The sequence below is a fragment of the Pinus tabuliformis genome, chromosome 4_1, assembly GCF_031772625.1.
Source record: "Pinus tabuliformis cultivar Carrire ecotype Pingquan chromosome 4_1, CPIR1, whole genome shotgun sequence".
NCBI classification, from domain to species: Eukaryota; Viridiplantae; Streptophyta; class Pinopsida; order Pinales; family Pinaceae; genus Pinus; species Pinus tabuliformis.
Window position 1 is genome coordinate 462690978 of NC_142303.1, and position 136799 is coordinate 462827776.

Consider the following 136799-nt stretch of genomic DNA (forward strand, 5'->3'; position numbering starts at 1 on the left):
GATCCCCCATATGTCAACTTGATAATGAACCAGATCACCTGTTATCTTGACCATACTCACAAAGTGGTGGAGTGTCCCAATGATCAACTGGATCCCTAGATCCCATACCCATACTAGAGGTCCACGACTCCCCATCCTCGTTGTCTGTTGCTGTGACATGTTGTTGGTTGTTGGGACTCCCTTGTGCCTCGTCCTTGACCCCTGTATGTATCCAATGGAGGGCACCCAACATCAAAGATATGCCCCACATATGACAAACTGCTTTGCTCCTACCAAACCACACAGCGAAATCTGATATCCCAACTCCTGATGATGTACCCGGATACTGCTTGGAGCCTACGCATCCTCCTGCTAACAAGGACTACCATCCCTTGTACCCCGTGCTCACATAACACCTCGGGTTGTCCTATCGATAGTGCACCCTGCAACTCACTCATGGTCACCTCCCTAAAAGCCTGCACCCATTAGCTCGTGCCCTGACCAAATTCCACCACTGAGAAGTCCCCCCCTGGATACTATGTCCCAACTAACTGTCTCGAGCGAGCCTCTTGTGTCCTACTGCTCGTGATGAAGGTATCAAGGGACAACACCCAACTCCTCTGCGCCTGCAAACAATGTAGAAGTGAGAGAGGCACGCGAGTCCCCATGGATATCATCAAATGATGCTCATCTGCGTCCTCATCGATCCTGGGTGATCGATACCCAATGGCATGCATGTCATCTCTATCAGGCGGTCTCCCTGGTGGTAATGCTCCAAAATCCCAATGAGAAGCATCACACATCACTACATATGGCCAAGCATCCCTGCGCTCCCCTGCATAAGAACATGTATCTTCGTGCCCCTTGGCACACGAATGCACCCAGTTGCACACCTTTGTGCACTGCTGGACACCACTACCAGCCGCCATATCATTTCGAATCATCTGGTATCCCTCCTGTGACAAAGTAGTTGTCACTCCATGTGAATCCTAGAGGTGGTGTGAATTGCTCCTCCTACTCAGTGCAAGCCCACACAACACGGAAAAATTCCTGGAGCGGACCTTCTTCTTGTATTCCTTTGAAACCTTCCAAAATTTCTTCTTCCTCTACCATGCATAGATTGAGTTGCAAATGCTTGATCACCATCTTGAGGTGTTTGAATCCTCTCTCGTGAGATAAGTCTAGATTCTTCTTGAGTGCAAGATGCCCTTAATTTATCAAAACTTGGAACTTCCTATCTTCCACAAATACTGGCTGCAAATGGATCCCATGAAAAAGGTAAACCTTTGAGTGTTGTAGTTACAAGCTCTGCATCGTAAATTGGTTCTTCCATAGCTTTAAGTTGATCTCTCAATTGAGAGATCCTTATAAAATAAGAAGCCACAGTATCATCCTTAGTCATTCGAACATCACGAAGTTGATTCTTCAAATAGATTTTCTGATCAATGATATTGACGGAGTACAGTCCTACTAGAGCATCATACATAGCTTTTGGAGTTTCCAAATCAAAAATATATGGAATCAAGTGATCTCTAATGGACTCAACAATGATCCTCATGGCAGTGATCTCATTCTTCTTGAATCTTGCCTTTCCTTCATTGTCATGAGGTTCAGACACTTTTCCCTCAACATCATCCAAGACATCATTCTCTGCAAGAATAAGATCAATCCTTTTCTTCCATGCCCTGAAGTTAGCAGCACCTTCCAACTTGTCAAATCAGGACAATCGTCAGATTACTAAAGTAGGTCTCTTAACAGTGATCTCAATTCCCTTTCCTTCACCAAAGCTCTCATGCCATGTTGAATTTTATAGTGCAATTAAGACAAGCACAAATTTTTCTGCCAAATAATTACTTCTAATGATACAATTACTTCTTTAACACATTTCAAATCATAAAGCAATTACACTTCAGAAAATTTCAACCATAAATGCAATAGGGAAGTAGAGATCACAATAAAATAAAGATGCACAAGAGACACAAAATTTGACCTAGGAAAACCCCAAAACCAGGGGAAAAACCCAACAACCTTTTCTTAGGAGAAATTTTCCAATTCAATCAATTTGTACATCTGAATTCCGAGTCAAAATATCATTCCATTGACCAAACCAAATTCCAAGTCAAACTAGTCAAAGGAGAGAGAGAAAGTCAAAGTTTTGCTCACAAGTCAAATCTGATCAAAGAGGATGAAATTCAATCTATTGTTGCTTCTGGTCAACTTAGGTCAAGGGGTTGAATTTCGACCCCACTGCTCCACAGAAAAGTTCAGTCAAACTAACTAGTTTGACCTGCGATCAAAGCCAGTCAATAGTGCAGTCAACATCTAGTTTTCTTGCTTCAAATATTTGGTTAAGACATGTCAAAGATGCCCAAAATATTTGTCCTTCAATCAGTCAAAGATTCCAAATCAAAGCAGCCAAAATATGCCAAGGTCAACGCCGTTTAAAAATAGTCAAACTTCGTTTGTCAAAGAAACTTCTCCTTCGCACGTGTGAGCAAAAATATTCTTGTTGTAGGTGATCTGAGTTGTGGTGATCATGCCAAAAGTGGAGGACGAGCTCTCAATATATATGAGTGTGATCAAGTGGAATTAACCCATCGTTCAAACCCCTTCATGTGGTGGGGCCGACATGTCCAACATGGAGCCTACATGAACCATAAAAAATAATAATTTTCCGTTTGACTTGTTGACTTCAAATATCAACTGTAGCTACATATTTTCAACAATTATCGTGATAATTTTCCCTTTTGAAACTATCGTGATAATTTCAATTTATCACAATAATTTAGGTAATTATTGCGATAATTTGGAAATTATTGCCCTATCTCTATCATTTTCTCCTTATAACCAAGTTTTTGCTCTTTTAAGCCTCATTTTTTAAGAGTTAGGGGATTGAATTGTGAGGGTACTGTGACTATTTTCCATCAAGCAAACAAGAGGACATCTATTGTTTTCATTTCCCATGATTCATCTCATGAGATACATACATTAGTAGTCAATGGTAGTATTAAATTCTTATAGTAAAAGTGACATTCTCCTTTTTTTTTATTTTCATCCTTAAATTTTTAACAATACCATTAATTAATTCGGGATGTTTGAAAGTGGTTCCAACCTCATTGGATTTCATATGGAGAAAGTAGAATTTTAGATCCCATTCAAAATTCAGCAGATTTTATAGTTTTCGGAGTTTAAAGATTGGTGGGATTGCAACATTTCTACTGGATTCTAAGATCTAAGAGGGTATGGAACTGACATTTAATCAAGAGCACCAATCCCTCTATCTACCTCGATGTTCCACAAAATCTAACACGCCTTGGAGAGGGAAACCTTTTAAGACAAATAGATAGACTAAGTGTTAACAATGGGGCAATGCCCCACTGTCACCACAGCCAAGGCCCCCTGATCTTTATGGATTTTCACCCATGGGAGGAGTCCCAGTACGATATGATCACCAATGAATGATATTCTAAGGTTAAAGTGTAAGGTGATAGGCTAGAATCTCCCAAGAAAGGCTCAAATTTATAGTATAAGGCTTCAAGAAGCAATACGCTTTCTACAAGAGACCTAGTAATAAAATGCACAAGACCTAGGGTTTTATTGTTTTGCTTCATTTTAGGTACTCTTGAAATCAAAGCAATAAGGAAAAAAGGCTTCTTTTGATATACTTCAACAAGTACTAGGCTCATACAACCTTCAAGGAAGTTCCCAAGTTGAGGAAGAATACCTAGGGTTTCCTTCTTAGGGCAAGAGATTTTATAGAGAAAACTTAAGTGGATGCCCACCAAATTTGGAGGTCAAATAGCCAAGACCCTAAACTTGATGTTTAAACTCTCAAATTCCCACAAAACCTCTCCCAAGGAAATTCACTCTAAGGCCTGGTTAAATGTCCTGTCCTTAAGAGGACCGAAATTTTAAGAGTAATATTTATGGATAAAAAGTGAGAGAGATCGATTTGGATTAGTGCCTAGTCCTTCGGGCATATGGAGTCAAGGAGGCTCAAGAGAAGCAAAATTGTTTCTAAGGAGGCTAAGAAATTGATGCCCTAGGTATCAACTTCTAACATTTAACCAATTTTAAGGAAAATGGAATTTGATGGAGAGTTATAAGACTTCCTCCACTAGGAACATTCATTACATGTTATACAATGAATAATATATGCAATTCTCAACTAGATAGCCTTTCAAAATTTAATTTTCAACAAGTAGGGCACAAATAAGCATAATCTAGAAACATAAATTCTATACATTAGACAATTCCAAGACAAAATTCATCAACACTTACAAGACAACATGTAGTATATCCATCCATTCACCAAAGAAATAGCTCCAAAGGCAATCCATAACAGCTTCCAAACATCGAAATGCATCCAAGAAATCTCCAATAGCCAAGAAGGAACAAGTGTGAATTCTCTTATGAGGTTCAAATTCTCCAAGTAATGATGAAGGGAGAATAGAATGATCTCTCTCTAATTTATACATGTCAAATGATCTCTAATTTAGCCTAAAAATCCCCTAAAGTTGTAAAATAATGGGCAAAATTAGGTGAGATTACAAGCCAACCTCATAGCCAATGCAAAACATAAAAATTAACCCACAAAAAAGGACGAAATGTTGATGTCATGCATGCGTAGGCCCTTCTAGGGCATGCGTTGGCTCCTCAAGTGCCAAGTCAAGTGTAGGGCAGCTCCAAAAATCTGGATCTAGGGGTTGGACCCTAAATCTCCATGTGTATCATCCTGTGGACCCCAGTTTTGCGTTTGGGCACCAAATGGGTCTCATGGGTCTCCTGGTGATAGAATGAACTAGTTCTGCTCCAACGTTAAGGGCTTAAAGGGTGGCACTGGCCCTCCCATGTCTCAAGGGGTGGGACAAACCTCATTTAGGCTTCAAATCAGCTGCCAAACCATGTGTATATTGTTACGCTGGCTAGAGGCATGTTGGTCCAAGTGCATCATTTCGTGAATAATGTGGGGCAAAGTGCACACTGTTGAGGTGTTGTGGGTGCCCATGGAATGAAGTGATGCTCTGTGAGTGATAGGAGTCCCATGGCTCTCAACGCTTCACTTGTAGGGTGTCATAATGCTGCTATAATGGACTTTGGCCCCAGTTAAGTTTCCCAACCCATGATGAAAACCACATACCAATTATACACAATGTCCAATGTTGCATATTCACCATTAGGTACAATAATCATTAGTGCATCTAAGTGAACCAAGCTTGTTAATCAAGGCAAACTGATACTTCATACGGGGCTTCCCTTCCAAATTCAGGGTTTTTATCTCATAATAGTGTTACCTCCCTAGGTAGGAATGGCTAATAGATGACCATATTAAGTGTTCCCAACCCCTAAGGGGAAAGACATATCCCTGGTACATCCTTCAATCAATAGGTGGCATGTGAATAATGATGGAAAGGAATGGGGATAAAGGAGTCTCAAGGTCGAATGCCATGGTCAAAGGGGTAGCAATAATGAGGAAGTCCACACATTGGGTGTACAAATACCTTCCTGGAGCCATGGGCTAATAAGGGAGGTCCCAATGGACTAGGATTGAAGTTTAACCCCCCATTTACGGTCATGGAACAAAACCACGGTCAAAACCCTTCCTTCTTCCAAGTCACCCAACAATCCATGCCAAAATGCCCAAATGAAAAACAAGCATAAGCACTAGATTGCACGATGAATAACATACCTTTTGGATCGGATTGTCCACCTTCTAACATGTTCTCTTGACAAATAGACAAGGAAAAATATCACTGATGCAAGTGGCAGAGATAAAATGACACATCACATCGGCAACAAGGTGGTTGTCACGGGTTGTTGGTTGTCAGCTAGAAGAAGATGATTAGGAGAAAGGTTCTCCTGGGGGTACCCACTTTTGGTGGGTAACAGGTGGCATTGACTATTGAACTCATCCATCATGACCCTAGTTAAAATGTACGTTTCACTCAAGCAAAATCATTGACTAGGCATGTTAAGCTTTTCTATCTTATTTTAATGCTTAGAGGGTGATCTTGATGAGGAGGATACTAATATAGGCAATGATTTTGATGTTATGTAGCTATTTGTTGTAACATGATTTTTGTACTCTAGAGCCCATTTAGAATCCTTCTGCTGATCTATTTTGATTCAAAGATGAATTGTACTCAGTGTTATTTTGGTTATATGCATCCTTTCTATATACATGAGAAACTTTGCATATTTGTGTATAATAATTGGGATTTTTATGGATGCACATGAATTATATGTTCTTTTCAAAATTTGATTATTTTATGAATTTTTTGGTTGACCAATATTTTGATCTTGTTCTAATAATATTGTTGAGGATGCTATGATCATTTTCCATCAAGCAAACAAGGGGAAATCCGTGGTTTTTATTGGCATGATTCATCTCATGAGATACATTTACTTTTGTTTTGATCTGATTTTGTATCATTCTATCAGATGTTATGACTAATAAAAATATCATATTTCAGTATCAATATCAAATGTAACACTTGACATCTTATTCATCTCATATATCGATTTTATTTTCATATTTATGTAGCAATGTGTTTGTTTGATGTTGATGTTGCTTTAGAATTTAGAAAATTGAAAAAAAAATATTAATAATTGACATCTTATACATCTCATATATCAATTTTATTTTCATATTTACGTAGCGATGTGTTTGTTTGATGTTGATGTTGCTTTAGAAGTTAGAAAATTGAAAAAAATATATATTAATAATTATTTCTGTATTTTATTAAATTTCCTGATAATTTCTAATAATTTCCGACATTTTCCCCGATATTTCCAATAACTTAAATTTTGGAACCCCAGCAATAAATTGTCGATAATGGTAAATTTAACAATGGTCTTGATTGACTTTTGTTTTATGTTGGTTGGTTAGATTAGTGTTTTCTAAAATTAAGAGTGCATTTTTATGTCAAGTTGGGATTCATTTTGGACGTTTTTTCCTTTATAAAGTGTTAATTTTAGGTAACAATGGTATGTTCTATGTTTAAGAGCAATTTACTTCAATTTCTTTATTAGCCCAATATCAATATCCAGTTTAGCAATCACATCAGCATAATAGTAAAATGCAGATAGAACATAAACATAAACAGTAGAAGACAAGCCAAGGCAAGAGGACACAAGACGTGGCAGCAGCCAAGGACAAACCCCAATGTGGGGAGACCCTTGATCAATTCTTCTTATATTCTTCAATAGTTCAACAGAGGAGAGATAGTACAAATTACAAATCTGTAATTTATGACATAGCAAGAAGCCCTAACCAGAAAAGTCAACGCAGATCAAACAGGGCAGAATTCTTCCTCTAAACAGCTTCGTCAAACCTAGTCAACTTCAGCCTCCAACAGCAAGCCCAATCAGCCCAGAACAGTCTAAAAAAGTCCAATCAAAAACTGGTCAATGAAAGTCAAACTACAGCTAGCCCTAGGGCAGTGAACGCTGGTCAAATAAGATGACAGATTGTCTCGATTTCAGTGCCCAGATCTGAGGCCTGCTAAGGAGGAGATACCTCACCCAATACGCAGTCAAAACAAGTCAACGCTAGAGATCAATGCAGTCAAACAGCAATCCTTCAGTTCGGTCGACACTGGTCAACGCAGTCAAACAGTCAAACAGAAAATCATTCTCCTTCCTTCGCACATGTGAGAGACAACGGCCCAGATTTGCATACCCAATCAGATGAGGAGAGAGAGATGAGTGAAGATGAGATGATGATAAAATGACTTGAGGTCTCCTTTTATATGCAACGTTGAGGATGAGCTGGGGGTTTGAATACCTGTTTTGCTTGCTGGCCAACCTTGACAATTTGTTCATAATATAAATAAATTCATATCTTCATTTGTACATGTTGGAATCGGATGATCTTTAGATCATCCTACACCTCTCGGAGAGAGGAATCCAAGAAAAATATCAGCGGTCATAAATAAGATGACCCATGTGTATTTTGGCCCTAGTTGCCAATTTTAACATAAAGCTTCAGATATTTCCTTGTCTTGGTTTATGAAAGCCATAAGGATTTCTCACCATACCCAATATGTCTCATTATTCTAAATGCAAGGATGTTCCAACTATCCTACTCAGGAAGGTTTTAAGGACATCTCCCCAATCACCCATTCCCATATCTCTGTAGACAAATCTATGTCTTTCATGGTTCAATGTCAATTGGATGTCTGTTATTAATCACATATAGGCTAATGTACCAAGAAATGGAAACAGATGTGGATCCGGATATAGGATTTTGGATTTTTTAAAAGCCAAGATCCGGATATGGTGGGGAAACACCACGTACTAAAAATACAATAATATTTTTTTAATTTTCAAAAACATATTCAAAGTTAAAAGTTAAAACCATTCATGAATCATAACAATAAAATTGAATTCATTAGGTAATTCACAAATCTGAATATTGAAATCATAATGCATCATGCTTTATACAAAAAGGATAACTGTAAATACAAAATTGAGTGTGTCATCAATGATCACTCTATTGATATGATGTAGAGTATGTCTAACTACATGTCCAAAAATGGGTCTACATGTTCACCATTCAAATATTTCAACTCTGCATCATGATCAACCTGTCATCTCCCTTGAAATTTCTTGCCTTAAGATCTAAAAGTTCCCTATCTACAGTGGTAAATGAATATTGTACACTGTTTAGGAACCTACTATAGTCTATTATCATACTCTTCTAAGAGGACTCTTCACCTAGAGTTGGATGGGATTGATCTAATTAATGATTTCTTGTTGTAGGATTGAGTTAAATGGTTGATGTAAGTTCTTTTGTAGGATCACAAGCATTATTTCATCCTTGTAAAAGCTTTGGAAGTTCATAATAATCATTGAGTTGCTTGGATTAGTCTTCTTATTCCCAAATCTAGATTGCTGAACCTCCTTTTTAGGAAAGAACAATAAATTTCTGCTATTTTTTAGAGCATGCTAACAAGCTTCAATCGAATTGATTCCATTTGCATTAGATCACAAAAAAATTCTAGTTCATAACAAAAATTACCCCATTGTCTTTGAATTTTATTTGGTTAGGCATTTTTTAGATTTACTAGCTCACTAGTTCTCAAATTTCTAGATTTTTCGACTACTAATGTTTTTATTTTTTATTTTTTTGCATGGGTTAACAGAGATCTTTTTGAATGATTCCATTTGGAATCGGGACCTAAGAAATCCTATTTAATAAGAAAAATTTTCCCATCCAATTTGGATTTGATTTGCTTGGTCATTAAACCTACATTTCACAAGGAAACTTTTCCAAGCTTTTTGAGCAAATCCATCCATCTCCCAACTTTGGTTTTGAGTTCTGAGTGATCCTATGCATTTTCTCACTCCATTCCACCCATCGCACACCTTTCATATGCGTCCCATCACCTCCAACACCTCACATTTTTCTCTCATATGTATCATGCAGGTTCACTGCAATTCCTACAAGATCATCCTGTAAGTTTCTAGTACATCCTGTACGTTTTCCTAAAATGGCCTGTTTTAAGGAGGAATTGATGGAAAACCTCTAAGAAGTCACCAAAAGCCTCCCAAGGGTCTCCCGCACCATCCAACCATCTCCTAACCCTTCCATCCATCCTCCAACATCCTTAATTCACCTGCCACATCACCAAAAGAAATTAGTTTGCATACTTGATTTTGCATGAAAAGACAAAAAGACAAAAACAGATTTATTTCAGTCCCTTTACTTGCACATTAGTGATGTTTGATGTTTCTTATTTCTATTCTTAGATAATAGCATTTGGTTCATGATAATTTAGCATTATTTCAAAGCATAATTTCTTGGCAGTTAATTAGGAAATCGTGTGATTTAACATTAAATTTCTGTCTCTTTCCTTGTACTTTCTTTCTTGCAATAGGTTAAGGTTCCAGTTCGAACATTTCCTTTTCTGCAATTAGTTTAGGATTTGACTTCAGTACATGCACTCCATTACATCATGACAACAAAGGAATGACACATTGTATGTTGAACATATAGTGATGTTACCTCTTAAGTTTGTATGAACCCCGGGTTGATATTTAAAGTCGGTAGCCTTGGGAGTTGCAGCATTCTTGTTGCAATACCGAGGCTCATCACCCAGGAAGTTGGCTGCCCAACTAACCCCAACGGGGCCCACAAACTCTTGGTGTTACATTTCATGGGGTCAGTGTTTATGTTGTTTATGGTTTTCTCATGTTTTCCAATAATATATAGGCCTTTGAGCCTCATTGAAACACAGTTCAAAGGCATGTAGTTGCCACATATATTTTTAGAGATAATCTACCACCACCCGAACTATATTATTTCCATTCTGTCAGCCTCGCAAAAACTGACGACCTCCCATGGCAGAAGAAAAGAAAGACGAGGGGGCAGGATATCCTTTCAAAATGTTGCTCGAGGAAGCCCTAGAGCGATAGAGATCCGTGATGATGGATAATTTTTCTCAGATCCTTCAACGACTACCCATAGGCAATGCATCTTCATCCAACAACCACTCTGGAGGTGCCACTCCTTTTAAGGTACAAATTAACTTCGATATACCCATATTTGAATGCTTGATAGATGCAGACACCGTAGATAAATGGTTAAACCTGTTGGAAGGATATTTTTCAGTTCATGACTTTTCCAATCGGGAAAATATTACTTTTGGACTTCTCAAAGCCGCCCCACTCATAAAGGACTAGTGGGAAACTTACTGTGAACAAAAGGACAAGAGTGAACCGTCACTGTTTTCAGTCGCACCCACTTGGAATTCTTTTCGAGACGCCATCAAGGAACAACAGTACCCTGTCGGAAGCTATCAAGACAAATACATAAAGTGGACCACGCTACGGCAGGGAAGGGACAAAGATGTGCCAGATTTCACAAATATTTTCCATACCCTTCGCACGAAGCTAGGTATCAAGGATACTGAGCGACATTTGTTGCTCAAGTACCACAACTGTCTAAACAAGTATATCCAGGATGAGATGGATTTCTGGACGTATCAGGTTCGAATTCCCCCTAGGCCTCTCACAGGACCCTCCCCTCCTCCCCCACCCACCTACCCACCCATCCAGGAGTACCATCCCTTTATACCATGACATTATCAACATGCAATTACAGATGAAAACACAAAATTTACCACAACTTTCAACAACTACGAGACCAGAAAGTCTTTTTCTAACCCAGGACCATCCAGGACCCTTACGGGGTTCGTTTTTTCCCTCCCATCCTTCCAGGAATGCTATCATGTTGAACCCATACAATATTAATAGGAAATTAAACTTGAACACTCGGGATTTTTCATTCCTTTTCTCGACTAAAAGACCAGACACTCTTTTCTTAGCACAAAACCAACATTTTTCTATTACATTCAATACTTCTCTCCTTATTTTCCAAATTCTTCTCCATTTGCAAGACATTGTTACGCTATCGACACAGAGGGGACCTGTAATTACATACCAGGTGTTGCAGGTGAATTTCGGTTGCTGGTCATCGCGCCCCTTCTCTCGGTGTTCACCAGCTGCTTCGTCCACTCGTTCTCCCTCAGCTCACTGCATGCATTCCCCTAGCTGCCTTGCCACCTTTTTTTCTAAACTGCTCGCCCACCTACCTATTATCATTACGGAGGTACCCTCCACTTGTTGCTTTTCCATATCCGCCTTCCCTTCCTTTGTGTGAGGTCCTCGGTAAAGGCGCCCCCTTCCCATCCATTTACTATCCTCCATCATCTCCTTACAATTTCCTTCTTCCCTAATCGTCTTTTGTTTTCCGTCTCCCTTCGCCAACTGTCCTACCCTCCTTCCATTTGTCCTTTCCTTATACCTTCTGGCTCCCATTACCCTACGCACCCCGATTGGGGATAAACAAAAACAATTTTAAGGCATTCTCCAAACGCTATTTTATGTTTGTTCTAATACATTAAAAAGCATAATGACAAATTTAGTTTTAAATTCGAAAATTTAACTAAAATAATTTTAATGTAATTATTATTAATTTTTTTATAAATAATAAAAATTAAAATAAATAAATATGACGAAATATAATTAAAATTGAATAACCAGATGACGTTATGTTATATATCAAAATATTAAAGGAAAATCCACACATTATCTCTCAAGGTTGAAACTCATTCCAATCATGTTAATATTTATGAATGGAAAATCTATTCTATGGTAGGTACCTATCATATTTATTTTTTGGTTGAAGATTTATAGTTATAAATGAGAATTTTTGAAAATGGTTAAAAAACAATTATTTTAATATATTATTATTAATTTGTGTAATTGTAAAAAAAATTCATCTTAAATATTTAGGTTATAAAATTAATTCAAGTTGATATAAATATTAAATATATAGGAATTATTGTTAAAGAATTTTAATTCGATTGGTTTGTTGAACCATTGTTCTCTAATTGGTTTATTTATGGTAATTTTAAAATAATCGTTCATAAAGTAATAATGACATTTCATAAAATAAAAATTATAAAATAAGTATCACCTGTATAATAAGTTAGGTATAAAAATTCTCATCCCAATTAATATATATATATATATATATATATATATATATATATATATATATATATATATATATATATATATATATCTTTATTTTACTTTAATATAATATTTTTAGGTAAAAATAAATAAATTGTTAATAATGTGTGAAAGATAAGTGGGAGGGAATGAAGATAGATCTAACTTATTATGTTTTAATTTTTAATTTTTAAATTATCGTTATTTATTGAGGGAAACTATTGATTTGAAGGTTATTTGAATTGTAATTTGTAAGGGAAAATGCAGCGTTAGTTTTCTAGTTTGTTGATATCATGGGAACCCTTAAGTAAATCGTTTCACAAAGTAGAGTTGGCTCTACTAAATTGTTTCACTAGCAATTTACAAGGAGCACAAAGTAGAGTTGGCTCTACGAGATTGTCTCACAAGAACTTTACATAGAGCAGTGTTGGGAAAGTAAAACAATGAAATCCTCAATAAGTATATTATTTATATTCACATGTCAAATAGATTGTGGCTTCTGCTATACAATATAGCATAAAAGGGAAACTAAAACAATGAAATCCTCAATAGGTGGATCAATTGAACAAATATGAGAATATCATTAATGATATCGTAGTGGGAGGAAATTGAGAATGTCATTAATGATATTTGGGGTTTCGAGGTATGTAGTGGGAAGGAAATTGAGTAAAGGAGCAAAAAAGAAGTAGTTTAATCTCTAATTACTATTCATAGACTTGTTGATTTGGATTTGGATTCTCAAATCTTACCAGTCAACTTAAGTCATAACTATATTTTAGACTCTCAAAGCATCATTTAGACATTTACCATTTTTATTATTATATCTATTTATATTGTTTTTTTATTTTGGTCAAAAAGCTTTGACTTTGAATTAGTTTTGAATTCTTTAAACAAATTGTATGAAGTTTATTAAAGTTTTGAAAAAATAAATATTAAACACAATATTTTGAAAACTAAAAATGTTTTTTTAGTTTTTAAATATAATTTTATTTTTTTTTCTAATTGGTTATTTAATAATTTTATGTGGTTTTAAATTGAATCGTGAGATATAAAAATTATATTAAAAAATAAAAATCTAAAAAAAATTCTAGTCGGGAAGTGTTATAATAATGATTGTTATTGTCGGTTTTGCACAACACAATGCCACATAGTTACCCACCATAATTTAAGCAAGTAGTTACATAAAGATTGGATAATAACGAGATGTAAACAAGTGTAGTATAAAGTTTATTAAGGGAGTTGTCTTTAGTGTGATTTTTTGGACTTTCCGGTGCCGTAATCCGGCGGAAAAAATTGATGTGAAATCTTGATTGTGTTATTTAAACTAGTTTTTTTACAGTATATATGGATTCAACACTCTGGAAAATCCCTAGGGCACTTTGATTGTGCAGGGGTTACCCATCAAGCTTGTGATTTCAATAAATTATTGTCGGATTTCAGAGAAATTAGAGCGGACAAACCCACCGGAAAAGCTTCCAAAAAGTCTCACTAAAGACAACTCCTAGATTCAGTATCATCCTTTTACTTCATCCTAGATTCTTCCAAGATACATTGACCCATAATTCATCGAAGCGTGTAGTATCTTTCTTTGAGTAGATGCTTGTTTCAAGAAGCAAAACTACTCCAATCAATTGGCAAAGCATTTAATAAACAAACAGTCATCTCAGAATTTGTAACAATCTTCCCAAGCCCTTGCAACAGGTCTCTTATTTGTGAGATCTTCATTAGACATGTGGTCATGTCTTCATCCTTTGACTTCCTTATTCTATATAGTTGATTCCTCAAGGAAATATTTTGACCTTGTGTACTTATGGAGTTGTAATATTCCTAACGGGAAATATTAAGTGATAACAGCAAATAAAGCATAAACATATAACCATAAAACTAACACACCAGCATAATGACAAAATGCACCAAAAATTGTACCAAGAGTTGAGCCATTTTATTAACTGAGAAAACAAGGTACACAAAAATGAAGAAGAGGAACCTCGGCTTGCTACAGCAAGCTATTCAATTCCCAGGTGCAAATGGAGTTGCCCAAGTGTTGGGAATTGCTCTCCCAAGTCTATGCGTTGGCCCAGTAAATTTTGCTACTACTGGCTGGAAAGGAATTGGTGTTTCAGGCTTCTAAACTGCTCAAAAAATTCCAAGAAATTAACTGGAGCCTCCTCACAAGGAACCCGGAAAATTCTCCCAAACCCAAATGGTGGAAATGGTCCCAGAATAAATTGTGTCCTCCAACAATTTATGTTGCTGTCTATTAAGTGGTACTGGGAATTTTGCCCTCGGGAGTGATCAGAAAATTCTGCAAAATTAATCCTAGCCTCCTCTCATAAAACCCACAAAAAACCAGAAAAGCTTTGGGCTGAGTCCAACGTGCCCCAGTGACCCCAATTTGTGCGTGGACCTCTAACTAGCTAGCAAACTAGCTGTAGATGAAATCTGCTACAAAATGCTCCAAATCTCTCCTAGAAAATCTCCTTCCCACTAGGTTACTTCCTCCCAAATTTTCACTTATTCCTCCATAACCACACCATAGATTCTCCTTGCCCAAGTGATTGTGCAACAATGCCCAGTGAGCCCCTGTGCAGGCCAAGAATTGGAGCAACTCAGCTCTCCCAAACGCCTCACCAACAGACCTGCAAATTGACAAGAAACTCCAGCCCTCTTTGTGGAAGGATTCTCTGCTAATTGGCTGGCCCAAATTCCCCTTTTTGTTGGCCCTCCCAAGAGCCACAAATTTCTCTCTTGCGTCCAAGGAAAACTTGCTCCAGCTGAAGGAAATGACTGTAAATGTGCCCAATGGAAACTCTAAACTAAGCTCCCCAATTGCCTCACTAGGAAGACACTCAAAGTTCTCTGAAATTAGGGTGGAATTCCCACTCAAGAATTCCTTGTGCTGAATAGCACGATTGTCTTGGCTAAGAAGCTCAAGGGAACTAATGTTAAATTGTCAAATGATCAAAAGTACCAAATGGAGGCCTTCAAGCTCTATTTATAATTGTTGGCCCTCTCTCCCTTAGTGGTCCCCACCTTCCACTAATTCGCACCCCTTCCTGTCTCTCTCTCTTCTCACTAGTGCAAATTGCTCCATTGGATCGAATTTCCTTCTCTTGTGGCCCCCACATTCCACTAGAGCTATAATTTTCTATTTCTCCTAAGTTCCATATGCCAAAAATGTATCCAATGACCAAATTACAAAATTGTGTTATGCTTAGAACCTCCCCAATAAACTCCATTAATCCCCTCAAATAAAAAATCAAAATTGGGGATATTATAGTCTTCCCTGCCAAAAATTGCTTGTCCTCAAGTAATGTCTGAACAAGCGCCCTCTCTAACTATGGATCCCCACTATCACTACAAATTATACTAGGGTCCCAAATGTGCCACTGGATCGTCCCTGATCTTTGCACTGTCTTGTAGAGAAGGAATCCCTCAATACCAGGATCCCAAGCCAACCTGATCAACATGAAGCACCACTTGCTCCACTCACTATCCTACCAGATATAGGTGTTAGAAGCCCTCTGCCTACCGCCAATATGTAGAGCATCCCGACAATGTAAAACTTTGTCCAAATCCACATGAAGTTGCCCTACCGAGTAGTCCATCTCATGCACTCTGATGGTGGGCCCCTAAAGATACAACCCAATCCCAATGCGAATGAAGTTTCTCCTGCATGAGCCCCTCCTGATATCCTCCTGTTGACCAACTTGCCATGCTGATGAAGTCCCCCACGCCATCAGTGAGTCACTAAAGCCCAATGGAAGATCTGAGTGACCTCCCCCTGTAGCAGCCAACACATCCCTAAAGGTCGCTAAGTTGTCAAGTATTGTGATGCCTAGGTGCCATGCTAGTGTCAGAGGGAAACTATCCTGCCAACCCTGCAACACTCTGGTCATCACTGACCACCTAATATGCTTGTACCAAAACCTCCTCTCATGTAACTCTCAGCCATAATATATGTGATGATCGAGGCTATGCCCAACCTGCCAAGGTGACTCAGCAATACCTGCACCTATCACTCCATGGCTAGCCACAACCCTGAACAACCACCTACCTCGCCATATAATGAAGAGCTCAGTGATCCCCCATATGTCAACTTGATAATGAACCAGATCACCTGTTATCTTGACCATACTCACAAAGTGGTGGAGTGTCCCAATGATCAACTGGATCCCTAGATCCCATACCCATACTAGAGGTCCACGACTCCCCATCCTCGTTGTCTGTTGCTGTGACATGTTGTTGGTTGTTGGGACTCCCTTGTGCCTCGTCCTTGACCCCTGTATGTATCCAATGGAGGGCACCCAACATCAAAGATATGCCCCACATATGACAAACTGCTTTGCTCCTACCAAACCACACAGCGAAATCTGATATCCCAACTCCTGATGATGTACCCGGATACTGCTTGGAGCCTACGCATCCTCCTGCTAACAAGGACTATCATCCCCTGTACCCCGTGCTCACATAACACCTCGGGTTGTCCTATCGATAGTGCACCCTGCAACTCACTCATGGTCACCTCCCTAAAAGCCTGCACCCATTAGCTCGTGCCCTGACCAAATTCCACCACTGAGAAGTCCCCCGCTGGATACTATGTCCCAACTAACTGTCTCGAGCGAGCCTCTTGTGTCCTACTGCTCGTGATGAAGGTATCAAGGGACAGCACCCAACTCCTCTGCGTCTGCAAACAATGTAGAAGTGAGAGAGGCACGCGAGTCCCCATGGATATCATCAAAATGATGCTCATCTGCGTCCTCATCGATCCTGGCTGATCGATACCCAATGGCATGCATGTCATCTCTATCAGGCGGTCTCCCTGGTGGTAATACTCCAAAATCCCAATGAGAAGCATCACAAATCACTACATATGGCCAAGCATCCCTGCGCTCCCCTGCACAAGAACATGTATCTTCGTGCCCCTTGGCACACGAATGCACCCACTTGCACACCTTTGTGCACTGCTGGACACCACTACCAGCCGCCATATCATTTCGAATCATCTGGTATCCCTCCTGTGACAAAGTAGTTGTCACTCCATGTGAATCCTAGAGGTGGTGTGAATTGCTCCTCCTACTCAGTGCAAGCCCACACAACACGGCAAAATTCCTGGAGCGGACCTTCTTCTTGTATTCCTTTGAAACCTTCCAAAATTTCTTCTTCCTCTACCATGCATAGATTGAGTTGCAAATGCTTGATCACCATCTTGAGGTGTTTGAATCCTCTCTCTTGAGATAAGTCTAGATTCTTCTTGAGTGCAAGATGCCCTTAATTTATCAAAACTTGGAACTTCCTATCTTCCACAAATACTGTCTGCAAATGGATCCCATGAAAAAGGTAAACCTTTGAGTGTTGTAGTTACAAGCTCTGCATCGTAAATTGGTTCTTCCATAGCTTTAAGTTGATCTCTCAATTGAGAGATCCTTATAAAATAAGAAGCCACAGTATCATCCTTAGTCATTCGAACATCACGAAGTTGATTCTTCAAATAGATTTTCTGATCAATGATATTGACGGAGTACAGTCCTACTAGAGCATCATACATAGCTTTTGGAGTTTCCAAATCAAAAATATATGGAATCAAGTGATCTCTAATGGACTCAACAATGATCCTCATGGCAGTGATCTCATTCTTCTTGAATCTTGCCTTTCCTTCATTGTCATGAGGTTCAGACACTTTTCCCTCAACATCATCCAAGACATCATTCTCTGCAAGAATAAGATCAATCCTTTTCTTCCATGCCCTGAAGTTAGCAGCACCTTCCAACTTGTCAAATCAGGACAATTGTCAGATTACTAAAGTAGGTCTCTTAACAGTGATCTCAATTCCCTTTCCTTCACCAAAGCTCTCATGCCATGTTGAATTTTATAGTGCAATTAAGACAAGCACAAATTTTTTGTCAAGTAATTAATTCTAATGATACAATTACCTCTTTAAAACATTCAGATCATTAAGCAATTACACCTCAGAAAATTTCAACCATAAATGCAATAGGGAAGTAGAGATCACACTAAAATAAAGATGCACAAGAGATACAAAAATTTACCTAGGAAAACCCCAAAACCAGGGCAAAAACCCAGCAACCTTTTCTTAGGAGAAATTATCCAATTCAATCAATTTGTACATCTGAATTCCAATCAAAATATCATTCCATTGACCAAACCAAATTCCAAGTCAAACTAGTCAAAGGAGAGAGAGAAAGTTAAAGTTCTGCTCACAAGTCAAATCTGATCAAACAGGATGAAATTCAATCTATTGTTGCTTCTGGTCAACTTAGGTCAAGGGGTTGAATTTCGACCCCACTGCTCCACAGAAAAGTTCAGTCAAACTAACTAGTTTGACCTGCGATCAAAGCCAGTCAATAGTGCAGTCAACATCTAGTTTTCTTGCTTCAAATATTTGGTTAAGACATGTCAAAGATGCCCAAAATATTTGTCCTTCAGTCAGTCAAAGATTCCAAATCAAAGCAGCCAAAATATGCCAAGGTCAACGCCGTTTAAAAATAGTCAAACTTCGTTTGTCAAAGAAACTTCTCCTTCGCACGTGTGAGCAAAAATATTCTTGTTGTAGGTGATCTGAGTTGTGGTGATCATGCCAAAAGTGGAGGACGAGCTCTCAATATATATGAGTGTGATCAAGTGGAATTAACCCATCGTTCAAACCCCTTCATGTGGTGGGGCCGACATGTCCAACATGGAGCCTACATGAACCATAAAAAATAATAATTTTCCGTTTGACTTGTTGACTTCAAATATCAACTGTAGCTACATATTTTCAACAATTATCGTGATAATTTGCCCTTTTGAAACTATCGTGATAATTTCAATTTATCACAATAATTTAGGTAATTATTGCGATAATTTGGAAATTATTGCCCTATCTCTATCATTTTCTCCTTATAACCAAGTTTTTGCTCTTTTAAGCCTCATTTTTTAAGAGTTAGGGGATTGAATTGTGAGGGTACTGTGACTATTTTCCATCAAGCAAACAAGAGGACATCTATTGTTTTCATTTCCCATGATTCATCTCATGAGATACATACATTAGTAGTCAATGGTAGTATTAAATTCTTATAGTAAAAGTGACATTCTCCTTTTTTTTTATTTTCATCCTTAAATTTTTAACAATACCATTAATTAATTCGGGATGTTTGAAAGTGGTTCCAACCTCATTGGATTTCATATGGAGAAAGTAGAATTTTAGATCCCATTCAAAATTCAGCAGATTTTATAGTTTTCGGAGTTTAAAGATTGGTGGGATTGCAACATTTCTACTGGATTCTAAGATGTAAGAGGGTATGGAACTGACATTTAATCAAGAGCACCAATCCCTCTATCTACCTCGATGTTCCACAAAATCTAACACGCCTTGGAGAGGGAAACCTTTTAAGACAAATAGATAGACTAAGTGTTAACAATGGGGCAATGCCCCACTGTCACCACAGCCAAGGCCCCCTGATCTTTATGGATTTTCACCCATGGGAGGAGTCCCAGTACGATATGATCACCAATGAATGATATTCTAAGGTTAAAGTGTAAGGTGATAGGCTAGAATTTCCCAAGAAAGGCTCAAATTTATAGTATAAGGCTTCAAGAAGCAATACGCTTTCTACAAGAGACCTAGTAATAAAATGCACAAGACCTAGGGTTTTATTGTTTTGCTTCATTTTAGGTACTCTTGAAATCAAAGCAATAAGGAAAAAAGGCTTCTTTTGATATACTTCAACAAGTACTAGGCTCATACAACCTTCAAGGAAGTTCCCAAGTTGAGGAAGAATACCTAGGGTTTCCTTCTTAGGGCAAGAGATTTTATAGAGAAAACTTAAGTGGATGCCCACCAAATTTGGAGGTCAAATAGCCAAGACCCTAAACTTGATGTTTAAACTCTCAAATTCCCACAAAACCTCTCCCAAGGAAATTCACTCTAAGGCCTGGTTAAATGTCCTGTCCTTAAGAGGACCGAAATTTTAAGAGTAATATTTATGGATAAAAAGTGAGAGAGATCGATTTGGATTAGTACCTAGTCCTTCGGGCATATGGAGTCAAGGAGGCTCAAGAGAAGCAAAATTGTTTCTAAGGAGGCTAAGAAATTGATGCCCTAGGTATCAACTTCTAACATTTAACCAATTTTAAGGAAAATGGAATTTGATGGAGAGTTATAAGACTTCCTCCACTAGGAACATTCATTACATGTTATACAATGAATAATATATGCAATTCTCAACTAGATAGCCTTTCAAAATTTAATTTTCAACAAGTAGGGCACAAATAAGCATAATCTAGAAACATAAATTCTATACATTAGACAATTCCAAGACAAAATTCATCAACACTTACAAGACAACATGTAGTATATCCATCCATTCACCAAAGAAATAGCTCCAAAGGCAATCCATAACAGCTTCCAAACATCGAAATGCATCCAAGAAATCTCCAATAGCCAAGAAGGAACAAGTGTGAATTCTCTTATGAGGTTCAAATTCTCCAAGTAATGATGAAGGGAGAATAGAATGATCTCTCTCTAATTTATACATGTCAAATGATCTCTAATTTAGCCTAAAAATCCCCTAAAGTTGTAAAATAATGGGCAAAATTAGGTGAGATTACAAGCCAACCTCATAGCCAATGCAAAACATAAAAATTAACCCACAAAAAAGGACGAAATGTTGATGTCATGCATGCGTAGGCCCTTCTAGGGCATGCGTTGGCTCCTCAAGTGCCAAGTCAAGTGTAGGGCAGCTCCAAAAATCCGGATCTAGGGGTTGGACCCTAAATCTCCATGTGTATCATCCTGTGGACCCCAGTTTTGCGTTTGGGCACCAAATGGGTCTCATGGGTCTCCTGGTGATAGAATGAACTAGTTCTGCTCCAACGTTAAGGGCTTAAAGGGTGGCACTGGCCCTCCCATGTCTCAAGGGGTGGGACAAACCTCATTTAGGCTTCAAATCAGCTGCCAAACCATGTGTATATTGTTACGCTGGCTAGAGGCATGTTGGTCCAAGTGCATCATTTCGTGAATAATGTGGGGCAAAGTGCACACTGTTGAGGTGTTGTGGGCGCCCATGTAATGAAGTGATGCTCTGTGAGTGATAGGAGTCCCATGGCTCTCAACGCCTCACTTGTAGGGTGTCATAATGCTGCTATAATGGACTTTGGCCCCAGTTAAGTTTCCCAACCCATGATGAAAACCACATACCAATTATACACAATGTCCAATGTTGCATCTTCACCATTAGGTACAATAATCATTAGTGCATCTAAGTGAACCAAGCTTGTTAATCAAGGCAAACTGATACTTCATACGGGGCTTCCCTTCCAAATTCAGGGTTTTTATCTCATAATAGTGTTACCTCCCTAGGTAGGAGTGGCTAATAGATGACCATATTAAGTGTTCCCAACCCCTAAGGGGAAAGACATATCCATGGTACATCCTTCAATCAATAGGTGGCATGTGAATAATGATGGAAAGGAATGGGGATAAAGGAGTCTCAAGGTCGAATGCCATGGTCAAAGGGGTAGCAATAATGAGGAAGTCCACACATTGGGTGTACAAATACCTTCCTGGAGCCATGGGCTAATAAGGGAGGTCCCAATGGACTAGGATTGAAGTTTAACCCCCCATTTACGGTCATGGAACAAAACCACGGTCAAAACCCTTCCTTCTTCCAAGTCACCCAACAATCCATGCCAAAATGCCCAAATGAAAGACAAGCATAAGCACTAGATTGCACGATGAATAACATACCTTTTGGATCGGATTGTCCACCTTCTAACATGTGCTCTTGACAAATAGACAAGGAAAAATATCACTGATGCAAGTGGCAGAGATAAAATGACACATCACATCGGCAACAAGGTGGTTGTCACGGGTTGTTGGTTGTCAGCTAGAAGAAGATGATTAGGAGAAAGGTTCTCCTGGGGGTACCCACTTTTGGTGGGTAACAGGTGGCATTGACTATTGAACTCATCCATCATGACCCTAGTTAAAATGTACGTTTCACTCAAGCAAAATCATTGACTAGGCATGTTAAGCTTTTCTATCTTATTTTAATGCTTAGAGGGTGATCTTGATGAGGAGGATACTAATATAGGCAATGATTTTGATGTTATGTAGCTATTTGTTGTAACATGATTTTTGTACTCTAGAGCCCATTTAGAATCCTTCTGATCTATTTTGATTCAAAGATGAATTGTACTCAGTGTTATTTTGGTTATATGCATCCTTTCTATATACATGAGAAACTTTGCATATTTGTGTATAATAATTGGGATTTTTATGGATGCACATGAATTATATGTTCTTTTCAAAATTTGATTATTTTATGAATTTTTTGGTTGACCAATGTTTTGATCTTGTTCTAATAATATTGTTGAGGATGCTATGATCATTTTCCATCAAGCAAACAAGGGGAAATCCGTGGTTTTTATTGGCATGATTCATCTCATGAGATACATTTACTTTTGTTTTGATCTGATTTTGTATCATTCTATCAGATGTTATGACTAATAAAAATATCATATTTCAGTATCAATATCAAATGTAACACTTGACATCTTATTCATCTCATATATCGATTTTATTTTCATATTTATGTAGCAATGTGTTTGTTTGATGTTGATGTTGCTTTAGAATTTAGAAAATTGAAAAAAAAATATTAATAATTGACATCTTATACATCTCATATATCAATTTTATTTTCATATTTACGTAGCGATGTGTTTGTTTGATGTTGATGTTGCTTTAGAAGTTAGAAAATTGAAAAAAATATATATTAATAATTATTTCTGTATTTTATTAAATTTCCTGATAATTTCTAATAATTTCCGACATTTTCCCCGATATTTCCAATAACTTAAATTTTGGAACCCCAGCAATAAATTGTCGATAATGGTAAATTTAACAATGGTCTTGATTGACTTTTGTTTTATGTTGGTTGGTTAGATTAGTGTTTTCTAAAATTAAGAGTGCATTTTTATGTCAAGTTGGGATTCATTTTGGACGTTTTTTCCTTTATAAAGTGTTAATTTTAGGTAACAATGGTATGTTCTATGTTTAAGAGCAATTTACTTCAATTTCTTTATTAGCCCAATATCAATATCCAGTTTAGCAATCACATCAGCATAATAGTAAAATGCAGATAGAACATAAACATAAACAGTAGAAGACAAGCCAAGGCAAGAGGACACAAGACGTGGCACCAGCCAAGGACAAACCCCAATGTGGGGAGACCCTTGATCAATTCTTCTTATATTCTTCAATAGTTCAACAGAGGAGAGATAGTACAAATTACAAATCTGTAATTTATGACATAGCAAGAAGCCCTAACCAGAAAAGTCAACGCAGATCAAACAGGGCAGAATTCTTCCTCTAAACAGCTTCGTCAAACCTAGTCAACTTCAGCCCCCAACAGCAAGCCCAATCAGCCCAGAACAGTCTAAAAAAGTCCAATCAAAAACTGGTCAATGAAAGTCAAACTACAGCTAGCCCTAGGGCAGTCAACGCTGGTCAAATAAGATGACAGATTGTCTCGATTTCAGTGCCCAGATCTGAGGCCTGCTAAGGAGGAGATACCTCACCCAATCCGCAGTCAAAACAGGTCAACGCTAGAGATCAATGCAGTCAAACAGCAATCCTGCAGTTCGGTCGACACTGGTCAACGCAGTCAAACAGTCAAACAGAAAATCATTCTCCTTCCTTCGCACATGTGAGAGACAACGGCCCAGATTTGCATACCCAATCAGATGAGGAGAGAGAGATGAGTGAAGATGAGATGATGATAAAATGACTTGAGGTCTCCTTTTATATGCAACGTTGAGGATGAGCTGGGGTTTGAATACCTGTTTTGCTTGCTGGCCAACCTTGACAATTTGTTCATAATATAAATAAATTCATATCTTCATTTGTACATGTTGGAATCGGATGATCTTTAGATCATCCTACACCTCTCGGAGAGAAGAATCCAAGAAAAATATCAGCGGTCATAAATAAGATGACCCATGTGTATTTTGGCCCTAGTTGCCAATTTTAACATAAAGCTTCAGATATTTCCTTGTCTTGGTTTATGAAAGCCATAAGGATTTCTCACCATACCCAATATGTCTCATTATTCTAAATGCAAGGATGTTCCAACTATCCTACTCAGGAAGGTTTTAAGGACATCTCCCCAATCACCCATTCCCATATCTCTGTAGACAAATCTATGTCTTTCATGGTTCAATGTCAATTGGATGTCTGTTATTAATCACATATAGGCTAATGTACCAAGAAATGGAAACAGATGTGGATCCGGATACAGGATTTTGGATTTTTTAAAAGCCAAGATCCGGATATGGTGGGGAAACACCACGTACTAAAAATACAATAATATTTTTTTAATTTTCAAAAACATATTCAAAGTTAAAAGTTAAAACCATTCATGAATCATAACAATAAAATTGAATTCATTAGGTAATTCACAAATCTGAATATTGAAATCATAATGCATCATGCTTTATACAAAAAGGATAACTGTAAATACAAAATTGAGTGTGTCATCAATGATCACTCTATTGATATGATGTAGAGTATGTCTAACTACATGTCCAAAAATGGGTCTACATGTTCACCATTCAAATATTTCAACTCTGCATCATGATCAACCTGTCATCTCCCTTGAAATTTCTTGCCTTAAGATCTAAAAGTTCCCTATCTACAGTGGTAAATGAATATTGTACACTGTTTAGGAACCTACTATAGTCTATGTATCATACTCTTCTAAGAGGACTCTTCACCTAGAGTTGGATGGGATTGATCTAATTAAATTGTTAATAACACAGCCATCCTTTGTACATTATATATTATTATCTATGTATTCTCTCAAAGCTTTCCTGTTAGCATTATTAAAAGTTGAAAACTAAAATTTTGATGTGTCAAACCTTTCCTGGTATCATTATCATGTGTTATACAGCCTATAGGTAATTGGTAACTTGCATATTCAACTATACAGCCTACAGATTACTCATAAGTAATCTAACTAAAAATCTAAATAGAGTATTTGTTTTTGAGGGTTTCAAACAAGTGGTAGATATCCTTAAAAGAATAAGAAATAAACCAAAAATTCTAATGTTATTTGCTTGGAATCTGTCTTGTCAGGGCTAGTTGGCACAAGATCTGTTCAGTAGCACAGGATCCATTTACATGGCAGATCCTATGTGGATCTGGGTGGATCTGTATCCATATCCATATCCAAAACGCGGATCCGTGGATCCAGCATCAAGGCCCCATGGATCTGGTAACATAGCATAAAGGTGCTTTAGTATTCAAACCAACAAGTGTTATTTTTGTGTCTAGACTAACAGTTCCATTTTATTGTAATGTCTTAATGTGCACCTGACAAGTTCTTAAATTTATAGGGACGAAATGGCCGTCATATTGATACAAGTAAATAATTCACTGATATCATAAAGCTATAGTATTGGCACAATAAACCATTATGAAACCAAGCTGACATATTTGAATAGTGGAAGAATTTATATCTTGGCATGTAAAAACTTGATTAAGACAAGAACCTCCAGAATATTACTGGCTGGTAGGACAACTCAAGGGGTATTTTAAATATAGAAGGGTAAAAATGAAGTCTACTCAACTTACATTCTTTTAATATTGACTTTCTGCTAAATAATGAAGGTTAAGATTTCCAAGTTGAACGTTTTAATGCCAAAACATGCAATCCCTAGGATGTATATGCATTTCTTTTAAGTTCAACAATCCAATTTGTGTGCCTAAATGTGCACTGTTAGTGATACTATCAAAACAACTGGATAAATGCAAGTCAAGATAGTTAACATGCAACCTCAAGGTTGCTGGTTTTTTAGTCAAAATTTTGTTAGCAATGAATCCTCAGTGTTAGCCAAGAACATACATTAAAAACAACATACAAAGAAAGCAGATCTAATGTGATGGTTCCACAACAAATTTTCCTAGAATGGTGTAGTTAGATTTCCATTGATATAAGACTATAGGATTACCATTTTAGAGAACTAGGCCTGTATGAACATTGCTGCAGACCAATAGAGGATCAGTCATCATAGACAAAGTTTTTATTTTTTTCATTTCATAGAAAAAGTGAATCAGTACCTTGGCTATCTTTTCTGCAAAGTTAATTGGATGAACTTTGTTTGCGGTATCTAGTTTTTCCCAATCCCTTGAGGACTCAGAAATACTTGAGTCGTCTCCACTACTAATAGAATTCCTTTCCTACAAAGAATTTAAATAATAATGAGAATGTGTATTTAATACTAATTTTTTTAATGCCTTTACCAGGTGGAAAAAATCACTGAATTAGCTAGCACAAACCTCTTCGTCATCCTTATTATCAATGCCACCAATGTCTTCATTGTTAATCTTATTGGGATCTTCAACTGCAGCAATATCCTGTTCTCCATATCTATGAATATCATCCACATCCAGTCCTATGAAAACATTCTGGCCACATTGCAAACCAAGTTTGACAACATTGTCCATGGAACATTGCAGACAAAAAGATCAAAGCCTTTGAAGAACACAAGCAGCCAATATAGAGGGAACTTGGAAAGAATTGCACAAGTTCTCACACCACAGGATTGCTCGCCCTGGGGCTTCGCAGGATATTCCCATTATTCTCAAGCTCAATATAGATGTCTGTAACACTTTATGTCAGAAGAGTAAGTTCATTTGAACGTTAGAAAACACAAATGCCAGAAAACATTGTGAAGTAGGTATAAATGTTGCAACAAAAATACACAAAGCATTTGTAATAAAACATATCAGAGACCTCCATAATCATCAACAATATACTGCAACTCAATCCTGGAAATGTCCTTATGTGGGTCACTATGTAGTATGTACCATGCACGAAAAGAGAACAATTGCTCTATGATTGGCCTACAAGTTTTACAAACATAAAGATGTAACATATAAGTAATTTTTTTGAAAGCATTCACTTTACCAAAATCTATAGCATTCTATTGACATTATCAGAAATAATATTCAGCATCAGCACCTACGAAAAAAATTATAAGCACCTCGACAGTGGTTCTAGCAATTTCAGCATCCGTCAATCTCAAGTCTCCTCTACCAGATTTTTCACACTCATTTACTTCTTCGAGAGGATGGTAACCTAATTCACCTTGGTACTCAAAAGCACCAGATGTTGAATCTGAGTAATATGCAGCAACTTGCACTTTCAATTGCCGAAGATTTTCCGTTAGAAAATAAGGAACTATCTGAGGAGCCGAAAGAATGATTCACTGTGTCAAAACTGCCAACAGAACATTCTACATTGTCAAAATTAACACAAAAAATAAAGCATGATAATATATTAAAGAACAACAACAAAGAGCAAGCACATAACGCAATAATTAGGATTTGATCTTTCAAGTGATATATGCAGCATTTCAATAACAAAAAAAGGGATAACGCAACAATTTCCATTGACAAAATAATGAATAAAAAATGTTTGCCACTATAGGCACATAATCCAATATTTAAAATTACATGCCACTGTGCTTAATGCTTCTATAAAATAAGAGCCGCAGTTCAACTGTAGCACCAACCCAAGGTAGGAAATTTTCCAGTCAGTTACAGGGAATAATCTATATGGTAGGAAATTTTCCAGTCAGTTACAGGGAATAATCTATATTTTGTGGCTGAACCCAAAAATATCCTCTCCACCAAAAAGTTAACTAAGACTTCGTAGAAATGGGAAATACATACCGTTCACTAAGAAGCATATTAAAAATGATTTAATGGTAGAATAAAACAATAAGTTACAGTCTTTGCCATCCTATCTCAATGGCTGCAAGTCTAATTGTGATGTCTGCAAGTATCTCACAACTAATGAGACTAATTGCAGAAAGCCAGTATTCAGTGCTATACAAGTTTATAATATGTTGACCACTCAACACACCCATATGGTGCATATGAGGGCACCTTTTAAAATTTTACCTGTTAGGCTTGCAAGTCAGTCGATTCTATGTGAAATTCAAAAGTTCAGCATCCCCCATCCCAGTAGAATTTCGTTGTTCAAATTTAAGGCTTCAATGGTTTAAGATACTAGTCGGGCCTTTGTCTTCAAGAAAGCCTTTGATTCTTCCAATGGTAGAAGTTCTTTTGAAACGTTTGAAGGTAGTTCTGGTTCATTCCCTTGCTTTGGTATTCAATCTCCTAGGTCCTAGGTCTCCTAGAGTGCCCACCATTTATCCATCATTCAGAAGGAATCTCCTTCATCCCAATAAAATGCATCGGGTGCAGCCTCCCTAGCCTCTGGTCCTTTCACATCATACATCGAAGTTTCAAGCATACAAATCTTTATTTTCCTTTCTTTCTATCTTATAGCCCTTCTGAAGAACAATACCCTGAAAGTCCTTCATTAAATCGTGCGTTCAGACACTTGAAATAGGTGTTCTGAAGGTTGATGGTCAAAGGATTTCATCAAAGATTGTTCATCCTTCCAATGCCCTAGAGGAGGAAGACAAGTAAATCCCTTCAAGATTTTCAAGGCTTATCAAAGGAGCTCCCACCCCTCCTATTGTCACAGTCCAAAGACTCAAAGTGCTTCATTGTCCTGTCGTTCAAAAAAACAAGGGATGTTGATGATTGTAGCTTGGACAAGTTCTGCACAAGTTTCGTGTCAAACATGCAGGAAGTCGTTCGAGTCTTCTATTTTGTAATTCACTTTATTTATAAAGTGAAAAGTATTTTTGAGTTGCAAAAGTCTAATAGAGTGTATTTAATTACATTAATCATTTAGATTAATCTCAACTGTAGATCTCAATGTGAGATTAGGATTTTGGCAGACTAAGTCTTCAACTCAACTATAAAGGAAGGGCAAGGTAGAGGGAAAAGACATATTGATTCTTCACAAAGACAGTTTTGTCCAAAAGTGAAGAAAGAGGCCAAGGAAAGGAGAAAAACAGTGCAGTAATGAGAAGAGTAGCCCAGCAGTGATTGCAGGTTGCAGATCTATCCACGCAGTGAATTCCATACAGTTGTACAAACAGACCATACAGATCCGTATAGCCATAGACAGTTCATACAATCTGTACAGTCATGACTCATAACGCAGGTTTCTCAGTTCTGTTTTGCAATACTCTCATTCACCGAGAATAAAGCCTCATTTTTTAGGTGTGTTTGTAAGTTTTTTGAGTCATTAATCATAAGCTTATTTGAAGGACATATTTTGTGTTTTGTGTTTTATGCTCCTTCGTTTTTTGTAATGATTTATTGAATAAATTCAAAATATAATTATTTAATAAAGAAACATAGGACTACTGTTAATTTATGGTATGTTCTATTCTTAGTGCAGTTTAATTCGATTTCTTCTTATTAGCCACTGTTTAGCAATCACATAAACATAAAGTAAAATGCTGATAGAACATTAATAGATCGATAGAAAACAAGCCAAGAGGAGACACAAGATGTGGCGGCTAGCCAAGGTCAAACCCCAATGCAGGGAAACCCTTTGATCAATTCTTCTTTAATCTTCAATAGTTCAGCAGAGAGAAATAGTACAAATTCAGAAATCTGTAATTTTATGACAGCAGCAGCAAACCCTAACCAGTTAAGTCAAATCTGGTCAAAGAAGTTGAAATTGGCCTTAAATATGTTTGGTCAATTTCCCAGTCATCTAGTCCCCCAACAGCAAGAAGAAGCAGCCCATAAACAGCCCCAAAAACACAGTCAAACTGCAGTCAACTGAAGTCAATCTGCTGCCCCAAACTAGGGCAGTCAACGCTGGTCAAACCAGAGGTCAGATTGCCTCAGTTTGCATGCCAAAAACTGCAGCCTGCCTAGGAGAGGCTGCCACACCAAAATCGCACTCCTGAAAAGTCAACGCTTGATCAACGCTGTCCAAAACGTCTTGCTGCAGCTTCTGCGTCCTCCTTCCTTGCCCTTCTACCATCTACGTCCTCCTCATTCCCACATGTGAGCTTCTCTTCCTTGTGTGTAAGCCCAATCAGCCAAGGAGAGAAGAGGTGTGAGAGATGAGATGAGTGAATAATGACTCAACCTCACTTGTATTTATATGATATGCTGGGCATGTGTGCCACACATTTAGCTGCTGGCCGACCTTGACAATTTGTCAAGTAAATACAAATAAATTCATATCTCCATAAATACTTGTCGGAATTGGATGATGATTAGATCAATCCTACACCTCTCGACAAGAGGAATGAAGGATAAATATCAGCTGCCATAAATAAGATTACCCGCATAGAGTTTGGCCCTAGTTGCCAATTTTAACACTCCCTCTCAACTAAGGAGAACTCCATCTGCTAATTCGTCTGACCGTCGGTACTATCTCTGGCATCAAATGCATTGCCTTGCACTGCGCGGCTCTGCTCTGCTGAACTTTGAAGAAGAAGAAATGATCGAGGATGTATCATACCATCCTCCACTGACCCGAAATCGGTCCCAGAGAGTGTGTCATACCACTCTCACTGATCCTAGATCAATGGAGGTCATCCTAGCATAGGGAGTACAGTAGATACAACAATGCGTCCATCAATAGTACTACTAAGGTCCCTAACCCAATTTCCCTGCTCATTGATCAGATGAGAGGTACTTCCCATGAGTCTCAGACTGCATGGGTAGGATGCCTCGACAGGGGAACTAATCATCCTGTCCCTAAGTTGCCATGGTGTATCACAGGGGAAGGTTGAACCTTTCCCCCTGTACATAGTGCACTACTAGGGGAGGGTGAGTCGCCCTGTGGTCGCATGTCGCTCCAAGGAGTACCCCAAGCCCCCCAAAGCTCCCAGAGCTCAATGTATTTATCATACACAACCCTTATAAGAGGGTCTCTCAACGACACTAAGTCGTTCTCGAAAAGTCAAGAATTTGACCTTTCCCAGGGGCTTCGTCAAAATGTCGGCGACCTGCTCATCTATACCAATATGTTGGAGCCTTATTGATCCCCTCTGCACCATATCCCGGATACAGTGGTACTTGATATCGATATGCTTGGAGCGATCATGAAATACGGGATTCTCTGATAAACAAATCCTACTCTGGTTGTCACACAGGATCACGGTAGTATCCAATGTAAATCCAAAAAGCTCACTGAAGAGCTTCTGCAACCAGACCGCCTCACAAGAGGCCATACTCGCAGCAATGTACTCTGCCTCAGCAGTGATCAAAGCCACCGACTTCTGCTTCCTACTCATCCAGGATATCGAGGCAGATCCCAAAGAGAAACGACACTCGGAAGTGCTCTTTCGATCCACCACACTGCCTGCCCAAGCAGCATCGGTATATCCATGTAGTCTCACATCTCCGACAGTGTATCTCAACCCATGAGTGATTGTGCCACGAAGGTATCTGAACAGATTCTTGGTACCAATCCAATGTGTGTGGTGAGGCTCAACCATATGTTGACTCAACGTGTTGACTGCAAAACATATATCCAGACGGGAGTTCACCAACAACATCAATGCTCCGGTGAGTTGACGATACTCGGTAGCATTTTGTAGAACAGGTCCAGCAGCACAACCGCTTAACTTCTTGAAGTCAAGCTCCATCGGGGTAGTCACAGGCTTGCAATCCACCATACCGAATCTCTCCAATATCTTCACCACATATTTTCCTTGAGATAGGAAAATCTCCCCTGGCTTCTGCCAGACTTCTAGTCCTAGGAAATAGTGCATCAGCCCCAGGTCCTTCATCTCAAACTCAAAAGCCAACTCCCTCTTACATTTGTGAATGAGGGGGCCTGCACCTGTCAGAAAGAGGTTGTCAACGTACAGCACCAGTATGAGAGGTTTGTCATCTTCAACCTTAAAGTAAAGGTTAGGGTCGACTTCACTCCTAGTAAATCCCAGCTTCATTAAGTAGCTATCGATCCTCTCATACCACGCTCGGGGTGCTTGCTTCAGCCCATAGAGGGCTTTCTTCAACCTACACACATGAGATTCCTGATCATGAATCTCAAATCCTTCGGGTTGTTCCACATAGACTTCCTCTTTGATCGAACCATGCAAGAATGCGGTCTTGACATCCATCTGATGTAGGTTCCATCCTTGCGAAGCAGCAAGGGCTATGATCGAGCGGATGGTGGTATATCAGGCAACAGGTGCAAATATCTCGTCATAGTCTATACCTTCCTTCTGAGAGATGCCACCCACGACAAAACGAGCCTTATATTTTTTAGCACTTCCATCAGCTCCATGCTTTATCTTGTAAAGCCATTTCGAAGTGACAACTGCTTTGTCCTGGGGTCTAGGGACCACATCCCAGACATCGTTCTTCATGATGGACTCATATTCCTCAGTCATAGCATCCTTCCATACTTGATGCTTGACAGCTTCTGCAAACGATGAAGGCTCATTTTGAATGATCATGCTCATGATGGTCAAGTATCCCTGATACCTAGTCGGCTTCTTACTTTCACGGAAAGTCCCTCTGGGTGCAATGTGTCCTTCGGCATCATCAAGTGTCCCCCTAAGCCATGAAGGCCTCTTCCTAGAAGAGGAAGGTTCTTGCGGAGGGGGATCAATAAGATCCATAGGTTCTTCTACATCGGGCATCGTCTCATCTTCCTTTTCCTCTGGTTTCCTGGCGATAGCTTCTCCAAATTTCCTCAGTATAGGAAGATTGTCAACTTTGCTAAGAGCCATATCTTCGTCAAAGGTGACATCATGGCTAGTCTCGACATCCCTTTGACCAGCCACATAGATTCTATAGCCCTTAGTATTTTCGATATAGGCCACGAAGATTCATTTCTTTCCAAATGCACCCAATTTATTCCTTTTCTCTTTCGGCACATGAAAATATACAAGACTTCCAAAAATTCTAAAATGAGATATGTCAGGTTTCTTACCAGTGAACATTTCTTCGAGTGTCTTGGAACTCAATGCTTGATGAGGGCATCGATTTTGCACATATACGATGGTATTCGCAGCTTCGACCCATAGAAACTTCGGAAACCTTTGATCATGGAGCATAGCACGAACAGCTTCCACAATCGTATGATTCTTCCTTTCCGCCACACCATTCTGCTCAGGAGTATATGGTGTTGTAGTCTCCCTTTTAATGCCAGCCTCTTTGCAAAAGTCATGGAACTCATTGGATTCATACTTAGTCCCATTATCAGTCCTTAAGATTTTGATCTTCTTTTCGGTTTGATTCTCGATCAAGGCTTTGAAGTGACGAAACCAGGAGAATACTTCATCCTTCTTTTTCAAGAAGTATATCCAAGTCTTGTGGGAATAATCATCTATAAAAGTGAGGTAATATAAATATCCTCCCAAGGAATTCACAGGCATCATACCAAATATGTCGGAGTGAACCAACTGTAATATATCGGAGGTCTTGCTATGGCTTGAGGGGAATGGTCCCCTTTTGAACTTTCCTTCGGCACATCCAGGACATACACCTTCTTGCTCTAATTTGAACTCGAGCATCCCGATCACCATTTGTCTCACATCTGGTAGAGCTTTATAATGAAGGTGGGCAAACCTCCGGTGCCATAGTTCGGACTGAAGAGATGTGTCACAAGTCATGACACCCAACGGACTTCCTCCGACATGATATAAAGAGTCAACCCTAAACCCAAGAGTGAAAGCATCTTTGAAATTCTTTTTCCATACATGTACCTTGCCATCGATGAAGGCCACCTTGTAGCCTTTGTCTTCCATTGCCGAAAGGGACACTAGGTTCTTTTTTAGACCAGGTACATATACGACTTCTTGCAAATGAATTGTATTACCCTGATTCAATTATAGAGAAACATTCCCTATGCCTTTCACAGGATATTTGGAGTTGTCCCCAAGAACAATTTCCAGGTTGTTCTCCTTCTCTATCAAATTAGAGAGAGCTTTTTTGTAACCAGTGAAGTGCCTTGAGGCACCACTATCAATAAGCCAATTTCCCAGCGAGTCCGAGGGAGCAGTAGTAGAGAGGGTCGCTGGTAGATAATATTCATCTTGCTTATTGTTAACAACGTTAGATTCATACCTGGAGTTTCTTGCCTTCTTGGAGGGTTGAACATTTCCCTGATTTCTGTCATTCCTTTTTCCTTTGCCATTGAACCTGCCCTTCCTTTTATTGTTGTTGGAATTGCCTCGAGAGTGATTTTGATCATTGTCATGAGATGTGTCCTTTCTATCAGGGCACTCCCTCGCATAGTGGCCAATTTTGTTGCAAATGTAACATCCACCTTTCCTTCCACCTTTCGGTCCGGCCTTTCCCTTAGATCTTGCCCCGGAATTATTTCTCCTTTTAGCATGAGAGGAGAATGCAGTGGGATTGCCTCTTAAGTGCAGGCATTTCTCGCTCTCCATCCTTGTTTCTTCTTGAATGCATCTCGCCATCAGTTCCTCAAATCCTAGGATTACATTATTGTTGAGAAGATTGGTTCTGAATATATACCATTCAGATGGGAGCCCTCCCTGTCAGGAACGACTTCCCCAATCAATAGGAGATCATTCTTGATCTCGGTGATCCTTAAGAAGTAGGCTTGCATACTCTCATCTTTGCCCTTTTTAATTTCCTTCAGTTTATTTCTAAGGAACAAAACTTGATTTGCATCACTACCTTTATATAGGTTTACCAAGCTATCGTAGATTTCCTTGGAGGTGGTTAGTTCGAAAATGTAGGCCACCAAGCGCTTGCCGATAGAGTCTCGGATGATCTTCCTTGCTTTGACTTCTCCCCTGGTCCACTTGGTCCTAGCAGCAACGGATGCATTTAATGGAGGCTCAACGATTCTGCCTCTCACATGGTCCAACACTTATTGCTCTTCCAATGTTAGATCGAGAGACATCTTCCATCCATGATAGTTAGACTTCTCACGGAGCTTGTCTTCAACAGAGAAGTGTGATGAGAACCCCATGAAGCTTTTAAGATTGCTTCAACAGCCTTCGATAATTGCTCGTGCTCTTGCTCTTGCTTGGGCTTTGTCATCACCTCAGCTCTGAGACCATGTTAATTTATGGTATGTTCTATGCTTAGTGCAGTTTACTTTGATTTCTTCTTATTAGCCATTGTTTAGCAATCACATAAACATAAAGTAAAACGCTGATAGAACATTAATAGATCAACAAAAAACAAGCCAAGACAAGAGACACAAGATGTGGCAGCTAGCCGGGGACAAACCCCAATGCGGGGAAACCTTTTGATCAATTTTTCTTTAATCTTCAATATTTCAGCAGAGAGAAATAGTACAAATTCAGAAATCTGTAATTTTATGACAGCAGCAGCAAACCCTAACCAGTAAAGTCAAATCTGGTCAAAGAAGTTGAAATTGGCCTTAAAAATGTTTGGTCAATTTCCCAGTCATCTAGTCCTCCAACAGCAAGAAGAAGAAGCCCATAAACAGCCCCAAAAACACAGTCAAACTGCAGTCAACTGAAGTCAACCTGCTGCCCCAAACTAGGGCAATCAACGCTGGTCAAACCAAAGGTCAGATTGCCTCGGTTTGCATGCCAAAGATTACGGCCTACCTAGGAGAGGCTGCCACACCAAAATCGCACTCCTGAAAAGTCAACGCTGTCCAAAACATCTTGCTGCAGCTTCTGCGTCCTCCTTCCTTGCCCTTGTGTGTCCTCCTCCTTCCCACGTGTGAGTTTCTCTTCCTTGTGTGTAAACCCAATCAGCCAAGGAGAGAAGAGATGTGTGAGAAATGAGATGAGTGAATAATGACTCAACCTCACTTGTATTTATATGATATGTTAGGCATGTGTGCCACACATTTAGCTGCTGGCCGACCTTGACAATTTGTCAAGTAATTACAAATAAATTCATATCTCCATAAATACTTGTCAGAATCGGATGATCGTTAGATCAATCCTACACCTCTCGACGAGAGGAATCAAGGAAGAATATCAGTTGCCATAAATAAGATGACCCGCATGGAGTTTGGCCCTAGTTGCCAATTTTAACAACTACATTCACCTAGGGTTTGGAAAATTTACATGGTATCAGAGCAAGTCTGATTAAAAGATCGAACAGTAGCAATTTGTGTGCAAATTGTTGAAAATAGTAGCGAGAGGTCTTATTGACTCGTGCCTTGGTCAAGAAAGACCACCAACAGTCCTTCCTTTAGCATGCACGAGTTCATGGTGAGAGGACGAGTTCATGTAGCAGTTTATTCATGCACAGAGTTGGAGGCTCAGTTTTGTTGTTCTCCAAGTGCAAGTTCAAATTTAGAAGAATATGAGTGGTAGCTTCAAGTTCTAATTGAGGCAAGGACAAGTTGAAGAGTCAGTTTGACTTAGTTAACAAATCAAACTCAACTCGTGTTCTAAGTTTGGGTTTGCCAAATATAGCATGATCGAATTGTTTGAAAGGAGGACGAAAGGCACAATTGTATCATTATTGTTTGCACGGTTTTGTGTGAGGAGAGCTTCTTGCTAGGAGAGCGTATTAAGAAGAAGCCTACACGAAGATTTGAGAGAGAGAATTCCTTGCAAGTTTGCGCTAGGATTTAGGAGTAAATTCCTAAAGAATAGGAGCCTATTTTGCACTAGGAAATAGGAGATTTCCAGCGCTAGGAAATAGGGAGAAACTGTGCAAGGAAAGAGGAATTGGTTCAAGCTTTCTTGCAGGGAGTTTCAAGCTTAGTGTAAGCAGTGAAAACAGTGAGTTTTCTATTGAAACAAATTGCCTTGTAAAGAGATCTATTTTCTCAATTTTTGTCAATAAAATCTACATCAAGGAGAGGGTTTTCCCAGCTGGGTTCCCTAGATAAATTATTCTGTTGTTGTGTGACTTTGGTTTTATTTCTATTTCTATCCGCTACTTATTTAGAGTAGAGAAATTTTGTGTCTTGGTGAATCGAAGTCAATTTCAGCTTGTTCATTCAAGCAGTTGCAGAATTTCAAAGAAAATCTACAAAAATCAGAGATGGCATCACCAAGCCTCAAGTTCCAAGACAGATTGGATGATGCCTCTAATTTTCTATCTTGGAAGGTAAGGGTTACCCTCTTGTTGGAAGAGAATGATCTTTGGGACATCGTGAAAGATGTGGTGACACCACCGACAGATATGCAACAGTTGACAACCCAACAAGGAGGAGGTAAAAGTCATACGGATAATCATGGATACCAATAAAGATCACTCGATCCCTCACATATCTGAGAAGAACATTGCTAAGGAGATGTTTAATGCACTAATAAGTCTCTAGTGAGCACATTAATAGGAAGATGACCTTGTGAAACAAACTCAAATCCGTAGAGATACTATATTTGACACCATTACCAGTTTACCTAATGAAGATAAAAGGAATTCATGATCAACCTGCAGCAGTCAAAGGGAAGGTGGAAGACAATGAATTGGTGAACATGGCATTGAATGGATTTCTAGTTTCATGGGGACCATTTATCCAGGTAGTTTGTGCTCATGAGAAACATCCCAATTTTGAAAGATTGTGGAATGATTGTATCCAAGAGGAAACTTGAATGGAGTCAAAGACTAGCAAGAAAGGTGGTGCAAAAACTTGGCCCTGTTCGGTCAGACAAAGAAGGGCAAAGGAAAAGGTTCCAATAATAGTAAGGGACAGAGTGAGGAGCCATACTCATAGCCAAGAAAGGACTTGAGTAAAATCAAGTGCTTTATTTGTCATAAGTTTGGACAAAATGCATCACAATTTCCAAAAAAGAAGGGCAAAGGGAAGCAACAATAGAAGTAGGCAGCAGCCTTAGGAGAAACTCAATTGAACGAATTTGTTGCCATGTTTGGGAAAGAATTCTCATTGGTATTCCTTTCTACCAGCACGGTTCCAAGGAATGTGTAGTATGTGGACAATGGCTCATCTCGTCATATGACATCAGCTCGACAGTTGTCTTCCAATCTCACAAAGCAGGACCCAACAATACATATTGAGCTTGGTGAGGATGTCAAGTAATTTGTAGCAGGCATTGGTACTATTTCCCTCCAACTTGAGTTAGGTAACACTTTATACTTTAATGATGTGTTATTTGTTCCAGGTCTAACACAAATTTTCTTTCAATCTCAATTATGGAAGACAAGGGCTTTGTAGTAGAGTTCAAGAAAAATGTCTTTATCAAGACAAAATAGTCTAGCCCAGAAGCAGCACAAGTGACTGGGGTTAGAGAAGGAAATTTGTACGAACTATACGGCAAGCATGCTTGAGCCCTGGTTCATAGTAGTAATAGCATGTAAAAGTTATGCCACAATAGGATGAGGCACCTGCATTATAAAGCATTGCCTATTCTGAGGGAGATTGTCACAGAACTTCCAAATTTCGACATTGAGCAACAAGGAGTATATAGAGAATGCACACTTGGTAAGCATGTCAAGGTTGTTTTACCAAGTAGCGAGCACAAGTCTAAGGAGATTCTAAACTTGATTCATTCAGATATTTGTGGACTAATGTCAGTAGCATCAATTTTGGGAGGTATTTACTATGTTTCCTTTATTGATGATTTCCATTACAAAATTGGATTTATTTCTTCAAGATGAAAGATGAGGTCTTTAGTAGGTTTCAAGAGTTCAAAGCTCTTGTTGAGAACTAGAGAAGAAAGAAGATCAAGGTTTTGAGATCAAATAATGGGGGTGATTATATCTCCAAGCAATTTCAAGGATTTTTGCAAGCAGGCAAGAATAAAAAGGCAATTAACAATTTCATACAGCCCACAACAAAATGGGGTTGCAAAGCAAAAGAACCAATCCATCATGGAGACTACTAGGGCCATGAACCATGACCAAGACTTGCCCATGTTTCTTTGGGCAGAGGCATGCAACACAATTGTCTACATCCTAAATAGTTGTTTGCACAGGATCTTGGAGGACAAGACACCAAAGGAGGCATTCACCGGTGTGAAGCCAAAGGTGAGTCATTTTCACATCTTCGGTTGTCTAATTTATATTCACTTACTTGTGGAGAAAAGGAGCAAGTAGGAGCCCTCTAATAATAATGGCTTATTTGTGGGTTACAATGAGACTCCAAAGGCCTACAAGATCTATATTCCAAGACAAAGGAAAACAAAAGTAAGCAAGGATGTAAGTTTGAGGAGCAAGAAGTTATGAAGTCACCCAAGACACAAGAAGTTTCCAATTCAGGTGAGGAGGAAATATTAGCCTCTTCCAGTTTTATCAGGAGACCTCAACAGTTCAAATAGACATTAAGGGATGCTCAAGAGTATGTTGAGGCTCTTAAGAGCACAATCAGAGACAACAAGCCTCCAAAGAAGTTTCCCAACTATGTGGCATTGATGAGCAACATCATTGATTCCGAACTGTCCAGTTTTCAAGAGGCAGTAGACTAGAAGGTATGGCAGGATGCCATGGTGGAAGAGTACACTTCCATCATGAAGAATGATGTTTCGGACATATTGCAAGGACTAAAGGGGAAATCAGTTGTGAGTTCCAAGTTGCTCTACAAGATCAATCATGTTGCAAATGGCAACATTGAGAAATTCAAGGCTAGGTTTGTGACAAGAGGGTTCTCCTAGAAAGAGGGAGCGGACTATGAGGAGACTTTTGCTCCAATCGCCAAGTACATTTCCATTAGAATTGTTATGTCTATTATCTCAATCATGGGATGGAGGATACATCAAGTGGATGTGAAAATAGTTTTCCTTAATGGGATTTGTTGCCTCAAAATCTAGTAGGGCTTGTAGAGAGTTGCTCTACAAGGCAAGCACTAGACCAAGTGACAACAATGAGGTAATGCCCCATTCACCACAGCCACTACCACCAACTCTTTATGACTTTCACCAATGGGAGGCTTCCCAGTATATAAGTCACCTATAAGAGATATTATAGGCTTAGAGGTTTAAGGTGACACAATAGGTTTCCAAAGGATGGCTCTACTTAGTACAAGGCCCAACTAATCATAAAGAGGCAATTTGCATCCCTTAGAGAGGCCTAATTAAGGCATGCTAGACCTAGGGTTTGAGAAGTAGCAAGCAAGATGGAATATCCTACAGTCAAGGTGCCTAAGAAAAGGTTTCCAACAATGAATATTAGTAAACCAAAGGCGTATGAAACCATCAATAAGCCCTCAATTGAAGCTTAACCAAACTAGGGTTTCTCCCAGGGCAAAACAATTAGGGCAAGAGATATCAAGGTGATAAATGGATGGATTAGCCACCAAGGAGGTTGATTTTCAGGCAACCAAATGTACCCTTGATGTTAAATCCTTTCAAACCCAAAAATTTCTCTTAGACAATTTCACTCCAAGCCCTAATTGAGCCATTTATCCTTAAGAGGGCCGAATTTAGAGACAAGAGAGTGAAATTCAATTTATGGATAAGATCAGGGTTGCTCACCAAATTGACAAGGCCAGTGCCTAGTCTTTGGGTGGATGGAGTCTATGCATGTTAAAGATTAGCTAAATCATGCAAAGGATTAAGGATGTTTTGATGCCTTAGCACAAAACCCTAGCTATTATCTTTGTGAGGGATCAAAGACACTAGGGAGGGCTATAATAAAAGTTCACCAAGGGGATTACCATTCACATTCCATACATCAATAATGCATACAATCAAAATATCTAGGTTCTATACAATTAATCTTCAATAATCAATGGTGCAATAGAAAAACCCTAGATAACCATTACATTCCATACATCAAACATAAAATCAAGAATTCATCAATGACAACGTACACTTACAAGATGAAATGCATGAATAATCCAACATTGATCCAAGATAACTTCTCCAAAGACAAGAAAGTAGCTCCAACATGCAAAGTACTCCATACCTCACATCTCTCTAAAGATACAAGAGGCCAAAAATCTCCTACGGAAGGTCAAAATAGTCCAAGTGATGATGATTAAAATGACATGATCCTCATCTCTATTTATATGAGGACAAACTCTAATATTAGCCTAAAAGCCCCTAGATACAAGGTTAAGCACTGAGCATGCTGGGGTTACAAGCCAACCCACCAGCTATCATCATAAATGCTCAAACAAGCCCACATGTGTGAGCCGCTAGGATTTTGGGGCTAACATCGTGCATAAAATGGCCTTCAAATGCCATGTCCAAGTGTTAGGAGGTGCCAAATGTTATGTAGAAGCATTTAAAAAACATGATTTGAGGGTTGGCCCACAAGTCCAAAATCCAGCTAGGGCGTAACATCCCCAATTTTTGGATTACCTTGTGGTGAGATTAGGATGGATTTCCAGAGCTTATGTTAGCTAAGTCATAGGAGCAGGATTACATTATTGGTGGGCTCAAAGGGTTTTTAGGAGTTTTAAGGGGGTTGACTGGGATCACTTGCCATTTTTCATCATCAAGATCATTTCTACACAATTAGATCTTGGTTTCGTTCCATTTCGACAATTTTCGTAAAACGGAGTTATTAACGAGCATATTTTAATTAATTACGCTTAAGGTGTTGTTTTGGGTTGATTACTTAGAGAAACACCTTAGTGTAATAGCTCGTTGGAATCGAGATGAAAAGATATACAAAACAAAATGATGAAAAGGGGCTTTGGGGAGCCGGTGTGATCATGGTGGTTGTTTAAGCATTTTCTAGAGATAGAAGTGACTTTAATTAGTAATAAAAAGTCACTTATTAAATAAAAGGAGAAAATGTGTTTTTATCTAAGGGGTAAATAAAAGGGGGCAAAAGTCACTTGGAAAATAGGAGGAAAATGCACTAAGTGGCTTATTAACAAAATAATAAAAGGAGATTTCTAGAAAATTGGAGAAGTTCCAGCAAAATCTTATAAAAGAGGAAAGAAGGTCATTTCTCATTCATGATTACTTCTTGTTGTTTTGTTTAGGAGCTCAAGGGAGTTTCTCTTGAGGATTTCAGGCAAGACTCTCAAACTAGTTTCGGTGGACATCCATTGCCACCCTAACTAATAATCATCCAATTTTGGTGGACATCATTGCCACCCTAGTTGGCAATGCGGGAAAATCACGCAGGTTTTCCATTTGTGCTTCAATTGCAAGTTATTTGGGAGACATTTCTTCAATGGGACGAATTGGTTATTATTGTCAAAGTTGGAGATTGGATAGTTGTCGACGACATTTGCCGGAGCTGAAGGTTATTGATTGAGGTCGAGTTGATTGGAGGGCCGAATTCATATTCTATAGAGGCCAAATTTATCTGTTGGGGCCGAATTTGTTTGTTGGACCGAGTTTATTAGCTGGAGCCCAGTGTATTTGTTGGGGTCGAATTTATCTATTGGGGCCAAGTTTATTTGTTGGGTCGAGTTTATTAGCCGGAGCCTAGTTTATTTGTTTGGGCTGAGTTTATTTGTCGGAGCCTGAATTATTTGTTGGGGATGAATTTATCTAGTAGGGCTAAGTTTATTTGTTGGGTTGAGTTTATTTGTCAAAGCCCAATTTATTTGTCGAGGCCAAATTTATTTGTTGGGGTTGAGATTATTTTTCGGAGATCTTTATTTGTTGTGGAAAAGAGTATTCGTTGGAGATATTTATTTGTTGGGGTAGAGATTATTTGCCAAAGATCTTTATTTGTTAGGGCTAAGAATATTTGCCAGAGATCTTTATTTGTTAGGGCCGAGATTATTTGTTGGGGCCAAGATTATTCGTCGGAGCTGAGCTTTTCTGTTGAGGACGAATTCATCATTATAGGAGGGTCGAGTCGCTGACAATAGAAGTGTCGCATTGATTGAGTTATTTGTTGGAGTTGTATTACATGTTCTCAGATTAATATTCTCCATGTAAATCTCTTGATCAAATTAATAAAAGTCTAGTTGTGCCTTAAAATATTTTTGTTGTAAGTGTTTATTTGTTTGCATACAAAGTGTTTGAAGAAAAGCTTGCACACAAAGTGTTTGTCAAAATTCCTAAAAGAGAAAATTTAATATTTTTGCAAGTTGTGCTAGCATATTTCAGATACAGGATATTACAGTGTTATTAGAGCATGATTTTGGCTAGCCATGAGTCTAAATCAAGGTGATATCGAGAAGAAGAACTTCATGACCATAATCGGAAGGGAAAAATGCCTCTGCATCAATTGCAACAAGAAAGACTTGTTCAAAATTTTGAAGAATATAACAAGAATTTCACAAGATTGGTAGAGTAGTTCGAAGCATGGGCACCATCAAGGGTGGCAAAAGAAAAAATAAATTGCAGATCTACAAGTGGTAAAAAGAGAACAACAACTTAACAAAATCCCAGTGATAATGTTGTGAGTGCAGGAGAAATGATGATTGGACGTGAGGATTATGATCAAGTCTCCCAAGATGAATTGGGAGAAGTCATACCCGTTGAAGATGAAACTAGCCCAGATTCACTCCAGCAGGTTGGTACAAGGGTTAGGGACGAAGGAGAATTAGATAATGATGCAGAATGCCTATCATAATTTAACGAAATTTGTTGAGCAAAGTCATGAGGCTATGACAGTTAATGATGATTCCCAAGAGGGGTGCAAAGATGATAACACACAGGTAGTCAGTGGTGTGAACTCATACCAACTAGATGATTTATTTATGAAGAATATGTTGCTCATATGCTTGTGCCCATAATTTGGAAAACCAATTGAAGGTAAGGGTCGACCAGATTATGGAAGCCATGAGGCATTATGATGATACACAAGCATTAGTGGCAGATTATTGTAGGAGAGATGCAGTGATACGTAACAGTTTAGGATGAGAGCCTTCACTAACAAATTTTCAAACACTCAAAGAGACATTGGTAGAGATGAAAACTAACTACCTTCACCTTCTTTCGAATACAGACAACCTACTCATGCTTGTTGAGATATACCATGATGCACTAGAAAGGAAAGAGGAGGAAGTTGACAAGCTTACCCATGAGCTTGAGACTACCCAGGAGTCCTTGAAGAGCACTCAAATGGCCCTTCAAGAATCAAAGTTGTAGGTTGAGCAGCTTTGTATGGGGTTGAGTTGTGGACATTCTTCATCCCCCATGGCAGACAGTCAGTTAACTATGGCAACCATCACACAAGAGGATGTTAGGGATATCCATGATTTGATAGAGGAATCTCTTGAGATATTTGAGCACGAGGAGCACCCAAGATAAACAGACACTTGTAGAGAGGTATGTCCTAGAGGGTTTTGATTATGCATCCATGGGATGTGGAGATAAGTATATTTCAGACAAGGGTACATCCATCTAGGATCCAGGTTCAGTTGACATGAGTGGAGTGGATATTGAAAGTCCAGGTTGGCATTGGGATCGAGGTGGGGCTTTCCATAGAGGTGCAACGTGACTATGGCAGAATGGTTGACCTAGTGACAGAGCACACACATTCCTTCATGGAGTTACGGTCAGCACTAGTTTCCAGTTGGTTTGACAAGCGAATGAGCATACTCCAGGAGATATCCTGGCACATTGTCCATATATGGGATTGCAAGATGATAAGCATGCTCTGGCAAGAGTCATTCATATTGGACAACATTGGTATGTTGCCTGGCAGGGCATTGTATGGAGACGATACTTTTCCATTGATGTATTGGGCACATGAGCCATCGAGGATCAACACAACAGTGACATCCCCATCAGCATGTGAGGAGTTATTGTTAATTTGAGCAACATGTTCTTTGCTTTGATCAATTACTTCAATAATTCATAAGATCTCAAGTTTAATTCCATTTTCTTCATTAGCAATCATATAAACTATATCTCATTGACAGTAATTGAAGAACGAACTTAAATAACATATGTAGAAGACAAGCCAAGACAAGAGAACACCGATATTAATCCCCAAGATGGGGAAACCCTTGATAACATCTTCTTATTATAATCTTCAAATGTTCAGCAGAGAAAGAGAGAGAGAAAATACAATTAATGACAAGGAGACAGCCCAGGTAAGTCTTCCATAGATCAAACTATAGCAACCAGATTTTGCCCTCACTAAAGATCAATAGAAGATAGAGCAGCTGCAAGGAAGTCTCCAAATAGAGTTCGGTCCTAGCTTAATTTGAGCGGCCTTCATAGCAGATGATAGTAAACCCAAGACGAATATATATATGGCAGTGATGATGTAACAACAGAAGATCTCGAACCTCATTAGCCCATTCAAATTCCTTCAACAGGGTTTCCAATCACTGCCTCTAGCATACTTCTTCATGTTTCCTGTCATGGTTGCTTGTAACATGTCTGGCTGAGGGAATAAGGCCTAACGGCTCCTCCAACTAGCCCAGAATAGACCTGCGGACCTCCTGAAATTACTTCAAGGCTTGCTGCCTTGCTCAAACCCTCCACTGATATGCTCATATCGGACCCATCAAAGCTCACAAACAGATCTCTGACCAACCCTAAGCAACCTCGGCCCTATCCTCCTTATGTTGCGGCTCCCACAGAAGATGAGTTTGATGCCCAAAATGATGTGTCTAATGAGAATGGAGGACACCTATATATAACAATTTGTCCTTATGGAGGTTAAGTCGAACTTGACATTTGGAGGCAAATTTGAAATTCAAATTTTCAATTTTCTTGCCTTAATAAGGTCATGTCTTGTAGAATTTCTTTTAAGTAAATAAATATTTTCCCTTATCCAAATTTGGTGATCTTAAGGTCGATTTTGGACCTTACGAAAAGAGGAATTAAATGCCTCAATAATCTTCCTCAAAGGAGGAGACCAAAGTGGAATTTGGCCCTAGTTTCCAATTTTAACACTCCCTCTCAACTAGGGAGAATTCTACCTGTCAAACCATTAGCCACTGTCACTGATCATAATGCCATCCAGTCACCATGAATAATCTTTGAATCCCGTCTCTGCTAAGTTCTGTTGAACACTGATGTAATAATGAAGAAGAATTGATCGAGAGTGAGTCACAAGACCTTACCACTCTCCACTGACAAAAGTTAGTCTAGAGGTAAAACCTCAATCAGACTTGATCCCAAATCAAGTTGAAGAACACATGCATCCTAGTCATAGGGAGTACAGCAGTACACAATGCGTCCATCGGTAGAGCTATGGTCCCTAACCACTTTTCCCAACTCATTGGTCAAATGAGAGGTACTTCCCCTGTGTCCCGAACTACATGGGTCGGATGATACTGAATCGAAGGGACAGAATATATCACATCCTGCTCACAACCACACGTAGGGAAAGGATGAACCACATCCCACATATGCAAATCACCGAGAGTAAGGAAAGGATGAACCACGTCCTACAAGCACAAGGCACAATAATCAATCGTAGGAAGGATCCTATATGTCAGGAAAGGATGAACCACATCCCACCGACATGTCAACCAATAATCGTAGGGAATGGGCATCCTACATGTGGGGAAAGGATGAACCACATCCCACAGACATGTCAACAAATGCTTATATGCATCTTTCACTGGGGTATCCGCAAGAGAAGGTGGACCACTCATCCTGCTCATATGCCATAGGAGAAGGTGAACCACTCATCTTATGCATATGTCATCAACAGTAGGGGAAGGTGAACCACTCACCCTACACATAGCACACCACTAGGAGAAGGTGAACCACTCACCCTATGGTCACTCATAGCTCGATAAGTACCCCAAGCCTCCCAAGAGCTCCCAGAGCTCAATCTTCAATCAAGAATCCCTTCATATAGGGAATAGTGCCAAGCAGCTTTCTGAAAATCAAACTTAGATCAATGGGAGCCTCATAGCTCCATTCAGCAGCATTATAGATGTATACTAAGCAATCCTCAGCTTCTTTCACATGCTAATCTTACTCATTCTTACTGGACATTTAGAGCTCAATGTATAGTCGAGACCCTCATGGTCTATCTAGGACTCCCAGTCTCCTTTTGAGAAAACTTGATGAAGAGGCTTTGAGAGGATGTAGGTAACCAGTACAATCATCTGCAATGAAGAAGCTTGATTGCTTCTTGATGTAACATATCTCGAATAAAGTGATACCAAGTGCCAATATGATTCTCTGAAAAATGAATCTTAATATGCAATGGCAGTTTCCAGCACATGCTCAAATAACTTATTGATGAGCTTCAACCACCAACAAGCTTCATCATAATCCATGCATTCAACTTCTCAGCGTAACAGAATCAAGATGTATGGCATTAGATGTACTCCTTTCACTCATCTCTCTGCTAGACGAGATAGTATCAGAATATCCATGGAGTCTCATAGTCTAGCAGTGAATTTCTGATTACTAGAAGCAAGTAACTATCATTAAATGAGGTACATTCATAGCTTGACCTAGAGACATATGTTAGGTGTTTGTTAAGAAAACCCGAGATCAACGATTTCTCCATTTTATCAGGTCTAGTGCAGGGAACAGTGTTGACCACTACCGGTCAACTACCCATGCAGTACCCCCCCCCCCTTTTTCTTTGCAAAAAGGGGCAGCACCTGATCAGCGTGTCCGTGCCATCCTGCAGTCATCAGCAGCTTAATCATTTTGATTGTAAAACCCAGTCTGCATGTATTAATTGTAAATAATCTTAGCAGATATGAGTCATGTATGTAAATTGCCTAGGTGGACCTAACTTTCTAGTGGTAATCTACGTCCCGGAAGGTTTTTCGTCTCACCGATCCATGATCGGCAGAGTTTTCCTTCAAACCTGACCCCAAAGCCGGGATGGATTTTGTCATTAGAACTTTAGGAGAATCCTAGTGTGTTAATCTGCTAGATTATAAGTGTGTCGCAGAAACTGGGTGGTTTATGAGAGTCTGTATTAAGTGGGTTTATCCCCTTAAGATGTAAATTGTAAAAGTCATCATGAAATGTGTCTTGAGGGTTGAAAAATGTTTTAAATCCCCTCATGAGTCTTAAGTCCTAGGTCCTAGGAGATTTTCCCAAAGGCTAAGTTCGATGATCCCTTTTAAAATAAATAAATAAAAATAATTAAAAATAATAAAATAAATAAAAATTAAAAAATGAAATAAATAAAAAATAAAGCAAAAACCCTAAATAATAAAATAATAATATTTTAAGTGAATGCATGCAAAATATTAATTTTTAATAATTCGACGGATGAGATTAAGAGATGTCTTGATCTCCATCGACGGTCGAGATCATTTCGACATGGATCACTCGAACTAGCCGTTGGATCATTTCCTTTAAGTAGGGTGCTAGGGGTCATTTCAGATCATTGGATTTGTGAGTCTACTGAAAAAGCTCTTTTGTAATCTGATTTCTGGTTAATAAAAGAAGACTTTGGGGTCCAAATCTTGCTGGTGTTACTCTCTGGAAGCGCTGTGAGATGTTAAATTTTCTGCATATTTCATTTTTCAACCATTAATAACAACTTGTTTTTTTTTAGAGTATTGTGAGCACAGGTATCTTGTTCACTTGCTAAGGTTTGAGTGTTGTTAGGGTTTCTGAAATAATGGCAGGTATCTCCATTATTTCTGAGATCTAGCAGCATTCTTGCTCTCTTTACTGATGGTTGCTTGAGATGTGCAGAAAATCTTTTAGTGAAGAATATTGGTGGGCGTTTGGGGAAGTTCTAGGCTGAACCAGCCAACTCCCACAGGCTCTTCTTTGCAGAGCCCAGCTGATTTTGCCCTGGGTTAATCATTTAAAGTTTATTTCCTGTTTTGCATTGAGAGATTTTCTTTCTGTTCACAGCAAAGTTCAAATTTCTGATATATTGAAAATATTACTGCAATTATTGTCAAATTTGGTTGTTTTAGAGCCATAAATTTTTGTAATTCTAAGTTAATTTTGAAAGCTTTTTCGAAGTTTTGCATATTATATGTCGGGTTTTGTTTTTCCTCTTGCAGAGACAAGGTTGGAAGGAAGTTAAATTGTTACTGGGATCATAAGCTTTCTATCAGTCTTTTGTATTTTCAACATCTGAAAATTGATAAATCAATTTTTTCAGGCTCTCGGTTCCAGATCAGTAGATTTCAGATCAGTAGATTTCAGTGGCAAAAGACCAGCTTAAATGCATTGCCGTCAAGAATATCTGGTGATTGACCACGCAGAATAGAGGAATAGTGTGAAGTCATAGCGTAAAACTGCCTTTCCAAAATCTTCCCGGGTTTGGAAATCGCTGCCAAAGTTTTTCTTCTAAACCATTGGAACCCTGCCCAAAACCAAACAGTGGCTTCAGGGGTTCCGCGTGTCTGCGGTATTAATCGATTTATCAACGGCTGTGGCGTTTTCTTTTCTCCAGCGAAATCTGAGCTCCCCCCTTCCGCATCGACCCTCATCAATTCATCGCAAGTTTGTGGAGAGTGATACGCAGCTCGTCCTATCCGCCTGCAGCAAAACGCTCTTCTCTCATCTGCGCAGATATTCCAAATCGACGCACGGTGAGTCGGATTTGTGCTGCCAGCGAATTGAAACAAAGCATCAGCTACCATAAAATTCTCGATTTTGCTTGCCCGTGAGCTATTCCTCTCAATCAAGCGCCAGAAGGAGGGCCGATCCACAAACGCCGCCGTCACCTGTAAACCACTTCCGCCGCAGGGATCACTGTAAGATTTTTGGGTGCATTCATAAGTTTTGGCGTAAGCTCAGGTAAAATCGATTCAAGCTTCTCTCAAATCACTGCGTCGATTGCCTTCAGGTATTCTCTAAATCGTTTTTCTCTGGTTTCTGCCGGCATTAGCTGTTCATTGTTTCCGCGTTCAGATTCTTGGTTCAAATCGAGGTTGATAACATAGACTGCCGTCACATTTTGCCGGGGTCACACGATCCGTTCATAACACGATATCATAGCATAATTTTCCTTTCAGTCGTAAAATCGATTCAAGCTTCTCTCAAATCACTGCGTCGATTGCCTTCAGGTATTCTCTAAATCGTTTTTCTCTGGTTTCTGCCGGCATTAGCTGTTCATTGTTTCCGCGTTCAGATTCTTGGTTCAAATCGAGGTTGATAACATAGACTGCCGTCACATTTTGCCGGGGTCACACGATCCGTTCATAACACGATATCATAGCATAATTTTCCTTTCAGTGGTTTTCATAGTTTTTTTTTTATGTGGTTACGATAGTTTTTAGTTAGAGCTCGCTTTAGTTAGGGTATAAATTTCTTCTTTTTCTTTTTTAGATTTAATCGATTTAGAACTATATGCGTGTTTGTTTACTTTATCAAAAAATAAAATATAATATCGTAATACATTTTGATTTATATTTTAGACTAAGTAAGATTTTAAATTTAGGCTTAGTTTTATTATTAGGTTCTGGCATTACTTTTTGCTTTAGATTTAGCATAATTTTAGTTAGATTTCATTTTTGTTTGGTTTCAATTAGCTTTGTTTCATATTTAGATTTTAAATTTAAATTTTTGTTTAGTTTAGATTTTTAGGTTTTAAATCTCTTTTTTTTTTTTTTTTTAATTTGGGAAATTTTCTCTTTTGCCAGTTATTTCCAGGAAATCATGTTGAGATTCAAATTTATAAATGCGGAATGAATGTTTTATCTGTGCATAAATGATTATCTGGTTAACGATTTGTGATTTATAATTGCATTAGTATTTTCTTAGTTGCTGGATATCGTTATTGAGATTTGATCATTACAGGAACCTTGTGGTTTTATTGGATATTTGAGCATGGTTCTAGTTACTTGATGATAAATGATTGCTGTTTATGGTTTATGTTCTTATATCGTCTAGCAAGTAATCGTTTAAACATCAATCTCATAAGGCACTGGTCTACCAAATTAATAAAATCATTTTAGTGCGTCGCATCTCCCAGCCCAATTGTTTGGCAGTTGGTCTTCATCATCTCACAGGGTCTACCCCCTTAGCCGTGGGAGACAAGGTTAAACGGAGGAATCGGGGATCAGAGTGACAGCGCCCGGTCTAAGCGTTGTCGTGTCAATCCGCGCGACAACAAACAGTGTATCAGGGATTTTTATCTTGGCTTTGAAAATCGTATAACAAACATCTTTAAAACTGCATTTTCAAACATTGCGCCCTCTTACTTTTCCTGTCTTTCTGCTTTTGATCTATGTGCCATAGTCATTTATACAGTTTACCAAGGATTATGCGGCTCCCACTGAAGCCTTAGATAGATATGCGGACTTCATCAATCTAGTTCGGCTATATCCAGCTTCATAGCTCCCTGTGAATATCGAGAAGGGTAACTATGTTCATTATGCAGTAATCTGCAACTGGCTATTAATCCAGGGGTTTTATAGCTTCCTCTTAAGGTTCATCTGGCCCTCAATCATGATCATCCCTCACGAGACAACTGATACTGCAACCCGGATGTCAAAATCAGGGTCTCCTGCTTCTTGTACTTGTTAAGACATAGTGTCTGACATGTACCTTCTTCAAGGCACCTCAGAAGAAATTGTTTTACAGTGCCATGTGCTTCTTCTTCTAGATGTTCCTCAAAATAAGTGCTTCAGGTGAGCTGCATTTCTAGATGATCCCTGTAGATTCTTCATAGAGGATAATTTTTCAAAAGATAGGTTATCCGACTGTCTTGTTCACAACTTCATTTGTGAACAAGACTGCAGTACTATATAAAAAAAACTTTTATTGCAATCACTGATCTTACTGTCTGTTGCATTTGTACTTCATAGGTTATGACAAGCCCTTGTTGTTGTTCTTACTGATGTCAATATCACTCTGTCTTTAGCTTCATATCACCAGTTTAACCTCTTTTGATACAAAAGGTATCAAAGCACTGGATCCACTTATTTTACCGCATATTAGCTATCCCTGATACTGTATTAAGGAGGGCCTTGCCCAAATGATCTTAGTACTGAATTTCAAGATGTAGACTTCTAGTGCACAGTAATCCTTCACAAACAAAAGAAAATATTTCTTTTGTCATCCTACAGATACCTCCAAAATCTGCTTCAATATATAAGATTTTGGTTTTGGAACTGTACTCCAAATGGGGATCATATCTTTAGTTGTATTGTTAGTGCTTGCCTAAGCTTGGTCTGTCTCTAATACTGTCAACAGAATTTGTTACCCCAGGGTCGAACAATCACTTTTCAGATGAACTCAATATAGAAGATGTTTGTGTAATCCAATAACTTTCAATATGTTATGGTTCATCTCAGTCTGGCATAATCAAGACGATAGCTACAGTAAGGCACTGTCATATACAGGCCCGTAGCATCTGTTGAAGACAGGGCCCACGATCCTCCTGTGCTTCACAGATCCAATCTATCTACAAAAATCAGTCCCCACCCTAGCAAAGTCAACACAAAGGGATATCACCAGTTTAACCTCTTTTGATACAAAAGGTATCAAAGCACTGGATCCACTTATTTTACCGCATATTAGCTATCCCTGATACTGTACTAAGGAGGGCCTTGCCCAAATGATCTTAGTACTGAATTTCGAGATGTAGACTTCAGTCTAGTGCACAGTAATCCTTCACAAACAAAAGAAAATATTTCTTTTGTCATCCTACAGATACCTCCAAAATCTGCTTCAATATATAAGATTTTGGTTTTGGAACTGTACTCAAAATGGGGATCATATCTTTAGTTGTATTGTTAGTGCTTGCCTAAGCTTGGTCTGTCTCTAATACTGTCAACAGAATTTGCTACCCCAGGGTCCAACAATCACTTTTCAGATGAACTCAATATAGAAGATGTTTGTGTAATCCAATAACTTTCAATATGTTATAGTTCATCTCAGTCTGGCATAATCAAGACGATAGCTACAGTAAGGCACTGTCATATACAGGCCCGTAGCATCTGTTGAAGACAGGGCCCGCGATCCTCCTGTGCTTCACCCATCCAATCTATCTACAAAAATCAGTCCCCACCCTAGCAAAGTCAACACAAAGGGCCTGGGTGTCTCCTTTCCATAGTAACCGAATTTATTTGATAAAACTTCCTTGATTAGTTCTGGTTCTGAAATATACAGCCGTGGATGGATTCCATACCAATAGAGAAGTGTCTCTTCAGATATCTGACGCCACTTATGGTACTGTGGTTGGACTCTAGGAACAGTGTCATGTGCCAGAGTACACAAAACTTATCAGGGATTTTCTTGCACAGCCCATGCAGAATATTTCTCATGACATTAATGATTATTTGAAAGAAATGATAAGTACATGGGTATTTGACATTTGCTAACATATTGGTGCCGTGTAGAGAGACGAATATAAGCTGAAAGGTGTGCGAGATTAGCGCCATAACAATGAGAGCACTGCTATTACAAGATATGCGAGAGTTCTGTAGCCATTATAGTGAAAAATGCCATCAAGAACGATTCCATATGTCATTACAGGGCTACTATTGGAGAGATGCCAAAGGACGATTATTAGAGATGCTCTGTATAGATACCATGAGACCAACAGTTGTGAGAGTCCTGAAACTGATGCTAGTGAGACAATACAACAACGAAACCTTATGTCATAGACCAATCTGAAGAGTGAGACAAAACATTCAACTATAGTTGCTTCATCTTTGACCTGGCACAGGTCGGCTTAATTTTCTTTGACAGATATATATGTATGCTTAGTGAATCGTGGCAAAGGAGAGTGCTGCAATCGTAATTTGACTACTGCAATTAGACTCGAAATCGACGATGCATTTAGGCTTTAGGAACTGTAGTTCAAATCATGGATAGAATGGCAATAACAATCATTCATTGTCGTTGTCAAAGCTTCTAAAGAAACCCAAGGCCGATAATAGATCCTAATACCATAATTTGTGCTCTTAAAATTATGGTAACGTACCTTAAATGCAAGGCTGCAATACTTACTAACTCTTCGTCCTTTTAAGAGAGGGTCCACTGTTAGGTACTAACATAAGTATTTTCTTCCTCCACAAGTCTTCAAAACATAGAAGTAAGGATGTATTATGGTGCCCTAATGAGGGCCGAAACTGTTTCTCTTTTAAACAAGAATAAAACCAACCTTTCTCACTGTCACACATCTGATATTCAATGAAGAGATACCTTACCAACCTTCTTCATATGTTGTTGATCGGGACTATGATTCCTCAACGGGAGGAACTGTGGAGATCATGGAGACTAGACTGTTCTTGGTGATTACTTTGACTCCTGTTTGGGCTTGTCCTCACATAGCTCTGATGTTAATTTGAGTAACATGTTCTTTGCTTTGATCAATTACTTCAATAATTCATAAGAGCCCAAGTTTAATTCCATTTTCTTCATTACTATGTTGTAGGAAATGTGGTACAGAGGTCCATTTCCGTACGGAAACTGGTACGAAACATGGAAACATGTTTAGTACGGCCGTGAAACGCGTTTCCGGCTGTACTGCCACGTTTCCCGAAACAGAAATGTGGCCAGTACAGCCGGAAACGCATTTCACGGCCGTATGACCCACGTTTCCTCATTAACTTATGTTTTTTTTTTTAATTTGTTTTTTAATTTATTTTTAGGGTATGTTAGTGACTTCTAGTTGCTTCTAGATGCGTGTCTAAAGTTATAAAAGTGAATTTTTGCCCTAGTGTTGATATGTAGTTCATCAGGAAGTTTGAGGCATATGCAGTTCATAGTAATGTTAAATTCTTAAAGTAAAAGTGATATTCTCCTTTATTTTTCATTTTCATCCTTTTACTTAAATTTTTAACATTACCATGAAATGACTCAGGATGTTTGAGAGTGGTTTTGCCCTCATTGGATTTCATATGGAGAAAGTAGAATTTTAGATCTCACTCAAAATCCAGTAGACTTATCTGTTTTTCAGGATTTCAAGATTGGGGGGATTGCAATGTTTCCAATTGGATTTTATGATGTACAAGGGTATGGAACTTGTATTTAATCAAGAGAACCAAGCCCTCTATGCAGGGGAAACTCCCAATAATCAAGATCATGTAGGGTACTAGGGTATGAAACTTGTATTTAATCAAGAGCACTAAGGTCGTTCGACTATGTAGTGGGAGACTCCCAATACAATAGTGGTCCTTCTAAAGAATGGGATGTGGATGTAGAAAATCCTGATTTGGATCTCTCTCTTGCAGCCTTATAGTCTTTATTGTACTTGCAGCCTCATATATTAATATAAATAAAGGCTGATTTTGAGATTTGGATATATAATAATGGTTGCTTTTGGATATTCCGATATTTTTATTTTCATTATGTGATCATTCATGAGTAAATGTGATGTAAATTAAATCTTAATGTTTAAGTGTAATAGATTATAATGTATCATTTATGCTTTATGATTGCACATGTATATATATATATATATATATTCGCGTTTCCCCGTTTCCAAAATTTGGGGAGGTTGTGTTTCGTATCGCTTCCCGTTTCGAAAACTCGTACCCGTTTCCTCGTTTTGTGCAACCTTGCTTCATTAGCAATCACATAAACTATATCTCATTGACAGTAATTGAAGAAAGAAAATAAATAACATATGTAAAAGACAAGCCAAGACAAGAGAACACCAAGATTGGCTCAAGCCAGGGAAAAAAACCCCAAGATGGGGAAACCCTTGATCAAATCTTCTTATTATAATCTTCAAATGTTCAGTAGAGAAAGAGATAGAGACAATACAATTAATGACAAGGAGGCAGCCCAGGTAAGTCTTCCATAGATCAAACTATAGCAACCAAATTCTGCCCTAACCAGAGATCAATAGAAGACAGAGCAGCGAAAAGGAAGTCTCCAAATAGAGTTCGGTCCTAGCTTAATTTGAGCGGCCTTCTTAGCTGATGATAATAAACCCAAGACGGATATATATATGGCAGTGATGATGTAACAACAAAAGATCTCGAACCTGGTTAGCCCATTCAAATTCCTTTAACAGTGTTTCCAATCGCTGCCTCTAGCATACTTCTTCATGTTTCCTGTCATGGTTGCTTGTATCATGTCTGGTTGAGGGAATAAGGCGTAACAGCTCCCCCAACTAGCCCAAAATAGACCTGCGGACCTCCTGAAATTACTTCAAGGCTTGCGGCCTTGCTCAAACCCTCCAATGATATGCTTAGGTCTACCTCAGCTGCATATCGGACCCATCAAAGCTCACAAACAGATCTCTGACCAACCCTAAGCAACATCGGCCCTATCTTCCTTGTGCTTCGACTCCCACAGAAGACGAGTTTGATGCCCAAAATGATGTGTCTAATGTGAATGGAGGACACCTATATATATAACAATTTGTCCTTATGGAGGTAAAGCTGACCTTGACATTTGGAGGCAAATTTGAATTTCAAATTTTCAATTTTCCCGCCTTAATAAGGTCATGTCTTGTAGAATTTCTCTTAAGTAAATAAATATTTTCCCTTATCCAAATTTGGTGAACTTAAGGTCGGTTTTGGACCTTACCAAAAGAGGAATCCAATGCCACAATAAACTTCCTCAAAGGAGCAAACCAAAGTGGAATTTGGCCCTAGTTGCCAATTTTAGCAGTTATGCCAATCAAGTTTACCCAGAATCAGTGAGGGGACGAATGAGCATCTAGGAGCTTCATGTCTTCAATCGAGATATCAGCAGATTAAAGACGAAGAGAGGGGGATTCACAGGATTACCCTTGGATATCCATATGGACTCTCGATCGTACCCGGGATTCACATTCCTATCATTCTCCAGTGTTGTTTACTGTCACAAAGGATTTGGTCATCACCCCTTGATGCTCTCATCATGAGAAGCAGGACATAGGAGGCTCACCTGAGACATTTGGATGAGACCGAAAGCATCATGGACAAGAGAGAGGCTTTCCAGTTGAGGCCTATGGTCGGTGCACGAGTTGGTGGGTGCAGGCTTAGGGGTGGCATGATCTACTACAAAAGTAACATATATTCCGCCCCTAAGTACACACTTGGGGAGATGATCATGAGGGAGTTGCATAACATACCTTCAAAAGAACATTCTGAAGCATTGCATGGGCATGAGGCACAACGGATGGTAGACCACTTTTACAAGAGGGCATGTAGGATCCAGACAGTATTTAGGTGCATCATCAAGAGACGAAATAGCAAAGTTCGTTGTGTGATCTGGCAGGAGCAAGGTGGTTTAGCATGCACTAGGCTAATTATCGATACATGGTGTCCATCTAATAATTGTATATAGGGATCAGAGGAGAGGCATAGATGGGTTCCAACAGCTATTAGTACTATGTTGTAGTCAATAGAGGTTGGGAGTTGTGAATTTTTTATCCGGCTATGGGAACCAAGGATCTAGTTGGTTGCTAGATCACTCCACTTCTCAATGAGCAGAGATATGACAGCAAGTGATCTAGTTGATTTTGGGGTTGACACGTGGAGGGTTGTGGAGGCCTTCACCATGTGGCGACACAGATTTTCCCTGTTGTTCAGGGTCCAGTCTAGATGTAGACTTGTAGACTCTGACCTCGCTGAGATGCATTGGCAAGATGTGCTTCATGGTTGTGGTTCTGGATTTATGACCAGAATGGCGCAGCGACAGCATGTCAGTCTCTTTTTTAGATTACCATGGGACTCTAGCATCACAGGACTTGGCAGTTTAGCTACCATTATGAATGACCTGGTTTTTACAAGGGGAGGTCACTCAAATGTTCCATTGGACCTCCGTTTCGTGGAGAGTATTTCACTTCCCAGTGATTCATTGATATTTTGGAGCGCCTCACTAGTATGGTAGTGTGATCAACAGGAGGCATAGTCAGTGTTGCATGAAACCCCCCCAGATCAAAACCCTGAAACGCGGATCGGGCCGGAAAAGACGATTCCTGCCCTGTCGGAACCGTTCGGCCCGATCCACGTTTCAGAATTTCCGAAACATGTTTCCGTCGGCGGATCGCCCAGCCGAAACGTGGCATTTCGGGGCCAGATCTGTACGAATCGCGACTATTTCTGTGGGCAACCAGCAGGTTCCACCATGCGACCCCACAAATGCGACATTTTTTAATTTTTTTTTCGTATTGCTTGGGGGGTGGGTCCAAGATGGGTTAGGGTAAGGAATGAAAGAATTAAAAGGCCCTTTCACCTCTCATTTGCTCACTTGTATTTTTGAGAGGTTAGAGAAGAGAGGAGAAGAGAGCTCGGAAAAGAAAGAAAAAGAGAGAAAAAAGAGAGGAGAGACTTGAGGAGAGCTTGGAGGAGTGAAGAATGAGGAGCTTGGAGGAGTGAAGAAGGAGGAGCTTGGAGGAGTAAAGAAGGGCTTCCATCTACAAGAGCTAAAGAGGTAAGTGCAAACCCCAAACTCCCTCATTTTTTTGTCATTGTTTTTTGTATTTTTCTCCTCCCTCTCCTTCCAATTCTTTCTTCTTGCTCATTTAATTGCAGGGTGTCCACCCCCTATATTCATATTCCAAAATGGTGTTATTTTGGCTTCTATGTATTATTCCACTTTAGTTTTAATGATGACAAGGGGGGTAGGAATAGAAGGGAAGAAGAAGAAGAAGACAGTGGTCCGCATATGAGTGACCCAATGTATGATGAGGAGGAAGGGCTTGAAGAGGAAGGGGATGAACTTGAAGGGAACACTGAAACACTAGAGGGGAAACTTGCATTGACACCCTTGTGGAACTATGTGAACAAACTTGAAGGGGGAAAAGGTGGTGAAAGCTACAAATTTTTGTGCCCTCATGGTTGTCATGGAGGAAAACCATTTAGTGGTTCATATACCCATGTGAGGAGGCATCTTTGTGGGGTGATGGACAATGATGGTAAAAAGGGTGTTGTGGGGATACAAATTTGCCCAAATAATTCAGATGAACAAAGAAGAAAATACATCCAAATAGAGGAGGTTGCATAACAAAAAAGCAAGAAACAAAAAACTCAGTATGAATCAAGTGCAACCTCTAGATTTGGTAGCTCATCTCCTCATGGTAATTCTGCAAGCTCTAGAAGTAAAAGAACAATAGGGGATTTCTTTAATGTCGCTGGGAGGGATGATGTGGATGGAAAGATAGTCCGATTTCTTTGTGCTTGCGGTGTACCATTCAATGTGCTTCGCTCTCCCTATTGGCATGAAATGGTAAAGGCCATCAATGAAGCCCCAAAAGGATACAAGTCCCCCAACTATGAGAAAGTTAGAACAGTGTTATTAGAAAGAGAAAAAGCAAAGGTTCAAAGAGCTTTGACACGTTTCACAAATGAGTGGGTGGATTGTGGGGTATCCATTGTATCAGATGGGTGGACAAATATTAGAAACCAACATTTGATAAATTCCCTTCGTGTTTCTGCTAGTGGTGCAGTATTTATTACATGTCATGACTCCTCCTCCATCAGTGCAAGTTCCCAAAACTTCGCAGATCTCCTATTCCAATCAATTAGAGATGTTGGTCCGAATAATGTGGTTCAAGTGATCACAGATAATGCAGCAAATTGTAAGGCAGCAGGAAAAGTTATTGAGCGTACTCATCCACACATCTTTGGTGTGGGTGCTTAGTGCACACATTGAACCTTTTGATGCATGATATTGTGAAGCATAAAGAATGTAGATGGATTAATGAGCTTTACAAGAAAGGGAAGCAACTCATTAAATTTATCATAGGGTATACAAGAGTAAACTACTTCTATGGCACTTACTCTAAGTTACAATTGCTCAAAATTGCAAAAACAAGATTTGCAAGTTATTACCTCACCTTTAGGCGGCTAGTGACAGTGAGACAAGCTTTAACTAATATGGTGACCTCTTAATCATGGGAGGAAATTAACACTGATAAAGATGGTGCTAATGTAGCCAAGGACACTATTTTTGACATGTTCTTTTGGTCACAGGTTAAATATGTTTTGAAAATCACCAAACCAATTTATTACATGATCAAGTTTGCAAATTCAGATCGGCCAATAATTGGGGAGGTGTATGAGCAAATGGATAGCATGTTGGGGCAAATTAAAGACATTGTTGAACCTAGAGATATCACCTTGTACAATTATATTCATGCGGAGTTGGAAAACCGATGGGAAATGCTAAATGTTCCATTGCATGCATTAGCATATGTTTTGACACCTAAATACTATCATCCATCATGGCTTTCAACACCAGCACCTGGGGGGGAGCAAGAGAAAACCACACCTAGATCCAAAGGTTCTAGAAAAATATATGATTGCATTGGGTAAATTAGTCCCTGATGAGGAGGAGGTTGCCATGGTACGAAACAGTTGAGCAACTATACGCTTAGCACTGGTCCATTTAGGAGCATGCATGTAATTAGAGATCGAGAGATTTTTCTTCTCAAGTGGTGGAACATGCATGGAGGTGCTACTCCACTTATGCAAACTTTGGCATTGTGGGTGCTACCACAGGTGGTAAACACTTCTTCTACGTAGAGGTATTGGAGCTGTTATTCTTTCATCCACATTGTTAAAAGAAACAGGTCGAGTTTAGACTAGGCAGAGAGCTTGGTTTATGTTCATTACAACTTGCGGTTTTTGTCCCATTACTATGATGATGCAAAGAATAATAAAGACCTTAAGGTTTGGGACAGGAATCTAGAGGAGCCCAATTTGGAGGATGGAGTGTTGCGATTAGAGCAATTAGAGGATGCTCTTTTCCAGGTATGTCCATTGTGGTATGAATTTTGCTTATAAAGCATTTCTGTAATTCGTGTTTTTAATTTTTTTTTGTTAACTAGTGGTTTTTTTTGTTTGAATTTTGTGAGCGATTCTAGGATGATAATGATTGAGTTGAGATGCCATCCCCATCTAGTCCCTTGGTTCCCAGGTTCCATGGTTTAACACCAACAGCAGGGGCTTCCTCTTCATCAATGTCAGTCCCACTCCCACAACTTCCACAGGCACCATCTTCTTCATTGCCACCACATGGAGGCCCACCACCACGTTCTCTTCGTGGTGGGAGGTGAAATTAGTAGATATATTCACAATTTTGAATTTACTACTTTTGTCATAGATTAATCATTAAACTTGTAGGCTTGTTGTGAATTTGAACCTTTTGTCTTGGCGGTGACCAAGTGGCCTATTTTGTAAACATTATTATTTGAATTTTGGACATGACTAATGTTGACAGTTGCTCACTTGCTAGATAATATGCTTTATGTTTTATGTTTTATAATATGTTTAAATGTTATGCTTTATGTTTTATAATATGTTTAAATGTTATGTTTTATGTTTTACAATATGCTTAAAAATTTTATGTATGTTTGTAATTGCTAGAATATAGATGGTTGACGGTTGATTAATTAATCATTGATGTATAATGGAATCATGAATGCCATATCTATCTTGATTTATGTAAAAATATGCATGTTTTCATGTCTTCTACAACTAATTTGGTATTTGGGATGTTTGTTTTGAATATAAATGCAAATATATATATAGTAGACGCTTCACTTCCTAGATTTTTTGAAAATGACACTTCCAAAAAACGTCCCGCTTCGTGCAACGTTGAGCGTGCTTATATCTTGTGTTTTCTTCTTTTGTTGCTTGGCATTAATCTTGATGATCAGAAAAGATAATTACGAAATCTAATACTAATAATGAAAACATCACAAGTTAATATCATTAAGAAGAAAATCATGTAACTACCACCTATATTGATTTTCCAACATCTCCTGGCCAAGGCCAACTTGACCTGGAGGGAAGCCGACTTGTCACTTTTGGAGCCAAAATTTACATTTCAAAACTTCAAATTTTCATCTTTAAAAATTCGCAATGGGACTTTGACTCAAAATAAATTTTCTTTTGACTCAAGCATTTATAAATATGCTTTACAATGATAAATACAATTCTATCAAGTGACCAAATGTACATTATGAAGACCAGCCATAGTTACAAATTCAATAGTACCTACAACCCTCATTAGGAGGTCATGGAAGAAACTATTATAACCTAGCAAAAGAAACAAAGGCAAGAGGTTAACTAATAGTAAAACAATAATAATCAAGGAAGAGAGAAATAAAGTACTTATCTTTTGAGGATTGTATGGAATTTGTCAACTCCCTCTTGATCCTAGCTTTCTTGTAGAAATGAAATCCATCTGTAAACTCATCATCTTCATCCTTATCATCAGCATGTTGCTTTCTTTTCCTTCCTTGCATGAGCTAGGGTTTCTTCTTTCAACGAAAACATTGATCTAGGTCTATCTTGAGGGTCTTGTCCACAAACCCTAGGGCTTCCAAACACAAACTTCGTCATGTACTAATTGGAATTTGTTGTTTTATAGGTGAAGAACCCTTCCTCCTTTGATTCAATTTGTAACATCAAGGACCAAGAAATGGCATCATAACCTCAACAGTGCAATACTAGCAGCATATGCAAGGCATCTTCTACATACTTGACAAGAGCCCTTACTAAGTCATACAAGATATTTCCACAGTAGTACAAGGTATATGGCATTAGAAGCTTTGATCTTTGTAACAACATTATCTTGCAGTATAATGTGACAAAAGGAAATATCCCTACTTCAATTCAAACGATCTCAACACATATGGTCTATCTCCCTCAGTAGGGCTTATCTTGCCTTTGGGCGTTATCGAACTTTGAACCATAACCCAAATTCAAAATTGTGATGATGTCATTATATGCTATGAACAGCGGTTGTGAGGCTGTGACCTTACAACATCTTTCTACAGTACCCGAGTACATGGATAACAGTATGCAAAACCCTTCTTCATACTTTTCAGGTCTTCTAAGGTTTACAAACCCCAAGACAAATAAGATCATCCAATCTGTCATGTGCAAGTTTTCTTGCTGTAAACAATATAGATGGGACAGTTCATCATAAGATAAGAATGTGCCATGAAATCCCATGCCTCTGCATATGGGATGAAGTTGTCAACAAGGTGATGTTACCAGTTAAACGAGGAATGCTCCATCTGGTCCAAGCAAATGTATAGTGATCCTTTGTTAGGCTTGTAATCTGCCAGTTTGTTGACTAGTATCATAAAACAAAATACTGCAGGAAAATAAGGAATGCTTCGTAAATAAGATGCTTCAATATTTTCCCTAGGGCTTCCAAACACAAACTTTGTCATGTACTAATTGGAATTTGTTGTTTTATAGGTGAAGAACCCTTCCTCCTTTGATTCAATTTGTAACATCAAGGACCAAGCAATGGCATCATAACCTCAACAGTGCAATACTAGCAGCATATGCAAGGCATCTTCTACATACTTGACAAGAGCCCTTACTCAGTCATACAAGATATTTCCACAGTAGTACAAGGTATATGGCATTAGAAGCTTAGATCTTTGTAACAACATTATCTTGCAGTATAATGTGACAAAAGGAAATATCCCTACTTCAATTCAAACGATCTCAACACATATGGTCTATCTCCCTCAGTAGGGCTTATCTTGCCTTTGGGCGTTATCGAACTTTGAACCATAACCCAAATTCAAAATTGTGATGATGTCATTATATGCTATGAACAGCGGTTGTGAGGCTGTGACCTTACAACATCTTTCTACAGTACCCGAGTACATGGATAACAGTATGCAAAACCCTTCTTCATACTTTTCAGGTCTTCTAAGGTTTACAAACCCCAAGACAAATAAGATCATCCAATCTGTCATGTGCAAGTTTTCTTGCTGTAAACAATATAGATGGGACAGTTCATCATAAGATAAGAATGTGCCATGAAATCCCATGCCTCTGCATATGAGATGAAGTTGTCAGCAAGGTGATGTTACCAGTTAAACGAGGAATGCTCCATCTGGTCCAAGCAAATGTATAGTGATCCTTTGTTAGGCTTGTAATCTGCCAGTTTGTTGACTAGTATCATAAAACAAAATACTGCAGGAAAATAAGGAATGCTTCATAAATAACATGCTTCAATATTTTCCATATCAACTGAGGCAAACAAACAATCATCAATTTACCTGATCATGATACTTGAAATGGTTCTTCACAAATACTGAAAACACTTCACACTTATCATCCATGAACTATTATTGTCATTATGCAAGACTGGGCACAAATTTGGGTGCAAAACATGTAGTCTAGATCTAGAGCTTGGAAAATTCTAGATCTCTTCCATTGTGGATATTCCCCTTTGTAATGTTCCAAACTAGGAAAAACAGTGATATGCAATGCAAACAATAGAGACAACACCATAAAATTCAAACATTTAGTGCACACCCATGTAAAGTCCAAAAATTAACAACCAGCTGAGCCATTTTATTATGATATGGGAGAAATAGTACAATAATGTGGAAGAGGTGCACCTAGAGGCAAGCGTGACAAAGCCCAAGTGATAAAATGTCAAGCCCAGATGGTAGAAACAATTGCTACAATGATGCCTTGCGCTGCCCCAGTGAAACTCTGATGTTTGTTGTAAAGACGTTGCTAGAAACCCCACCTCCAGTGCTCAGAAACTTCCACCAAATTAACCCCAAGCTACTCAAACAAAACCCACCAAAACCTAAAAGGGGTTTGGCCTGGTTTTGACCCCAGAAATTCGGCCTCCCAAGAGCCACGTCCTCCTCCAACTGCTGGAAATTATGGCATGCCTGCAACTCTAGGAAAATCCCTCCAAAACACTCCAAAAATGTTGAGATACTCTTCCCCAAAATTCCCCTTGTCTCTCCCACCAAATACTTGCTCCACAACTTGACACACAAGCTCCCACGTGCGCCCAGTGAGAGGCTTCTGCGCTGGCCCTAGGTGTTGTAAATTGTACTGCTCTCAAGCAGCAAGCTCTTGCTCCCAGACTTCTCCCAAAGGCTAGTGTCCCCCTGAAACTCCTTTACCAAAATTATCCTGGCAATTGCACCTGGGAAGATCCCTGAAATCGCTCCCATGTGTTCCCTTCCTGCGTCTTCTTCGAATACGCATTGGTTGAATGATGCCCAAGTGTTATGCTCTGAATCCTCCCCAGTACTCCTCCAAAATGGTAGAATGGGAACTCACTAGGGTGGCACTCGAGGTCCACCGAAGAGAGGGTGAGCTCTCCACTTGGAAAACTCGTTGCTAAATAGAAAGTGACCCAGCTAGGCTGCTCGAGAAACTAAGTTGAGTTCGATAGGCAAAAAAGATACCAAATGAGGCTGGGCCTCTTCTATTTATAATTTGTGGGCCTCTTTTCCCCACATGGGTCCCTCCATCTAGCCTTTTAACTTTCCCTTCTTGGCCATTTGAATTCTCCCCTAAGGCAAGTGTGTGTTTCCTCATGTGGGTGGCCCCCATGCTTTATCAACAAAATATGTCATCCTCCTTTTCCTTCCTAAGTCTTTTCCCAAAAATCTTATGGGTCCCAAGCAACTTCAGCGATGGATCCTCACGTATGTGCTCACCCTCCTAGGTGGCATCCTCATTCGGTAAGTTCCTCCAATGCACCAAATACTCTCTAATAGTCCTGCTCCTCAGCTTCCTCTCCCTAGTCTCCAGAATGACCTCTGGTTCCAGAACCAGATGCCCTTCATCATCCAATGGTGGAAACTCCACAGTTGTTGTCACTTGCTGGCCCAACACCTTCTTGAGGCATGAAACATGAAAGACATTGTGGATTTTTCTCCCTAGGGGAAGCTCCAGCTCATAAGCCACCTCTCCAACTCTCCAGATCACCCTGTACAGCCCATAAAAATGCGGTTGTAGTTTCTCGGCCCCTTTCTGCTTCAAGGTGGACTGGCGATGGGGCTGTAATCGCAAGTAAACCAAGTGCCCCTCCTCAAACTGCCTCTCAACCCAGTGCCTATCCGCATACATCTTTTGTTGGTTTTGAGTTGTCAATACATTATCCTTGAGAGCCTTGAGGATGTCTTAGCTCTCTTAGATCCATTCTTTGGCCTTTGGGGCCCTGCTGTCTCCAAAAACAATGTCAGGAAAAGACAAAGCATCATATCCATATAAGGCACAGACGGGTGACATACCGATGGACATGTGGTGGGTGGTGTTGTAGCCAAAGAATCCATGCTCTCTGCTGCCCAATCACGTAGTTTCGAAGATAGCCCTCCAACCATTTGTTGACCCTCTCAATTTGGTCGTCGATCTACGAATGGTAACTCGTGCTAGGGGTGAGCTCAGTACCCACTAATCTGAAAAGCTCCTACCAAAACGCTCCCATGAACCGACTATCTCTATCGCTGACTATGGTCTTAGGGAGTCCATGCAAGCAAAAGACCCCCCTGAAGAATAACTCGGCCACCTGTGACGTTGTATACCAGGTTGGTATGACAAAGAAGTGTGCATATTTGGTCAGTTGATCTACCACCACATAAATACAATCCTTCCCCTGCGTTGCTAGGAGCCCCGGGATGAAATCCATGGAGATACTCTCCCATTTCCCCTCGGGAATGGGAAGTGAATGTAACAAGCCAACTGGGTGAATCAATTCCCCCTTGTTCCTCTAGCAAGCCTCACACTCCTGCACATATCTCAACACATCTCCCTTGAGGCCTTTCCATGTGAACCGCTCTCTGACTGTCATGTATGTCTTCTGAAACCCCTGGTGTCCCGAAAGTGGGGAGTCATGAGCTGCATGGAGAATCCTCTCCTTCAATTGCGAACCCGGCACCAAGAATATATGCCCCTTGTAGTAAATGACCTCAGCCATCACCCTATAGCGCTCATCAGCGTGAATGCCCTCCAATATCTCGCATGCCCTCTGGTCCTTAGAGTACTCCACCAACGACTACGCCTTCCAATCATGGCAAATGCTCATGAGTGAAAGTGTCGCAGGCCTCCTAGATAATGCATCTTCCACTATGTTATGTTTGCCCTACACATACTCAACGTCGAAATCATAGGCCTGCACCTTGCTGACCCACCTTTGTTGTCTGTGATTGAGGCCTTGCTGCCCCATGAAATGGCGAAGACTATTGTGGTTTGTCTTCACTCGAAATCTGTTGCCCACTAGGTACTGTCTGAATTTGGCCAGTGCATGCATGATGGCCAACATCTCCTTGTCATAAATAGAATATGACCTCTCACGTGAGAGGAGTTTCCGGCTCTCAAAAGCAATGGGGTGTCCATCCTGAGTCAATACTATGCCAACTCCCTTGCCTAATGCATCACACTCCAATGTATATGGTTGCATGAAATCTGAAAGTGCCAAAATTGGGCAGTTGCTCATCACCTCCTTGAGGCGATCAAATGTTAATTGTGCTCTATCTATCCATGTGAAAGCCCCCTTCTTTGTCAAATATGTGACGGGAGTTGCTAGCAGTGAGAAGCCCTTCACAAACTTCATGTAGTAGGTGCATATGCCTATAAATCCCCTTAGCTCGATCACATTCTGAGGCTCAGGTGTTAAATTTGGACAACTAGGTCCAAACTCCATGTTCTGATGCTCAGATTAAGAGGCTAATATTTTTGTTGGATTCCTCTTTCTGAGAGGTGTAAAATCCATATAAAAATAGTCTTAATCCGATGAGCAGAACTTATACTTTGAATTTATTATTCTTAATAAATTATATGTGCAAAGGTCAGCCAGTTTTGTAATGTAGGCTCATATGCCCAACAGATGTGTCACACACCCTCATTGATGGATATATATATACAGGAAAAGTTGGAGAGAATTGGATCACAAAAACAACTCACATCTTCCTCTCTCATCCTAAAAAGTACGAGCTACCTGGAGGACGAATTTCAGCCACACGTGGGAAGGACGAAGAGGATTTTTCTGCTGCTAGGGTTTCTGCTGCTAGGGTTTCGCAGAAGTTTGACCAGCGTTGACTTTGGTCAACGCTTGGTCCAAACAAGCTGAAAACTTGTGGGAGGTTCGATTTTTGAAGGCCATACTACCTGGCACAAAAATCGAGGTCAAAGGGTTGACCGTTTTGCTGCTGCGTTGACTTTTAGCTTGCTGCCCCTGCGTTGACTTTTCAGGACAGCGTTGACTTTTGTAGAACTGACTTGGGTTGACTCATCTACTGGTTGGAGGGTTGTTGTGACACATGCTGGGCTGGCTGACCAAAGGAGACTTTGCTGGTTGAAGCATCCTGTTGACCGCCGAAACAAACACATACATTTTTCTTGTTTCTGATTTGTCTTCTGTAAGATCTGCTTATATGTTCTATCTGCATTTTGCTTATCTACTTGTATGATTGCTGTGAGAAAAGTGAAATTGCTCTTAGCATAGAACATCTACAAAACTTTACATGGTATCGGAGCTGAGGTGAAGACAAACTCTATCTATAGCAATCATCATCGAAGGAAATGGATTCCTCTAAGCTTGAATTCAGGGAGAATGACAAGCTGACTGGAAGTGATGACTTCCATGCCTGGAAGATGTTATTAGATCTCAAATTAGAAGATCATGATCTCCTAGATCATGTGACGGGGAAGATTCAAGAACCTCCATCAAATGCCTCTGCTGCTGTTAAACACAAGTATAAGAAGGGAGAAATCAGAGCAAAACTGCTGATCAGGGAATCCATAAATAAGAGTCTGGTTGCCTACATATCTGAACTAGGCACATCCAAGGAGATATATGACAAACTGATACTTATGTTCCGAGTAAACAATGTGAACCAAGTGCTATTCCTCAAGAACAAGTTGAAGAATATGAAGAAGGGCCGAGACGAGTCTATTCAAACTTTCTTTATGAAGTTGACCGAAACCAGGAACAATCTGCTAGCTATTGGGGAGACAATAGTTGATCGTGAGATGGTTCTCACCGCACTTGGAGGACTTCCATATGAATGGCAAGTATTCACAACTACCATTCTCAACAATAATACCATCCCTAACTTTGATGAGCTTCTGTCTAGATGTATGCAAGAAGAAACAAGGATGAAGGAATTTGATAATGAAAGAAATGCTGCCTATGTTGCTCATTCCCGAAAGAAGAACTCTGGTGGTTCCAAGGACAAAGGAAGGACTAAGACTCAAAAGAAGAAGGGTAAATGTTTCACCTGCCATAGGACTGGACACTATGCTAGAGAATGCCCCTTCCAGAAGAATTCTCCCGATAGTGACGACAACAACAACAACCGAAGGAATGGGAATCAAAGAAATGACAAATCCAAAGGAAAGAGGAAGGCTCACTTTGAAGGAAACCATTCACCTTCTAAAAGGACCAGAAATACCAGGTATGAGGAGTCTAATGTTGTTGATAAAAGAAATGAGTATATTCTAATATCTGCTCTCTCAGCTGCATCTCTGCCCGACACTATGGATGTCTGGCTAATCGATAGTGGTGCCTCAAGTCACATCACCGGATTCAAGGAAGCACTTTCTGACATGGTTGAAAGGGATACTAATCTAGAAATTACCCTTGGGGATAATGCCACTTATCCTGTGAAAGGGACCGGGACTGTGACCCTCCACTTGTCTCAAGGACAAGTCCTCCATCTACAAGATGTACTCTATGTACCCAAATTGAAGAAGAACCTTGTGTCTGTATCTGCCATGGAAGACAAAGGATTCAATGTAACTTTCTCTGATGGAAAGGTACTCATGTGGAAGAAGAGCTTCAAGGAAGCTATCTCAATTGGTTTTAGAGTTGGTACACTCTACCAGGTTGGAGGGAGTCCGTTGGGAGCTATGACTTGTGATACTATCCGTCAAACCGAACTATGGCACCGAAGATTTGGACACCTTCATTACAAGGCTCTTCCCGAAGCAAGGAAGGTGGTGACAGGGATGCCTGATTTTGGAAATAATCATAAAGGTGTATGTAAGGGCTGTGCTGAAGGAAAACATACAAGGGGACCTTTCCCCTCAAGTGTCACAAAGACATCTGAGATATTGCAACTGGTCCATTCTGATCTTTCCGGTATGTTGCCTGTAACATCCCTGGGGGGATGTTCTTACTATATGACATTTACTGATGACTTCTCTCGCAAAACCTGGATATACTTCTTGAAGAAGAAGGATGAGGCTTTCATGTGGTTCCGTACCTTCAAAGCCTTGGTGGAAAATATGACCGGAAAGAAGATCAAGATTTTGAGGACTGACAATGGCACTGAATATGAGTCAAATGAGTTCAAAGACTTTTGCAGAGAAGCTGGCATTAAGAGGGAGACTACCACTGCATATACTCCTGAGCAGAATGGTGTTGCTGAACGCAAGAATAGGACTATTGTGGAAGCTGCCCGTGCCATGCTATGTGACCAGGGTCTTCCAAAGTTTCTGTGGGGAGAAGCTGCAAATACTGCTGTGTACATTCAAAACCGATGCCCTCATTCCGCTTTGGACTCCAAAACTCCCGAAGAGGTTTTCTCCGGTAAGAAACCTGATGTCTCACATTTTAGAATTTTTGGATGTCCTGTCTATTTTCATGTGCCGAAAGAAAAGAGAAGTAAGCTGGACGCTACTGGGAAGAAAGGAATGTTTGTGGGCTACAGTGAGACTTCTAAGGCATATAGAGTCTATGTACCTGGTCAAAGGGAAGTAGAGATAAGCCATGATGTCACTTTTGACGAAGATGCTTCCCTGAAGAAAATAGTAGATCTTCCTAGATCTGAAGAAAACCATGAAGAAAGACCTGGAAATCTGGAAGAACCCCAGGATGAGACTATGCCTGATGTTGAAGAGCCAATGGACCCTATTGATCCTTCCCCTTCTCTAGGAAAGAGGCCATCATGGCTCAGGGACACCCTCGAAGATGCTGAGGGTCATGCTGCCCCAAGGGGAACATTCCGAGAAAGCAAGAAGCCGTGTAGATACCAAGGGTATCTAGCTGCCATGAGTACTATTATACAATCTGAACCTGGATCTTTTGAAGAAGCCATCAAGCATCAAGTCTGGAAGGATGCTATGCATGAAGAATATGAGGCTATTATGAAGAATGATGTCTGGGATGTGGTCCCGAGACCGAAGGACAAATCTGTTGTCACCGCTAAATGGCTCTACAAGATTAAACATGGATCTGATGGGAGTGCTGAAAAGTTTAAGGCAAGATTTGTTGCCCGTGGCTTCTCTCAAAAGGAAGGAATTGACTATGAGGATATATTTGCACCTGTGGCTCGATATACCACCATCCGATCCATCATAGCCCTTGCTGCTACGCAAGGATGGAGTCTTCATCAGATGGATGTCAAGACTGCTTTTCTGCATGGTGCAATAAAGGAAGAGGTGTATGTAGAACAACCTCTGGGATTTGAAGTTCAAGATCGAGACACTTATGTCTGCAGGTTGAAGAAAGCCCTCTATGGGTTAAAGCAAGCACCCAGAGCTTGGTATGAGAGGATGGATAGTTACTTGATGAAGCTGGGCTTCACTCGAAGCAATGCTGATCCAAACCTTTACTTTAAGGTTGAGGAAGGAAAGCCTCTCATTCTAGTGCTGTATGTGGACGACCTCTTCATGACAGGTGATGACCCTCTCATTCATCAATGTAAGAGGGAGCTTGCTGCTGAGTTCGAGATGAAAGACCTAGGACTGATGCACTATTTCCTAGGCCTGGAGGTCTGGCAGAGACCTGGAGAGATTTTCCTTTCTCAAGGAAAGTATATTGTGAAGCTTCTGGAAAGATTTGGGATGGTGGACTGTAAGTCCGTGTCGACACCAATGGAACTCAACTTTAAGAAGTTGAGTGGCAGCGCTGCAGGGCCTATCTTGGCCAATCCTACTGAGTATCGTCAACTCATAGGAGCTTTGATGTTCTTAGTGAACACCCGTCCGGACATATGTTTTGCAGTGAATACTTTGAGTCAACAGATGGTTGAGCCTCATCATTTTCACTGGGTTGGTGCCAAGAATCTTTTGAGATATCTTCGGGGCACGATAAACCATGGGCTGAGATACACTGCCGGGAGTGTGATACTCCGGGGATATACTGATGCCGATTGGGCTGGCAGTGTGGTGGATCGTAAGAGCACATCTGGATGCTGTTTCAATCTTGGTTCTGCTTCGATCTCATGGATGAGCAGGAAGCAGAAGTCGGTGGCTTTGAGCACCGCGGAGGTCGAATACATTGCTGCTAGTATGGCCTGTTGTGAAGCAGTTTGGTTGAGGAAGCTCTTTAGTGCGCTGTTCCAACATGTGCTAGATACCACTGTAATACTCTGTGATAATCAGAGTGGGATTCGTATGACTGAGAATCCTGTGTTCCACGACCGATCCAAGCATATTGATATCAGGTACCACTTTATCCGGGATATGGTACAGCGAGGCGCCGTAAGGCTCGATCATATAGGAACTGATGAGCAGGTCGCGGATATTCTCACTAAGCCCCTGGGGAAGGTCAAGTTCCTAACCTTCCGTGAGAGTCTTGGTGTCGTGGAAAGACCCTATGATGTGGGTCCTGTTGGACAATGAGCTCTGGGAGCTCTGGGGGGCTTTGGGGATAGCTTCTCGGAGCTATAAGCACTCATAATGCTTCTGCCCCACCCTTGTGATTATTGAGCTGGTTCGCCACTCATTTAATCTGTGCCCCGTATGCATCCTACCCATTGAGTTCAGGGCTCATGGGAAGTACCTCTCATTTGGCCAATGAGGTGTGCAAAAGCTAGAGACTATTAGCAAAGACTGATGGACGCATCAAAGATTGCCGTACTCTCTATCTAGGATGGCATGGTCCAACCACTTGATCTGGGATCAAGATTTGTGAGGTCTGGGACCTCTGGACTGATTATGTCAGTCGGGGAATGATGTCTTTGTGACTGACCCACTTCTGTTCTGAAATAAAGAAGCCAGCAAAGCAAGTTTCGGCGGGATGACTCACGATGTTAATTGCACTAATAGATGGAGTTCTCCCTAGTTGAGAGGGAGTGTTAAATTTGGACAACTAGGTCCAAACTCCATGTTCTGATGCTCAGATTAAGAGGCTAATATTTTTGTTGGATTCCTCTTTCTGAGAGGTGTAAAATCCATATAAAAATAGTCTTAATCCGATGAGCAGAACTTATACTTTGAATTTATTATTCTTAATAAATTATATGTGCAAAGGTCAGCCAGTTTTGTAATGTAGGCTCATATGCCCAACAGATGTGTCACACACCCTCATTGATGGATATATATATACAGGAAAAGTTGGAGAGAATTGGATCACAAAAACAACTCACATCTTCCTCTCTCATCCTAAAAAGTACGAGCTACCTGGAGGACGAATTTCAGCCACACGTGGGAAGGACGAAGAGGATTTTTCTGCTGCTAGGGTTTCTGCTGCTAGGGTTTCGCAGAAGTTTGACCAGCGTTGACTTTGGTCAACGCTTGGTCCAAACAAGCTGAAAACTTGTGGGAGGTTCGATTTTTGAAGGCCATACTACCTGGCACAAAAATCGAGGTCAAAGGGTTGACCGTTTTGCTGCTGCGTTGACTTTTAGCTTGCTGCCCCTGCGTTGACTTTTCAGGACAGCGTTGACTTTTGTAGAACTGACTTGGGTTGACTCATCTACTGGTTGGAGGGTTGTTGTGACACATGCTGGGCTGGCTGACCAAAGGAGACTTTGCTGGTTGAAGCATCCTGTTGACCGCCGAAACAAACACATACATTTTTCTTGTTTCTGATTTGTCTTCTGTAAGATCTGCTTATATGTTCTATCTGCATTTTGCTTATCTACTTGTATGATTGCTGTGAGAAAAGTGAAATTGCTCTTAGCATAGAACATCTACAAAACTTTACATGGTATCGGAGCTGAGGTGAAGACAAACTCTATCTATAGCAATCATCATCGAAGGAAATGGATTCCTCTAAGCTTGAATTCAGGGAGAATGACAAGCTGACTGGAAGTGATGACTTCCATGCCTGGAAGATGTTATTAGATCTCAAATTAGAAGATCATGATCTCCTAGATCATGTGACGGGGAAGATTCAAGAACCTCCATCAAATGCCTCTGCTGCTGTTAAACACAAGTATAAGAAGGGAGAAATCAGAGCAAAACTGCTGATCAGGGAATCCATAAATAAGAGTCTGGTTGCCTACATATCTGAACTAGGCACATCCAAGGAGATATATGACAAACTGATACTTATGTTCCGAGTAAACAATGTGAACCAAGTGCTATTCCTCAAGAACAAGTTGAAGAATATGAAGAAGGGCCGAGACGAGTCTATTCAAACTTTCTTTATGAAGTTGACCGAAACCAGGAACAATCTGCTAGCTATTGGGGAGACAATAGTTGATCGTGAGATGGTTCTCACCGCACTTGGAGGACTTCCATATGAATGGCAAGTATTCACAACTACCATTCTCAACAATAATACCATCCCTAACTTTGATGAGCTTCTGTCTAGATGTATGCAAGAAGAAACAAGGATGAAGGAATTTGATAATGAAAGAAATGCTGCCTATGTTGCTCATTCCCGAAAGAAGAACTCTGGTGGTTCCAAGGACAAAGGAAGGACTAAGACTCAAAAGAAGAAGGGTAAATGTTTCACCTGCCATAGGACTGGACACTATGCTAGAGAATGCCCCTTCCAGAAGAATTCTCCCGATAGTGACGACAACAACAACAACCGAAGGAATGGGAATCAAAGAAATGACAAATCCAAAGGAAAGAGGAAGGCTCACTTTGAAGGAAACCATTCACCTTCTAAAAGGACCAGAAATACCAGGTATGAGGAGTCTAATGTTGTTGATAAAAGAAATGAGTATATTCTAATATCTGCTCTCTCAGCTGCATCTCTGCCCGACACTATGGATGTCTGGCTAATCGATAGTGGTGCCTCAAGTCACATCACCGGATTCAAGGAAGCACTTTCTGACATGGTTGAAAGGGATACTAATCTAGAAATTACCCTTGGGGATAATGCCACTTATCCTGTGAAAGGGACCGGGACTGTGACCCTCCACTTGTCTCAAGGACAAGTCCTCCATCTACAAGATGTACTCTATGTACCCAAATTGAAGAAGAACCTTGTGTCTGTATCTGCCATGGAAGACAAAGGATTCAATGTAACTTTCTCTGATGGAAAGGTACTCATGTGGAAGAAGAGCTTCAAGGAAGCTATCTCAATTGGTTTTAGAGTTGGTACACTCTACCAGGTTGGAGGGAGTCCGTTGGGAGCTATGACTTGTGATACTATCCGTCAAACCGAACTATGGCACCGAAGATTTGGACACCTTCATTACAAGGCTCTTCCCGAAGCAAGGAAGGTGGTGACAGGGATGCCTGATTTTGGAAATAATCATAAAGGTGTATGTAAGGGCTGTGCTGAAGGAAAACATACAAGGGGACCTTTCCCCTCAAGTGTCACAAAGACATCTGAGATATTGCAACTGGTCCATTCTGATCTTTCCGGTATGTTGCCTGTAACATCCCTGGGGGGATGTTCTTACTATATGACATTTACTGATGACTTCTCTCGCAAAACCTGGATATACTTCTTGAAGAAGAAGGATGAGGCTTTCATGTGGTTCCGTACCTTCAAAGCCTTGGTGGAAAATATGACCGGAAAGAAGATCAAGATTTTGAGGACTGACAATGGCACTGAATATGAGTCAAATGAGTTCAAAGACTTTTGCAGAGAAGCTGGCATTAAGAGGGAGACTACCACTGCATATACTCCTGAGCAGAATGGTGTTGCTGAACGCAAGAATAGGACTATTGTGGAAGCTGCCCGTGCCATGCTATGTGACCAGGGTCTTCCAAAGTTTCTGTGGGGAGAAGCTGCAAATACTGCTGTGTACATTCAAAACCGATGCCCTCATTCCGCTTTGGACTCCAAAACTCCCGAAGAGGTTTTCTCCGGTAAGAAACCTGATGTCTCACATTTTAGAATTTTTGGATGTCCTGTCTATTTTCATGTGCCGAAAGAAAAGAGAAGTAAGCTGGACGCTACTGGGAAGAAAGGAATGTTTGTGGGCTACAGTGAGACTTCTAAGGCATATAGAGTCTATGTACCTGGTCAAAGGGAAGTAGAGATAAGCCATGATGTCACTTTTGACGAAGATGCTTCCCTGAAGAAAATAGTAGATCTTCCTAGATCTGAAGAAAACCATGAAGAAAGACCTGGAAATCTGGAAGAACCCCAGGATGAGACTATGCCTGATGTTGAAGAGCCAATGGACCCTATTGATCCTTCCCCTTCTCTAGGAAAGAGGCCATCATGGCTCAGGGACACCCTCGAAGATGCTGAGGGTCATGCTGCCCCAAGGGGAACATTCCGAGAAAGCAAGAAGCCGTGTAGATACCAAGGGTATCTAGCTGCCATGAGTACTATTATACAATCTGAACCTGGATCTTTTGAAGAAGCCATCAAGCATCAAGTCTGGAAGGATGCTATGCATGAAGAATATGAGGCTATTATGAAGAATGATGTCTGGGATGTGGTCCCGAGACCGAAGGACAAATCTGTTGTCACCGCTAAATGGCTCTACAAGATTAAACATGGATCTGATGGGAGTGCTGAAAAGTTTAAGGCAAGATTTGTTGCCCGTGGCTTCTCTCAAAAGGAAGGAATTGACTATGAGGATATATTTGCACCTGTGGCTCGATATACCACCATCCGATCCATCATAGCCCTTGCTGCTACGCAAGGATGGAGTCTTCATCAGATGGATGTCAAGACTGCTTTTCTGCATGGTGCAATAAAGGAAGAGGTGTATGTAGAACAACCTCTGGGATTTGAAGTTCAAGATCGAGACACTTATGTCTGCAGGTTGAAGAAAGCCCTCTATGGGTTAAAGCAAGCACCCAGAGCTTGGTATGAGAGGATGGATAGTTACTTGATGAAGCTGGGCTTCACTCGAAGCAATGCTGATCCAAACCTTTACTTTAAGGTTGAGGAAGGAAAGCCTCTCATTCTAGTGCTGTATGTGGACGACCTCTTCATGACAGGTGATGACCCTCTCATTCATCAATGTAAGAGGGAGCTTGCTGCTGAGTTCGAGATGAAAGACCTAGGACTGATGCACTATTTCCTAGGCCTGGAGGTCTGGCAGAGACCTGGAGAGATTTTCCTTTCTCAAGGAAAGTATATTGTGAAGCTTCTGGAAAGATTTGGGATGGTGGACTGTAAGTCCGTGTCGACACCAATGGAACTCAACTTTAAGAAGTTGAGTGGCAGCGCTGCAGGGCCTATCTTGGCCAATCCTACTGAGTATCGTCAACTCATAGGAGCTTTGATGTTCTTAGTGAACACCCGTCCGGACATATGTTTTGCAGTGAATACTTTGAGTCAACAGATGGTTGAGCCTCATCATTTTCACTGGGTTGGTGCCAAGAATCTTTTGAGATATCTTCGGGGCACGATAAACCATGGGCTGAGATACACTGCCGGGAGTGTGATACTCCGGGGATATACTGATGCCGATTGGGCTGGCAGTGTGGTGGATCGTAAGAGCACATCTGGATGCTGTTTCAATCTTGGTTCTGCTTCGATCTCATGGATGAGCAGGAAGCAGAAGTCGGTGGCTTTGAGCACCGCGGAGGTCGAATACATTGCTGCTAGTATGGCCTGTTGTGAAGCAGTTTGGTTGAGGAAGCTCTTTAGTGCGCTGTTCCAACATGTGCTAGATACCACTGTAATACTCTGTGATAATCAGAGTGGGATTCGTATGACTGAGAATCCTGTGTTCCACGACCGATCCAAGCATATTGATATCAGGTACCACTTTATCCGGGATATGGTACAGCGAGGCGCCGTAAGGCTCGATCATATAGGAACTGATGAGCAGGTCGCGGATATTCTCACTAAGCCCCTGGGGAAGGTCAAGTTCCTAACCTTCCGTGAGAGTCTTGGTGTCGTGGAAAGACCCTATGATGTGGGTCCTGTTGGACAATGAGCTCTGGGAGCTCTGGGGGGCTTTGGGGATAGCTTCTCGGAGCTATAAGCACTCATAATGCTTCTGCCCCACCCTTGTGATTATTGAGCTGGTTCGCCACTCATTTAATCTGTGCCCCGTATGCATCCTACCCATTGAGTTCAGGGCTCATGGGAAGTACCTCTCATTTGGCCAATGAGGTGTGCAAAAGCTAGAGACTATTAGCAAAGACTGATGGACGCATCAAAGATTGCCGTACTCTCTATCTAGGATGGCATGGTCCAACCACTTGATCTGGGATCAAGATTTGTGAGGTCTGGGACCTCTGGACTGATTATGTCAGTCGGGGAATGATGTCTTTGTGACTGACCCACTTCTGTTCTGAAATAAAGAAGCCAGCAAAGCAAGTTTCGGCGGGATGACTCACGATGTTAATTGCACTAATAGATGGAGTTCTCCCTAGTTGAGAGGGAGTGTTAAATTTGGACAACTAGGTCCAAACTCCATGTTCTGATGCTCAGATTAAGAGGCTAATATTTTTGTTGGATTCCTCTTTCTGAGAGGTGTAAAATCCATATAAAAATAGTCTTAATCCGATGAGCAGAACTTATACTTTGAATTTATTATTCTTAATAAATTATATGTGCAAAGGTCAGCCAGTTTTGTAATGTAGGCTCATATGCCCAACAGATGTGTCACACACCCTCATTGATGGATATATATATACAGGAAAAGTTGGAGAGAATTGGATCACAAAAACAACTCACATCTTCCTCTCTCATCCTAAAAAGTACGAGCTACCTGGAGGACGAATTTCAGCCACACGTGGGAAGGACGAAGAGGATTTTTCTGCTGCTAGGGTTTCTGCTGCTAGGGTTTCGCAGAAGTTTGACCAGCGTTGACTTTGGTCAACGCTTGGTCCAAACAAGCTGAAAACTTGTGGGAGGTTCGATTTTTGAAGGCCATACTACCTGGCACAAAAATCGAGGTCAAAGGGTTGACCGTTTTGCTGCTGCGTTGACTTTTAGCTTGCTGCCCCTGCGTTGACTTTTCAGGACAGCGTTGACTTTTGTAGAACTGACTTGGGTTGACTCATCTACTGGTTGGAGGGTTGTTGTGACACATGCTGGGCTGGCTGACCAAAGGAGACTTTGCTGGTTGAAGCATCCTGTTGACCGCCGAAACAAACACATACATTTTTCTTGTTTCTGATTTGTCTTCTGTAAGATCTGCTTATATGTTCTATCTGCATTTTGCTTATCTACTTGTATGATTGCTGTGAGAAAAGTGAAATTGCTCTTAGCATAGAACATCTACAAAACTTTACATCAGGCCAATCCCGGATGGCCCTGATCTTCTCCTCGTGCACCCTCACTCCATCTATGCCAATGATGTGTCCCAAGTAGAGCATCTTCGTCAGCCCAAACTCACACTTGGACAACTTGGCGTAAAAGTGTTGCTCCTCTAGAATACGCAACACCACCTCCAAGTGCTGCAAATTCTCTTCCCATGTGCGGTTATAAATCAGGATATCATCAAAGAACAGCGATACAAACTTCTGCAACTGCCCACAGAATACATGGTTCATGCATGACTGGAAAGTGGCAGGTGTGTTGGTCAGCCCAAAGGACATGACCAATAACTCAAAGTGCCCATAGTGGCACCTGAAAGCCGTCTTGGGGATGTCCTGATCCCTCACCTTGATCTAGTGGTACCCCGAGCGCAAATCTATCTTAAAGAAGTACTTGGATCCTCTAAGCTCATCCATCAGCTCATCAATGCACGGGATGGAGTATCTATTCTTCAAGGTCTTCTTGTTGAGCGCCCTATAATCAATGCACATACGTAGGGTCCCATCCTTCTTCTTCACCAGTACTATTGATGAAGTGAAGGGGCTAGAACTCGGCCTAATATGCCCCAACACTAGAACTCCTTGATAGCCCACTTTATCTCGTCCTTGTAGGCCTTAGGATGCCTATAAGGAGTGGTGATGACCGCCTGCACCCCAGGTTCCAACTCAATGGTGTGCTCAAAACCCCTGTCAAGTGGCTGCCCTGGTGGTATGTCCCTAAACACTACCAGGTATCTATCCAAAATAGTTTGTATGTCTGGTTGAGGTGGCTTGGGTTGTCCTCCAACCTCCGAAATCCTCAACTCCATTGCCCACGTTATATCCCCATGCCTCAAGTCAGCCTCCATCCTGTGCGCTGAAACTTTCTGTGGAGGGTATGAGTGCATGCCCCGAAGACCCACCAACTTGCCATCTGGCCCTGTGAACTCCATCTCTAGCTTCCTCTAGTCAGTGGTGACCCGGCCAAGGGAGTAGAGGCACTGGACACCCATCACCACGTTGGTGTCCGACACATCCACAACGAAGAAATGATCGGTCACCGAATAGTTCCCCATGGTCATTATCAATGCAGGAACATATCGGTTGCATTACATAGTCCGGTCCCCCAGCACCAAGACTGAGGATCCCTCAAACTCCTCTATAGTGATGCCCCTCCTTTGGACCATTTGGGCATCAATGAAATTGTGGGTGACCCCACTGCAATGTTCCACTTAGTTCCTGGGACGAGGAAACGCAGGAGCGGGGATACGCACAAGGGGGTCGTATATAAGCAACCCCAAAATTTAGGGAAATTTCGGGGAAACGGGGGGAGCATCAGAGTCATAAAAATTATAAGTTATTAAAATTTAATATATAAAAATACAAAAACAAAATCTCAACAATATGTCAATAACTAAATTAGTAAATAGTAAATATTAATAATTATGTAATGTACATCTAAATATGATCATCGTTTCGTATTGGACTATTATGAATCAGAATTATCATTTGACATTATGCAATGTTCCATCTAAATTCATCATTTGACAATGGGCATTAATATTATGTAAGGTACATATAAATTAAATTAATCATTTGACAATTGAAATTACACAATGCACATCGAAAGTAAAGTCATCATATGACAATGACATTATGCTGAGTCTATAATAGCCATAGAATACTAAACTAAAAGTAACATAGAAAGCAATGAAAATACTAGTAAAATTCTCAAAAATGAAAATCGCAGCTTCAACTCGGCAACTCCAAGTCACAAAATGAAAATCATAGCTCCAAATGTCTCAGACCCCCGATTGATGGTAAATCCAAATCATAGCAAATTGTATATGGAAAATGTCAAGCAGCGACAATAGGAAAATCTTGGGCGGCAAGGTAAAATGTCGAGCAACAACAAAAGGAAAACGTTGGGCAACAAGCTAAAATCATAGGGTTAATGATAAATGTGAATGATTATGTTTTAAATTTTTAATTTATCCTTTAGTTTTTATTTTCATTTATTTAATTATATTAAAATTTGTAATTTTTGTAATTTTTTGTGTTTTTAATTGTTATTAGCAAAAACATTTGGGGGGACGTTTTAATTTTTTATGTTTTTAATTGTTATTAGCAAAAAATTTGGGGGGGATGCAGGGGGACGCTTTTCATCACTAGAAAAAAGTTTCCCCGAAATTTCCCAAAGTTTCCCCGAAAATGGGGACGTGGGGAAACGTTTCCCCAAGAGTCTCCCCATCTCAGGAGTGTGGGGGAGCGAGGAAGCGTGTCCCCCACCCTAGGGGGCGTGTACCTGTGGAACATTGCCCCACTGTCTACGAATATTGAGACACGTTGTCCCTGTACTGTGCCTTGTATCCTCAAAGTCACAAACTTGGGAACTCCATGCAAAGAAGCAAGGACTCCCCCAGTAGGTGCAAAAGATGCTCCAACGGGTGGTGGTGGTGGTGGTGGTGGTCTCCTCTCTGCTTGACCCTCGCTATCTCCCCCGCCAAACTCCAACTCCACATCGTCCTCTTGATCACTATCCGAGAAGAGACCTGGCTATGCACCGATGGCCCAGTGCCCATGGCTCCCGACAAGTAAAACATAGTTTCCTCCTCCGAAGGTCTCTCTTGGTCTCCTCATCCAAGTGCCCACACCCCTGGGTTGCTCAATGTGGTGGGGGTCTGATGTCACCTCCCTTCTGCGAGTTGGGAGTCCGCGAGGGGAAAGGTGCTCTGGTCTTGGGGATTGCCCCCTGCAAGTCTCTAGCACAAGTCACCACCTCCTGCAAGGTCGAGGGCCTGCGTGACTTCACTAGTCCACGCAATGGCTCCAGTAACCCCTCTGTGAAAGTGTACACCCTCCTAGCCTCGGATAGGTTTGGCACCATAACTGAAACCCCCAAAAACTCTAATATGTAATGCTCTAGTTGGCTGGTATGTCTAAGCTGGGTCAACTCTCTGAAGTGAGCCTCTGAATGCCTCCTATCAAATCGCTCCACCACTCTCCGTGTGAAGTCCTCATAAGCAATGTTTTAAAACTCCGACTTCGACTCTGACTCGGCCGAGGGTCGACTCCGACTCCGTATCGACTCAATCAGCTCGATTTCAATAACTCGGTCGTTGTAAAAAATACATTTTTTTTTAATAAAAAAACATAATTTTAAAGATTTTCATTCATGTTTCCAAACACACATCATTAGAATATAGATAGAAGACAACATATGATCAAAGTAGGCTCATGAATATATCCATTATATCAAAATGGCACCCAGTGCACTGTCCAATACATACATGGTGATGATATAGAGATCAAAACAAAAACACATAACCAAGGAGGCTAGAAATGGCCTCTACAACAAAAGTAAATTGTGACCAGTACCACTGGCTAGTGGCTACTACTAGAGGAGCCAAGATCATCTGGGTCAACCACTGGTAGCATATCTACATGCTTCATAGTTTGTAACTCATTTTGAATCTTGTACCCTCATCAATCATCTTAGACCATCTCACCAAGATGGATGTTAATAGATGTATTCATGAGAAGAACTACAAAAGCAATTTGTATGTGACACGGATCAAGATATAGGATCCCTAACGCCAAAATTTCTGCATCCACATCTACATGCAGTCATGACAGACCCATCTACACCCCATAGAATATTTTGTGGCTATTCTCTAGTTTTAGGATCCCTTGGGGCAACTTCAAGTTTGTTCCCATCAACTTTGCAATATGTATAAAGATAAACTGCCATCTTCCAAGAGAGAATTGCACCTATAAACATTCTAACTAGGATCACATGTCTGATCAGCATTTCAATTTCATGTGCCCTCTTTATTACATGGTTCTCAGATAGTGTCATTGTTTACTTAGAAATTCACATTGTTCCTTATACAATGCAGGCAACAGATGTCCTGCTCCATTCTTATAGGAGATTTCATGTTCTTGGCAAAAAGTTCACAACATTAGATCCTATCAAATTGCAAGCGCTAGACTCATCACTTTCTATTTTCAAGCACTAAACGATTCATACCACAGGAAGCCGTGTGAACAAGTAAACAACCTATGAAAACAGTCAACTAATGTGGAATTCATGTGTCCATCAGCTTTTAACACAAATCTCTTCACCAAAAAGCAAGTAAAAAAAAATTGTTGTTTTTTTTAGTTTTCAAGCCACTGTTACTAAGCCAGCCGAGCCGGCCGGGTTATTACCGAGTTGTTAGACAACTCAGCCAAGCCAGTAATAACTCGGTCGGCCGAACCAGTTTGATGGCCGAGTCGACCCGGTGAGGGCTTGACTTGGACCAACTCGGCCGAATCAGTTCCGAGCTGGCCGATTCTTAAAACAGTGTTCATAAGAAGTCACACTAGCATGCGCTAATGTGGACAAGCCATGAAACTACCACTCATGCGCTTCCCCCTCCAAGTGCAGGTTAGCCATTTTGATGGCTTCCACCTCCGTCATCCGATTAAGCTGGAAATAAGTATCCAACTTCTCCACCCAAGCTCGAGTTGTGCATTTGGTACAGCTATCATATGTGGGGAAATACATTCTCCCAATGGTATGTTGTAGCTCTGAGTTCTGTGAACTCGATCCCCCATTGTACTTGCCCTTCTCATTCTGTTTGAGCTAACAATAGTCTCTAAATGACAGGGCTGCTTTGAAATCTTCCCCCATGGCTCGCCATTCCCTGAAGAAATCCCCCACGGGCATATGATCATCTGGTCCTCCATGTTCACTAGGTGTCGATGGTAAGAAAACAGGTAGCATGGTTATGGATGGCCCACTAAAGGCTGGCAGGTGAGTGGCTAGTGAAGGGTGGTCATACTGTTGTGAAGCCCCTGAAGTCTCTCCAAATAGGAACTCACGATGGAGGCTCTTGTCCCTATTTTGTTGTTTGATTTCCTCAAGAATCTCTTTCTGTCCCCTAGCCAAGTCATTCAAGGCCTTCAAGAGGCTATTGAATGTTGCTTCTTCCTTACTCCTTGGTTCCCCCATCTCAAGCTACAACTATTGTCTTCCCAAGTGCCTCCAAATCAAGGGTAATCTCCAACTCTCTTTCCCTACTCCTATACCTCTGCCCCTGGTAAGTGATGTTCTGCCTGTCCTCCTCATTCATAGGAAAAGTCTCCCACGGCTGAGCCAAGATCTAAGCTCTGATACCATTGTAATGTTCCAAACTAGGAAAAACAGTGATATGCAAAGCAAACAATAGAGACAACACCATAAAATTCAAGCATTCAATGCACACCCATGTAAAGGCCAGAAATAACAACCAATTGAGCCATTTTATTATGATATGGGAGCAATAGTACAATAATGTGGAAGAGATGCACCTGGGCTTGCCTCAATGGCAAGCGTGACCAAGCCCAGGTGATAAAAATTAAAATGTCAAGCCCATATGATAGAAACAGCTGCTACAATGATGCCCTGCCTTGCCCCAGTGAAACTTTGTTGTCTGTTGTAAAGATGTTGCTAGAAACCCCACATCCGGTGCTCAGAAAATTCCACCAAATTAACCCCGAGCTCCTCAAACAAAACCCACCAAGACCTAGAAAGGATCTGGCCTGGTTTTGAACCCAGAAATTCGACATCCCAAGAGCCACGTCCTCCTCCAACTGCTGGAAAGTACAGCCTGCCTACAACTCCAAGAAAAGCCCTCCAAAACACTCCAAAAATGTTGAGATATTCTTCCCCAAAATTTCCTTTGTCTCTCCCAACAAATACTCGCTCCACAACTTGACCCACAAGCTCACACATGTGCCCAGTGAGAAGCTTCTGCATTGGCCCTGGGTGTTGTAAATAGTACTGCTCTCAAGCAGCAAGCTCCTTCTCCCAAAGGCTAGTGTCCCCCTGAAACTCCTTTACCAAAATTCTCTCGGCAATTGCACCCCAGAAATTCCCTGAAATCGCCCCCACGTGTTCCCTTCCTGCATCCTCCTGGAATACGCACTGGCTAAATGATCGCTGAGTGTTATGCTTTGAATCCTCCCCAACACTCCTACAAAATGGTAGAATGGGACCTCACTAGGGTGGCACTTGAGGTCCACCGAAGACAGGGTGAGTTCTCCACTTGGAAAACTCGTTGCTAAACAGCAAGTGACCCAGCTAAGCAGCTCGAGCAACTAAGTTGAGTTCAATAGGCAAAAAAGATACCAAATGAGGTTGGGCCTCTTCTATTTATAATTCGTGGGCCTCCTTTCCCCGCACGGGTCCCTCCATCTAGCCTTTCGACTTTCCCTTCTTGGCCATTCAAATTCTCCCCTAAGGCAAGTGTGTGTTTCCTCATGTGGGTGGCCCCCACGTTTTATCAACAAAATATTTCGGCCTCCTTTTCCTTCCTAAGTCTCTTCCCAAAAATCTTATGGGTCCCATGGCTTCCAAAATTGTCAAAATTGTAGAACAATGAACTTGTGCCAAATTAATTTAGGAAGAGGGACATTACACCCTTTAAGCAATGAATTAGGATCTTGAGGTTTTCTTTCCCTCTGGACATAATTCTCTTGAAACAAATCAAAAGTTTAGTAATATAGTTTTGACTTCAATAAGGCATTAGTCAAATCCCACCTTAACTTACAAGAGAGGCTCCTTTCTATGACTTTTAGCAAACAAACTTCAGCAGATCTCTTACACAGAAGACAACTTTGCTCACTTTTCCATTGACTGAGGTACTTCAGACTTCACTTACAGAGGTTCCTTGGCCTCTGATGCTTGGACTGAGGCCTTTTCCGGTCCCTGACTGCCGCCTTCTCTTAATACTAAGGCCTTTCTTCAACAGCCTTTAGGATTTCGGCCTTCCTTCAAGAAATAAGTAGAAGCTCGGCTTTTCAATGTAGCAGATGGGTAGCTTGATTTACTTCTAGGACAGAATTCCTTACACAGGAATCAACTGACTGTAGATTCTTCTTAAGGATCTCAGCTTTCTTCAAGATGATTGATGATGAGATGCTGACTCAGCTTCTTCAAGGCTACTCTTTCACCATACCTCTGGTTCCATGTTGACTTTTAGGATTCTCTAGTCTGATAATTACTTTGAATGATTTCTTTATTTATTCATCTTGTGTCACATACATCATTAAGCAATTACATATAGAAAATCTCAACAGTAACACTGATACAATAATGACAGCAGGATCATGAAGAGAAAGCCAAACACAAGAGACACAACATTTATCCTTGGAAAACCCAAACCAGGGAAAAACCCCGCAATATTTTCTTAGGAAAAATTGTCCAATTCAATCAAAAGTACATCTAAATTTCCTAGTCAAATTGACCACACCAACACATAAGTCAAACCTGGTCAAAGGATTGAGAAATTCTAGATTTCTGTTCAGCTGGTCAAATCTGATCAACAGGCCAAATTTCAACCTCTGCAACTCCTGGTCAACGGCAGTCAAACAGGCCAAATTTTGGCCCTGCAACTTCAGTCAAACTGCCTCAGTTGACCTGTCGTCAATGCTGGTCAAATAGGTTTGTTCAACACCAAGAATTCTGCCTAGAAATTTGGTCAATGTCCAATCAAAGATTCCAAGTCAATGCAACCGAGAGAAGTCAAAGTCAACACTGGTCAAAATTCGCTGGTCAACTTCAAGTGTCTTCTTCCTCCACACGTGAATAGAAGTCTTCTTGATCAGATCCGAGTTGGTGATGATGATGATAAATGAGGTCGAATTGCCAATTTTTATGAGTCAAATCAAGTGAGTTTTGACCAAGGGTCAAACCCCTTCAAGAGGTGAGGCCAACCTGTCATCTTGGAGCCTACATGAACCTTGAAATAATAATTTACTTTTCCCTTTGACTTGTTGACTTGAATACTGACCGAAGCTACAAAATTTCAACAGTAATGTCCTCTTCAAATTAATTGCCCAAGGAAGGTCATAGTAGCCTATTTAACCCCATAGGCTATAGTCGTTTAAAAAGGGGGAATTATTATTTAATGTTACTTCAGTAACATTAGATAATAAAAAATAAATTTGGGGCAAATGAGGGGAAACTTGAAAGTCATTCAAATTTGAATTTACTATTTAGGAGGGAAAAGCCTCAAAGAGAAACTATAAAAGGAAGCGAGAACAATCATTATGATCATCATGTATGTTATTCTTCTTGAATTTGGCCTGAGGCTCTTGGAGGGTTTTAACTTTTAAGACACCTTTTCTCTGACTGGTTTCGATGGTGAAACATTCCACCCTAGCCAATCATCCTATCTTTCTTGCTACAGGATCAAATTCTGGCTGAGTAATAATTTTCTAAGGCAGCAAATGGTTGGAGCTTATCTATCTGTGGCAGCAAAGGAGTGGTATATGTCTTCCTGAGGCAGCAGTCTGACTTTCTGGGGCAACAAATGTCTTCCTGAGGCAGCAATCTGACTTTCTGGCGAAGTGAATGTGTTCCTAAGGCAGCGGTCTGATTTTCTAGGGCAGCGAAAGGCCAAGAAGCCTTCTTCTGAGGGAGTGAGTAGCCAAAAGAGCCATGATCAGGGGATTAAGGGTAAATTCAGGGGCTGGCTGCACTAAAGACTGAGGCAGCAAGGGTGAATAAGGGTGCAAAGCAGTAGCAAGGCCTGCTGATATGGACTGTTGTTTTTTATAAGTCTGTGATTTGTTTGTTGAATCAGCCTTACTTTATAGTGTTTTCTGGTAGAATCAACTGTTGTTTGAATTCTTGTTTGTACTACTCATGCATTCAATAAAGGATCATCACTGTTTTTTATAGATTGATGAGTATTGCAACACTGTTATGAAATACAATTCTTTCATGTGTTATTGAAAACCCTAACTCAGGATTGTACCCCAAGGATAATCTCCCCAGGAGGTATATTACAATGGAGTTCACTATGAGCTCGAATTTCAAGTTGACTAGACATTCTAATCTTGATTGGGTACAAAATTCAACTTTTGGGAATTTGGTTCAGCAATGATATCTTCTGCAACAAAAAGCATTTTGTAGGCGGAGTACAGAGCAACAATGAATGTTGTTTGTGATGTTATATGGCTAATAAGGGTCCTTGAAGTTGTATTTGATGAGAAGGGTCCCATTTCTATTTCTTGCAACAACCAGAAAGTCCTGAAGTAGCAAGAAATCTTGTTCATGAGTACACTAAGCACATAGAAGTGCATCTACACTTCATCAAGGAGCAAATCCAGCTTCTTATGGTGGGCTTAGTTTATAATCTTATAGAAAAACAGATGGCTAACATATTTACGAAGCCACTTGGTCAAAACAAGTCTCAGAGAATCAAGACAAAACTTGTATCAGAAAACTATTATGTGATCGATGCTCTGTTCAGAAATAAACTTTCAGCAATTAAATAAATTCTTTGATTTGTTTGCTTTGAGGTCACAAGGATATCAATCATCTAGGGTCGGAGATTTTAATACCATGAAGTGGCATGTATTGGTTCTTGGTTTACCTACATTTACTTTTGATAACTTCTGCTGTGAAGGATGTGTCTATGGCAAAGGACATAAAAGAAATTTGATACAAATCCAGCACAGAGAGCACAAGCACCTTTAGACACTGTACATTCAGGCATAGGTGGCCCCATGTCAATACACTCACTTGGGGGGCGGGGTGGGTGAGATAGTTTAACACATTCATTGATTACTATACAAGTAATGTTTGGATGTATTTCCTCAAGGAGAAGTATTGGACCTTTGAGACTTTCAAAGTATTCAAGGCTGGAAAGAGTATGTGGTAAGCAAAGAAAGGTGTTGAAGACAGACAATGGAGGTGAATACAATTCCAACAAGTTTACAAACTTCTGCAAGCCAAATGGTATCTGGGGAGAGTTATCTGCACCTTATACTCTAGAACAAAATGGCATCGCAAGAAGGAAGAAAAAAATAATGATTAAGAGGGCTCTGTCAATGATATCAAAATAGCATTGCAAAAAGGAAGAGAAAAAAATTGAGCAAGAGGGGCAGAAGTTTACAAACTTCTGCAAGCCAAATGGGATCTGGGGAGAGTTATCTGCACTTTATACTCTAGAACAAATGGCATTGCAAAAAGGAAGAAAAAAATAATGATTAAGAGGGCCAAGTCAATGATAACAAAATGGCATTGCAAAAAGGAAGAGAAAAACAATGACCAAGAGGGGCTAAGTCAATGACGAAGGCAAAGAAATAGCCTGGGGTTTTTTCAAGCTGAAGCAATTCATACAGTTTTTTTCTTTGTTGGACAAGGAGAAAGCCTAGTGTAGAACAAATCAAAGTGTTTGGTTCAACTTGCTACGCTTTTGTTCCCAACGAGAAGAGACGAAAGTTTGATAATAAAAGTTCAAAGGTAATCTTTCTTGACTATTTTCTAGAAATGAATGCTTACAGAGTATATCAACCAACTACCAAGAAACTGGAGGTTACTTGAAATGTAATCTTCAATGACGGAGACACAGTTCTCAGTATGGATACAATATTGGAGGATGTTGAGCTACTATTGGTTAACAAACTGTTGTTGAATTGGATGTAGGAGATTTCTCAATACTCTCCCCCACAAAGTTGTCATATTAGTCATGTATTTGTTGATTCTAATCTTAATGATGATTCATCACTGAGCTTGTAGGTGAAACATGTGCATTCACTTCTAGAAGAGCCTTCTTTACTTGAAAAGGACTGACCATTGTGAAAGCAAATTATTAGGTTAACTGACAAGACACAGAGATGCTTCCTAAAGAAGGCAAAGGACCATCCAGACACATTAAGGAGACTCCTCACACCAACTTGGCTTTTTTGGCGAAGACTGATGACATAATCAAGTCCTCATCTTTTGAGGAGGATGCCAAGGACCATGAATGAATTCAGGATATACAAGAGATGTAATGTACTTAGTTAACAAAAACAAAGTTCTGAGCAACATACAAAGAATATAAATTGCTGAAAGTAAAATAGGAGAAACAATGATATTGGACCCGCAGAATATAAACCCTTGCACTGATTATACAGAAAGAGAGCAATGCTCACTAGCCTCTTCAAGGGAGAAACCTCCAATTGAGCAAAGTTTTGATACAATAACAATACTTGGAAAAACATTAAATAGCCTTCTACATCTATAGATAGACTCTCAATAGAAAAGCCCCAACCACTTGTGGTCCCATCATTAATGAGTAGCAAACACCTACTGGGCCTTATTTAATAGACAACCCTTTTGCATTGAATGACTACCAACTACCCAATGGGGCTTATTAAAGAAGATGGCATCATACATTAACTCTCCTAAGTATCCCGAAATAGGGAGGTTAGGATAGGGCCATAACACCCCCTCCCTCTTCAAAAGCATTGTCCTCAAGGCTGGAGGTGTGGAAACTATTGTAAAATCATTGTTGGTTCCCATATGGTGTCTCTAAGCTAAGTATCTGTTTGTTGTATCAAGACTTCCCAAATAGTGCACTAGCATAGAACACTCTCTTATGGGCCATGGCCAATATTGCCCCCAGTTGTGAGCAAAAGGAACCTTCTTCATAAAGTTCAAGAAGGTTGGTTTGAACTCAGCAATTCAACCCCACAACCTTGTTCAAACAAGACACTTGAAAGACTAGTTGGATCTTGGAGTGGGTCCATAGAACTTTGGTGCTAGCTTCTAGTGATCCTTGTCTTTGAGAGAAGTTTACTTCTAACTCTGGAGACAAAGAAACACACAATTCCATTCTTCAAAATAACACTCAAAGCAATGTTAATATACCAACAGCTATGCATAACACTACAAGATAGACTATGCAAAAACGTCTCCACATAAGGAAAAGTTGTACTAATCTTTATAGATGTCGCTTTTATTGGCTACTCAGTGTTGTCGAGTCATTCATCAACTTGATGTCAAATCAGCATTCCTCAATGGTACAATCATGAAGGAAGTATCAATGGCCCAAACACCTAGTTTTGTCAGGAAGGGCATGTAGGTTTTAACCCTGTACAGAAATTACCTGCATACAAATTCTAAAAACAAAAAATAAACAATGGCAAGAACATAAAACATAAAACAGATATACACAGAGATTTTCCCCTGGATTCCAAAACTGGGACTACTAGATTGATTTTTCATTATGTTCCTTTCAATGTTACAATACAAATATATACATGTTGAAGCATTCATAAATCCCAATCCATTAACCCTGGATTAAAACATAACCGTAGTTTCCTTGACCGGATTTACAAAATACCATGGGCAGAAAACCATCATGCCCAAAACCATGTGCAAAACCCATGCACAAAACCATAGATAGGTACATAGCAAAAAACCATCATGCCCAAAACCATGTGCAAAACCCATGCACAAAACCATAGATAGGTACATAGCAAAGAGAACTTGCTACGTAAGCTAAGGAACGCATTGCGTGCTTTGCGGCAAGCTCCTAGAGCTTGGTACTCTGGAATACATGATTATTTAGTGCAACATGTCTTTGTGATGTCCCCTTCAACAAAAAACCTTTACGTAAAGTTTTATGATTCCCAATATATTATTTTGTTGTGTATGTTGATGAGATGGTGGTTATTACATGCACAAGAGGTGGATAACTTTAAGGCAAACATGAAGAAAACATTCAAGATGACCTATATAGGTCTTCATCATTATTTCCTTGGTGTTGAGATCCAAAAGTAACCAAGCAACCTGTCCAAAGCAAGTATGATAAGGAATTTTCAAATGCAAGACTGGAAGCCATCCACCACTCCTATGGATGAGGATCCAGTCGATCCTACCTCATGCAGGCAATCAGTAGGTAGTCTCATTTACCAGATAACTACACGCCCATACATTTCCTTTGTTGTTGGGTTATGTTCTAGATTCATGTATGATTCACGGCATTCACATTGAAAGAGTGACAAGAGGATTATGAGGCACCTTAAGGGGGAAGTTGATTACAGAATGGAGTTCACTATGAGATCAAATTTCAAGTTGACTAAACATTCTAATCTTGGTTGGGCGCAGAACAACTTTTCTCTATTGTTCTAAAATTGGAGTTTGCTTCAGCAGTGATATCTTGGTGCAACAAGAAGCAGTTTGCAGGCGGAGTACAGAGCTACCATGAATGCTGCTCGTGACGCTACATGGCTCATAAGGGTCCTTACTGATGTTGGCAGTTATCAGAAGGGTCCCACTACTATCTTCTGCAACAACCCGAGTGCCCCGAAGTAAGAAATCTTGTTCATGCGCACACCAATCATATATAAGTGCATCTACACTTCATCAGGAAGCGGATCCACCTTGATGTGGTGGACTTAGCTTATAATCCTACAGAGAAACAGCTGGTTGACATATTTACGAAGCCGCTTGGTCCAAACAAATTTCAGAGAATTAAAACAGAACTTGGGTTGGAGAGAGGGTAATTTGCCCGTCAAATACGGTTAAAAAATTCCCAGAACCATAATTATTCTTCATCAAACTGTCAAAACGGGAGTCATCAAAACCATTTGAGGCCGTTTAGTTCTGAAATTCCACCCCTGATCAGAGATACAATGAGGCTCACATTACAGGGGCGTGTTGGAATTAATGATTAACAACTTAGTGTGAATATCATTACCACTTAGCCCAAGATGATCTGATCATGAAGCAAGAAGGCAGCTGAGAAGAAACTTAAATAAGGCAAAGACATAAACAACACCGAGATTCCATAAGAAAAAATCCAGAACCCATTTCATCAATTTGATGCCATACCGAATGGCACAAAGGCCAGTAGTCTCTTTGCTGCCTCCAAGCGTAGTCTTGTGGCCTTCGTGTACAACTCTTCTCCAAGCAGCCGAATGACACCTCCTAAAATCCTCTGTATGGCAACTCTGGCAATGCAAAGGCAGATTGCAGCCTTCCAAGGGGCAGAAGACAACATCCAATTTCTCAGTAGAAAGCTTCAACAGAGTAAGAAACCCCCTCCTCCCAACGAAACCAAAAATTAAAAATTAAACAAAAAAAAAAAAATTCATTCTGGTGATTTCTCGGCTAAAGACCTGATCAAACGCTCGGTATAAGGGCGTATTCACCAGCATTCCTTCTTTTATGATTTAGTGGAACAAGGAAAAACCATTCAATCCCAAGCCAGAAAATAATTGACAAAAATCTCTAATCCATGCTCGAAAATGCATAAAATGAAGAGATTTTAGACCTGAATAAACTTACCTGGAAGCACAGCCAATGATGATATTTTGCCATTAACCGCGATCGCCATGGTTAATCCTATTGCTGGTCGTGGTATCCGTCTGCAGCTCCTTCCTCGCTTTTATGTATAATATTCCACTCTGGTCACCTCGACTGCGCTAGTTTGATCGTCGAAATGAATGCCGAAGTGATGCTAACAGGCACACGTAACAATTTTACACGTGTATGTGTATACGAATATGCTCATGTATATTTTATTATACCAAAATACGTATACATTCACCGTACATAATAGGTATGAAATAACTATTAGTAGTTTAATCCAGGTTATAGAGGTATTTAGTAAGAATTATGTGAAGAGAATATATATATATACATGTGCAAAATTGTGTGGAGGATGAAAAGTATTTTAAGAAATCAAATTGTTGGGGTTAATTGTGAAAAAAAAATGGTTTTCAAAGGAATTTTGTATGATAGTGATGACAATGTGCAATTCAATAGGCTTAAGTCTTAATTTAAATTTGATTTAAGTCTTAATTTAGATTTTAAAAATAAATTAATAAAATTATTTAAGAAAATCAAAAATAGTTAAAATAAAAAGAGTGATTTTTTTTTGAATTCTATGACAAAATTTTAGTTCAATAATATTAACCTCCATTATCATCATCACATAATTTATTGATATAGTAATTTTTTAATAAGATAATAGTTTATAGTTCAATAATATTAACCTCCATTATCATCATCATATTATTTTTTGATATAGTAATTTTTTAGTAAGAGAGTGACTGGTAAGGAATAGCGAACAAGGCTTTTCTCTTTGAAGTGGACATGCTTTGGCACCTATTGTTTATTGATATTGAAACAATCAAAATCCATTATAATCTGAGTTCCCACCTTCTGCGCTCCATACTTCCACAACCATCACAAAAGCCAATTTTGACTGATAAATCAGCGTCCTTGCTCTGTCATCGATGGTGTGATTTTCTTGAAGCGCTATGTCAACTATTGAGGGGTCTGAGAAAACCACAAAACCGAACCCTCTAGCACAACCTGTGAGCCGATCTTCTAGACATGTTCCAACCATAGTTTTAAAATTCGGCTGATTCGAAACAGAAACGGTCGAGTTGATCCGTTTCATTGCCCAGAAATGTGACTCGATGGAGGAAACGGTTCAGTAGGCCGAGTCATGGCCGACTCGACCAACTCGGCCGTTTCTGTATTGACTCGGCCGAGTCATAACCAGTGGCCTATAACCCCATCAAAACAACGATTTGACATTTTTTTAATGAAGTTTTGAAGTGTTTGCTGATTGGTTTGAACTCCAAAGTGTTTTATGAATTAGTTAAATGTTATTTGGAGTCCATTTCCCCCTCCCAAACCCTATTTAACACACTCAAATGCTCTCTACTATTGATATGCTATTCAAATTTCATGGTAATGTTAAATTCTTAAAGTAAAAGTGACATTCTCCTTAATCTTCATTTTCATCCTTTTACTTAAATTTTTAACATTACCATGAAATGACTCAGGATGTTTGAGAGTGGTTTCGGCCTCATTGGATTTCATATGGAGAAAGTAGAATTTTAGATTTCATTCAAAATCCAGCAGACTTATCAGTTTTTCAGGATTTCAAGATTGGAGGATTGCAATGTTTCCATTGAATTTTGTCATGTATTAGGGTATGGAACTCGTATTTAATCAAGAGCACCAATCCCTCTATGTACCTTGATGTTAGTGACATTGGTTGTCAAACTCCTCTGGGATTCGCTCCCAAACCAAGAGCTTCTGAAAATGTCGCTCCCGCTCCCGTTTTCGCTCTTGCTCCCACTTTCGCTCCTGCTCCCAACTTCCAAGTAACACTGAGCCAGATGATGCGGGCAACTCTAGCAGTAGCCAGTAGTACTGGTCACAGACTTTTGTTGTAGAGGCCATTTATAGCCTCCTTGGTTATGTGTTTTTGTTTTGATCTCTATATCATCATCGTGTATGTATTGGACAATGCCTTGGGTGCCATTTTGATATAATGGATATATTCATGAGCCTACTTTGATCATATGTTGTCTTCTATCTATATTCTAATGCTGTGTGTTTGGAAACATGAATGAAAATCTTTAAAATTATGTGTTTTTATAAAAAATAAATATTTAATGTATTTTTTACAATGACCGAGTCATTGAAATCGAGTCGGCCGAGTCGATACCGAGTCGGAGTCGGAGTCGGAGTCGAAGTCGACCCTCGGCCGAGTCGAAGTCGGAGTCGGAGTTTTAAAACATTGGTTCCAACTTTTAAATCTCTCTTGCTATCAGGGAATCAAAACAGTTAGGAAATTGTTCTAACTTAAATACCTCTGAAAATGGAAGTTTGCCAAAAAAAAATGGGCAACCTCAACAAGTTTTGTCCTCTCAATGCTTATGGGAAATCATAAATGAAAGTTGTTTGAACGTTCATGTCTCCAAAGTCCAAACAAGTTAAATCTGGAATTGTTAATGATGAGTAAGATTTGGCATTTCCTTTTCTAGGAAATGAGTGTGTTCATTTTTACTATTTAGTACAACAGAATTTGTAGGAAATAATATATGTATAATATTTCTTAGTTTATGATGGAATTTTCAATTGCATAAGTGCACTATGGAACATTTTGTTTTATTTTACAGTGAAGAATTTTGGAGCTAGTGCATGGTGCATCTACTCCTATAGTTACCATAGTTTGAGATAACCATTTATGAAAAAATGCATTTTTGTATGACTATTTTGTTTAAAACTGCCAATGTTTTTTACAACAATCTATACGCTGCCCAGTGTGCCGTAATCTATATGCTGCCTCCAGTTATTTAGCATGATTCTTTCCTTAATTAACTAGTTAGATTAGGTACATAATACAAATTTCAAACTTCAAAGTTCAAACATATATGGCATTTTTAATTTTAATTTTTTATTGTCTTTTACAGGAGCCAAATTAAACAAAAGGCACACCTACAAATCTTAATAGAAGCCACAATTTAAACAAAAGTCCAAAACAACAACAATGCCAAGGGAGAAGGACTTTGCTTGCGCTTATTGTGACAAGATTCCTAGAGACCCCAAGCTCCTTTGTAAATTTTGTAAAGCGAAATGTAGTGGAAGCATTTATGGATTCAAGTACCACCTTGCACAGATACCCGACCATGATATAGGTCTCTACAAAGACGTTGACGAAAATGTCAAACACCAAGCAACCTTGGCCATTGATATGTTGAGTCAACATAATGCCAAGAAAGCAAAGCAAAAAAGAAAAAGAAATAGGAACTCCTGGAGTTGACAATTTTTCTTCCACTACCCCCTTGTCATCTCCCTTTGTTGAATCCTCAATGTTGTTCCCAAGTTTCCCACACATGCCTCCAAGTCCAAGTCAAACTCAAGGCCAAATGAATCCTCATGCATTCAACACTGGATGTGGAAACATGAAACATAAACACCTTTTTGGCTCCCTGCACAAAACCCGGTGTGTTTTTCTTGAAGAGCTATGTCGACCATTGAGAGGTCTGAGAAAACCACAAAAACGAACCCTCTAGCACAACCCGTGAGCCATCTTCTAGACATGTTCCAACTTTTAAATCTCTCTTGCTATCAGGGAATCAAAACAGTTAGGCGATTGTTCTAACTTAAATACCTCTAAAAATGGAAGTTTGCCAAAAAAATGGGCAACCTCGACAAGTTTTGTCCTCTCAATGCTTACGAGAAATCATAAATGAAAGTTGTGTGAACGTTCATGTCTCCAAAGTCCAAACAAGTTAAATATGGAATTGTTAATGATGAGTAATCTAGGAAATGAGTGTGTTCATTTTTACTATTTAGTACAATAGAATTTGTAGGAAATAATATATGTATAATATTTCTTAGTTTATGATGGAATTTTCAGCTGCATAAGTGCACCATGGAACATTTTATTTTAGTTTACAGTGAAGAATTTTGGTGCTAGTGCACAGTGCATCTACATCTACTCCTGTAGTTACCATAGTTTGAGATAACCATTTATGAAAAATGCATTTTTTCATGACTATTCAGTTTAAAACTGCCAATGTTTTTTACAACAATCTATATTTTGCCCAGCCTGTCGTAATCTATATGCCGCCTCCAGTTATTTAGCATGATTCCTGCCTTAATTAACTAGTTAGATTAGGTACATAATACAAATTTCAAACTTCAAAGTTCAAACATATATGGCATTTTTAATTTTAATTTTTTATTGTCTTTTACAGGAGCCAAATTAAACAGAAGGCACACCTACAAATCTTAATAGAATCCACAATTTAAACACAAGTCCAAAACAACAACAATGCCGAGGGAGAATGACTTTGCTTGGGCTTATTGTGACAAGATTCCTGGAGACCCCAAGCTCCTCTGTAAATTTTGCAAAGTGAAATGTAGTGTAAGCATTTATAGATTCAAGTACCACCTTGCTCAAATACCCGGCCATGATATAGGTCTTTGTCAAATACCAAGCAACCTTGGCCATTGATATGTTGAGTCAGCATAATGCCAAGAAAGCAAAGCAAAAAAAAAAAAAAAATAGGAACTCCTAGAGTTGACGGTTTTTCTTCCACTACCCCCTTGTCATCTCCCTCTGTTGAATCCTCAATGTTGTTCCCAAGTTTCCCACACATGCCTCCAAGTCCAAGTCAAACTCAAGGCCAAATGAATCCTCATGCATTCAACACTGGAGGTGGAAACATAAACACCTTTTTGGCTCCCCGCACAAAACCCGGTTCCCAACCTACCTTGAATGCCACTGGTTTGAAAAAAAAATATCCATAGTTAGGGAAGGAAGGCCATTGTTAACTTATGGTACTATTCTAACATACCTTTCCACTGTGCCAGAAGTCCTTATTGGCAAGCTATGATTGATGCAGTTGCAGGTCCAGGGTTCAAAGCCCCTTCATCAGAGAGCCTTAGGACATATATGGTAGAAATTGTAAAAGCTTAACATGCCTAACCAATGATTTTGGTTTGAGTGAAGGGTTCATCTCCTCAACCTTATAATATGGCAGAAAAAGCTTAGCATGCCTAACCAATTATTTTCTTTTGAGTGAAGGGTACATTTTGTTAAGGTCATGGTAGAGGAGTTCAACAATCAATACGACCAACAACAACGAAGTTCAGCAATCAATGCCACCAACATCAAGGTACCTAAAGGGCATCATGCTCTTGATCAAATGCCATTCTCATACCCTCACGCATGACAGAATCAAATGGAAGCATTGCAATCCCCCAAATCCTGAAATCCTGAAAACCATCAAGTCTGTTGGATTTTGAGTGAGAACTAAAATTCTAGTTTCTCCATATGAAATCCAATGAGGTCGAAACCACTTTCAAACATCCTGAGTCATTTCATGGTAATGTTAAAAATTTAAATAAAAAGATGAAAATGAAAGAGAAAAAAATGTCACTTTTACTTTAAGAATTAAACATTACCATTGATTGCCAGCGTTGCTAGGGTTGAGATGTGTGAGGCAGATGAGAGGGCAGGCGTGCTTTTAAAGGCTTGGAGATGTTGTTTTTGGAGGGGAATAGCCCCTAGTTTGCCTCAAAACCACTCACATTTGCCAAAAAACATGTCCCGCAAGGTTCGCGACCAAGCTGGTAATGAACCTGTCAATTTATGGAAAAATCAGTCGATTTCGTCACAAACTAGACGGTATATGGCCGGTTTGAAGAAAACCCTAGCCCTCCAAGACATCTAACCAAGTTTAATGACTAGTTCAACCATGCGAGCTAATGAACTGGCCGGTTTGACCGGTTACTGATTTGACCCGGTCAGTTTTGAATATTTTGTCCACAGAAGACCAAGGAATAGGTCTGGAACTAGAGCGTACAATTGATGGCCACAAAACTATGAGTCTCTAAAGCACCACTAGCTACTAAAATGTTATTCAAACAAGAAAGATACAAAAGACATGAAAAGAAGGAAAACAGCATGGGCCAAGTGAAACAAAAATGAAAAACAGCTCTAAAATGTTGAGGCCCAAGGTCAAAAAAAACAAAAAAAGATTGTAAACAATTATGTGTATTAACTTTATTAGCAACTTGTTTATAGTATATACATTTATCATTATATCTAACTCTCACAAATGACACTTGGTCAAGTTCAATTTTCTATCTAATAAAAACACTATTTATCCCAATCAATAAAAAATTTGTTTTGTGAGCACTAACCACAACACCTGAAGCAAAGAAAAAGGAATCCAACCATGCAAGAGCCACATCCATTGAAACCCATGCAACCTTCACAAGGATGAGAAAATCGTGTTAGATTCACTCATATTCAAGAGCATTTGGTCAGACTGGAAGGTTATTGTAGATCTAGTTTGTTGTTGGCACTGGCAAGGCAGTAGAGGAGGTTTGCCCCGTCATCCCACTAGAGTTGGCAGGTTTACGGTTTTGTGTTGTCGAGCTGCCTCACTATCAATGTCGCAAGTTAGGGGAGAACAGAATTTTCTTATGGGGCGATTTGTGGCACACTGCCTCACTCCAAGGAGCGGCATTCTCTTGCACATGAGTATGATCTCCTTGCACCTGAACAACTCTCAACTACAAAATTGAGAGGCTTTATTATGGAGTCTAAGCTATTTAAAATGAATATTGGAATGTTTGGGCCATTTTGGAGGGATTGGTGTTGGCACTTTGGTCAATCGCTTCTTTAGTATGACTGCTAAACACTGTATTCAATGTTTCATCAAAGGCACTTGTTATCCCTAGTCCTTAATACATGTTGGTTGTCAAAGGATCCAAAGGATAGATGGGTGTATGAACTTATAAATGTTTGTGTAGTTCAGTTTTCTTATAAGCTGAAAGTTCTTGCATGGTTAGTGGTCTATCAAGGGATTCCATCCAAATGACAAGTTCGCCAAGAGTACACTTTCTAATGGCATTTGTCTTCCTTGCCATCAACCAGAGAAACTGAAGCACATTTTCTAGGTGTGTCAGTTTGCCAAATGTTGCTGAAGTTATATTGAGGATCAGCATTCAATGTTATTTCAAGGCAAGATTCACTGGCATTCTACCTTGGTTGGAGATAGCCTCTCTGGTCTGTAATGTTTTTTTTGTGACATAGCACTGACTATGGATCCCAACCTTATTCATCCTCTGGAAACTCAAAAGTAAGTCTGTTTTTATCATGAGGGAAGAACTCTGCCTACCTTTTCTTCTATGTGGAGGGATGAAGTACAGCTCTTGGCTAAGGGCACCCCATTGAACAAGGGTAAGTAATCTTTGTATCCAACAGTGTATTCTGATATCATTTCAGTTTCAGTAGCTTTGAGAAAGAGGTTATGATGTCCATTGCACAAACCCTTCCACTTCTCTGTACTGATTTTTCTAAAAAAAAATATGTAAATAGAAGATGTATATTCCCAAAAAAACATTATTTTTAATTATCAACTCTAAAATGTTTCAAAAGATGTTATTTGCAAGACCCACAATATAGCAAATTTTGGGTTTACTAGTACACTCCTTGTGTGTCTTCCTTGTTTCTTCATCTAACTTTGGACAACTATTCGAATTTGATAAAGAGCAGGAACAGCTTGAACTTCTTAAAAAACTTCTCAAACCAAGTCTTGCTCAAGAAAAAATCCTGGATGCTCCAAAAAATTTGAGCCTAAGAAATCCACCACATCAAAAAGGATAGATGTACTTATCTGACTAAATACCAATAAGTTTTCATGCAGAGCTTACAAAGGTAGACAAGGCAAGTAGAACAGTAGCAAGCAATGCACCATCTTACATATTGAACCAAAACAGAATAATACAGTCACTCAACTTTCTGGCAAAGCAAGGCACAAGTAACAATATTGTTGCAACTTGCAATAAGTAATTCTGATTTGCAAACGATCAAATCCTAATATATTAACATGTTTGATGGCATCATTCAGTATGATTGTGACATATGTTGAAATTTAAGCATCATATCTCAGATTCATTAATTTAAATATAGGTTCCACATTTGAATGCTGGGGAAAGCAATTGAGGAAAAGCTTCCACCTCATTTATCCTGAATCATAAATCCCAGAATTGACATATGTTAAGAAAACAGCGTTGGTTAAAGAAAATAATTTCAGGAAAAAGCAAGGCTCTTTAAAGAGTTGACTCTTACATGGTTTTAAAGCTGAAGTTTTCAGGAAAAGACCCTGGCAATGCACACCAAATCCCATCTGTATCCAGCTCTAAAGGCTTTCCAATTTTCTCTACAAGCAAGCGGGCATTTTGAATTATCTTAGCTCCAGTATACGTAACTACTCCAGCCATTTCCATTGAATACCATCTAGCCCCCCTGTATACAGAACATGTATTTGAATTGATTACACAGCAAGATTAATTTCCCAACACTGGAGAAAGGAATTATCTGTGTGCAACTATATCACATAGCAAGCACTCAAACTATGAAGTCATGAGAAAACATACTTGCGCATCACATAGCCATAAAAGGAATTAAGGATACACTTGTGTGCCAGTTGGAGAGAATCATAAACCACCACCATATCCTGGAAGCACACATAACGGGATCACTCTCAAGCTATATTGGTGAGGACAAGTGAATCCCCAAAACCCTTTCAAAAAGCCCATAATAATACTTTGCTATATTGAAGACCCAAAATTACGTTAGGTAGTACATACTAGTTACTAACCCTCTCATGACTAGACATGTTAAAGCATCAACCAGAACAGAAGAGAATACCTGCGCTTCTTGAACCTTTATTGGGTTTCCACTGCCCTTTGCTTCTGCCAACTTGCCTTTCCAGACCTTATTGAGACCTTTATACTCGTATCTTCTGTCACGAAAACTGCCAAAAGGAAATAAAATAATTAGCCGTCAATCAAAATACAAGCCATTTAAGGCAGAAATAATATGAATGCAGTGGGCCAAACCTGCGCACAGTGTCAGAATAGAAAGGGTTTTCACGCATGCATATTCCTGCAACTCGTCGTTCAGTGACTGGCTTTTCAACGACCCGTTTATAAACCTGCCAAGAAAAAGTTTCAAACGCTTGTTAAAGCTATCACATTATAATAATTATCACTATCTAGTAACTAAAACAGAATACAACACCAGACTTTACCTTTTGGCAGTACTTCTTCAAGCGATCTTTAAGTTTTGTTTGCTGCTCTTCCTTAGGGAGATCACGGAAAAAGCGTGGCAGTTGACCTTCTGGAGTGGGAATTTGCTCTGATTCAATTTGGTTTTTCAAGTGATAGTATTCACTGTCATCATAGCATGGTGTTACTACTATATTAAAAAAAACATTATCCACTAGATACAGGCCATACGAACATGAAAGAAAACTTACTAGTATACCCCCTCTCTATAGATCATAGAGAAGATCCACTATACTATACAGAAAATTAACTCAAAACTCTTGAACTTGGGCTTAAAATGCCTTTATACATTGCAGAAAATAGGAAATTGCCAGCCAACCTTCTAGTAGCCATATAGGATTCTCCTCGCCAAACCCATTCAAGTTGTCGAAGGCATGTTTTACCAGGACGATTGAAATCACATGCTGCACAAACATCATCTGTGACTATCGAAGGGGGCTGGACACAAACAAAAATATGTGCAAATTTAGTATCAAACTATCAAAACCATAATCCATTATTGAGATGGCATTTCAAAGAAAGGTTCAACCCTTACAAAGCAAAGAGAATATAGCTTCGAGAGCAAAAGGAACTTCTACCACTCATAAATTACTATCCGAAATTTACACTTTTCTATTCAGCAAACCCACATGTTTAAAATACATCTGATTCTAATGTCTCCTCTCTACTTAAGCAATTGGTTGACTGAGTATGGAGTTACTGTTATAGCTCAGTCATATCTTTGTAATAGGGAGCACAAGAACAAACAATAAATTACAAATAAAGAGGGTACAGATCAGCAACATTGTAAATATATTATTTTATTTTGAATAGAATTTGGGATACAATTAAAGTCATGCAATAACATATTATATTATTGCCTTCAAAGCTAAACACGATGACAGCTACAAAAAAGTAAATTCTAACTCTACAAAATAATGGAAAATGAGGGACTATTAATGCAAGAATCGTACTGAAAGAAATGAAGCTACGTTGTGAACCTAACATTTGGAAGATAAAATCAGAAACCACACCACTGCGGTGCAACTACAGAGGACTAAAATATTTAAGATTTTTAACTCCTTCCAGGTCATGTATTATAATATTTCCACCAAACTAATTAATAAATACAGAAATCCTATTGCTGGCTGACATAAATTTTGATTTATTATAGCAGCAATGCTTAAAAACATCATTGCATATATTTCCAATTTCTCCCGATATCTCTTATGTTTTCCAAGTTTTCTAGGTTGCAGACTTTTCTGAGTTTTCAGGTGTAAGTTTATGCTTTCTAATATTTCTGTAATCTCTTTTATTAATGTCCATTAGTGACAAAAGCAGGTTGTAGGATCAAGAGAGATACAAGATATCCAACCAGTTGTGGGTAAACCAGAGCTAGAATAAATTTTCCAATGAGACTATCTAATTCTAACTAGAATAGATTTTTAAATTGAACCACCTAAGGTCATTTTTTGATGTCAATGAAGATATGTGTTCAAATTGGCAACTAGGGCCAAATTCCACCTTGGGACAGCTCATTTGATGGAGATGATAATTGTATTAAATTCCTCTTTTCGAGAGGACCAAAATTGATATAAAGATCATCTCATTTGGACAAGTGGAAGTGTGATTTTGAATTATGCCCACACACGTGCAAATTGTTCAGGTCGGCCACATCAACATGTAGGCTCAAGAAGCCCAATGGACATGTCTCTTCACCCACAGCGAATTGTATAAATACAAGTGACCTCACACCTCATTTGGCATCATCATCACTCACAATCTTCTCTCTCCTTCTCTCATTGGTTTGTACAGCTATTGGGCAGCTCCTCTCTCTCACACGTGTGGCAAGGACGAGTTTTCTGGGCTGAGTTGCAGGACCGAAAATTGCAGGCAACAGACGAAGTTTGACTAGCATTGACCAACGGTTTGTTGACCAGCTTTGACAGCAATTTTTGGAGGATCTTTTGTCTCTTTAGGCCGCATTTCTGGGAACAGAAATTGAGGGAATCTGGGCAGTTTGACCAGCACTGACTTCAGGGTTGACTGCAGTTTGACCACAGAAAATTACAGCAGTTTTCATTTCCTTTGACTGAGTTTGACCGAGCTGTTTTTGGTTGACTTTGACCTCCTGATCAGGCCGAGTTTGACTGGGGAAGACCAAGCTGTTTTGAGGATGATTTATTGCTGATTGAAACAGCATTGACTTTCTGGTTAGGGCTGAAGTTTGACTGTAGTTGACTGCAGAAATTGACAGGACTGTTTCGACTTTAAATTGGGCAAGTCAATTTGACTTTTGTGCTCTCTCTCTCTCTCTCTCTGCTGAACTTTTGATATAATAATAAGAAGAATTGATCAAAGGGTTTTCCCCACCTTGGGGTTTTTCCTTGGCATCCGCCAAATCTGGTGTCCTCTTGTCTTGTCTTGTCTTCTACATTTTGTTTCATGTTCTATCTACTTTTACTGTGAATGTGATTAATGGTTAATGTGATTGCTACTGAAAATCTAAATTGGAATTTGCTATTGGGCTGCTTAAGGAACATTAAAGTAATTGTGCTAAGCATAGAACATACTATTGTTAACTAAAATTAACAATATGTCACCCAGTGAGTAGCAATCTAAATGTGTAGCATCAAGCCCTTGAAATTGTTCGATTATAAATACATTCATTCAAACAAACCAAATATATATATATATTTTATACCAACTAAAGCAACAATTGTCAAGAAAGTCAAAAGGTATGCTTAACCAATCAAAGCAAACAAATAAAAGTGAGTCGAAGAAAAAGAAGAGGATGCTAAGACTGGTGAACTCAAAATGGACAAACAGAAGTCAAATATATTACACAAGTGTATATACACACCTTGATGAAGGTCAATACCAACAGGTAGCATACTGTGGTTTGTGAAATGTGTGAAACTGCTCAATTCCAATAATAACACCTTTCCTCACAGATTAATAATCAATTATTCAATGTACCTCTCCTTCCACCAAAAAGAATCAAAATGCTTCATATCATGGATCCAAAACATCACTAAACATTTTTGCTTGCATGAATCAAATTCATGAATGGTAAAACATTTTTACCTTGCATGGATCAAATTCAGGACTGGTTGGACTTCATGTGACTTGCAAAAAATTGAAAATTAGCTAATACATATCTATAATTAAACAGTCTTATTATATAACGTTGGAAGAAAATCATCTAACATAATAATTTAACCAGCTCTGTAACTAAGTACCAAAATCTTTTTATGACTATATTTTGTTCAGATAGATAATGCTGCATGTTTGATTAAAACAATAGATGAGAAATAAATGAATTGTTGTTTCACATAGTTTACCATTCAAAATCCGAAGCAAATCACAAGTGATTCAACCAGATCCTACCAATAAGTTTAAGTAAATTTGGTCATATATTTACTTCATGAATAATTGAGATAATGGCAACCTTCAACAGTAATAGTCCTCATTGCACACACAAATTTTTTAAGAGAAACCATAAGGATTGAAAGAAGTTCAATACCTGAAGTCGATTGGTAAGGATAATGTTAGGATACATCGCTGCAACATCTAAATGATATATAAGAGGACACTCATCACGGTTCGGAACATCCCGCAGAGACTCCAACTGTAAATTATAAACTATAAATTAAAATAAAGATAAATGTGAAAAAAATATGATCGCTCACACTGATTAATTCCCATATTATTAGCTGTTATCTAAGATAATGACCTATAGATTTTAAAGTGTGTTTGAGGCAAATTTTTATTTTCTAGATATTGTAATAAAGGACTTGGCTTGGCTAGTTAAGTTTCATGCAGTCTTTATAGTAGATCATCCCTGCAAAAAGCTTGCCACATCTACAAGCAATTTCATAGGAAATAAGATCCATATTTTGTAGCAATTAGAACAAATGAGATTATGTAAGAATCACCAAATAAATATGACTCCACACAATTTAAGCCGTAAGACTTGCATGCAATGTACAATCAGATACACTTGGTTAGACTAAACAAAATCTAAAAATGTAGATCATGGAGGAACTTGCATTCAACGATGTGGAGAGTAGAATTTCAGAAGTCGCAAACTCCTTTGTAAGTTAAAGACAATTGAAATGCACGCATCTAGAGAGAACATACCTGTCTCTTTATGTCATTTTTAACTTCCTCGTAGTTAATTACAGAATCCAAATCCATCTTCCCCTCCACTTTTATAGCATACTGAAGATCTCGATCTAGATTGTCAATTAATTGCTGCATAAACAAAGGCATAATAAAACAATGTATCCATGCTTATCAGGTAGTTGAATATTGTTTTTGAACCACAGACCTATTAAGAAAAAGAAAGCCTGTCAAAGCATCTCTTAATGTTGGCCTGGAGATTTAAGTACAATATGTCCAAAAAAATATTACATGAAAGTTTCACTAACATCCACAAAAAGAAAGGCCTTAGAGTGCACAACACAAATTCCTTTCACAACATCTTTACAAGGGTATGCAGAGACCACTTACTCTTCAAAATCACAAAGCCAACACCAAAAGCAAGTTATTCAACTTACGAAGAGAACAACCATCCCTGATAAAAATTCCAGCAATATAATGAACCTAACTCTATAAGAGGATACAGTGTTGAAAGGCAAATTATGTCTGACCAAAATTTAATAAGGTCCTCATAATGTATGATGCCCCTAAAGGATGGTTCAATCTAAACATTAGTTGGGCAACAAAAGGAAACCAAAGCAATTTAATAAAGTCCAGATATCACAATAGAAACATATAGTCCTTGTGCATGCCATCAATGTGGGTTATGCAACGAATTATGAGTTGAGCTAATTGCATTGATCTAGTAACTAGCAACCAACATTAGCTTAAATTTTGGTAAACTGTAATTGGGGACCCTCTTTTAGCACAATATCTGATAATTACACCAATGAGAATGGAAAGGTTATTATGGTCTTTTGAAATAAGGGAATGAGATAGTCACAAATTCGTCAAAATCGAAACTGCCTATGTTAGAAGAAATTTGTAAACAAACTAGAGAGGTGTTAAGCTAGGCCTTTGAACATACAAATTAAGTCGGACAAAAATCTTTGAACCTAACTCTCTCAAAAAAGCTATTACTATAGCTTGAAGAGCTTAGAATAATGTTGAAGCTATTAAGCAGTTATACATATGATAGGAGGGCCAAGGAAAGTTTGAATGCCACAAATCAAAGCCCTAGCTATTATTTCATCCAAAGCCTCGATCCCCCATCATCAAAGCTCTATAGTAAATGTTGTCAAACCACTCAAACCTAGTTTAAGGGTCATGCCAACAATACTCAAAAGATTTTTATGGCTAAAAACCTACACCAATCTGACTTTGACTATAAACCTGCAAAGGAAAATCTTCCTAAAGAACCAAATAATTGTCTCTAGTCCACAAGACGAATCCCTTGCACCATTCGTAACAATAGAACCTACAATCTCCCATCTCGTAATGACTAACCAGGGTAGACTAGATACCTTCAAGTCCTATCCCCATATAAGAAAACAAAGGATCCTTGTTATGGTTGATCTTGATAGTACACTAAACACTCTTGATGGAAACATGTTAACTATTTAGCTCCCAATTTAGATACTTCTAAATGCTTTCCCACCAACATCTTGATTCTCAAGCCATAAACTTGTTCAATGTGAAGGTGCACAAGTTGAAACTTCCTGTGAAAGAGTATATCCTCAAGGATGATTGCTATGTCATAGATGTGGGAAGAGTAGAGATGTTTTAGATGTTCGATGGCTTATTGCCATAGGAGCCTACTCTACAAACCACCAGGAGAAATCCCTCTCCAATTAAATCAAGACAATGGACTCAAACATGTTTAAACTTTTAAAGGGCTCATTGGCTTCATAGCTTCCTCGTACTATATGGAGATAACCCCTCTTTTCTTTGTATGCATTCTTCAAAATCCATTCTAGAGGCCAGGAGATGGGTTCAGCTTGAAAATTTAGGCAAACTGATGCTGCAACAAAATCTAGAAGCATGTTTTTGCTTTTTGGGGGCTATTATATACTACTTTGCACTTTTAATGGGGCTACTATGAATTTTCTCAGCATTTCCAACAGTTCTTCATTATTGACCTGTATTGCTTGATTTTCCAACTTTGAGAACAAAGTTATTTTTTAAGGGGAGGGAATGTTGTATACTTATGCTCATGATATTGGATTAAGATTATATTTTTAAAACTGTCACTTTTTTATAACGAGGGCCCAATGAATTTATTAGTGACTTAAGTCTTCAGTTGGGATTTTGTTAGGATTTTGCATCATTATTGCTCTCTCATTTGTATCTCTTAGCATATTAGCAATACAATCAACCAGATTTTGGTATTTATTGGAGTTGTCTTCTCATTAGATTCATTTTGATGATAGATGTGTATGCACAGCAATTGTTGAATACAAAATCAGGCAAAGTTATGAATTTAGAGTAATTACAATGAAATAGAGAAAAGTAAGAATGAATATGTGCGTGTATAATTTAAACAAGTATAAAAATAGAACAACATCCATTATAAGAAAACAAAACATATTACCGTTCTCTTATTCAACTTAAAGAGTCAATGTACTTTATTTACATGTGATCAACACAGATGGAGGTGCGAACTTGAAGTACAAACACAACAAGGCCTCCAATTATGATGACAATTCAATTTGAAAACAAGGGTTCTCTTAGACGCATTAAAAACTTTCTAAGGAGGATTTTCCGCTGACGTCTTCGTATTGATGGCCTCATGACTTCACTCACTCCCAATAAAGACATGATCGATAGACTAACTAGATCATAATGACTCTTGAAATCAAATGTATAAGTCACTAAAATACAAAATAGACCTATCTCAATGTGATAACTTGGAGCTAACATCTACTCTCTCCTTTATATTAGATTGTCCTGCTAAGGCAACAACTAGATTGGCATCTCTAGTGATGTCTCTAAGCCAATTGTCAATGTTGTAAACTCATTCTTTAATTTCCTCCCCTTCATAACACGTTGATGACACCATCCTCATTGGACAAGCAACCCCACATGTATTCCTCCTCTTTGACAAAGTCATCCTTATTAATAAGGTTTTCCTCTTTGACCAAGTTATCCCCATGATGAGGTCATCCCTTTGACCAAGTTGTCTCCATTAATGAGGTCATCTCTTAGACCACATCATCCTTATCAATAATAGCATCATTCATCTTTCATTCATACAAACCATCCTCATTCATTTTGTCATCCTTAATTGATAGGTTGTCTTGTGACTACATTATTTCATCACTCACTGCACTTTTTGGAGCTGCAGGATGGCATCATAGTTCAACCCCCTTACACACGTCGACACTGGATGCATTCACTTAATATCCTACTGGGACAATTTCGTGTTGGTTCTCATAGACTCTGGATAGAGACGGGCTACCATATACCAGGATAGGATAGGATCTACCAATTGTGTCACCAACAAGAGCTAGAGACAGAGACACACATCATTTTTAGGTGCATTGAGTACGAAAGCAGAATGGGTGCAAAGCCAAGACATTGGCAAGTTGTGGCACAGGCGGTTGGGCCATTTGCATCATGGGGCTTTGAAGATAATGCAGCAGATATCTACAAGACTTCCCAAAGGTAAACTTGAGCAAGTTGACACATGCAAAGGTTGTACCTTGGGAAAGTACACCAAGTCTTCCTTTCATGATCGAGACAGTCTAGCAGTGGCTATCTTAGAGCGAGTTCATAATGATGTGTGTGGACCATTCTCGACGGCATCCACAGTGAAGAAAAGGTATTTTGTGATTTTCATTGATGACTATTCTCATAAACGCTGGATTTATTTCATGCAGAAGAAGGACCAAACCTTCATAAAGTTTTGTGAGTTCAAAGCTTTGGTCGAGAAAGAGTCAGGGAAGAAGATCAAGGCTTTGAGAAGCGACAACGGTCGAGAATATGTCTCTCAAGAGTTTAAGGACTTCTATGTAGTGGAAGGAATTAAACGAGAGTTGACAGCACCTCATAACCCACAGCAAAATCGGGTGGCCGAGAGGAAGAACAGAACTATTGTAAGGGAATCACGGGCAATGATGCATGACCAAAGCCTACCACTTCACTTGTGGGCTGTGGCATGCAACACAGTGGTCTATTTGCAGAATAGAAGCCTGCATCACATACTTAGGATGAAGACACCAGAGGAAGATTTCTCCGGTAAGGGACCAGATGTGGGTCACTTCAGGATCTTTGGCTCATCGGTATATTGCCATGTAACAAAGGATGCACGGAAGAAGCTTGAGCCGACAGAATAGTTGGGGATATTTGTGGGGCACACTGATACACCTCACAACTATCAGGTGTACTTTCCTACTAGTCGGAGGATAGTGGTTCGCAGAGATCTCAAGTTTGATGAGTAGAAGGCCATGCGAGTTTCCCTTGAGAGAGAGCTCCAACTACAGGCTGTGGAGGAACTGTTGGTTCCTAAGGAGGAGCCTCAGACTAATGCGGAGCAGCCGCATGCAGAGGTTCCAGGAGTGGAGACATCCACTCAAGCAGAGTATTCCAGAGATAGACGGAAGCACACAAGAGAAGCTGACAGATTGTTGAAGGATGCAAGAGAGAATGTGGGAGCACCATCTTCTCAGCGCAGAAAAAGGAGGTCACCTGAGAGGTACACTGGATACATGGCCCTTGTTGGGGAATGTGTTGAGACCGAGCCATCTTCCTTTGAGGAATCAGTGCAGCAGCCGATTTGGGTTGATACTATGGTGGAGGAGTATGACTCCATCGTTCGTAACAGTTTTTGGGACGTGGTTCCAAGACCAGAGAACAAGTTAGTTGTGAGTTCCTGTTGGCTTTACAAGGTAAAGAAAGTTGTTGATGGTAGTGTGGAGAAGCATAAGGCAAGATTTGTTGCCCGTGGCTTTTCACAGGTCGAGGGGATTGACTATGATGAGACTTTTGCTCCTGTCGCAAGGTACTCATCTATCAGATCTATGTTGGCAGTTGGCACTATCAGCACAAATGGGTTGGAAGATCCATCAGATGGATGTGAATACTGCATTCCTCAATGGCCAGATTGAGGAAGAGGTGTACATAGAGCAGCCGAAAGGTTTTGAGACCTTCGATTGTGAGTCGCATGTGCGGCAACTCAAGAGAGCGTTGTATGGGCTGAAGCAAGCACCTCGCGCTTGGTACACTAGGATAGACAACTACTTCACCGGGTTAGGCTTTACAAAGAGATAAGTGGATGCGAACTTGTAACACATCATGGTGGAAGGTAAGTTGTTGATCATCGTACTTTATGTTGATGATCTCATATTGATAGGTGATGATCAGTTGATCGTGTCTTGCAAGGAGGACCTTGCAAGAGAATTCGAGATGAAAGACATGGGTCTCATGCATTACTTCCTTCGCATGGAAGTGTGGCAGAAGGATGGGGAGTTGTTTGTGTCTTAGCGAAAGTATGCCAACGAGATACTCAGGAGATTCCACATGGAGAAGTGCAAGCCCATCCAAACTCCTCTAGCAGGTAACTGGAGGATGGAGGTTGCTACTTCAAGAGAAGTGGTAGAGGCTACTGTGTACAGGCAGCTTGTGGGTTCACTGATGTACTTAGTGAACACATGACCAGATTTGTGCTATGCGGTGAACCAGCTGAGTCAAGTGATGGTTCAGCCTACCAAGATGTTTTGGAAGGCGGCAAAGCATGTATTGAGATACCTCAGAGGCGCATCTCAGTATGGTTTGTGGTACAGACGAACAAAGGGAGTGAAGGTACAGGGCTTCACTAATGTAGATTGGGCAGGGAGTCCATCAGATCAGAACAACACATCAGGAGGGATTTTCAACCTTGGGTTAGTGGCAGTTTCTTGGTACAGCAGGAAATAGAGGTCGATTGCACTGAGCTCGGCAGAGGCAGAATACATGGCTGCAAGTCAGGTAGCATGTGAGGCCATCTGGATGCGGAAAATCCTAGTTGGTTTGTTTGATCAGAGGATGGATCCAACTGTGATCTATTATGATAATCAGAGTTATATCAAACTCTTTGAGAATCCAGTATTTCATGATAGGTCCAAGCACATCGACATCCGGTATCATCATCTCAGAGACTGTGTAGCGAAGAGGATCATGTTGCTGCAGTGTATTTCGATAGAGGAGCAAGATGCTGACATTTTGACAAAGGCATTGTCAAAGTGTAAATTCGAGCTCCATAGAGACAGGATCGGGGTGGCAGATAATCCCTTTCTTATTGAGAGGGAGTGTTGAAATATGGAAACAAGAATATTCCAATTTAATTTGTCCTTGAATTAAATTGTGAATTAAAATCGAATTTAGTCTTAACAGCTACTTGGAAATAATTAATTAATTTGTTTCAAATTAATTAGTTGGAGAAATTCAAGTTAGAAGTCTTTCTGAAGTCATGCAAGAGTTATCCCTTAAATTAAGGAGATAAGATTGAGTTATATTTGAGTTGTAATTAGTTAACTCAGATTACTGAGTTAAGTCCCGTTAAATTAGTTCCAAACTGTTTGAGGAACTAATAGAGAGTTAACAGTCAATTGATGCATGCATGCACTCAACTAGTGCTACTCCAGTTAACTGAATATTCCCTCATCAGAAACTCATGCATGTATATTCTAAGAAAGACCCAATTGAGTTAAATGTCAAGGATAGTGTACTATCAGTTACATGTGTTTTCTCAAGTAGAAAACCCATGCATGCAGTTAAGGAATGATCCTTGAGGATTGCGCAGTTTTGGAGGATCATCCACTTGGTAACAGGAAATAATCCACAAGGAACAGCTCAAGGAAATAGGAGCTTGGAGGGCAGAGAGGAAGGCTGGAGAGAAGCCAAGATTGCCTGTGAGCATCTGTGAGGATTGTACTGAGAGCTGGCTAGCTGTGAGAGCTAAGGCTTTGTATAATTCCTATGTATTTCCACCGATATGATAATACAATAGTGTGGGGATTTTTAGTTGAGGCTTTCCCCAAAGTATTTTCATGTGTACTGTACGATTGATTCTTCTTCTTCTGGTTATATTGTTTAGCTCGATCTTTAATCTTCCGCAAATTGATAGTAGAAGTAGGTTATAGTATTCTAATTTGATTTATATTGCATTATTGGGTTAACCTACCAGCAGATTTTCTACAGTCCCACCCAACACTAATAGGAGGAGATGTTCCAGACAACCCCCTGTGATGTGATTTTATTGTCATAAAATGGCAAAGATTCTCTAGTTCAAACCATCATGCAAGTATGACATCTCTCCCTCATGTATGTAAATGTTGTGTTAAGCACAATATGTCTAAACCACCCTTCTATTCATCCGTGATTTCATTTTATTCTTTTTAGTTTTCGGAGCTCTGGTGAACAACACATTCATTTTCTAAGTGGTCGACTTTGATAGTGTCCTCCAAGCTCCTCTATCTCGGTTTCCAATTCACCTTGTTGTTTCCTTTCTCAGGTTCATAATGCATGGGATTTCTATAGGCTACCCTTCTTCTCATACTTCTTACTTCATTCTCCCCTCCCTTCCCATCAAGCGTTTTTAAGGAATTGATCAATGGCCTTTGGAAATCTTCTAGTTATGTTCTAGTTCACATGTTCGACTGCTCTATTATAGTCCACCCTTCTCTTTATGTGCTTACAGTGTTAGCTTATAATCAACCTCTCCAACAACTTCATCACAGGGTTTGGGCATCTAGCATGCCACATCATCATGCAAGATGTCATTATGGGGCTATGTATTTTAACATGAGAGAGACTCTCATGCTCGTTAGGGAGAAAAATCCTTAGCTAGTTTGTATGACTCTCAAATTACTCTAGACATCCAAGTAGAGCTCACGAAGGCTAAGACAGATATTGTGGGGGAACAAGACTATCTATCTGACTCAAACATAGCTAGGGAAGTTGAAACTTGGATCCCTAACATTGGCCATACGTGAGTAGACAAAATCAATACAAGGACATGGTGGATTTATACTAGCATATGAAGGCATTTCTAGGTAGAGTTTTATTGGATAGAAATGAAGCAAAGGAGGAAATATCCTCATGCTTTATGAGATGCACATGTCTTTGAAGTCCCTATATTGGTGCATGAAGTGGATCAAAGACCATGTCAGTCTCCCGCCTAACCCGATAAGCTCTATTGGAAGTAGAAAAGTGCCAATAGAGTTAGTTCCTAGTCTTTGTTAGCATGCTCTGGTTTCATCTCTCCGCTTTTATTTTTCTCTTGGTTTTCAACTTATCATCATATTTTTATCACTTGGTTAAATAGTAAAGGTCCATGGATGAGACACAATTATTTTTTTTATCTCTCTTTTGATCACTGTGTATGGATGCTGAAGAACTTATGGTTTTGTTATTGGCTTGGTTTCCCTAGTGGTGGATCAGGGTAAACTAGGACTATATTTTTTGCTTTTTTTTTACCATTCAATATAAATTTTAATTTAACAAAAAATAACTCTCAATTTTTTTTGATGGGGATGGGAATGGATACATGCACCAAGTTCTACACTTGTTTTGATTTACCAAATCGATTACAACGATGAGAGAAAACATGGTGCATCTATAAATCCCAAGGATGCTATGTGGATTTATGCTTATACCTCCTACAACACTTGTACTTGAGACAACAAAGACCATTCATTCCTAACATGTCTATGACCCGATCAATTCTATATAAAAGCTAATATTGTTTTAAAGACTTTTAACTACATAAGCGACAATCATAGTTATTGCTTCAATGGAGTTTCCATTGGAAAAAAATGATTGTCAACATTGAGTGAAAGTCAACACATACATGGTTTTAAGATCTAATTGAAACATGAATATATTTTAAAGAATCATTGTTACAACTGGTATGCCTAATAAATATGAAGAAGTGTTTAGAAATCATTATTTCATCTCCTCATAATGAAGTTATGGAATCCCCATATACATAATATATGAAACATTATATATACTATTGGATTTGCATATCAATCTTTGCTAGCCAATCACCCCAAGATGGTTGTTTTTGTGTGGTGATGGACTTTTGTAGCTAGCAGGAATTTGTTTATGAAAACTTGAAAGAATATTCTAAAATATCCTTGCCTTGCACATGTTAGAGTTCATGACAACGACAATTAAAAAAATTTGTAAAAAAACAAAATTTACTTAAATATTTGGTGGTTTGTTTAATGATGTTGATTTATGAAACTAGCAGTAGAGTTTATAACGAATGTAACAGATTTTTAAATATCTATGTAGCCCAATAGATTGAATTAGTGATACTCAGAGTTTTCATGGAGAAATATTGGAGGAGTTTGGCATACTTGGGATTTGAAGCAAGAAGGAAAAGGAAGAGCAAGAAAGTGCAAGAGGACATTGGGATCAACAGCTACAGTGAGTTTTTCTTGTAGGTACCAAGTCGATGTATGATTTCCTTACTAATTTTGGCCTGCATGGCATATGCATGTGGTTTCTTGGTCATGATTTGTAATTGGCATGGAGGCTTTCCTGGATTGACAATCGTTTTGGATAGCCTTGCCATTTCCTTGATAGTCATGGTGTTGTGGGAGTCTTTTCCTTTTGTTTTCTGGTTGGTTCTCATGTTCCTTTGGTTGTGGGTTGAGTTACTAGTCCTCGAGCCTTGGTTGGAAAAACGCTCCAGAGCCCGGCAACAGTTGTGGGTTGAGTTATTAGTCCTAGATCCTTGGTTGGAACGAATGCTCTAGAGCGCTAGATATCTTGGGTAGAGACCAATCTGGTGATGGATAGTGATGTCCGACTATGAGGTGGAATCACTAATTGAGGGTTGAGGCAGTTTGGCCTCTAGAAGCCCTGGTTTATTTTGATGGATTTGTTCTATGAAATCCCACATTCATTCTTGGAATATGGCACAAGGGTGATTGGTTGAAGAGGGATTTGGTTCATCCAATCTATGGTCGGGTGGAACGTGAAAGTCCCAAACTTGGTTGGCCTTTGCATTCATCAATAAGAGCTCTCTTTATCCCTGGTATTTTATGGGTAAATATACTTGTTTATGTCTGGCTTATATGGATGTTATATCCTTGATATTTACGTTGGTTATATGCTGGTTATGAATGAGTTTTATGGCTATGAAAATGTTTGCCTCTCATCATGTCTTGGTTAATAATTGAATGTACAATGAATATATGGCTTAATAGATGGTAATGCAGTTATTGTGATGGGGCATCAATGATTCTTAATGATTCTCAGATAAGTATAAGACCCCTATGCTCAGGTATGTTGTTTAAACCTGTAGAATGCATATTTGACGAAATGCATGTCATGGCTAGTAGGGGTCTAGTCAAGTCCTTGTTCAAATATTTGCATTTGCATCGTTATTTTGATGTTACTTTTCATTTCTAGAAGTTTCATGGAGTTTTGGTCAGTCGCCTGAGTCATGGCCTTGAAAACGTGGCACAAAATACAGAGTTGTTAACACAGAACTACCTGGAAAAGTCCCCAGTCACACGCTTGCCTTGCTCTAGGAGAAACTGAAGGGTCCCAGTCACATGCATTCCCATGTCAAGGGAGTGACTAAGGCTTTAATGCAGCAAAATGTCAGTTTGTCTCAGGGGCTGGTTACCTAAATGGGTTGGATGGCCCCTCGGGGTTATGTTGCATGTGTAGAAAGTCAAGTTGCCTTTGTTTCGTCAGTTCCACTTCCTTAACTGATAGGGAGTTGGATCATATCATAGTAACTCTTCGTCACATGTTTACCTAGGTTGACCGGTTACTTGGGTAGATGTGGGAGGAGGGTGTTACAGTTTGACTTTGAGTTTGACTCTTAGATGTCATGATCTCTATAGCCTGCCAAGTCATGCCAATAGGTGGTCGTCCATGTAGTGAACAATTTTCATCTTCAGATACCTTTCATCCCTTTATTAATACATTGCAACCTGTCTAATCATGGATATGGTTGCGGAATGATCAATATTATGTAATTGTAGAGATGTTTTCATTATAATTCATAAATAAACATAGATTTTAAAACATGGATGATTAGTACCTTTTATAAGCTGAAATAACCTTGAGTATGTTGAGTCTGCTACAAAAATGGTCACAAAAAGATAAAGGAGAGGGAAAGAGATAATTAGAAAGGAAACAATTTGAAACTTCAACATTCCCCCACACCAAAGGTCTTGCATGTCCTCGTGCTCCAAAAATTCAAAATTGGTTCTTCTTTCTTCTTCAATGTATGATTTTTGAAGCCTGTGCAAGCACATCCAAACTAGTGCTTTCCTTTCTCTTTCTATTGCTGAAGGTAGCCCTTGGCCTCTTCATCAGAATTTTACTCTGCAAACCCCTGATCTTATTCTTAAGAAAATTATTGTTTGATTTTGTTTCTTATTTTTCTTATACCAATGGCAGAGATGTAAAAGTATGTTATCATTATGAGTTCTTAATATCTCATTTTGTACCTTTGTTGTTTCCCTTTCTTGTGTGATATGTTTATTAAGAATTTCTAACTCATATATGTCCTACTTTAGAGTATCCTCTAGTTTATGGTATAACAAAGGAGTTTCATTGAATGCATTTTCTTGATTATGAGAGGAGCTTACCTTTTGTTGCGCTCTTTGTTCCATGGATTCAACATAGTCATAAATTTCTTGTTGAACTGGATCAATGTCTGGTGTTTTCCTTGTCGAGCTCACTGTGTGAGTTGATGTCATGTATCCTTCTTCTTCAAGATCGATCATTTCTGGAGATTGTGTATTTGAGAGTTTTGAAATTATTCTGCTTCTTCTTAAATTTACTTCTGACTTTGAAATGCTCTGACTTTTCATCTTTTTGTCGAATTGTTCCTGCTTATTTTTCTCTGGTTCTTCATGTTCTTCAGGTGGTTTAGGATCTAGGTTGTATTTATTTCTTCAAGGACTTTGTTTTTCATTTTTTTTCTTACATTTTTCAAAGTACTGAGAGAGTGTGGTGTCATCTTCAAACTGGTCCTCTGGTGCCTTTGTTTCATTCTATTCTGGACTTTCTTCTTCAATTTTCTCTTCAGGGTTAGCGTTCAATGTTGATCTTTATCAACTTATTTTAACCCTCCTACTTTTTTCTTCTCCTTGGATTTCTACAAAATGGTTTCGAACTAGGAAATATTGCCAATTGTCTCCCTTAGCTTCTAAATGTGCTTCTATGAGATTTTTTATCAGTCCATGATGGTAGAGGGAATTATCAATAGATTTAGACTCTCTCTATATACTAGATTCCATCTTTCTAAGACTATGGAGCAAAAAGTAGGGAAAATTGATTTCATTTCCATCAATAAAATGCATCAAGAGCCGAGCATGATAGAAAAACATGGTTCTGAACCTTCCTTCACAAGTTAAAAATTTCTAGATAACCAACAATAAATTTCTCCATTTCCCTTTTAGTGTTATAACTAGAATTCCCTTTTTAAAGATGGATATATCCATACCTGGTTCTTTGAGGAAGTTTATCCAGTCATTCTCCTTGATTTTCCTATTCTTGAACCAACTTTCTCCGTTTCTGGGCAATTTTGTAGCTTCTGCCATGATAGACTCTGTCAAGATAATCTTGATGTCTCCAATTTTTGCCTCGACCCCATCAAAAGCCTGAGTAAAATATTTGGTGACCTTTGTCTCATGCCGGTCGAAATTTTCAAAGAACTTAAGCCACCATACCTACTGCAACTAGTCTCTAACTCTCGAGTATGCTTGAAGAAACTTGATTTCGTTTGGTTCAAACCAGACAATGATACCCATGGTAGAGATAAGTATCAGTCTTCGATTGTTTCCTTTCGATAAGGATGATGGAAGGTTGATACGAAATGAGAAGAGTTGAATGGTGAGGGTTTCAAAGTGGAGTGAAATGGGATGAGGTTGAGTAAAATGATAGTGGAGTAAGGTGCTTATGGAGTATTTGTTTCGTGATAGGACTGCACTTTTTCACGTGATCTCCCACGATTCTTAGATCTAATTTCATAGGATCAGTGAGATGTATGCAATTTTTTAGCAGAATTGGTGTGACTGAATGAGTAATGATGATGGTGAGGTGTAATGGTTATGAATTTTGGACAGTATTATAAGGTTTTCTAATAATTCAAGCTTTAGTTTAATAAAATAATCCCATGAATTAAAACCTAATGTTCTTATATGAAAGTTAATTCAACATCCTACATACCTTTGCTTGTGAGTTCCTTTGATATTCCTTTATTGTTTATTTTTTGATGTTGATGTAGTGTAGAATTCGGACTTGGCTGCAAAATTGAAGATCAGCTACAGAATGACATAAATTTTGTTATTGCTTATTATTTCTTGAAATTTGTAGTTTGATTAGGAAAAGACTCTTTATTTTTGTTGTTGCTTTGGTGATCACTGTGTGGTCTAAAATGCGGATGCAAATTAGAGTTTAATTTAATGTCAACCCGGGAAGGTAAACTTAGAAGTGCTTATCTAAAATATATAAATCTAGAAAGATTCCTAATTTGTCCAAGATCTTAAAGTCCCCTTACAAGAACATATTTATTAAGATCTCTTTCAATAACTAATCAAACTTAGATTTAACAATTGTTTGAGATCTATGATTCTCTTACAAGAACATATTCTACAAGATCTCTTCCAACATTAGAACATCTAATAAGAAATTAAAAGCTGAAATGAAATAAACCTAGATCTAATAATTGTTTGAAATCTTACGGTCCTCTTACAAGAACACTTTCAAATAAGACTCTTCCAATATTAGAACATTTAACAAAACTTGAAAGCTGAAACCAAACAAAAACATAAAGTAAATTATAAACAAATAAGCATGCAAGTGAGGCCATGGGGGCCCTCCATAACTCCACAAGCACACCACTTTAATGGAGACTCAGATGTAGAAGCAAAATTGAAGTATGATCCTTTATTTCAAAATCTCCATTACAAACCAACTCTAAGATTACAACTCTAAGCTTCTAACATTACATACTCCAAAATTCTAAGATTACAAAAACTTCCAAATTACAAATGGAGGAGATTGTACTCCTATTTATACAATGGGATGAGTAACAAACTCATAATGATCATCCACTAATCTCTCTTTAGTTCCATAAATCTCGCGACCATTTTTAACTACTTTCCCATTATTACAAAATATGATCCCTTTGAATCCTCCATAAATCTCTCAAGCATTTTTAACTACTTTCCCATTATTACAAAATATGATCCCTTTGAATCCTCCATAAATCTCTCACATATCTTGGATAAGATATGCCAACCAAATCCTCCATGATCTTCTCCTTAGGAATTGGATAAGATATGCCAACCAAATCCTCCATGATCTTCTCCTTAGGAATAGGATAAGATATGCCAACCAAATTCTCCATGATTTTCTCCTTAGGAATAGGCTTGCATAATTATCTCCTTAATATGGTGGAGGAGATATTAATTCTTCACATATTTCCTACATATCACAAAACTCACATATTCTTGAGATATATATAAAAATATGTATATTTTCTAATATTTAATCATAAATTCACTTGTAATACAAAAATGAATAAAATGGAAAATAAGAAGGTGAAACCCAAATGTATTTATGAAAATGATATAATAAAAGGTTAATGGGATGATGAAATGTAAGGAATAGTGAAGAAAAAGGTGGATGAAAATATGACATTTTTGAGTCCCAACATCCTCCCCGACTGAACTTGTTGTGTGTCCTCATGCAACCATGCATGGGTCTCTTTAAGAACATTTGGCATCTTGAACAACTTTGGCTTTACATGATGATGTCTTTAATAATGAATGTTTCCAGGATATGTGAAAGATATGAGTAACAACTTACATTTTCTTATAGTTGGTTCTTGTGTGACAACCATGAATACAAAGAATGTTGGTTCTTGTGTTAACAACATTCATTTCGTTTTCTGTTCTCTTTTCTTCAATAATAATGTAAACACTCACTGGAAATCATAAGCTATCAATGTGCATAAGAAAGCCCTTTTGTAATATTAATGAAGCATGCCAATATTACGTATGAAGCAAAGTGCAACAAAGTATCATTGGAAAATAAATGTTGGTGAATGGTAAATGAGAAAAAATGGAGTGATAGTGGTGAAGAAATGGAATCATGGAAGTGAATATAGTTCTCCCCCCCCCCCTCAACTGAATTGGTTGCATGTCCTCATGCAACTTGACATGGCTCATGAAAGGAAATGTAGCATGGTGAGAGAATTTTCCAAAATATTCAAGTTAGCATATAAGGAATTGCATGATTAAAGATTAGAAAACAACATACCTCTACTTACCCAAGAATGATGAACTATGCAAGAGGAATGTAGTTGTTGCTGCTGCTGCTGGATCAGGAAAATGTGACTGATGTTGTTGTTACTGGATCCTAGGAAATGAAGGAATTTGAACTGCTGATGCTGAATCATGGAAAAGATAAATGCTGAAAGTGGAACTGTGGTACTCTCATAGATCAGAATTCATGCTGCTGTAACTGCTGAGGGAGTCGTGAAAAAGTGTATAGTCTTCACCTGCTACTAAACTTCTTGGTACAATTCTAATCATGCAAAAGAATGTGTCGATGTCGAGCATGAATATAAATCATTGGATTACCGGCCATTGATGTATGTCGTTAACCAATGCGAGGCAACTCACCATTGATGTCAATGAGTGCCAAGGTACCCGAGTACATCTTGCGAAGTGCGAATGGATGTGTTGAGGTCGAGCCACTTGCAAGATCTAAAGATCAAGGGACATTGATGTATTCCCATGATCGTCAGCGAGAGAACTTCCCATTAAGGCATGCAAGCCTCTAAGTACTCAAAAGGAACTCTAGTTTATTTCCCAGATAAGGTGCTGATGTCGATTGGGCAAGACTTGTTGAAAGGTGGGCCTTAAGGAATCCCACATCAGTGAAAGCGAATTTGTACAAAAAGATTTGGTAGGACTATAAATGGAAAGAACTCACAGACAAGCAGTGTGGATCAGCATGGTGAGGAAAACAAGGCAATGTAATCATGGAAAGGGAATGAGTTTTATTCAAAAGGAAGTAATGATGACGCAAAAGGATCATTGTGTAGTGGAAAATGTCATGATATGTGCAGTGAAGAATTAGCTCCTTCAAGCGTCCAAAAATAGATGTAAGGAAATGCATGGTGTATGGAGATGAACTCTTGCTGTGAAAAATGGATATGGAAATGTCATGCTTTATGGATTTACAATTGGTGGAATTCAAAATCTGCTTCAAAAAGGGAGGTGCAAGGTAATGGTTGTGGAGTTGGATTTGTTTTTAGAATTTTTCATGAATTGTAGTCTTTGGAAGACCAATTGTCGTCAAAATGTAATTTCCTTATGATCACTTGATTATCCTGTAACCTGTAAAAAAAAACTTGGCAGAAAGAAAACATAAGTGTGTTCAAGAAGAAATGGCCATTTCCTTCATGATTCTTACGCAAAAATCTCATACCAAATAAAACATATTAAGGACAATCAAAGTGGTGAAATTGACTTAATCATGATAATAAAATCAATCCATTCTTAAAATAACCATGAAAAGTAATACTCCCTGTTTGGGTCAGATGAAATATGCTCAGAAAAAAGATTGGCATTAGAAAGATCTGTTGTGGTCTACATATTAGTATGTGATATAAAAGCATTCAACAGAAATATGTTATGCCAACTTGAAGCTATTGAAACAAGATAATCATCATTTATAGAATCCTCCAAATGTTTGATAAATCGATCCTCAAAATTTGTTTCCAAGTGTTCCATTTTTAATTTTCAAACCTGCATGAATTTTGTGAATTTTTTTTTTTTAAACAAAAGAATGAAAGTCAATTTTTTTTAATAACAAAATTAAAAAAATAATAATAAATAAATCAAATCAAATCAAATAAATCAAATTTTTTTTAATAAAGAAATAAAAAAAAAACAAATTCTATTAAAAAGTAATATAGAAAATTTCTAAAAATAAACTAACACTAATATTCGAGCGATCTGCAACCACAATTCGTTCCCAGTTGAAGTATAAACCAAGTAATTTCAGTGAGAGATCTTACTGTCAAGCTACCCGATTCAACTTGTCTTATCTACCATTTTGATCCAGGCAGAGGAAACAACTCAGATCTGTAAGATAATGTCAGAAAATTCTGCCAATGGTAAGATGGCAACCTCCACATTGCCCACTGATGAAAAGAACCCATCTCGGCTCTTCAACAGACAAAAGAGTGTTCATGAAATTCTCGGAGGAGGAATCGTGGCTGATTTGATGTTATGGAGGCGAAGAAATACATCACTAGGTATCCTTGCTGGTGCTGCTGTGGCATGGATTTTATTTGAGAAATCTGGGTACACGCTATTGTCACTTGTAGCCAATGTGCTTCTCCTTTTGGTCACCATCTTGTTTGTCTGGGCAACTGCCGCAGCTCTCATAAGCAGGCCTCCCCCTCCCCTGCCTGAATTAGAATTATCGGAAGACATGGTAAATGACACAGCTGCATCAATACGTTCCCGGATTAACTTTCTGCTTACAGTAGCACATGATATTGCCCTCGGAAAAGATCCCATGCTCTTCCTCAAGGTGGTTGTGTGTCTGTGAATCCCATGTTTATCGTGGGTCATTCTGAAAGACGCAGCAGTCAAGGTAACCGTAAAGTTGAAGGGCTTGTCAATGATAATGATGGTGAGACGGTCAGCCAAGATGGTCATGATGGGAATAGCAGAAATATGTAATGTGGAGAAGTAGAGAAGCACAATGAATGTAAAAAAACCGTTTTTATTCACACAGTTACCAAAATAGGGTCCCAAAGAACCACGATTTCCTCTTAGACCGTTATGAATTTAAGCAAACGATTTCTGGGTTATATAATGGGTTATATAATTCATTCTATTATGGAAAAAACCCATGTCTTTGTTTTTCCAAATTTGTCCTGGTTCGACCACAAACCACTTTTGAAAACTGACGTTTTTAAAGGTTTGCGTTCTGATGATATTGGCATCCACTATGGGGCTTCTTCACAAAGACTTGCGCAAAAGAATGACAGCTGCACATGCCCTTACACATCCATGGCTTCAAGGTCAGCATGCAATCCCGTTGGATATTTTGATTTTCAGATTAGTCAAAGGCAGCTTTGAAGGCACTGTCAAAATCATTGACAGAAAATGAATTATTTTACCTCAAATCACAATTTAAACTTCTTGAACCCAACAAAGATGGAAGGATTTAATGAAGAATGTGATTGATGCGATGAAGGAATCTAAGGTTCCTGATATTCTCAATTCGATGGAACATCTTGCTTCAAGAAGAACGAACTTCGAAGAGTTATGTGCTTCTGCAATAAGTATATATCAGCTGGAAGCCCTAGAGTGGTGGGAATAATTGGGAATTTGGTTCATTCATAGTCATGCTTTTTGTGATAGGCGTCGTTACAAATCCATATTGCACATGGCCAAAAACTACAAGCATTTCCTATATATTTACTATCAATCCATATTGCACATGGCCAAAAACTACAAGCATTTCCTATATATTTACTATGGCCAAAAACTACAAGCATTTCCTATATATTTACTATCAATCCATATTGCACATGGCCAAAAACTACAAGCATTTCCTATATATTTACTATCAGAAGTATCCAATTGCTCGCCCTGTGACAGAAGATGGTATTGGGTTATTCAATTAATGAAGACAAACCGATCAAGATCTCAAAAGGCAAAGAATTTGGTTTTTTTTCTTTTTTTAAATAAAATAATGAAATTGAACCTATATATAATAAAAATGGTTAGTTTTCAAAAAGATTTTTTTTTTTTTTCAAAGCTAAAATTCAAAGAAAAAACTAGATTTTATCTAAATTATTTTAAGATGATCTTTTTCTCATTCACAAAATTCTTTATTGTCGCATTGCAGATTAGTTCTCCAGCAAGAGTATTTTTATTTGAAATAAATCAATAGATTTTCTGATCTTCCAGATCGCACAAAGCGCAGAAAGAGAGCATACTAATCTCTTGATTTTTTTTATTTATGCAGGTTAGCATGGATGGATAAAACACTATTAACATCTGCGAAAAAAAACACAATTAAGATATGCGACAAAACCTTGCATTATCTACACTCTTTCTGCAATGTCGCGGGGGCATTTAGACTCTCGGAAGACAAATCTTTCCGATAATCAGGCTCCTGGCTTACCCGTGATACAGAAACAAGACATAGAAATGCAAAGATGTGCCACTGAATTTACTCATGATGATTTATTTTTTGAAAACAAAACTAAAAACTTCTAATGATAACGACTTCTAATGACTTCTAATGAGATCTCATTTTTATTTTTCTAATCTATTCTACATTAACTTAAAAGATGTTTTATTTTCTAAGTAAAAGCATGCTTCCAGTGAAGCCATCTACAGACTAAAAATTCGAACATGCTCACATCAAGATTTAAAAATTTTACATTATGTTTTGCAAGTATGTGAGAATCCTGTCTTAGAGTTGGCTCAAGGTTATTGTCCTTGCTCTCCAAGAAGTACCTGTTCAACATTGTCAAAGCCCTCATCTGTAGATGGATTAGTGAGAAATGGAGGGTTTAAAATAAAAACTGAATTTAAAATAACTATGTAAGAAAATAAAAATGCTCCAAACTTTGAACTCCTTTACGAACTTGTTGTCACCAAGTTCCACAAATTAGCCCATTAAAACAAATGCATGAAATAATTACTAAATCCTTCTAGTTGCACTTCCCCGGCAACGGCGCCAAAATGTGTGGTCTAAAATGCGGATGCAAATTAGAGTTTAATTTAATGTCAACCCGGGAAGGTAAATTTAGAAGTGCTTATCTAAAATATATAGATCTAGAAAGATTCCTAATTTGTCCAAGATCTGAAAGTCCCCTTACAAGAACATATTCATTAAGATTTCTTTCAATAACTAATAAAACTTAGATCTAACAATTGTTTGAGATCTATGATTCTCTTACAAGAACATATTCTACAAAATCTCTTCCAAAATTAGAACATCTAATAAGAAATTAAAAGCTGAAATGAAATAAACCTAGATCTAATAATTGTTTGAAATCTTACGGTCCTCTTACAAGAACACTTTCAAATAAGACTCTTCCAATATTAGAACATTTAACAAAACTTGAAAGCTAAAATCAAACAAAAACATAGAGTAAATTATAAGCAAATAAGCATGCAAGTGAGGCCATGGGGGCCCTCCATAACTCCACAAGCACACCACTTCAATGGAGACTCAGATGTAGAAGCAAAATTGAAGTATGATCCTTTATTTCAAAATCTCCATTACAAACCAACTCTAAGATTACAACTCTAAGCTTCTAAGATTACATACTCCAAAATTCTAAGATTACAAAAACTTCCAGATTACAAATGGAGGAGATTGTACTCCTATTTATACAATGGGATGAGTAACAAACTCATAATGATCATCCACTAATCTCTCTTTAGTTCCATAAATCTCGCAACCATTTTTAACTACTTTCCCATTATTACAAAATATGATCCCTTTGAATCCTCCATAAATCTCTCAAGCATTTTTAACTACTTTCCCATTATTACAAAATATGATCCCTTTGAATCCTCCATAAATCTCTCACATATCTTGGATAAGATATGCTAACCAAATCCTCCATGATCTTCTCCTTAGGAATTGGATAAGATATGCCAACCAAATCCTCCATGATTTTCTCCTTAGGAATAGGATAAGATATGCCAACCAAATTCTCCATGATTTTCTCCTTAGGAATAGGCTTGCATAATTATCTCCTTAATATGATGGAGGAGATATTAATTCTTCACATATTTCCTACACATCACAAAACTCACATATTCTTGAGATATATATAAAAATATGTATATTTTCCAATATTTAATCATAAATTCACTTGTAATACAAAAATGAATAAAATGGAAAATAAGAAGGTGAAACCCAAATGTATTTATGAAAATGATATGATAAAAGGTTAATGGGATGATGAAATGTAAGGAATAGTGAAGAAAAAGGTGGATGAAAATATGACATTTTTGAGTCCCAACAATCAGTGAAGAAAACTGGTTTTCAGAAGTATTGCTTACCTCCTAATATTTATTAGAAAAAGAAGGATAGAAAGAAATAGGGACAAGAAAAGGAAATTTATTATGAAATCTAAACTGCCAAGAACCCTTGGTTTTCATTTAATACTTTTGTATAAGTATGCCAACATTGTTGGTTTTCATACTTATATATATATATATATATAATAATAATAATTATTATTATATTATTAGATGATAAAAATAATTACAATTGAGTTGGAGAATGAGGAGAATAATCTCCTTTCTTGACCAACTTAAATTCAGAATTTTTTGCAAACATTTGACAAACTCTTCCTTTATTAGTGGTTTATGATACAACCTTAATCTATGACCATTAAGTTAATCAAGGAAAGTAACTTTTTCATCATCAATAGTTTTGATTTTGACTACTCCATTATAAAAATAATATCAATCTCATAAGGACCAAGCCAATGAGTTTGCAATTCCCTTGAAAAATTTTGAATTTTGAATAAAAAAATAAGAGGCCAGTCACCTTGCTTGAACTTTTTAGCTTTGATAGATATGTCATGCCATTTTGATATTTGATGTTGAACTATGTTGGTTCTTTGGATATCATCTTGTTGGATCTCATCTAGCTCATTCAATTGTGCTAGTATCTATTTTTGAGCTTTTGATAGATCAAGGCCAAGTTTAGTTGTTGTTATGAAGGTCTCCACTTGGAATTCAATTGGAAGCAAAACTTGCTTCCCATTGACAAGCTCATAAGGAGTATGTCTAGTTGTATTTCTCCATGTGGTTCGATATGCCCATAGTGCTTTTGGAAGCTCTTTTGCCCAATCCTTCCTATGCAAATGCATAGTCTTGGTTAGAATTTCTTCGAGTACTTTGTTGGTGGATTCCACTTTTCCATTGGCTTGTGGATGATATGGATTAAACTTTCGATGCTTGATATTATATTGCTCCATGGTCTTTTGCACCAACTTCGATGTGAATTGAGTACCTTGATATGTTACAATTTCTCTTGGAACACCAAAACAAGTAAAAATATCCTAAAAAGAAATGTAACTACATAATTTTCAGTTGCAAATAAAAGAGGTTTAGCTTTTACCCATTTTGTAACATAATCTATGCAAACAAGTATGTACCTTTCTCTTTAAATGGAGGATTTATTGGTCTAACAAAATATAAAGCCAAATTTTCAAAAGTCCCTACAAGTACCTATGGTTGTAGAGGCATTTCATCTGATGGAATAGGCTTCCCCATTCTTTGAAAACTATCACATATTTTTACATATTCTTTTGCATCCTTGAAAATGGATGGCCAATAGTATCCCAAAAGAAGGATCTTGTAAGCAGTTCTTTTATCAACAAAGTGTCCTCCACATGGTTCATCATGACAAGCTTTCAATATTTTAGGTACTTCATCTTGCCGAACACATCTTCGGATGATCAAATCAGGTCTAGTTTTGTACAATTCTCTATCTATCCAAGAATATGGTGCACTAATATTGATAACTTTTTGCTTTTCTTTGGCTAATAGTTGTGGATGTAACTTTCCTATAGCCAAATAATTAACAATATCTGCAAACCAAGGTGTTTTAGTAGATATTGCAAAAATATATTCATCAGGAAAGTTCTCTTTTACAGGAACATCATCATTATTAGTTTGCATTCTAAAAAGAAAATCAGAAATTGTATTTTATTTTCCTGGTCTATCAAGAATAGTAATTTTTTTATTATTGTAACAATAACAACCATCTTGTAATTATACCATTAGTAATTGGTTTGTTCATTATATATTTAACTTTGTTGGAGTCAATTTTTTGCTTGTATAATAGATAACATAAGGAGTTAAATATTGTTGTCCCAACACAACTCCTAGAGTCGTAATTGAAGCATCAATATAAATGTGGAAAGGAAGAGACCAATTAGGTCCTCTTAGAATTGGTTCTTCAGTAATATTTTGTTTCAATGTCTCAAATGATTTTTAATAGTCAGAATTCCAAACAAATTCACAATCTTTTGTAAGGAGTTTGAAAAGTGGAGAGACTATTTTGTGAAATTTTCTATGAATCTTCTATAATATCCAGTAAATACGAGAAATGACTTCTAACATCTCTTTGACAAACAATAATTGAAATTTTGGAAATTATTTCTACTTTAGATGTATCCACTTTAATTCCATCACTTGAGATATGGTGGCCTAAAACAATCCCTTCATTGAACATCATAAAACATTTCTCATGGCTTGATGAAAGGTTTTCCTCGTTACATCTAATAAGAACTTTTTCACAATTTTCAATAGCTTCCTCAAACATATCACCATACACAGTAAAGTCATCAATGTATACTTCCACACAATCATGAATTAGATAAGAAAAGATACTTAAAACTACTCTTTGGAATGTGGCGGGTGCATTACATAATCCAAAGGGAAGTACACTATAGACATATGTTCCACATGGACATGTAAAAGCAGTTTTATCTTGATCTTCTGGTGTTGGTTGGATTTGGTTATATCCACTAAAACCATCTAAAAATGAAAAATATTTCTTCCTTGCCAAGGTATCTAATACTTGATCTATAAAGGGTAGTGGAAAATGATCTTTCAAAGTAGCTTTGTTTAATTCCCTATAGTCAATACACACTCTCCATTTTCCATTTTTCTTTGGAACAATCACTAAAGGTGACACCCATTGACTATATGATATTGGATAGATGAAATTCACATTAAGTAATTTTTGTAATTCCTCCTTAACAATTTCTCTCATATTAGGATTCATCCTTCTCTGAGTTTGTCTAACTAGTTTGACATTTTCCTGAATATAAATATGATGCATACAAGTTTTAGGATCAATTCGTTTCATATCAGTATACTCCCATGCATAAGCAGAATAGTGTTTTTGTAGCATCTGTATCAATTTTCTCTTTTGAAATTATTCCAAATTATTATTAATATTCAATGTTTTATCTGGAAAAAATTCTACTTGAGAATTGCCAAACTTTTCCATAGAATGTAAAGCTATTTGGTGAGATGAGAGATATTCAATATTGCATTACTCTTGAAAACTTTGATCTTGTTCACAATATGAAGAAGAATCATTATTATTCACTAAATTTATCAACTGATCCTCTTCATCTAATTGTGAAAGAGTATAAATTGGTCGCATATCATAAAAGTATTCATTATCATCATCTATCCAAATTTCACTCTCTACTTCAGTTATTGTTTTTTCAGGAGGATAGAATGTGAATTTCTTCTTGGAATTCCCATCAGAGATATACATATCACCAGATCTACAACTTATGAATTCATCAACTATAGCTAGCCAAGGTCTACCAGGGATCAATGGATGGCCTCCTAAATTATTCTTGGGAGTTAAAATAATGAAATCTACAGAATATTCCCAAGAATCTAAAGAAACAGACACATTTTCTAATACTCCATCTGGTTTGATAACAAATCTATCTACTGATTGTAATAATGTAGGGGTATATTGAAGATGAGGAAGCTTAAGTTGTTCCATTGTATGTTTACTCATATATTGATGGTTGCTCCTAGATCAATCAAAGTGTTTGGAATTTTCAATACCATTGATATGAATTTTCACAATGGGACTACCAGGATCTAGATATTTTTGGACAATAGGTTTCCCCATCATGATATCAATAATTTTTCCTACCAATTGAATCCTTTTAACATCTTTTCTCTTCCTGGTTTTCTAATGCATAGCTCCTTAATAGTTTTTACAAATATTGATATTTCCTTTATAGCTTGGAGTAAAGGAATTTTTATGAAAATATTATGAAGTTCATCTAACATATCGTAGTTCAGTAAAACAATTTTTCTTTATATTCGTTTATCAATTTTGAGCCTTTCAGGGAAAGGTGGGTCTTGCAAATAAATAGAAGGTTGTTCAACTAGAGGAATTGTAGGATCTTTCTTTATTTTTCCATCCTTTGATTGTATAGGAACATCTTCCTTTAGAGGAATATTTTCTTGATCAATATTTTCATCTTTTTCATGAACTTCATCCTCTTTAGATTTTTGGATGGTGATTGTTGGTGACTTCTTTTGCAAAACCTTACCAGATCTAAGTTGAACATAATTTAGACCTAATGGGGTTATCATACAAGCTTGAAAATTTTGTCCTTCAATATTATAAACAACTTGTTGATTTTTATTATTTAGATTCGGAAGCGGTTGAGCAGGTAGTTGATTGGGTTTTCGAGGAAATGGCAATGAAAGTTGTTGATTTGGATTTTGAAATTGAGGGAGATAGGTTGGTTGAGGAGGATAATATTATGGTGGAAAAGAAGGATAAGGTAGTTGGAATTGAGGATATTTTCCATAAGGATTTGGCCAACCTTGTGCCCAAGATGGATTTTGAGATTGTGGGGGCCAAGGTTTCCAAGGCATGGGTGTAGTACAATTGTTATGTGGTTATGCATATGATTGAGTATTGATACCTTGAGTCATATTTGATTGTTGATTTTTCCATAGTATTTTAGAAACAAAACAAAGTGATACAGCTTGGCTTGTTCTAGCTTCATCTTGAAAAACAACTTTAAGACCAGGTATCGAAGGACATTCCTTTGCATTATGATTTTTAGCACATATGACATAAATTTCTATACTATAAAGGGGACATTCTCTCAAGGCATGTTTATTCTGACATCTGGGACAAAAAATAGATAATGCATGGTGGCCTGGGTGCAGGTGTAATGGACAATTGTTCAAATCCGGAAACGATTTCTGCAAGTTCAGGTGGAATTTCTTCTTGGATTTCCTTTGGAGTATCAGTCATCTACCTCCAAACTTGACTATTCTGCTAAATTAGCAAAACTGCTTAATTTTAGCCGAAATGATAAGTGCTTTACAAGTCCTCTAAGCATCGCACATCGCAAATCGCATTTTCTTAAGGCCAAGGTTCATTCACTCATGAAATATTGCGATGCAAAACTAATCGGCGATCCTCCACCATTTGATCAAGTGCACTTGATCCAACAGTTAACAGTGATATCGGTTGAGGCACTTGCACGAGGGTTAATTGTCCTTACGGAGCTGATAAGGAATATAAAACCTTGATCTATAAAAGTTCAGGTCCGTTTTTGGAATTAAAGTCCGAGCACTTGATGACCCGATATTTGTTGGATAACAGAGGCCATCAAATCCTACGGCTTGCGGGTCTTCAACTAGCACATGGGTTAAAAACAGGCCTAACCCCCGCAATTGACTGTGACCTAAAAGTTTGAAATTGAGATCGACAGCTAGGAGTGAGTGCGGGACTTCAACCACGATCAAGAAATTCCACCCCTGCAGTTGTTGATCACCCAGATCCTATACACGGCAAAAGAGAAATTAAACGCAATCACACCAGATCATACAGAACTCTAAATTTTCAGGCCAAACTGGAAATGCAATAATACACAGAGATACTTCGGAGGGATGCAACACCTCCAGGATTGACCAATTACACACAAAAATACACAGAGATATATTTTCTCTAACTTAATCTTATATGACCAAAACAAGCCAAATCAGTCAAAATCCCCTTACAATCATTCAGAACTTACATAAATACCATTTCATCCTAACAATCAGATCCTTAAACACTGGATCGAATTTGCCTAATCTTAAACAATATCTAATCTGGTTGATATTCTCCTCGAGAATCTCAACTGAATTTAAACTACTTAAATTAATTACAAAATCACTCAATCCCTAAATCCTATCTAGAAAACTTGTAAATTTACAGCTAAAGGATCCCACTCCTTTGCTTGTAAACTTTTTGTATTTTTGGAATAAATTTGAAGCCTTTTGCCTTCAAGCCCCATGCTCCTGCATCAGACTCCTGAGGACAAAATTCTTCATGAGCTCTTCTACAGAACTTCCCAACTTCTGTAGCATGGCATCTGTCATCCAAATAGCGTCAGCAATTGGTTGATCCTTCCATTTGACCAAACTCTAAAAATACTCATGTCCTCTTGTCTTCTTCAACAATTTCTTGTCCAAAATCCTCTCTGGCTTCAATTCATTTGTTATAGGTAAATGTTTTACCCAATCAATCTCTTGTTCTTCTTGGTCCTCTGTTGTGTCATCTGCATTTTCACTTTCATACTTATACAAATCAGCAACATTGAAAATTGGAGATATTCCAATATCAAGGGGTAATTCAATTTCATATGCATTTGCAGAAAATTTCCTCAAGACTCTGCATGGTCCAATTTTCTTAAACTTTAGCTTATTATACTCCCTTTTTGGAAATCTTTCTTTCCTCAGGTGTGCTAAAACCAAATCTCCAACCTCAAAATTAACTTCTCTTTTCTTCAAATCTGCTCTGCTCTTGTATTTTATGTTGTTGTCCTGTAGTTGTTGTTTTACCTGTTCATGTATTGCTTGAACTTTTGTAGCAAAATCTTCTCCTTTAGCACTTCTCCTTTCAGCTTTTCCCAAGTCTCTCAATTCAGAAACTCCTCTTGGGTACATTCCATAGATTATAAGGAATGGACTCTGCCCTATACTCTTGTTAGGAGAATCATTATATTCATATTTTGTCTGTGCCAATACTTGATCCCACTGTTTTGGATGTTCACCTGCAAGACTTCTCTGAAGATTACCTAAGCTTCTATTTACAACTTCAGTCTGTCCATCAATCTGAGGATGATAAGCAGAACTGAAACTTAGTTTAGTTCCAATATTATTCCACAATGTCCTCCATAAATGTCCAACAAATCTGGTGTCTCTGTCTGAAACAATGCTCTTAGGTAACCCATGTAATCTTAGCAATGTGAGTAGCATCACTGGTTTTATAACATGGAATAAAATGTGCCATTTTTGAAAATCTATCACGTACTACATAAATTGAATCATTTCCTATTTGAGTTTTTGGTAAACCCAAAACAAAGTCCATACTTACCATATCCGAAGGCCTATCTCGAATAGGTAATGGAACATACAAACCTATGTTTTGACTCCTTCCCTTTGCATACTGACAAACTTTACAATTTTTCACATACTTTTCCACTTCAGACCCCATCTTTGACCAAAAATAAAACCAGTTCAACTGCTCATAAGTCTTGTCTGCACCAAATTCCCTCCAAGTCTTCCACTATGTTTCTCCTTGATCAAATTCTCCCTCATAGAACAACTTGGTATGTGTTGTAGCTTATATTGTGTTTTAAGTTTATTTATCAATTATATCACTAACGGGGGTCTAAAAATCATTGCAGGGGTTCAACCTTAATGAAGCTCTCTTATTTTCTTTATATCCGCAGAGTCTAAAGGAAATGAAGTATTTTGTTTATTATACATTGAAATCGCAAACGAAAGAGGTGTAAAAGAATCGGCCCCGATATAGCCAAGGATTAAATCAAATCATGATATAAGAAGTTATATGGAGCGGTCTCGTTATATATATATATATATATAGATATATATAATGCAAATAAATTGCAATCACAAAAGTGTAGCGAGCAGGTTATTACCACAGGAATCACTGATTCCCGATTGTGATGAGCAGTGCGGACCTGAAACAAATTTATATTTTGTTGTAAAGTCCCGTCAGGTCTGTGGACGCTGGGTTTCGTCGATTGCGATTTGTGATGGCGGGGCGGACCCGAAATATATATATATATATATATATATATATATATATATATATATATATATATATATATATATATATGATATTGTAAAGCCCGGTGGGTCCAAGATCATTGCATAACGTTTTATATATGTTTATGATTCTGTCGATTGTGATGGTCGAACCCGATACAGTTTATATATTGCATTTAATACTTCTGGCGCGTCCGTTATATCGCGGTGTTGTTAAGTCTATATTGATATAACATTTGAAATGTGCCAATTGCGATGAGCGATGAGAAGTCAGCGGAGTGCTGAAAAGGCGGAACTGATGGGTTTATGCAGCCAATTTAATTCTTTTTTGAGTTCTGCTTTGTGTTAATTTTGCTATGGAAAGGGAAAAACCAGTGTTAAAGCCAGATCTGAAAAGGAAGGCAATTGGTTGAGTTTCTTGGTGTTTTGACCAATGGAAAGGCATCCGATATACATGTAAGCCCAGGTTTAAATAAAATCTAACACAGTGCATTATGATTTAATTAGATTAAGACATTCGACAGCGGATTAACAGAGCAAGTCAGCGATTATTGTCTTCTTTTAAATTCAGTTGTTTTCTGTTATGTTATGTTCTTGAGGTGTCTTTAAACCTCTGTAAAAAATTTTAACAATGTTTAATTTTGATAGTTAGGGGAACAGTATAATAGTTTGATAGTTTCACAACTGTTCTACAAATGTATAAAAGGAAGAAAATTTACAGAGAAGGGGTTAGTGGTTGGAATTTTGGAGAACCAGGCCATTGTATTTATGATAACATCATTGATTAATAAAACAACCAGAAGTTTCCAGGAGTTGTTACATATAATTTGTAAGTTTCACTATCATGTGTCATGCAATGTTTTCTTCTTTTTAAGTGTAGTAATGAAGCTGTAGGGTAAAATCCCTTAAAGAGCGCTCCTATACTTAAAGTCCTAATTTCCTTTCTAACTTATAGATAGCAGTTTCTGTGAAAGACCAACATATTGTCTATGATTTATTCCTCATGATCATAATTCCTCTAAGTTACAGATAATAGTTCCTGTGAGAGATCAGCATATTGTCTTTAACTTCCCTTTCAAACTTTCATCATTCATCATTTATATTTAGCAGCAAATGGAATTCTGAGAAGTTATGATCATACATGTATTAAGAGTCTAAGGCCAAGTTTTCCAAGTCCTTCATTTGGTAATCTAATAAACAATAAGTGACAGTAAATAATCTTTATTAATGTCTTAAGCACAATTTCCCTACAGTCAGGAAATTGGTTTCTTAAGGAACAACAGTATGCACAGTTGATTTCTTTTAAACAACAATCCCTCTTGCAAGAAATAATCCAACCACTTGCTTCTGTCTAACAAAACAGGATTTCTACAAGCTTCAAATGCCTCTTTAAAATCTAGATCTTTCTCATATAACTCTTTAAGAAAATCAAAACCCAACACTTGAATTTGACTTTCTTGAACAAAAATGTTTTTTCTACTTAAGGCATCTGCTACTTTGTTTGATTGACCAATTATATGTTTTAACACAAAATTAAAACTTTGCAAGTATTCTACCCATTTTGCATGCTTCTGGTTAAGCTTTGGCTATTGCATAATGTATTGTAATGCATGGTTATCTGAATACAGTATGAACTCCTTGGACATCAAGTAATGTCTCCACTTCTTCAAAGACTGCACCACTGCATAAAACTCCTTGTCATAAGAAGAATATTTCTTCTTTGTCTCATTCAGCTTTTCACTAAAATAAGCTACAGGCCTGTCCTCCTGACTCAAAACAGCTCCAATGGCTTCTCCACTGGCATCACACTTCACTTGAAAAGGTTTATTAAAATCAAGCAAAATCAAAATAGGTTTCTTAGTAATCTTTCTCTTCAACAGTTGGAAGTTCTTTTCTGCTTCAGTAGTCCATTTAAATGGTTGTCTGTCCTTCTTTATTGTGTCAATAATTGAAGCATTA

At 38.8% G+C, this 136799-nt stretch overlaps 3 protein-coding genes across 3 annotated transcripts; 1 reads left to right on the forward strand and 2 right to left on the reverse strand.

The window, feature by feature from the left end:
* Window positions 1-25779: 25779 nt before the first annotated feature.
* Window positions 25780-27592, reverse strand: LOC149176425 (uncharacterized). Its single transcript, XM_089419909.1, has 3 exons — window positions 27547-27592; window positions 26840-27406; window positions 25780-26740 (listed from the first exon to the last, which is right to left on the reverse strand). The coding sequence occupies exons 2-3, from the start codon at window positions 27005-27007 to the stop codon at window positions 26516-26518; spliced, it is 393 nt and encodes a 130-aa protein (XP_089276035.1). The 5' UTR covers window positions 27008-27406; window positions 27547-27592; the 3' UTR covers window positions 25780-26515.
* On the reverse strand, window positions 27413-102744 carry LOC149176426 (DNA polymerase epsilon catalytic subunit B-like). Its single transcript, XM_089419908.1, has 7 exons — window positions 102542-102744; window positions 102186-102327; window positions 101995-102089; window positions 101804-101909; window positions 101530-101609; window positions 101222-101398; window positions 27413-27782 (listed from the first exon to the last, which is right to left on the reverse strand). Exons 1-7 carry the CDS (start codon window positions 102553-102555, stop codon window positions 27659-27661), a joined length of 738 nt encoding a protein of 245 aa, XP_089276034.1. The 5' UTR covers window positions 102556-102744; the 3' UTR covers window positions 27413-27658.
* A 20454-nt stretch (window positions 102745-123198) lies between these two features.
* On the forward strand, window positions 123199-123771 carry LOC149176427 (reticulon-like protein B12). Its single transcript, XM_089421464.1, has one exon. The coding sequence runs from the start codon at window positions 123310-123312 to the stop codon at window positions 123769-123771; it is 462 nt and encodes a 153-aa protein (XP_089277590.1). The 5' UTR covers window positions 123199-123309.
* Window positions 123772-136799: the final 13028 nt, after the last annotated feature.

Excerpts from the sequence above, each read along its gene's own strand:
- LOC149176425 (XM_089419909.1), bottom strand. The coding sequence starts at position 27,007 with ATGGACAATGTTGTCAAACTTGGTTTGCAATGTGGCCAGAATGTTTTC. Across the intron at positions 26,741-26,839 it reads ATAATAAGGATGACGAAGAG|GAAAGGAATTCTATTAGTAG; the intron begins GTTTGTGCTAGC and ends AATTCTTTGTAG.
- LOC149176426 (XM_089419908.1), bottom strand. Across the intron at positions 102,090-102,185 it reads TGAAGAAGTACTGCCAAAAG|GTTTATAAACGGGTCGTTGA; the intron begins GTAAAGTCTGGT and ends TTTTCTTGGCAG. Across the intron at positions 101,910-101,994 it reads TATTCTGACACTGTGCGCAG|TTTTCGTGACAGAAGATACG; the intron begins GTTTGGCCCACT and ends TCCTTTTGGCAG.
- LOC149176427 (XM_089421464.1), top strand. The coding sequence starts at position 123,310 with ATGTCAGAAAATTCTGCCAATGGTAAGATGGCAACCTCCACATTGCCC.